Below are 144,179 nucleotides of genomic sequence, written 5' to 3' on the forward strand. Positions count from 1 at the left end.
TTCTGCTTTCTGTCACTGCATAGTCAGCTCATTTCGACAGCCAGCAGTATGAAGTTAGTCAACTCATATGGACCGAGTATATATTTTTTCCTGTTGAGTGTGTGTAAACGGCCACATACTGTAAACAAATGAAATTACATGCAGTGGTGTGAAAAAGTGTTTGCCCCCCTTCCTGATTTCTTATTTTTTTGCATGTTTGTCACACTTAAATGTTTCAGGTCATCAAACAAATTTAAATATTAGTCAAAGACAACACAAGTAAACACAAAATGCAGTTTTTAAATGAAGGTTTTAATTATTAAGTGAGAAAAAAAATCCAAACCTACATGGCCCTGTGTGAAAAAGTGATTGCCCCCCCCTGTTAAAACATAACTTAACTGTGGTTTATCAAACCTGAGTTCAATTTCTCTAGCCACACCCAGGCCTGATTACTGCCACACCTGTTCTCAATCAAGAAATCACTTAAATAGGACCTGCCTGACAAAGTGAAATAGACCAAATGATCCTCAAAAGCTAGACATCATGCCGAGATCTAAAGAAATTCAGGAACAAATGAGAAAGAAAGTAATTGAGATCTATCAGTCTGGAAAAGGTTATAAAGCCATTTCTAAAGCTTTGGGACTCCAGCGAACCACAGTGAGAGCCATTATCCACAAATGGCGAAAACATGGAACAGTGGTGAACCTTCCCAGGAGTGGCTGGCCAACCAAAATTACCCCAAGAGCGCAGCGACGACTCATCCAAGAGGTCACAAAAGACCCCACAACAACATCCAAAGAACTGCAGGCCTCACTTGCCTCAGTTAAGGTCAGTGTTCATGACTCCACCATAAGAAAGAGACTGGGCAAAAATGGCCTGCATGGCAGAGTTCCAAGACGAAAACCACTGCTGAGCAAAAAGAACATTAAGGCTTGTCTCAATTTTGCCAGAAAACATCTTGATGTTCCCCAAGACTTTTGGGAAAATATTCTGTGGTCTGACGAGACAAAAGTTGAACTTTTTGGAAGGTGTGTGTCCCATTACATCTGGTGTAAAAGTAACACCGCATTTCAGAAAAAGAACATCATACTAACAGTGAAATATGGTGTTGGTAGTGTGATGGTCTGGGGCTGTTTTGGTGCTTCAGGACCTGGAAGACTTGCTGTGATAAATGGAACCATGAATTCTGCTGTCTACCAAAAAATCCTGAAGGAGAATGTCTGGCCATCTGTTCGTGACCTCAAGCTGAAACGAACAGCAGGACTGTTCGTCCTGCTGTTCTGCTGTTTTTCAGTTCTGCAGCAGGACAATGATCCAAAACACACCAGCAAGTCCACCTCTGAATGGCTGAAGAAAAACAAAATGAAGGCTTTGGAGTGGCCTAGTCAAAGTCCTGACCTGAATCCTATTGAGGTGCTGTGGCATGACCTTAAAAAGGCGGTTCATGCTCGAAAACCCTCCAATGTGGCTGAATTACAACAATTCTGCAAAGATGAGTGTGCCAAAATTCCTCCACAGTGCTGTAAGAGACTCATTGCAAGTTATCGCAAACGCTTGATTGCAGTTGTTGCTGCTAAGGGTGGCCCAACCAGTTATTTGGTTTAGGGGGCAATAACTTTTTCACACAGGGCCATGTAGGTTTGGATTTTTCTCCGTTAATAAAAACCTTCATTTAAAAACTGCATTTTGTGTTTATTTGTGTTGTCTTTGACTAATATTTTAATTGGTTTGATCTGAAACATTTAAGTGTGACAAACATGCAAAAAAAAAAAAAAAAAAAAAACCAACAGGAAGGGGCCAAATACTTTTTCACACCACTGTATGTGAGTTTATACAACTGTGTAAAGTAGCGATGCATAGATTGCAGATGAAAATAGACTCCGAACATAATTAGCATTTTTTCAGTACGACGACTCGTGGGCATCATACTGGAATTATATTGGAATCATGTTTGCACTTTACATTAAGATACAATTGTTAGATCCGTGTTAAAAGGTTAAGAACTAATTTGCCATGTACTTGCAAGGAATGTCTTTTAAGAGGGCAAAAAGACAAGAGGCCACACCACAAAATATTTATACTCCAGTTTTTCTTTCTAGAGTATTTTATTATCATCATTATTAAAATCAAATGTCAACATTTTAAAATCATATACACGCAGAACGCATTTTAATGTTAGCACAGTTCCTTCAAAATTTATACATATTTACTTAATCTTTTTAACTGGCGAACACGTGGAGCCAGCAGAGGTCACCCGGAGAGCAAGGAAGTAAAAGCACAGCTTTTGGGAGACCCCATCCAACACCCATCAAACCCCCTCCCCCACGCACCCCTCCCCAACCGCTCAAATTAAGACAGGAAAACATGCCCTCCCCCAAAGGAGGAACACCAATACAGTGACAATAACCAAAAGGAAAATTCTCCATTCAAAGGGTTTCAGTGAGAAAGCTAAACCTCGCAAGACAACAGGACTGGGTCTTCTCAGGCTAAACAGAAAGGGGAGCCACCTCGCACCACCCCCTTTTCCTGATCCTTAAAATCAAACGCTGGTACTTTTCCCCAAATGGCCACCAGGTGTTGCCACTGAGGGGGGAAAGAGATGGTACCCGTTCCATTTGATCATAGACTGTGGCTGGGATTCAATCAACACGTCCTTAACTTTAACTTACAACTAAGCACAAGCATTGACTAAGAAGCAAGAACTGTTAAACAACTGGATGGCCACAGGGTGTCGCCACTGCCCCCCATTTCATTCGTTCAGAGAGACTGCTGGGATTCAATCATAAGTCATTCATTTTAATGTAAGCATTGACTGACCAAAATACAGCTATGCCTCAGTAAAGCACTAAAAGTAACTTGCCAAACTGAGTTGGTGAAAAAAATAATAAAACAGATTTAAATTTAGTCAAACTTGAGGACAAATGTTGATTAGAATCCAGCAGACATTACACATTTCCCAAACTTGAATGACAAGCATCCAACAACACACCGACACCTGCACAGACTTCTAAAGGTCCAGCGCTCCCCATGTAATAGCCACCGTCACTACATACATGTTCACAAGCTGCTGAGGGTTCATCTCTTTATTTAATGGTACATGTACAATTACCACCACGACAAACCTCACATCGACGGATCGTTTGGTGGGGTGCATTTTTATGGCGTTAATATACAAGCTAGTAAGATTGCAGTCAGGCGATTTACAGCTTCAAATGCATTACAAACTCTCCTTTAAACATTATCCCCACACACACTCTCACACAAACACATACACACACTTTTTTACATGGAAGCCAAGCCAGATCGGTCGAAAAAAGTATAGGAAAATGTAGAGGAATCATGTAAAACATCAAAGTGTATTTAACAGAAATCTGTCCAACATCAGTGAGTAGAGCAAGCTGTGAAGAGAGATTCAATAATTATAGAAATAATATTAATAACAACAACAGTAAGGCAACAAAACAACCAAAAGACAAAAAGGAGGATATGGTCTGAGACGGCTTTCTAGGCGAGTAGCGGGAGAAGAGTTCAGTGCAGACAGTATGCAGAGGAAAAGCGGTTTCTCATAACCTTTAAGGGTGAAGGCTCTGGCCGAACCTGGCCACCTGAAGACCACACAGGTCCATGGGGGAATGGATGGGGTCTGGACTCACCCCATCTCCATAGGAGCAGTAAAACTACTGTGACTTTTCAGGGTGGGGTTTAGTGATTCTCCCTCTGCAACAGTGCCACCCTGTGGCTAAAGTTAGAACTGAAAGTGTTTCCTCACAGACATCGGACAACCACATTAACCAGCAGAGTAATGGGGAGAGTAGATGCGTTTGGTTCGCCAGTCTCAGTTGAAAGGTGGACCACACACACATAATGCTGACGCACACAAACACACACCAACATACAAACTCAGAAACACACGCACAAAAACTGACAAACACACGCACATGTACACAAACTCTCACAAGCGCACAAACTTGCATACGCACGCGCACACACACATGGAGGGGGTGCTGCGGGATTATAAAGTACATTATTTCCTGCTCTCTAAGTCCTCCCTCTAGGTCATACAGTATAGCAAAGTAGAATCATTTACATTTCATTTTTAATTTAAGTTAAAATAATCCTAAATTACACCATGCAAGTGTGACAGAAAGATACAGAAGTTCCGAGTTGAACCGAGTGTCGTTAACCTACTTCATCGGGTTGCTTGTCAAATTCTGTGGATGAAACTGACATAGATATATATGTATATATAACAGCTATAAAAGGAAAATAAAAAAAAGCCTTTTGTTTTTTTTTGTTTTTTTTTCTCCCTCCAATGTCACCCTCATCTGTTATTCATTTGCTTGGTTATGCTTGTGTGGAACGCAGACCCTACAGAGAGGAGCGGTAATTACCAGTGTGGGGGGGGGGGGGGTTAATGGGGAGGGGGGTCGAGCAGGATGGGAGAGGGGGATGATGGACAGGAGAGGATGACAGAGTGAAGGGGGCAGAGGGAGAGAGGGAGGCCAAGCATCCCAGGCAAAGCCTCACCCCCATGCCCCACCCTAACTCCTCCAGGCAGGATGGAGGGGAGGGAGGAGGGTACTCCTGGGCAGAGGAAGATGATGGTAGTGGATGCCAGGGGGTCGGAGGTGAAAGGTGAAGGGGGAGGGGCGGTGGCGGACATTAGCAGCCGCAGCCTTCTCTCTGGGGCTGTGGTTCGCTGGTTAGCCGCCCCCCCTGGGGCGCGGAGGGCTTGTGCTGGACGCCCGATTCGGCCGCGTTAAGGTCCAGGCTCCCATCCTGAATGTTCTGGTAGATCTTCTTGGCCGCCTCCAGGAAGGCGTCTTCCACGTTCTCGCCTCTGTGGGGGGGGGGGGGGGGGGGCAGAGCGGGGTTATACTCCACCACAAAACAACTCAGCCTTTACAGGTCCTATGTTTTACAGTGTTTCATTTCAGATATCCATAAGAAGGTGTTTGTGCGGTTAAGTACCATAAACGATCTCTATCCAGTTTTACATGTCCATTCTCCAGTGCCTTTCATGAGCTTTACCAAGACCAGGTAGGTTTAGTGACTGTGTCTATAAGGCTCATTGGCATCAACAAACTGTGCCGAGCGTATGGATCTGTTCTGGCTACAAGTGGGCCGGGCTGAAGCAAACGAGCGCATTGTTGTGATGTCACTTCATAGAATTCCAAACGACTTGTTTAAATATACATCATCTTCATGAGGATTGTGTGGATTTATTAGGTGACAGTGCGTTACTGATACCTTCACAGTGTTTTTTTTTTGGTACAGTACGGATGGAGGTTCAGTGAAGGAACTTACGTTTTTGCGCTGGCTTCAAGGAACAACAGGCCTGGCAAGAGGAGAAAACATAAAATGACGGTAATGCAATTTGTAAAGTGGTTAACCCCACCCCCAGAGTCTAGTCACTCACCGGGGGAGGAGGTCTAGATTCACCCACAGGGGGAGGAGGTCTAGATTCACCCACCGGGGGAGGAGGTCTAGAATCACTCACAGGGGGAGGAGGTCTAGATTCACCCACAGGTGGAGGAGGTCTAGATTCACCCACAAGTGGAGAAAGTTCTCACCGTTCTCTTCAGCAAACTGCTTGGCCTCCTCATACGTGACGTCTCGCTGGGCCTCCAGGTCTGCCTTGTTCCCTATGAGAATGATCACCTGTGGAGGGAGAGAGAGAAAAGAGAGAGAGCGAGGGAGAGTGGAGAGAGAGAGAGGCAGTGTCAGGCTGCATTCGCTCGTTCACAATAATAAAGTTTATTTGTTGAGTACTTTTCAGGCCACTGGTCAAAGTGCGTTACAAATAATAAAATAAGACAAAATAAAACCATACATTTAAAATACAAAGAACATGAGAAACAAAAACAGGTTAAGAACATAAAGCGCTCCATAAATCTTTGGATAAAACATATTTTTTCTTGATTTGGCTCTGTACCCCACAATTTTAGATTTGTCATGAAATCATTTCAACCAGGGCTGCAGGTGTAGTGTGAATCCGGCGGGCAGTACTCACAGTGTTGGGGTTGGTGAGGTTCCGGGCGTCGGTTAGCCAGCTGCTGAGATGGTTGTATGTGCTTCTCCTGCGGAGAAAGGCGGGGAGCACGTTACCATGACAACAGGGTCAGATAAACAGCAGTGAGGTCATGGCGAACGACCATCGATAAAGGCAGTTAGTGAATTTTATATTAATCACAAAAAAGATGTTTTAAGTTCCAATGTTTGCATTTGCAGAAAGCCTCAAAAGACAGGAAATTAAATTGATCAGCCCTCAGGCTAACATCAGCCTGCCATCAGAGTATCAGCGCAGATCTCTGACAATATGCTACAGCCATGAATATCAACTGCACATCATGCACAATATGTACTGAACACTGGGCAGATTGTTTAAGATTCAAACCTAATTCATGAGCTTAGAATAGTGCTCTGTATAGTGTTTTGGCAATTTTGCATACGGCATTAACACCAGAGGCAATATTAGACTAGCTGTTCAGAGATATTAACATTAATGAATTCGATTTTACGTAATGGGTCATTATAAATGCATTGAAAATATAACCCTTGGCTGAGAAATGAACTGGCTTACATTAAGAACAGCCCAAGTTATTTCAATGTAGGGTAAATAACAGTAGACTACATGCACATATGTTTCTGAAGGAAATATGGCTTGTTTCATACAGGTTTTTATTTAATTTTTAATAGGCTAGACATAATTTGTTTAGACAAATGTCAAAACAGCTTGCCATACTTCTGTACTGAACTGTGGTTTCACCAAAACCATTTCAAATATGTTTGAGTAACTCGAGTATTACTAAGCTGTGATGCAATCAAGTTGTTTTATGATCTCATGTTCAAAGAATTTCCAGGCAATGCGACCAACCTGTTTGGCACAAGCTAAGAGCTAGTAAAGGTGCACAGAAAATCACAACTTGCTATTCGACGTCAGCGAATCCTCTCCAACTCACAACAGAAACATTTTTTCTCATACAGTTGTTTTTATGGAAAATTGCCTTTGACCCCCATTCATTCTGCTCTGCTTCACCCACCCAGTTTTAGTGCTCAAAGTCGCTCCCTTGCAGTGAAACCAGATATTCGTGTTAGTGAATATCATATCTGATCATATCTCCCCATTACAACCCTTGTCGTCTGATACAGACTGCTTGAGTGAATCAGTGTGCTGTCGAGACGTAATGGTATTAGTTTAAAATTCAGAACGATTCAAACTTGGAGACATTAGCCTGATTTAGCATAGTTTCTCCTCATGTTAAGCCTATGAGTAATTCAAACTGAAAATGTCGAATTTTGACATCATGACGTACTGTACAGCCATGAAATTATAAAAAGCATGCATGTTGCAAATTACCTAAAAAAACGTGCGGCCTTTTGTCAGGATGGAGATTCTCCATAGAAAACCCAAACTCACAGAGCACTTGAATACAATCTTTGCCCATTTCAATAACATAGGCCTGTCTTCCCCGTTTCTTCCTGTCGGGTGTGTGACGTTCCATGGCGGACCACACGCCCAGCAGCCGGAGCGCGGGGGGGGTCTCCCCACACGGCGGGACGCACCTGGTGATGTCGTAGACCATGAGGGCGCCGGCCGCGCCCCGGTAGTAGCTGCGCGTGACGGCGCGGAAGCGCTCCTGCCCCGCCGTGTCCCAGATCTGCAGCTTGATCTTCTGCCCGCTCACCTCGATGATCCTGGTGCCGAACTCCACGCCGATCGTGTGGGGGCAGTCCGCCATGACTGCGGGGGGGGGGGGGGGGGAGCACCGGTGACCCCAGGCCAAGCTAACGCCGGCCCCACACCCGCTCTTCTCCAGAGCTCTGGGGCAAATACCTCATTGTTTTTTTTCCGATTAAAATACTTTTCCGTGCTCCATTGATCTTGCCTTTCAGCCAGCCAAGGTTGAGGTTAGCCATTTTTGAGAGTATTGCACAGGTTATAATATACCAGACAAGCTCAGTAAAGCGGATAAGTATTTGAATCCAAAGCAATGACGTATTTTGACCCAGGTCTGACTCTGTCACCAATATTGGCAGTGTACATAATGTACTCTTGAGCAAGTTACTTCAGAAAATATCTAGCCAAACAGTAAATGGACTGTCTGTCAATTTATTTGAATAAGTCTGCTCTGAATAACACCTGCTAAATACAGACAGGCAAGTGTACAGTAACTACACAAGAAACTGGAACTTACAGCCAAAAAATAAGAGCAAATGCCTTTCCAACATTAACTTGGACCAATTTCACCAAGCAATTATGTCTTTAACTTTACATTTTAACAATGTTTTCTTGTGCAAACTAGTTCAAACTAATTTGGTCTGTGTCATTAGAAAAGCAATATATTAATATATTATATATTATATATATATATTATCCACTTGTTTGAATACAGTCATATGGGGAATAAATAGGTACTTACACTTTTTTTCTGTGAACTGATGGAGCAAACATGATTTTCCTACACCCATGTCCCCTGCAGAGTAAAGAAATGTACTTATTAGCCAAGTAAACAGCAATAAATGGGCAGAAAATGAGGGGATACACATGATTCATCCAAAGCAGGAATAAACCCCCAATTCCGGCGGAATTCTCCGGAGGCAGGCTCTTCCTGTAGGAGCCAGGTAAATAATGATACTTCTGAATCTCTGTCTGGGGGAGTGAAATGAGATCTCGACACATCCGCCGTTAAGTGCAGAGGATTCTGTCCACCGCCAGAAAACGCAGACAGCCCCAAACCCCAGAGGTGGAAGAATTTCAGTGATCAACAGGGTGTATCCAAGACACAAGCACCACTACAGAGGGTGTTTAAATGGTAATTACACTCCCAATAAATTGTTTTTAGCTGCAAACGTGTTTTATGCGAACTTCATCGTGAAACAGTTTAATCCATGGCACTATTTCAACATTTGGTAAATGGTTGGCATTTATATAGCGCCTTTATCCAAAGCTCTGTACAATTGATGCTTCTCATTCACACACACACACACACACACACACACACACACACACACGGCAATTGGCTGCAATGCAAGGCACCAACCAGCTGAGATCAAACCAGCAACCGTCTCACTGCCCTAATATACTGAAACCAGCGAAGACTGAGGCTTACCGCACAGAAAACTGCTTTAAAGCCTAGAAAATTAAATCCTCAACACCGCTTCTTCAACGTCGAAACCGAAGGATTCTGATCAATTTAGTAGTCTGCTTACTTAGTCTAACCTTTTCAAGGTTATGGATCATGAATGTTGTTGACGTGGGATTTCACAAGACAGAAAAGAGATCAGGGAGTGATATCCCCAGGCGATTGAGTTGGATCATGTGCCCACAGCACTTGAGCCCCGTTTGGTTTATTTTAGCCAAAATACCTGCTGGTCTTTCAGTATGACGATTGAATGCAATTTTCTGACATTTAATAAAATACTAAAATAGCTACGATGACTCCCTAATCAGAGCAATGGCAGATTTGCTTCCCACCTCGGAAGGCTCTGCCTACGCTTTGCATTAAGAGCTACTATCAGAATTGACTACACTGCTGAAATTATGCTTTACAATGCATTTCATTTAACCAGCTGTTTAAAGCATGTACCGGAAGCACTTCAGGTACTCCACAGTCACTGGTGCTCTTCACAATTCAGATCTACAAAAAGGTATAAAGCGATATATCCTGGCTGAGGAATGTGTGTGCTTATTATGAAAGCCTTTATTTATACTGGCAGTTGATGGCACCCTGAAGCGTAGGTTGTAGTGTGTAGGACGTTTTTAATGCATTAATGCGGCGGTGTAAATAAACGGTTTCATTTGTTCGAACGACGCAGATGACCACAGGGAAACTGACCGGCTGCCATCTGGTGAGAAGCTTTATGACCGACGCTCATCTCAGTGTTTCTCTCCTTTTTCAGGAATTCTGCCCTTTTTCCTTTCTCAGCCAACGGCATCAGCACCCACACACTGACAGCTCTCAGCAGTGCACGTGCACTCTCCCCTGAACGTGCACTCTCCTCAGAGCATGTGCACTCTCACCTGAATGTGCACTCTCCTCAGAGCACGTGCACTCTCACCTGTATGTCCACTCTCCTCAGAGCACGTGCACTCTCACCTGAACGTGCACTCTCCCCGCTGCACTCTCCTCAGCACACATTCTCTTGATGTGCTGGCCCGTGAAAGCCAATGAATATTGTACATTCTACAGGCCACACAGGACTACAGGTAGGAGCCAGCACCTAGGGAAGGGAGCCAATTCTTATAGTGATGCCAACTGGTCACCTGAGGGGAAACTGGCAGGAGCACATAATGCAGTAGAGACTACAGGAGCCCTGCTGCTTTACAGCTTTACCCCACGGGCAGGATGAGGCCTGCCGCTGCTGTCACAGTCAGATGACGACCTAACTCCTAATGCTATAATGCTGACATGTCAGCATTATTTACACTTCCTACAACAGGACTCAAAACCATGTGAACAGGATGCAAGCTGCTGGCAGACATTCCGGCTCTCCTCGCCCTCACACTTACCAATGATGATGTATTTGAAGATGTAGGAGTAGTTGTATGGAGCGGTGGCCATTTTGGCTCTGAAACACAGAGAGGGGGAGAGAGAGAGAGAGAGTCATTAGATACAGTGCATCTGCAGTGAAACTGCAGCATGACTCCTTGTTTCAGGGTGTCCACAGGCCAAAGCTGCAGGAAGAGGGAATGTAGGTCAGGGGCGCTTATCAAACAGGGCATCTCTCAGCATACATTTCCTCATACACATGGTATCATAAGTCATCCCCATACCCCAATGACAGTGGCGACGGTAAGCCACTGTTATTAAGTTACACTCTGAATGTAGAGTACATAACTGCCACAACTGGCATCACAGAGGGAGGCGCTACAAAGACCAACAGAACCTCAATATCCAAGCACAAAGCAGTTAGGACGCCACGGAGAAGCCCCAAGAATAAATGACCCATTACAGATCTCCCATGATGCCACTAGAAAGGCCTTAATTAAAACTACGACTCCCAGAACCCCCTGGTGAACACACCAACCCTAAATGAACCATGCGCTTAGTGGAAAAGCCACACTTGGCAGACTCCATGCCCATACAAGGGCTTCCCATTTCCCTACAGCGCAGTCTCTGGCTCCAAATTGCACAACATGGCAGCACCCGTAAACTTGACACCGCGGTGACAAGACGCTGTTCACAAGCCCATGAATAGTCAGTGGGTGACATAGCAGGCACTTGGTCCATATTTTTCTACAGTCTACGGTTTCAACCGGTGTCCTCAAAACAACCCCAGGGAAGATTGAACTTCACGGAAACGTAATCGCATCATCTAATACACGCAGCCTATCAATTATATCAATAACGAGTTATGGAGCTGCATCATTAATGTGCTCTGAGACGCATTCCTTCTGTGTAAATGGATGTACTGTAGATAATACATCTGCATTTACTCAGGAAAATAGAAGTATGAATGAAGATAAAATCTCAAGACAGACATTAGTGTCTCCGAAATCTGCGCTTATCAACAAACCTAAACAAAGACAGGGTATAAAACAAATGCTAAAAAGGAAAAACACAGAAATATATCGTCAGCAAAACGAGGCAAGAGAAACCAAAAAACAAAAGTTTTTGGCCACGTTTGATCCATGATCAGATAAATAAGGCCAAATTTGATCTAACATAATTTTTCGTCAGGCTTTCATAAAATATCCTTGACCGTTTTAGACAAAAATTGGAACAGGACCATTTAGAACAGGAATACTGCATGGGTCATAAATCTTCTCAATGTTTTCTTTTTTTCTTCCACACAATTGTTTTATCAATGAGGTGCCACTACAAATACAATCACAAGTGCAAAAACTAAAATTAAGCATTCATAAGTATTCGTACCTCTTTTCTTTGTTTAAAACGTATTGTGTGGAACTCACTGAACTTCAAAGGAACTGTGTATTTTCCTTGGCATCATAGTTTCTTTAAGTTGCTTTAGCAATTCACAATAACTGTCACTGCATTTTCCCCTCAATGACACAGCATCTCATTTCATTTTACAAACTTCTTTTTATGTATTGCTTTATGACCCCCACATTGTTATATTTCAGCATGAGTCACCTGACAATAAGCAGCCCGACTCCACGTTCTCCAGACCAGCAAAAATAAGTGTTCTACATTACTTTTGGAACACTAGTGGGCTTCCACATGTGCGTTAGGCTACATGTTATTCCGTAGAACGCACATTGTTTCAGTGTAACAAGGGCATGTCACAGATAAAACAACTCTGATATTGCAGGCAGTTACATGTACACAGAAGTGCAGGAAGTGGGGCCTCGGTTGCAATGCTCGGTTGCGATGCCCCGAAAACCTGTTTCTTCACCAGCACACGTCCAACACAGAAACAGGCAGCTCATTGTGTGGATTCATAAGCCACCCTTTTATTAGGGTACCTGCTACACAAAAAATAAAAAGAGAAATATAGCCTGGTAACAATGACAGAAGACAATGTTTCAAAGCAATGTGAGGACATAAACTGCATTGTGCAGCATAACAGGCATAACAGGCAGACAATTCCCAAAACTGTACCTGGAAACTGCAGGTTACACATGCACTGAAGAGCTGGTCGACCCAGCGGTGATTATCTCACCATCTGAGGTAGACCGAGACTGAAATTTTTACAACTAGGAATAATTCAGACCAACAGCTTTCCAATGAAACATCGACACACACACACACACACACACACACACACACACACACACACACACACACACACACACACACACACACACACACACACACACACACACACACACACACACACACACACACACACACACACACACACACACACACACACACACACACCGCTAGCTTTTCTATTCAAATATGCAGAAGATGTCTGCCAACAATAACATCCCTTTAAATACTCTTCACCCTGTGTATCGGAAACACGTTTGCTTGCTTTTATAACACTTGAAGGTCATGAAGCACTTCCTGTCAGATGTTCTGTGGTCTCTGCTACAATCAGACACTTCCTGTATCTCTTCCAATACTGTTTCTCGGTCTCCCAGTCCCTGCAGTAATCAACTTTGTCTATTGTAGATCAACACCTACTTCTTCCGACATTCTGTGAGTAAATAAATCAGTAAAGTCATTAAATAAGTGCACAAACTTCACTCTTGGACATTCAGTCTACTTTATCCTCCCTCCAAGAAGGACTCTTTGGAGTGGCACCGCAAGCCGTCCCGTGTCCACAGCAGGAAGCCAGGCGAGATTTTGTGCGCTCGCTGGCCCCTTCCACATTTTGCAGAGTTGCTAAAACTGGGTTTGAGACGCGTCTGCTTATCGGCGAGTCTAAGAGTGCATAAACTGTGCAAAATGAATGGAGCTGGTTAGTCACAATACTGCACCGGTGAGGGGTAGTCACGGTCTGTCTTAATCCCATTTCAAGCATGAACAAGGGTGTCTTAACCTTTCGCTTTAGCTGTCTCAATCTCGAGCGCTTACAACGTTTGAATGTGAAATGCACATTTTTACGTTGCTCTGGCTGAAAGCATCTGCTGAAAGACCTAATAAACTGCACCCTGGGGTAACTGCTTCACGAGGCTCCAGCCTGCTCCATCACCTTCATGTTGATGCCCACAATTGGCAACAATGCCAGTGATCCATTCTGCCAAGCTGCTTCTGAAAATCTTCTTTGTGTACAGAAAAGAAATGGGGGTGAGGGTTTAGTTGTGTCATCCTTTGGGGGGCTGCATGCCCACTTAGTAAAGCCAACATGTGACCTTCCAGCAGTTTCAGCGATTCTTTTTCCTCGATCCCTCTCTGTTTCCTAAGGTCAGACACAACAGAACGGTACCGACAGATCTAGCCTTTGTTGGTTCAGGTCCAAGAAGAGATGCAATTCAGATCAATTTTCAGGCAAAATGAAATTGAATTTCCGGTTAAATAATGGTATTTGATTCATGAAAACAATACTACACAGAGAGAGCAACCTGTTTCCTCTGCGCCATTAATTTCCCATATCAAAAAAAGTACGCATTTCACAATATATAACGTTTTCCATTTTACCATACCCAGCATAACATTACAGTACATCATTTACAAGCCTAAAGATACTCTTGACACAGCATCAATATCCAATATTCCTTCGTTTTGGCAGAACACTTTTCATTCAGTTCCATTATACTAAAGTGGTATTTTCTTTGTGAACAAATCCCAACTTCAATCAAGTGAACTTTAAAGACTGATTACCACGTCCTATTGTCACGGAATATATTATTATATTATATTAAGTTACTCAGGGGGTTGTAAGGGTTTGCTTGTAAAACATAGTTTTGATAGTTTAACCCATTTAATCCCTGCTGCAAAAAACAGCTCAAGGTGGGTTTTGAAATAGCTGGCAGTTGGTAATTTCAAACTGGTGATAGCTGAATTTTACACCAGGGATCCGTTCAATATAGCTAAATCTCAACTGATGTAGCTAGCTACCTATGAAAAACTCGTTCGTTGGCTTATCGGTAGACTGGACTGAATCTTTTTTTTGTTTTTGTTTCCAACCGAAACAGAAGTTACCCAGCGAGTGGCCAAAAACTGTTTAATGTCCGTTAACAGGTGACGTTACAGAACGTAGCAAACCATGATTAAACAACAGCTCCACTTTCTTGAGAAAATAATAATAATAATAATAATAATAATAATAATTTAAAAAAAAACACATCTTCATACGGTAATTAGCTCAATTACATTCTGTCATAAACGTCAGCTACAGAAAAGGGGCCGGTCAGGCTGCTGTGTCATCATATGCCATAAGATAAACTCAAACTGGCTACCGGCGTTACCCAATTAGCTGGCTGGCTCAACCGCTGGCTAGATAGGCCGTGCCGGTACGAAAACGACAGGGAGGGAGGGGGGTCCATCAAGCTAATGAAGCATGAAAAGACGTAAACAAGCTAGCCAGCAAGGTTTTGCGAGGGTAGCGGTTTTCTATGATGCATGCGTCTGCTTAAATCGGTGAATAAACAAAGAATATAGTTAGCTAACACGCTCGCTAAGTTTAAATAAAAAAGACAAAACGACCTGTCAATAAAATGCAAACAGCTAAAGATATAGGCATAGCTAACCACCCAGTGCTAACGCAAAATACGTTCTGCTTGCAAGCGGGTGGCAAAGTGACAGACTGATTGCACAACGGCCAGCGAGGAATGTATTCAGCAAGTTAGCTTATGTTGATGCAAAACTAAGCCCAGTACAGGGGCGTTTAGCTAGTTAGTTATGCTAGATCTGACAGATTAGCTAGCTAGCGGACTGCGACCCCGACACCCACCATGAAAACAGCATAGCTCGAACAATAATCTTTTAAGAAGCCAGTATGGCCTGGTATCTCAGACTCCCCAGCATCACACTGCATCAGGCTAGCCAGGTAACGCCTTACAATGCCAAAAGATAGTGCTAGCTGGCAACACGCGGCTAGTCAGTACCTAATACCGACGAGGACGCCTTAATGTCGACGAGGAGACACTTGCCACGCCGACACTGATAGCCAAGCTAATTAGCATTAGCACGTCAGAAGTAGCACACACGGTATAAACAACTGTAGTGTCGTTGAATAGCCATTATCCAGCTAGTACTAGGCTATCCCCAGGTAACGTTATCCTGTCCTGTCGTTCACCAGATCAGAGCTCACGTTACAGAAAAATCACAAGTAGCCTAGCTAACAGGCTAGCTAGCTCTTCCGGGTGTCTGGCTATCCGTCCATCCCGGCAGTGAACGCTAACTTACCGAAGAAACCCTTGATATTCTGCTGTCTGAATCAACTAGCAACTAACAAGCAAGCGAATAATCTCCAGGTTGATCCCAATAGTTGTATTAAAGTATAATTTGCTAGACATCCCAATTAAGAGTCAAATGCGATTATGAAGACACTCGGTGATATGGGTGGTGTCATCCCTTCCTTTCTAAATTTCTTGACAATGCCAATGCCAATGGATGGACGGCTAACGTTAGCTAGCTATTTTCCAGAAAGAGCTGTCGAGGTAGCGACAGCCACATATCGTTAGCTATCCAGCTTGCTAATAAGTTAGCGTTAGCTGACTAGCGAGCGAGCTAGCTAACTACATCATAACGGAGTCAGCAGCGCCGTTGGCCATCTGTGCGCGGCCAGTTTTCCTTAGCCGCAAGCAACTTAACACTGTTATACCTATTTGGTCATTGCTTACCGTTGTTGTTCAGAGTATTTGAAGGTTTTATACGTGCTATCCCGACTCTGAAGAGATCTGCTGGTTATCCTGGATTGAAGGGACTGCCTATCCAAGATGGTGGCCTGCGCTACACAGGGTTTCCTCTGTCGTATGCAATGGGCTTATGGGACAAAGGGCAAATACACGCCGAATATGCCGCAAATTCAACCCTATTACGGGTACAATGCGGGCACAAGATGGGTAGAGCCAGGACACATTAATGTAGTAATCTGTTATCAAACTGCGCTATAACAAATCACAGCCGACATTTGACCTGCTTATGAAAAGCTGAGATTTATTTCCATTTACAATCAATACATTATGCCACCTGCTGTGAAGTCGAAATCGAAGTAGGCCTCGGCCTAGATCAGATTTGTGCAATTGTTTGGTTGGCTATTCATAATAATAATAATATTACTAATAGGCTTCTATCTTACAGCTAGGCTTAACATTATTACTGACGATGATAATAGTGGCAGCAGCAGTAGGCTACTTGTATTCGACCTATTATTCTTGTTGTTTTCAAATATAGCCCCAAAACAGGTAAAATTACTACATATATCAAAATTTTGACCTTACACGAACTAATCAAAACATACAAAATCCTTAAACCTGCTTCCTAAACTGATGTGACGGTGGTAATTATGTTATTTGACACAAGAGGGCGCCATAAAGTAAGTTTTATAGGCTACATATGCTATTGGAAAGCAAAGTGCAGACAATCCGCCCGTGAAACCCTCCAAAATAATTGGCTCATTTTTAAATTCAGTTAATAACTTTAACAACAATAAACAACTGTATTTACACTGCCTTAAATTGTACACCTTACAAATGACAGAAGAAACCCATCACTGTTGTCACAGCAAAGTTAGTTGGTGGTTGTTCTGACAGTGGTGAAACATTGTGTGTGTTGTAGTTTCAGAGAATATAGCGACCCTGTCACGCGTTTAGAGACATTATGTGTATTCTTTCAATAGAAAACCAAGCTCTCTAACAATTTAACCAGCTACAGTTTTCAGAACATAACCAAAAATTAAACTACCCAGCTACTCAGCTAACAAGCATATAGTTCAATATAAGCATATAGGGTTTTTTTCCCTCCTTGAACCATTGTGTTCTGCATTAAGATTAATTAATTCATTATCTGAACCCGCTTATCCTGAACAGGGTCACAGGGGGGCTGGAGCCTATCCCAGCATACATTGGGCGAAAGGCAGGAATACACCCTGGACAGGTCTCCAGTCCATCGCAGGGCACACACACCATTTCTCCAATCAGCCTAACCTGCATGTCTTTGGACTGTGGGAGGAAACCAGAGTACCCAGAGGAAACCCACAGGGAGAACATGCAAACTCCGCACAGAGGCCCTGGCCGACGGGGATTCGAACCCAGGACCTCCTTGCTGTGAGGCGGCAGTGCTACCCACTGCACCATCCGTGCCGCCCGGGTGTCAAATTTTAAAAATAATTTGTATTGGTCTGTTCAAATTCACATCATCAGACATTTGGTTTAGGCTTCTGTGATAGTCATGTCAATGCCTGAAATGTTCTCACATGTTTATCTCTCATTTATTTAACTTTGTGATGTGCATTTTCATTAGACCAATAGTATCTTTCAGTGTGCTTGTCCTCTGTGAGTTCTTTAAGATATTTGTGCTAACATAACACATTGGCAAAAATAATGATAACTACTGTAATTCCGAAACATAGTTCTAATGGGCAAAAATTAAATCAGACTATATCGGCTTCTGTTGTACGCCAACATCACATTGGCAACCCAATGCTTCAAAATGTATCACAAGCACAACAGTATGTACCAGGATGACTAAGGGGAACTTTGCTTGTGTGTCAGAGACTGCTCACATAGCCTATATTTTAAATCATAAATCTTCATCAAACAAATGGAAGACTGTTGAGTGATGGCTAATTAAATTGTAATTGATGTCTATTCATGTCAAAAACAACAAACAACAAAAGCTAGGCTATAGGCACATTTGAATATGTATTTCTAATGCATATATTATATATTATGTATATATTTTCATTGCATTTATCAAATGAGTCTAAATAGCTTTCCTAATGTATTTACACATTGAAAATGTGTAGGCCTATTTCACAATACATTTACATGAATTTGCATTGCATTTTGAGAAATACTTTGAATAAGGAATATGTTTGATAAATGCATACATTTTAATGTGTAGGCTAGCCTATTTATGAATACATGAAGCAGTCAATTTATACACAATTTTTAACATTTGATCTGAAATATGCTAGCCTACACATTAAACTATATTTTAAATATATTTATTTTGTACATGGCATATTTCAACTGGATAAATATTTATGACGTTGCACATTCATTAACCATTTAAATAGCCCATAAACTATTACATTTACAAAAAGGTAATGTGTGTAGGCTATATATATAGTTTAGTCATCAGGCTTTTTCTGCACTTTGGAGTGGTGTGTCAAGCGGACCACCTTGCTATACCGGTACTCTGGCTGCAGGGGGGACACGAGACCGGCCGTGTAGAGAGGGAGGGATCCAACACTACCCCTGTTCTCTCCGTGGCTTGCGCTTACTCCGGTCAGCTCAGTCAGAGATCTGTCTGACTCAGAGGGGAGTTGTCCCAGCCCTAGCGCATAAAAACGTCCTACCCAAGCGACAGACACCACCCAACAAAGATCTCTCTGGGAAGAACAGATTTTTAGCGGACGGACCCCGAAATATTATAATCGTACCAGCGCCAGGTAAGGATGGCGTCTAGAAAAAGTCCGCTATTCAAATGTATTAGCTAATGTACACGCATAGCTCCTGTGGCGTTTAGTACGGCGCTTCTTTATTCTATCATTTTGCAGAATCAGCTAGTGCCAAGGGATCAAGGGTACCAGTTTAATTGGTTTCTTCGTCCCGTTACATCTGTTATGTTTTAATAGATTTCGCAAGGATATTTGTCGAATTGTTTTATTTTAATTCATACCCTCCTAGCCATCACAGATTAGCGAGTTTGAGTCCGACTTTACCTTACACTTTTGCAAGTTTTCGCCTGCATGTAGCCTATTGGACGATGGGCTAGTTTCTTACTTTTCGGTCAGTTTTCTTCCACACCCCGACACCCGCTTTAATATTCATTGTCGCTATCAAATTATGATTTACTTAAGATGTTCATAATGAGGTTTGCGGTTATTCTAGCAGTCCGGGCGGCTTATCGATAGATCCCCGTGCAGGAGACATCTGAACTGATTTGCCGTTCAGCCTACTACGTTCTTTCGTAAACTCGTTCTGGAAAACGATTTGAAAGCGAATATGGGAAAATTGCCTTACAAGGACTGGAAAGAATCGAAACGGAAGAGAATAAGCAGTTAAGGTGACACACTTAGGCCATATTAGGCCTACATGTAAAACGTTTCCAGGTAGCTTTTCCACTGCATAACGGATTAGTGGTTCACAAAATGTACAAACCGTAATAATTTGTTTATGCTTGTTAATTTTCGATTTATAATCTGACATAATGCCTGTTGTGACAACGCGTCCCTACGATCTGGAATGCCACAGCACCGATCTTTACCCCACTCACCGAAATGACCCATCATTGGCAAATTGAAGCCTGTGGACTGTAGGCTAGGGATGCAACGCTTTAGAACCACGAGCAATTCCATACTGAGCATAAAGGGCAATAGTGCAGAAATAGCCCAATACATTGTTCATTGAAATCTGTCGCCTACGCCACGTAAGCACAGCACAGAATCAATACAATTTGATGTGTTTATTTATTTGCAAACATGTTAAAGCTTTTTGCTCAATATTAAGTAGCCAAACACTGTCGCCTAACGATTATTTCTCCTCAACTTGCATGTACACTTAAGATACAGTAAAGGCCAAAGTTCTAACTTCAAAGCTCACGGGAGGCTATTTCGGTCATGACTCAACAGTAACTGCACATACTATATTCATTTTGATCACAGACAAGATGTTTTGCGAAAGGGCGCGGTAAAAACGACTCGTGTCACAAGAAAACCGACATCAGACTCGAACTTAAGTCGATTAACCCCTTAAGTAACCCCCTTTTCTTAACACAAGCTTGAAAATGACATAGCCTACCCAAAATAAAAGGGTTTCTCTTGAACCCTTTTGACTACAGGCATCATCCCAGTCTCTTCTGAAAGATAACCCTTTGGGGTTTGTTTTCTAAGAGTCAGAATTAGCAACTCTAAATATTACTGAAATTTACAGAAGCACAAAAACACAGTGGAAGTGGCTTTTTTCTAACTAAAAATATTTTATGTTTTTGAGCGGATACAGACTATTGTGGCTTCTTAGAAACATAAATAGAAATTGCGCCTTGCATGGCAGCCAATCACCGTTGGTGTGTGTATGAATGGGTGAATGAGAAACATCAATTGTACAGCGCTTTGTATAAGGCGCTATATAAATGGCAACCATTTACCATTATGCATATTCAATTGCTTGACCCTTGTTGAGAAAAGGACATTTACATTGCCTTGAGTAGTGTAGTCTGTGGATTTCCAAAACACAGAGAACTTGAGGTCCCCCCACAATTTTTTGCCACCCACATGTTACAAAATAAGGAACTGTTGTTGCTAAAGCAATGGCATCTTGAAAATATACAGATAGAACTGTGAGTTTTAACTCTTTCAAATGGTATATATTGTTACCATCGTGATGGAAAATTGCACCTTGAAAAAGGGAATGAATCCAAAAATGGGCCGGTGAGATCTAAGGGATTAAACTGACTGTGAGGGCCACACCAATCTATTTGCATTCATTAGGCTATGGCATCCTAATTAGATTATGATACAATGAACCAACCTATTGGAAGGCCTATTAAGTTTTCATCCAAACTGGGTGTGGCATGAACATAGTCTTCAACGAATACTGGGCATTCCCCGACTAATATTTACATCCTAATCGCCATGGAAACGCACACAACTCTAAACACTGGCAGCTCTAAATATAGACCCATCTCGAGACAGCGTTTCAGGAAGAGAATGCGTGATGAGCACAGTTTTCTAGAGGCATTCAACTGATTACGTGTCGAACCAAATACAGAAGTGTTGCCGCAGACTAAACTATGCAGTTGGTGAGGAGTGAAGAGGAAAATTGGGGATGTAATTGAATTCAAGCTTAGTTTCCATGGAAAGGAATAAAAAAACTAAACATTTAACATTTTCAGTCTTTGTAGTGATGTAATGAAAAGTCTAAAAAAGAGAATCATAGTTTTTAGGGTGAGCAGAAACCCTGCATGTTTGCACGGATAACATAGTGTAATGCTAACACACCCTCTGGGGGCTTCCTCTGAATGCCTCAGCTAAGTACCTCAAATATTCATGTAAACAATACAAATATAAAAGTACATTCAAACTCATGGATGAAAAAGAGAAGTGTCAGTGACATACATTCATGGAGCACTTTATTAGGAACACTATACTAATACTGTGTAGGGCCTCCCTTTGCTCAATTATTTGTGGCATGGATTCCACAATATGTTGAGAACATTCCTTTGAGATTCTGTTCCATGTTGACATGATTGCATCGTGCAGTTTCTGCGGATTTGTCAGCTGCACATTCATGCTGCGAATCTCCTATTCTACCAGATCCCAAAGGCTTTCTATTGGATTGAGATCCAGTGACTGGGTAGGCCACTGAAGAACATGGTTGGCATTTTATATAGCGCCTTTATCCAAAGCGCTGTACAATTGATGCTTCACATTCACCCATTCATTACATTACATTACATTACGTGGCATTTAGCAGACGCTCTTATCCAGAGCGACGTACAACAAAGTGCAAATCAAACACAAGAACAAGTGCAAAAGTGGACCTGGGAGGACAGTACAGTTCCGAGTCCTAGTATAAACATACAGAAATTCAGAACCCTTGAAGAGTACAATCAACTTTCAAACTAGCATACCACAGTTGGCAGCTAGAATACAACAATACAACAGCCAATAAAAACAACAATACCTCTACAAGTAACGATATCTATACATAAGTGCCATTACGGTCTCAGGCTAATCACGGTGATTGTGAGTTGGGGAGGGAAAGGTGTAGCCTGAAGAGATGGGTCTTCAGTCTGCGCTTGAAGGAGGTCAGAGAATCTGCCGTTCTGACATCCACCGGGAGGTCATTCCACCACCGTGGGACCAGGACAGACAGCAGTCGTGAGCGTGAAGTGCAGGTGTGGCGAGGGGGAGGTGCCAGACGGCAAAAAGTGGCAGAACGGAGGGTTCTCCGAGTACACACACTCACACACCGACGGCAATTGGCTGCCATGCAAGACACCGACCTGCTTGTCAGGAGCATTTGGGGGTTAGGTGTCTTGCTCAGGGACACTTCAACACAGCCCGGGCGTGGGATCGAACCGGCAACCTGCCAGACGACTGCTCTTACTGCCTGAGCCATGTCGCCCCTGTCATGTTGCCATGTTCATGATACCAGTTTGAGACGATTTTTGCTGTGTGACTTGGTGCATTATCCTGCTCAAAGTAGCCATTCGAAGAAGTGTACATTGTAGCCATAAAGGGATGCACATGGTCAGCAACAATACTCAAATAAGCTATGGCATTCAAGTGACGATTGATTGGTATTAACTGGCCCAAAGTGTGCCAAGAAAACATTCCCCACACCATTATACCACCGCCACCAGCCTGCAGCTTTCTGTTCTTGGCTGACAGAAGTGGAACTCGACATGGTCTTCTGCTGTCGAAACCCATCAGCCTCAACGTTCAACATGTTGTGCATTCTGAGATGCTTTTCTGCTCGCCACAATTGTACACAATTGTCCCTGGAGATCAGCTGTTAAATAAATAATGAAACCAGCTGAGAAAATAACTGAGATCACATTTTTTCCCCCATTCTGATGGTTAATGTGAACATTAACTGAAGCTCCTGACATCATATCAGCATGATTGTATGCATTGCACTGCTGCCACACGATTGGCTGATTATATAATTGCATGAATAAGTATGTGTACAGGTGTTCCTAATAAAGTGAGAGTGTATATGAGGAGTGGACATGTTAGAAGGGAGAAGTTATTATGAATGATCCACAAACCCCCTTAAAATGTCCAGTATAAACTTAGGGCCTATACTACAACACCCAGTGACTAATTTCCTGCTCTGACTCACTTTGTGCCATCCTGTCCAAGGTTGAAAAATGCCTTTTGAAAAAAAGTTTTTCATTTGTCCAGCAACAGGGACTGCATGGATTTTGCACATCCTCTCCACTGTATTTCTGCGATATGTTGATGCAGTAATTGTGTTTGTTTTTATTACAGCACCATAAAAACGCTTTTTTGCCCCCTAAATTATTGCATATTTTTCACAATGAATGTTTAGAAAATATATATATTTGGCCAAAATGTAGTATTAGACAAAGGGAACCTGAGTAAACATGACACATTTTTTCAATTATTATTTCATTTCCCTGTGAAAAGTAACTGATTGCACCACCTTTAGCAGAAATAATTGCAGCCAATTTCATTGCAGTCTTTCACATCACTGTGGAGGCATTGTACCTCACTCTTATTTGCAGAAATCCAGACAAAATGGTCTGTTTTCAATCATGAACTACTCATTTCAGGTCCTGCCACAGCATCTGTATTTTTCCACAACTTTATTTAATCAGAAATGGTAACCTCCATTTCCAGGTCTCTTTGGCCGTGGTGAAGTAGTGAAAGGGTGTGGGAGGGATCTTTAAAAGGCTGGCATATCCAATCACCTTCAAGGCGGGTGATTAGGTGGCCAGATTTAATTGGCCAGTTGGGGAATTTGATCAGGATATCGGGTCCTACACCACTTCCTTTGAAATGGGAACTGTGGGCTCTTTTATTGAGCAGGGCGAGTCAGGGCCTGCTTGACATTGTCGATAGTCCTGTCTGCATGCCTTAGGCATTTGTCTCAGAGTTTTAAAGGAGCTGTAACGGTTACTCCACATTTCCCCCTTTAGACTCTTATTTAGACACTTACTGACAAGTCTGTACAAACAAACCTTGATGGTTGTTTTGCGCAAATGTAAGATGCTCCAGTACTTTAATGTAAGACTTCATCTACATTCTCATAGAGAACTGATTCTCACAGTCTCTAAAGAGGAACGCTTTCAGTTCTTCCAGGTTGCTCTGTCGTAGGTGGAAAGCTCCCAGAAAAAGAACCATTTCGCTTGACAAAGAACCCTGCAACTTGATAGGGTTCTTCTATGGAATAAAAGGGTTGCTTTTGGAACCATTTTTCAGAGTGTAACAGAATCTTTAATGTGAAACTCGCAGACAGATGTGATAAGTGGAATATCAGTCAATACAACTGCTGACAAATCCATGCTAACAGAAAAGGGTAATTCCAGCTTTCCCTGAGTGGCTGGAGTGCTACAATTGATATCATTCTATTTGAAACTTGGAGAGTAGAGCCGTTATTTGAAATACTACTCAAGAATATATTTCTCCAGTGAGGATAAAGTACTTTATACTGTAGCCTGTTGTATTGTATACAGTATTTGGGTGGTGCTTGTTTAAAAATAACATTATTGTGCTTTGGGCATAGTTGCATGTGTAGGAGTCATTGTCACAGCCTTTGCAGTGATTAGAGCAGGTTGTTAAAATATTGGACAGAATATCAGGCTGTTCAGATGTGTTTAGTGTGGAGCCAGAGAAACGGATGCCAGGACTGAGTGCTCGGCTGCGTTCAGTGTGACGATGAGTACTGCGTTCAGTGTGACGATGAGTACTGCGTTCAGCACTGTGTGGAGCACTGTGCTCAGTGTTGAGTGTTGCATCAAGCCTGAAGCACCATTTCACTGAACCAATCACACTGCAAGTGACAAGCATTTTAGTGTTGGAATAAGTATTTTTTCTTCTTCTCTCAATTAGAAAATATTAACTTTACACTTTAATGTTTGCTTGACAAGTGAATGTAGAATTTAGAGTTTACTGTATTCCTCCGTATGATTTTCAGTAGAAATATAAATGCAGGTACGTCTTTGATGGTGATTAGATCTGGTGGGGGGTAACATAATGTGGGGAAAGGGGCTGAGGGAGGGGGTAGGGGATATAACAGAGAGGTACTGATCAAACAGGTAAATTTCACAGGATTGGGGGCTAGAAAGGGTTGTAGATTGACCAAAGTAGTGGACTTGCCTCCCATATTCCAACAGTGAAATTTTGTTATTCCATTTGCAAATATTGAATTGACTGTTATATCAAACTGTATCACCCCATTTGCAATATTTTAATCTAATTCAGCAAAAAAGTCTCAATATAAGACTAAAATACTTGTCATTTTTTGGTTTCCGTGCATAAATACCATTGCAACCCGCCAGCACGTGGGAGTGTGGCTTTCCAACATGTTGAGTACAGGTTGCTTAGCCCTAAGGCTCTCTTTTTCACTGACCCTCTGGGGTATCCGTGTGAGGCTTAAGTGCTGGAAGTGAACAGGAAACGCAAACACTGACTTTAGGTCGGTGAACAGTGTGCTCGGCCCCCGTCTCTGCCACGTCCAGTCCAGCATCACTCACTCCTCCTGGATATCCCATAAATCCCACCTTAGACACTGTTCCTCCTGGATATCCCATAAATCCCACCTTAGACACTGTTCCTCCTGGATATCCCATAAATCCCACCTTAGACACTGTTCCTCCTGGATATCCCATAAATCCCACCTTGGACACTGTTCCTCCTGGATATCCCATAAAGAAATCACCCCTTAGACACTGTTCCTCCTGAATATCCCATAAAGAAATCCCACCTTGGACACTGTTCCTCCTGAATATCCCATAAAGAAATCCCACCTTGGACACTGTTCCTCCTGAATATCCCATAAAGAAATCTCACCTTGGACACTGTTCCTCCTGAATATCCCATAAAGAAATCCCACCTTGGACACTGTTCCTCCTGAATATCCCATAAAGAAATCCCACCTTGGACACTGTTCCTCCTGAATATCCCATAAAGAAATCCCACCTTGGACACTGTTCCTCCTGAATATCCCATAAAGAAATCCCACCTTGGACACTGTTCCTCCTGAATATCCCATAAAGAAATCCCACCTTGGACACTGTTCCTCCTGAATATCCCATAAAGAAATCCCACCTTGGACACTGTTCCTCCTGAATATCCCATAAAGAAATCCCACCTTGGACACTGTTCCTCCTGAATATCCCATAAAGAAATCTCACCTTGGACACTGTTCCTCCTGAATATCCCATAAAGAAATCCCACCTTGGACACTGTTCCTCCTGAATATCCCATAAAGAAATCCCACCTTGGACACTGTTCCTCATAAAATGGTGGCGCTTACTCTGTCACTGGAGCAGCTACCAGATGTGCTCCAACAATTACTCCCTGCCAGCCAGTAATTACAGGCAAGCAGGTATGTCAGCCATTTTAATATATGATTCTGGGATATGAAGTTCTTCATTGATGAGTCATGCCTGTGTGATTGTCTCTTCTGTGCATGTACACACTTGTAGAATATTAGACACAGTAAACAACAAATCAACAGCTCCCAACTGTAGAGTGGTCTGCTAAGTGTGTTGTAGTCAGAAGTCAGGATTAAACTAAACACGTATATAATAAATAAACTTGTCCTGTATACAATCAATAAAGTGAGTCAGGTCTTTAACAGAGGAAGCTCAAGCCATTAAACACTCTTCCAGGGAACTAGCGCTGTTCGGCTTGGACTTTGAATCTTAATCCTTCCTCACTGATGGGCCAAACAACCAAGCCTGTTAGCTCTCTCCTCGTTTTACAGTGCTGTAAACTGCCAACTGCTTCCTGTTAAAAGTGCTCCAGTGCTCCGTTGCTTTGTTTGAGCAGAGAGCAGGATTAGGAGGGGAACACGTGGCTCAACTGGAGGGGGGGGGGGGGGGGGGTTGTTTAAAAATGTCTGCTCTGAGTTGCAATCAGAATCTAAAAAAAACGAAACAAAAAAAGACAGTGACGATTTCCTCCAAAGACAAAGGGGAACTCCTTTTTTTTGGGACAGAAAAAAGGAGTCATACCCCCCCCAACCCCTAGTCCAGCCCCTCCCTATACAACCCTGCCCCCCCTACACAGTGGTGCAGTCTCCATCAGTATTAGTGTTTCTGCTCTCCTGGCTGTGAAGGTTCAGGAGGGAAGGTCTATCTTAATTAATTCATAAATAAACCGTAACGATGCCTTGAGGGCAAAGTCGCTCCAGTTTCATGTCACGCCACACAAAGGAAGCAATCTCACAAAAAAACATTTCACACATCCAGACGTAACTCTTTGAGTTTATCATTCAGTGCATGGAAAACAGGGACACTAGACAAATCGTACATGGAGAATTGTGCAGAATTAAGACAAGGGAGCAGCTGTGCTGCAGAGGTTGCCGGCTTCATTCCCAGTTGGGGCACTCCCAATGCACCCTCAAGCGAAGCACTGGAGCTGAATTAGCCCAGTAAATACAGGGCTGCACAATAGATTGTGTGTGTTAAAATGTGACTGTTTTAATGGCTGGGTGAGGCTGTCAGCTATGGTAATACTGAATACATGCGGTGCTGTGCTGACGGTACACTTATGGGGCTTTGTACCTGTGCAGCTTACTCGCTGAAAAAGAAGCACAGACCCGCTTCTGCTGACAAAACCTCGAATGTATCTCAGATTAGGGTATTGTGGTTTCATTTCGCATCCAAAACTGTATGCATGTTTCCGTTAAGAAACATCTGCGCGTCTCAGAGAACAGTCTGTCTGCTCTGACTGAATTAATTAATATTGTTGTGGAAGATTTGTTCTTGCCACCTTTGGGCATTTTGTCATCTGGGGAAACACTGTTAAGCACAGCGAATGCCCAGGTCACTGTAAGACAAGGCCTGATATTATTCAGACGACTGGCTTTGCAAACAGTAATTACCGTGGACTGGGTGTGGAGGGGGGCGTGGGCAGTTGTGTAAACAGCTGCTGTCGTATTTTTGGAAATGGCTTCTTTGTCTCAGGTATAATGCTGCAGACGGATAACACGCCATGTCACAGTGGCGTTAACTCCACCCTGGCAGTGTAAATCTGATTAATATATGCTGTGTTAGGAGTTTCATTTACACAGAATAATTTGCGGTGCTGTTTTTAACAGTGCTTGTCCTGGGCTGGTTGACGAGCCCCTGTTCTTTTCGGATCTGAGCGCTCGGTTGTGTTGGGAGTACCCCAGCGAGGTCTGAAGGCTTAATGAAGCTCCACAGAGACTGTGCTCAAGCAGGCAAGCACTCCAGCTCTCAGCTCCCAGAATGCATAGCAGCTGACTTCTCCTGCAGTAAAACAGGCCCTGGAGAGAATGCTGCTCTGATTGCCTGTAGGACGTGGCTGTTTGTGTGTGTGTGTGTGTGTGTGTGTGTGTGTGTGTATGTGGCTGTTTGTGTCTGTGTGTCTGTGATTGTATGTGGCTATTTGTGTGTGTGTGTGTGTGTGTATGTGGCTGTTTGTGTCTGTGTGTGTGTGTGTATGTGTGTTGGAGTGTGTGTGTGTCTGTGCGTCTGTACTGTTTGCATGTGTTGCATTTGTGTGATTCCTGGTCGGTGTAGTTTACAGTAACGCAACATCTGGGAAAGCGCTTCACCGCAAATCAATTGGTTCAGTACCCCCATCATATCAGATGACCCAGGCCGGGGAGGGGGGAGCCGTCCCCAGCCCAGAATGAGTGAGCGGGTGCGGGGCGGTGGGGGTGCTGTGGAGGATCCTGGCGAGACTGAGTCTCTCTTAGGGGGGGGCTGGCTAGGGGCCTGGGGGGTGGCGGTATTCTGGGCCAATCACAGGGGTTCTGAAATGGACCCTTATTTTCCTGTCTGCGAATGAGATGATGTGCTGAAGTCATGTGACCTGTAGCCTATTTATACCCCTGTCTCCCGTCTGCAGGTTGAGCAGTCTGCATTCAATCCAGAGTGTCAGTTTAAAGCAGCACAGTACAGCCATTATGTTTTCTTAAAAATACAAATTGTAATAATTATAAAGATCTGTAAATTAACAGGGGCCTGAAATAAATAAAAAAAAGGAGAAAAAAAAAGAATCAAGGCTGCTGGTCGATGAAGTTTCCGTAGAAATGCATCCGTGGTTGTAATCAGTATGTACTCAATTAGCATGTAATTAGGCTCAAAATGAGTGTGTAATTAGGCTAAAGTTTCACTTTAAATGCATTTCAATTAGAAATACAACATGCACAGTGCACATGAAACAAAGCTTGCCCTGTTTATTTGATTATCTTTCGTATTATCAAATGTTTTCATTGCAAAGCTTCTTCAAAAGCAGGAACTACTTGGATATTTTGCAATATGAAATATGACCGCACAACCTAAATCCACATCCACTGGAAAACTACTTCCTGTTCATATTTCACCTGATGGAGCCCAACAGTGTTTGGCCCTGTTCTTTATAAATGGGTTGTAAACTGTACTGTAAGTGCAGGTTTGTGCTCCACTTTGGCTGTTTGTCGAGGTGCTCTGGGCTTCTCTGTTAGCCTCCATTTTGTTTTTTGCGAAGTTGCTAATCTGTCTGGTTGTTGTGAAATACCCTACAGCTTGAAGGCCCAATGGTTTCCGGTCCCTACACAGATGATATTTGTCATGTAAGCGCCTTGCTGGTGATCTAAACTCCAGGGGGTGAAATGATTTAAGGCCTATGGAGATTTCAGTTTCACAAGAGTTGTAATAACTTGAAAGATTATTTTTCTTCTCTCTCCAGTAGAAAGTTATTAGCTTGATTTGAGTTACAGTTTGCTTGATGAATGAAATTTTCTTGCCCCATCATCAGTAAATGTTCAAATGAGTCAAACAGAAATAAGTGTTGGTTTCTGCAGTGCCAGCGTGCTGCTCTTCTCTCCTCTCTCTGGGTGCTGGGGTGTGCCACAGGAAGTGCCCATGTGGAGGTGGGAGCCACGTCATTACTGCAAAACTACTGCCACTGACCTGACTCACCATAATGTCTGTGGTTAAGGACTAACCATATGCACTCTGCAAATGGACATGAATATCTTGCTTATGGTTACATCACTCACGAGTGGGCCTAAGCCTTTCCAGTCAGAAATTATGCTTTCATTCCCGTTTCAGAAGGTTAATGTTTAAGCCAGTTGTTTGAATGGTACAGCACATCCTAGATTTATATACAGGACGTGTCAACGTTATCTGCAGGGTGAAGTCACATTTTATTAAGGGGGGGGGGGGGGCAGTGTGGGTAGGTATGAGAAAACAAAACTCAAGTTGTGTAGGATCACATCTGTCCATATTAGTCAATAATATTTTTGTATATGTTATGGTATAAACATAAAGGAATCCACAAATATGCAAACCAAGGGTGCAAATATGGAAATTCTGAGCCTATTTCTGTAACCACCATTTGGTTTGTCATTTTGGCCTGTAGGAAAACACCCCAAATACACCAAAAGGCGGAAGTATCCGAGAAGTGAAGGAAACGCGTGCAGTCTGACCAATGCTACTGGAACAGGGTTAATTCAACTGCTCCTCTGCTCTAACAGTAAGACAAAAGGAACTGCAAATGTCCGCCAATAGTGTGGCTCTATAAGATCGCCATCTATTTGTATAAACGCGGACGTACCTGTGGCATGTATAGCCTACAATGATACACTTAGTATGTATCTTGTGACGGTACTGGTGTATAGGCGAGTGACTACGGGGTGCAGATATCCTAGGTTGTCTATGTGTGTTAGGACTCTAAACTGCTAAGTGTGCAGTGATGTAAGTCAAGAGGATGCAAGTTCAAATTAATACAATTTATTAAACGATGTGCAATGCAGAAATATAATTATGTGGAAAGGTGCAATATTAATGGCTATACGCGAATGGTGCGCAGGAGGTCGTATTAGCAAGTCTCTTTCCACATTCCCCTCTATATACCCAGGGTTTACAGGGAAACAACAAATCATCAAATAATGAGTCACAAGATGGCGGTAACAATGGTCCTGCTGATGTTATCTCTGTATGTCCAACAAACCTGGTTAACCTTTGTATTCCAGCTGGATGCTGACTCACAGGTAACTTGCATTACCTGTGGTTTATTCCTACAAGATCTTTATTCAGCAACCAGTGTACTACACCACCAATGACACCAAACTATTTCCCACATCATTAGCTATCTAAAGACACCAAACACTGTATGTGGAAAACCCATGGTTTATACAGTGCTATTTCGACTCATCAGTTCTGGGAGCATTCCACTGAGGTGGCAGAATTGCGCAGAGGCAGCACAATGATGGGAGCCCTGTATTGACGAGCACTGTCTTTTGGTCTGTTTCCTTCTGGGGGTCTGCAGAGAGGCACACTTATGTAAAATGCCCTACAGGCCCATACTGATTCTGTCGTGTTTTACGTCATAGCACAAATGCAAACTGCAAGCAAGTTTCCACTTTCATGGCACAAGTACACTCTAAAAGAGTGGTAGCACTGGGAACCCTGCGATTCCATAGAAGAACCCTATCAAGGGCAAAATGGTTCTTCGTCCGATGACAGAGGGATCCATAAAGAACTAAAAAGGGTTCCCCTATGGGATCAAATCAAAGAACCCTTTCAGTCCCCATCTTTCTAAGAGTGTAGATCAGACACTGAGTTAAGAAGGAATAATAATTAGGCTACTTTTAATGCATGACATTCTAAATTACTGTACAACAACAGTGGGGCATCAAAGGTTGAGTTTGTTTTAAGTGATTATCAATCGATATCAATATTACTCAGATATTGCAAGTGCCTTCATTATAATACTGTAATACACTAATGCAGAGATGTAGGATCACTACAGAGAGCAGGATTGCACTTTTGTTAAATGCAGATTGTGCAAGTGAATGTATAACTGTTCGCCTTAGTGATCTGTTACCTGAAGACAGGTAAAGATAATGTGTCATAGATAATGGAGAGCCATTTGTTTTTATTATTTTCTTACTTTTATTATTCTACGGAAGTGGTGCCGTTTTCTTATAAATGGTGAACAGAGTTGAAATTGTGTGTACTGGGCTGTTGTGTTGAAATGAAATGCATGTCTTTTTCTAGAATCAGAGCATGTTCAGTTGTAACTTTCTTCCATAAAGGGTAAACAGGTGGACAGAATCAGATTACCTGGAGATAGTTTTGTGGGGTGTGGTAGGAACATTGGGTAATTTTGAATCTGCCAGTCTCAATGGTAATTAGCATCTTGTAGGATGTGATGTTTCTACTGCTCAGATCTATCTGGTATTGTTGGACAGTGGGAAGGAGGGTCAATTGTTGCAAGCCGTTGCTTTTTCGATTTTACAAATTATGGATATTTTCTAGGAGATAGGTGGCAGTTTTAAAGAAACACTGACTGTGAAGGTTGTAGTTTTGCTGAAATCCATTGATGTGATGGGATTGGCGCATTACGTTTGATGAAAGTATTTGAGTGGTTTGTTGACTGGACCTGGTGCGTGATTCAGGTATTCAGAAGAGGACTTACATTTGACATATCCATTTGTACAGTAGGAAAAGAGACAACATTACTAAACTACAGCTCGGTGATAATTGGCCTGGCACAGTTTCTTACCTGTGGCCTTTCAGAGGAGAGCTAACATGGCTATACTCCCCTGTGCGGTTGAGCAGGCCTAGACCATTGGTCACTCCAAATTACCCCCCAAAAAGGGGTGAAACATGATGTAGGGTGTGTGTACCATGAGGTCAATATAGCGACTGAATTGTAAGCAGAATACTTTGACACCTCATTTGTTAGCTGCTCATTAACTGTGGGTGTTTCAGCGTTTCATTTCATCTCGGTTCACATTTCTTTGCGAGTTGTGTGAATCTTCTTTGTTGGCACTCCAGAAATCTCAGGCTTTCACAAAGCAAAAAAAACAACACCCTGGACTTATTGCAGGCCCACTTTGGAGCATTACATGAGGAATATACCTGGTTTAAAAGACACAGCAGCCTTATGCAATTACTGGAGACAGTAGCTTGCTTTATAAAACCACTTCCCCCCCCTGAGGACGCAGGTCACAAGGGTTTCTATTTAATGTGGGCTGGACATTAACAAGAACAACAGCAACAAAACAAATATGATACTAGATGCTGAAATGAAAGATTCACTTCAAACACAAAATGGAGTCTTAACCTCATAGTACCCGGGGAAACATGAATGCGGAACATTGGTCTGTTCCGGAATGTTGTTTCACTCCAATTTGGAATGGGGTTTATTGTTGGGAACTTGGAAGTGGTTACATCCTGGAACGCATCTGGGTGAATGCTGGACTGTTACAGTAATTATGTAAGGATTCGAAAGACGGAAAAGCGGGGAAAAAGTACTAATTTCTTCCAGTTTTTTCTCTAACCGACGGAACGGGTTGTGTTATTACATTACATTACATTACAAGGCATTTAGCAGACGCTCTTATCCAGAGCGACGTACAATGAAGTGCAGATCAAACACAGGAACAAGTGTAAAGAGGACCGAGTCCTAGCGTGGTTATACAGATACAATTGAACCCTTGAAGTATACATCAACTTACAAACTAGTATACCACGGTTGACAGTTAAAATACCCCAAGTACAACAATACAATAGCTAATACGAAACAACAATATCTATATATAACTGCCATTATAGTCTATGGCATATACAAGGCTATCTTGTACAGGAAGCTTCGTGTGTGTCGAATGTGTCCGGAAACTCTCCTGCAGAACGGAAATGAAGCACAGGTTACGTCTTATCAGTTCAGCCGCAGCCAAGAAACCTGAGCAAATATTTAATTCAGGGACTTTCTTTTTGCACACACATTCAGGCAGTGTTGGTGCGTTTAGCGCAACCTGACGCCAATCATTTTCTCGTTTACATTTTCTAATTTATTTTCCATTTTTAGAGCATAGAGCTCCGTGTCCATGGCATGAGACAATCTGTGCACAATCAGAGCCAGTTACTCACGTCTTAAAAATGCCAAACATCTCCTGAAGTGCCCGGCAATCTCAGTACCACCCAGCTGCCACTTCAGCTGCACTTAACACAGCGCCACAGAGTTCTAGGGCCTGTGATACGGTGTGTGTGTGTGCGCGTGTCTGTGTGTGTGTGTGTGTGTGTGTACATGGCAGAAACACCCCTTAGAGGTATGAAGCTGTGCCACAGGGCTGTTGGAGTCCTGCTCCGCCCGAATAGCAGCCTTGGCATAGTGCAGCTGTGGGGCGGCAGCAGCTGCCGCCCTGTTCCTGTCGCAGGACCGTGCCCCTGCGTGCGCCGAGGAGGAAACCCCACACCGGGCTGGCCTGGGACCGTCACAGCGCAGAGCGCAAACAACTCACATTTCAGGGGTTTGGGCCCACACATTCCTGTGGGTTGGAGAACTCATTTAACCACCAAGAACCGACAAAAATGAATGTTTGTAGGAACCAAAGCAGGATACTGTTCAATGCAGAGATAAATATTTAGTTCTTGACCCTTTTGCCATAAAACCAGGCGACAGTTTACAGTAGATTGTCCATAATAGGTCAGTGGACTGGAGATGTTTTGCTGGTGCTGGTGCTGGTGCAGGGCAGTGTCCCAGGTTTGACCCGTGTCCCCCCTGTTTTTGGGCAGGATGGTGTACCACGCAGAGTTTGAGAAGGCTGGGCAGCAGCCAGGCCTCCAGGTGTGGAGGATCGAGAAGATGGACCTGGTTCCCGTGCCAACCAACCTGTACGGAGGGTTCTACACGGGCGACGCCTACCTCATCCTGAACACCATCAAACAGCGTTCAGGAAACCTGCAGTATGACCTGCACTTCTGGCTGGGTACGGACGGGGGGGTCAGGGGTCACTGGGCAGAGGCTGCGAGGCCTACCTCGGCGTGCTTTGTCCAGCTAATGGGGAAAATTCACCAGGCTTTCAGAAAAAAAAGAACACTTTTCAGACTGGTCAAGGCTGTACCTTAGTCACTCTGAGGTAGAAGTTAGGTAGATGTTAAACAGTAAACGTAAGCTACAGTCTTGAGAAGTCTGAAAAGTGTAAGTTTTGCTATAACCTTCTACACTACACTCTCAGAAACAAAGTGACAGTGGAGGTACATTTTTGTTATTCAAGGATCAAATTTGACCAAATGTACCCTGAAAGTACAGTATTCTTCTCTTTGGGTACAAATGAGTGTTCCAAGTAAAAGAGCTATAAAGAAAGGACCAATTCGTTTTATGTTGCTGGCTAGGGGTGCAATTTTATGCACCTATTCTGTAGGGTACAGCCCCAACATAAACGTATTTGTGCCTTCGTAGGTAGTTTTCATACCTTTACCTTTGAGATTGTACTTACATTTGGCCATATTGTTTTTCCATTGTTGCACAGACCTTTCTGCTCACCAAAAATAACTGAAACTTCCAGTGAGTTTACAATGGAAGGTCAAACCATCATTGTCCAAAGAGCACGTTTCTACTCCCGGATTAACCACATGACCTGATAAGACACATAACCAGGTGTGTGTTCTTCTTCAGGTGATTTCTGTACCCAGGATGAGAGCGGGGCGGCCGCCATCTTCACTGTTCAGATGGACGACTACCTGGGGGGCAAACCCATCCAGAACCGCGAGGTTCAGGGCTACGAGTCCAAATCCTTCCTGGGCTACTTCAAATCTGGACTCAAGTACATGGTGGGTAGTGACCCAGGTCTGGACTATGATCATTCTCCCAGCTGTTTCAAAGCATAGCTTCAGCTGGTCAAACCATGTTGAGCTGGGAGCTGGTCTGAACTGGTCAACCAGCTAAACCATGTTGAGCTGGGAGCTGGTCTGAACTGGTCAACCAGCTACCAGCGGTTTCAAAACCTAGCTTGAGCAGTAAAGGGGTCAAGATTAGCACATGTGCCGATAAAGTCAGTACCGAAAATTGAGCTTTTTTTTGTGTGTGTGTGTTGCGCTTTGTTGCAGAAAGGGGGCGTGGCTTCAGGATTCAGACATGTGGTCACCAACGAGGTCGTTATGCAGCGCGTGCTGCAGGTGAAAGGTCGCCGTGTTGTCAGGGCAACAGAGGTGCCCGTCAGCTGGGACAACTTCAATCAGGGAGACTGCTTCATCCTGGACCTCGGGAACGTGAGTCACATGATGTTTCTGGATGGTCACCAACCTCATTCAGTTATCAAGGGGGGTTTGGAAATAAAGCTAGAGTGATTAATGGGCGTGAACCAGGAGTTTATTAATATACCTGTACATCACTGACAAAGACCATTTGGTTTCCTTTCTCACACTACATACATATGTAATGATGTCTATGTGTCTGCCTGTCACCCAATCAGGGACAGGTGTGGGCTATAAAGTTTGTACCCACACAACGCTACTTTGTAATTACCACGCCTTGCTTTTACCTGATATGATTCATACTGCAAAAAAAATTCTGCTCTATGAATAAATTGTTATTGACATAAATTTTGTAACTACGAAAGTTTTTCTTTACAAATTCCTACTTCCTACTGCTTCATGTCTAATTGGTGGGGCTACCATGTGCTGTCAATCGCAAAAACACTTTTTTTGAGCCAATCAGCAAGTAGTTGGTCTGTAATAACACATGACCGCTTTACCAACTCTGGGGTTCAAACCACTCCCACATCAATGCATTATGCACAAATGCAAGTCCTCATATCATAACTTATTCTTGAGCAGAGACTCCATTTTGAATTACAGAACTGTTGGTGAAAAACAGAAGCATGTTTTGTTATTGAAATATATTAAAATAATTCAGCAACTGCATCATTTGAGATAGTACTACTGCGGGAATCCATCCGCCAATCCTACATTGCAAAGCAAGACTGACTGAATGCCTGACCAAATGCAAATCTCTACCTCAACAGGAGATCTTCCAGTGGTGTGGCTCCAAGAGCAACCGCTTCGAGAAGCTGAAGGCCACGCAGGTCGCCAAGGGTATCCGTGACAACGAGCGCAGCGGTCGCGCCCGCGTGTACGTGTGCGACGAGGGCGCGGAGCGGGAGAAGATGCTGGAGGTCAGTTTTTTCCAGGAGCTCTGAGATTATGACACGTAAAACGCCTCTCCTAACAGCGTCACAGAGCAACTATGACACTGCTGCAGTAATGTAGACAAATCCCTTTTTGAGGAAACCGTATTTATGAAATGTTTTCAGGGACTGCCACGTGCAAATCGGGTTTTCAGAGAAGGTAGTAGTTCTCAGTTTCTTTTTGGCCCAGTACTGTAGTACTGTAGTACTGTAGTACTTTGTGGAAAGCCCAACTACGTTTGTAGGCCCGTCCTGGTAATTACATAATCAACTGTAATTACAACCTTACAGTTGATTTGACTAAGTAGGGGCCAATCCCCCCTGGAGCAATGTGGCCGAAGAGCTGCACAGATCTTACTGTGGCTACCTCCCAGGTCCCAGTCAAGTCACTCTGTATTCCACCAGCTGAGCTGCGCAGTCGCAACTGCAGTCTGCAGTGGTGATGCACAGCCGACACAAACAGACTACAGGCAACCGGTTGAGCCTCTGTAGTGTAATGAGCTGGAGTACCCCCTGTGGACTACAACGGTCTCCTGGCAACAGACTGGCCAGGTCTGTTCCACAGGACTGCCGGCCACAGTCAATACCGACAGTCAGCATTTGATTGTGTGCCTCGTGCTTTAGCTGGATCAACCCCCTGCTAATGCATTAGCATATTTTAGCATATATTTGGGAATGTAGTAATGTTAAACAATAGCACTGTTTTTGTATTAATATATCGGTGTTGAGGCCAAAGCAGAATGTGAAATTAGAAAGTTATTCTCTCTGCTGTGTTAGTGTCTGAACGTTAGCTCTGCTGCCCGCCCAGGTTCTGGGACCAAAGCCGGATCTGCCCGAGGGAGTGTCCGATGACATCAAAGCCGACGCATCCAACAGGAAGATGGCAAAATTATACAAGGTATGATGTCAGAGGTCAGAGGTGAATCCAGAGTGGAATCTGTCACTCTGAGCAGAGCTAAACAGAGACCTCTTTGTTCCGTGGTTTTATGCTTAAGGCTTTTATCCCATCTTTGAGAGAAAATGTCCACCATTTTGTGTTTGTCCTCCCAACACTGGAGTTGCCAGGTGTGCCACCCACACCAACCCACCAGGCACCCTGCACTCTCAGAAATAAAGGTACAGAAAGTGCCTAAAAAGGTACATATGCTTTTTGCTCTATAGGTGCATACAATTGCACCCCTAGATAGCAATATATAATTAATATGTACCTTTTTTGCTTGGAAAACATACTCATTTGTACCCACAGAGGACAAGAGAATACGACCATACTTTTAGGGTACACTTGTGAAATTTTTGAATTACTTTTCACTGTCAAATCTACACTAAAAAATAAATTAATTGTAGGACAGTGGTTGCACAAAATATAGTAGGCTGTGACAAACTCATTAAATTGAAGACATATACACCATTGTGTGCAACCACTGTCCATAATTGTATTAAGCAAATCCAACATAAAAAAAAACAAAAAACATAAACATTGCAAAAAAAACATTGCATAAACTACTCTATATCTCGAGGGTTGGGCAGAGCTAGCAGCTTAACTACATTTTCCAGTAGGCTACCATGTGTGTAGTTGAACCATTTCCAAAATCAAGTCGGGCCTACCAGTATTCACATGAAAGTAAAATCATGACAGCAGGATCATGCCTGGACAAAGAAAACTCCACGCTTTAGATGTAAAACCGCATTATCCATCAGACACTGGAAGTAAAAATTCCCTGGCTAAAATGGATGAGATTTATTGTGTCATCACCTCGAATGCTCTGGTCCATATAAAAGTTATCCTGTTACCATCACATAATATTGGACATTAACATGTCACTACACAATAGTGTCTATATCATGAATGGGCATGCTTAATGTAACTCTTGAAGCTACAGAAGTTACATTACAACGGTAAGTTTTCAATAGCAGCTGGTCGATCACGATCAATGTATTGGGCACCCCAGTGTTAGAGTGTCTGGGTTCCATCTGTTTGAATGTACCTGACCTTCCTGCATCCTTCCTCCTCCTCTTCCTCCTCCTCCTCCCTCAGGTGTCCAATGCCAGTGGAGAGATGGCCATCGCCCTGGTGGCAGCGGAGAACCCGTTCTCCCAGAGTGCACTGGAGTCCAGCGACTGCTTCATCCTGGACCACGGCTCCGATGGCAAGATCTTCGTCTGGAAAGGTCAGCAAGAGAAGACGTAGAGAAAAAAAACAGGGTTAAAAACACATTTGGTATAAAATGAATCAGGAAACTCTTAGTCACTTGAGTGCCCATGCATAGAAACGGAACAATACACATCCTGTATACAGTGGCGATACAGTGGACGCGATTTAGGTGATATTTCCTGTTGTTTCGCCTTTCCACACAATCTCCTAAGATGACTACTTCCTGTTTCCTGGCAGGCAAGGACGCCAACATGGAGGAGAGGAAGGCGGCTCTGAAGGCGGGCGAGGACTTCATAAAGAAGATGGGCTACCCCAAACACACGCAGGTGCAGATCCTGCCCGAGATGGGCGAGACGCCGCTCTTCAAGCAGTTCTTCAAGAACTGGCGCGACATGGACCAGACGATGGGGCTGGGCGTGGCCTACGTGTCCAACAGCATCGCCAAGATCGAGAAGGTGCCCTTCGACGCCTCCACCCTGCACGACTCCCCCGCCATGGCGGCCCAGCACGGGATGGTGGATGACGGGAACGGCGAGAAGCAGGTGAGGCTGGGCGACGGGGGGCGCTAGGAGGGGTGTGAGGGGCCAGTAGGGCCTCAGATTGCTGTGAATACCTCCTGGATAAATACAGCAGCTGGACTTCAAAGGCCGGTCAACACCAAGAATGAGAACTATAACAATAACTATGAATATGTTCTAACTCAAGTGGATGGTGGAGTTCACACCACAACTATAAAGACAAGTCGCTGGGATCACTTTAAGAGCAATTTTTCTCCGGCTGTTTGAAGGATAAACACTGATGGCCAATCACAATCCGACCAAATTCACAGGGCATCACATGAAAAATGGTAGATGGCATTTACAGAGAGTTATTGTTCAGCAGTGTGGATGCTATTTCTATAACATTGCTATTGTTATAGTTATGGTTATGGTTATAGTTATGGTTATGGTTGTAGTTACGGTTATAGTTATAGTTCTTGGTGTGGATGGGCTTTAGATCTCATACACCCGCCCCAACATTCACCTGTACAACATTCACCGGTACACCTGTCCCAACACTCACCTGTACCCCCATCCCAACACTCACCTGTCCCAACACCCACCTGTACAACACTCACCTGTACACCTGTCCCAACACTTACCCGTATGCCTGTCCCTGCAGATCTGGCGCATCGAGGGGGCAGACAAGGTGCCCGTGGACCCCTCCACCTATGGACAGTTCTACGGGGGCGACAGTTACATCATCCTCTACAACTACCGCCACGGAGGCCGCCAGGGACACATCATCTACATGTGGTAAGGGCTGCATCAGGACACATCATCTACATGTGGTAAGGGCTCCATCAGGGAGACATCATCTACATGTGGTAAGGGCTCCATCAGGGACACATCATCTACATGTGGTAAGGGCTCCATCAGGGACACATCATCTACATGTGGTAAGGGCTCCATCAGGACACATCATCTACATGTGGTAAGGGCTCCATCAGGTGCTCCAGGGGGAAGAGCGCTGGAATAAGTGTGTCTGTTTCAGTTTCCAACACACACCTGACTGCTTTCCAGCCCCACTCTCAGTCAGAAGATCATTGTCTCTCCCGTGCAGGCAGGGAATGGACTCCAGCCAGGACGAAGTCGGGGCGTGCGCGATTCTGTCGGCTCAGCTGGACGAAGAGCTCGGCGGGGGGCCAGTGCAGGTAATATTTCTAATTTCGGGGGAGATAAAAGGACCGCATCTCTGTTTCCCCTTTATGACTTGTTACTTTTGATCCATTGCTGTATCATGATCTCATGGCCAGGACACAAGCTCGCTGCATATAAACCTAACAGGCGCCCCTGCAGTTGTCCCTGTCACACAGGAATGGTGTATTTTTTTAGCCTTATTTTTAATTTCTTTATTTTTGAATCGGCTTGGTTAGCTTTATACAGCTGTGAACCAGCTATGAATCTGTCCAACAGCACCTGTCCAATGCGCCTCACCGCTTTCTAGCTTTAACCCTTTAAGAGCACTACTGGGTAACTGAAACCAATGGCTTTCCAGAACACTGACTTTTATTGTTTAAATAAATTTAAAATAAAAAACTCAAGCTCTTCAAAGGGTTAAAGCAGCAGAGTACCAACTCTGTTGATTTACTTTTTACTGGCTTATAACCTCAACTCTGCAGTGGCGGTGTCCATTGTCCTTCATCCATCCCCCATCCCCCCCTGCAGTCCATGGCTCTCCAGACCCCCTGCTCTGTCCCTGGGTTATGTAAACAAAGTCAAGGCAGAGTGTGACATATCCACCTGTTAAAACTAAACAGTGCCATGTTCGTTTGGATACTTAGATCAGGGGCCACAGAAGTGGTCCCACAGAAAAGTCCCACAGGAAATGTAAAACTATATTGTTAAAGACTCTCTTGCTTTTTGAGGAGAACTGGAGTGCTACTTTCCTATAGAGGTTATGGAAAAAGTGTATTAATAATTGGCAGCCGGTTCTTTAAAAATGTCAGAAAGAAAAGAATGAGTCCAGAGCGCTCTTATTTTGAAAGCTAAAAAGCCCTTGTTAAGGCTGACATGGCTGACAAAATGGTGGAAAATGAGCATCTACCTGCATTATGGCCCTGTGTCGGCCATTATCACTCTGACTCTGACACACAACTCCGAATACCATGGAATCACCTTTTTGATTTTTAAAAAATATTCCCATAAATCATTACATGTACTAAATATGTGGCCAACACGTTGTTGGTAATATTCAGAAAACTATAATGATATAGTATATAATAACATCGATAGCCTTATATTTTAGATTTGATTTAGTGTAGTAAACAGTTGTAGTGGATGTTTGATAAAGAATTAAAGGGGTAAACCCTTCTGCTGGGGTGCCAATGAGCAGATGTGTCACAGTCTGCCCCCCAGCTGTTTTAATACCCCTCCCCCCCAGCTCTATTTTAATACCCCTGCTCTACCCCCGTCCTCCAGCTCTGTTTAACACCCTCCAGCTCTGTCCCATCTGCCCTTCATCTGCTTCTCTTCCCTGCAGGTTGTTGGTGCTCCAATCACCACACAGGTACCTCTCTCTGTGGTCCACATCTGCATGTGTGTTAACCGCGGTGTTAACACCGCTGTGGCATGCATGCACATCCTGCACATCTTCACCTCCCAACCACTAGGGGCAGTGTGCTGCACGACGGGTTAACCCTCGCTGGCTTTGGGCATCTGCCCACCTCCCCGATAGATAGATAAGGAGTGTGGGCTCGATGGATAAATCCCAGCTAACACACTGTTCTCACAGTGTTGCTGAAATGTCTTTTTCAGTGTTATAGCATTGGCTCATGGCGGCAACATTGTGAGAATGTTTTGCCTTAACTGGGATGTTTCAGTGTTTGAGACTGAGCGGTGATTGTGTCCGTCTGTCCGATAAGACGGGATCGGAGATACTCAGACACTTATTACTGGCTAGTTGTTAGACAAACAGGATATTCCACAATCTGTTTTGGGTGGAGTTTCCCCCGCATATCTGCGGTAAATGCATTGCATTTACACCACAGTGCTCACATTCACACACTGCCCCTCATACCTCCACCTCATCGTCTGTGTCGTCTCAGTCTGGACATGCTCCCATCATGCATTGCGCCGTGCCGTAGATGTCCCATATCCTAACAAGATAACCCACTGTGCCATCCCTCCATTTCTTTCTCCTTTCTTTTTTTTAACCACCTTTATCTCCCCAATTTTGGATGTTTATCCAAAACATCATATGTTCTATCAGCACATATTGCTGCAACTCCCACTATCGATGGGTAAGACCACAGACAAGCGATTGCTGTACTCTGAAGTACATGAGGTCAGACACCGCTTCTCATCCAAATGCAGTTTTCAAGTCACACAGACATGAGTGGGAGGAAGATATTCCGTGGGCAGCTCAAAGCCCAGTTCAGACCAAAGATTTGTGACGCAACAAATCCGTTTCAGATGTTGCAGAGATGAGCTGCAGCGGTGTAAACCCGTCTCAGAACGCCTGATGCCGGCACTCGCTGTTTCAGGCAGCGCAACTTGTCTAATAACTGGTGCCGAGTTTTAGAATATTGCGAAGAGTCGCCATTTGCAGCTCGTTGTGTTGCAAACCTTTGGTCTGAACCAGGCTAAACAGGAGGACTTGCAGGTGCCCGGTTGACCATCAGGGGTCACCCCAGCTGTCTGAAACCCTTCCATCTGCGGGTGATGCTAGGACGTCACCCTGTTGGGGTTACCAGCCACAGTCAACACTGGCATGGTTCAGATCTGATCCCAGACCATGGGGCTCAAACACACTAGAACAGCAGCTCCTGTTCCTCCCATTCTTATCAAGGAAGTTTTAGTTTGTAAGAAGATATGTGGTGAGGTCTCCATTGCATATTCTGTCTGCCAACTTCTCTTCCTGAACACTTATTGTGAACCAGAAATTCAGAGTCATTTTCACATTTCAATATGATAAACAACGAAATCAAAATGCGGTTGCTATTTAGAGCATCCGTGGTGATCCCTCAAAAAGATGGAACTTTGCAATAAAAAATATGCGCAGAATGCGGTTGTGACAAGAACACAAAACGGCCCAATGTTCCAGGGTAATATCAGTTCTGTTAATCAGATGAAAGTGTGCCTTATCTCTCTCCATCGCAACACACTGACGCAATTTGGTCCGTAGCGCTGGTGACAGCAGAACATTCACCTCAAGCCAAAAGCAAGAAAGGCTGTTCTGTCCCTCTCAGATTTGGGATGGGGGAGGATAGAAAAAGGGCCCTTTTGTCCCAGCTGCTGATGCGGTGCAGGACTTCCCACTGTCAGACAGCCAGGCAGAGAGGATTCTGGGATACTGGAATACGGAATACTTTGCTCCAACACGCCACTCCATCTCGTAGTCCTGCATGCTTCTGCCACCCAGTGGAGAAAATCTGCAATCACACTTTTGCCTTCTTGGTACAAGTTTAAACACAATTTAAATTTGACTTGCGATCACAATCACACAATAACTGAATGCACACGTCTTCTGAGTTCACAATTTTCGCAATATCTTATCTATCAATTAAAGCAAAAAGAGGATGTTATGATACTGAATGGGACTTTTGACAGTGTTTTTGCGGACCGTGGAATATGGCATCCATGGATGGGTTCATTGTACAGTGTGTTTGACTGCATGGAGGCAGAGCAACCAGGCGATGCCGTGCTGTGTGTGAGCAGGTGTGTGTGTGTGTGTGAGAGAGTGTGTGAGAGTGTGTATCACTGTGATGCTGTACTGTGTGTGAACAGGTATGTGTGTGTGTGTGTGTGATCCAGGTGCGGGTGGTCCAGGGGAAGGAGCCGGCCCACCTGATGAGCCTGTTCGGGGGGCAGCCCATGGTGGTGTACAGGGGCGGAACCTCCAGAGAGGGGGGTCAGACCGCCCCTGCCGAAACGCGCCTGTTCCAGGTGCGCTCCAATTCGGCTGGGTGCACGAGGGCCGTGGAGGTGAGTGAGGGAGCGGCGGGGGTGGGGGGGGGGGGGTGGGGGGGGTGGGGGAAGACAGTCTGGCCAACCAGTAGCACTAATTACCTGCGAGAAAAGAAAACCAGGACCAGAGTTTATGATTCTTGGTCTGCGGCATGTTGTCACCTGCTTTGGTAACAGAAGTGTCTCCCACTCCCAAATAATAATAATCATTTGTTATTTAGCTGACGCTTTTTAGCGACTTACAGTTGATTGGACTAAGTGGGGGACATTCCCCCCTGGAGCAATGCAAGGTTAAGGGCCTTGCTCAAGGGCCCAACAGCTGTGCAGATCTCATCATGGCTACACCGGGGCTTGAACCACCAACTTCCAGGTCCCGGTCACGTACCTTAGCCACCAGGCTAACGTCAGTCCTCCCTCCTGCTCAGGTGGACGCCGTGGCCTCCAACCTGAACTCCAACGACGCCTTCGTCCTGGTGACGCCGGGCGGCTGCTTCCTCTGGGCGGGGCAGGGGGCGAGCGACACGGAGAAGCGGGGGGCGCAGCAGCTCTGCGGGATCCTGGGGGTGTCCGCGTCCCGGCTGGGGGAGGGGGGAGAGGCGGGTAAGAACCTCGCTCTGATCTCAGCGCGCTGCCTTCAGATTTCATATCACTGCACTGGAGGAACTAAAATAAGCACATCCCAACAAGTATTTTAGTACTTATATTGAGACTTAAAAACATATTTCTTTTACTTTTTTGCGAAATGAGACAGAAAATATTGCCAACGAGGTAACAGCTTAACTCATTTCAAGATTTGCCAATGGAATAAGAACATTTCACTTTTCAAGCAAACAGTAACCAAGATAATATTTTCGACTTGAGAGAAAGAAACAACACAATCTTAAAGACAAGCTGAAATCTAGTTATTTAGTCAGTTCTTCATAACCATACCAAAACATCTTAAACGATATATTCCAAAAGAATACATGAAATTGTAATACTTGTGTATTTTCACAGCAAAGTTTTTCTCCATCCACTTCCTGGTAAACCTTTACAAGACTTTTTTTTATGAGAGTGGGCATGCATGTAGATCAAATGTCTGTGAATTTTAAGTTCCCCTCCAATCAATATCCTTTCACGCTGCAGCACGTATTCATCCCTCCAGAGCCATAGGCTACAGCTCTGCTTCCTCCTCCTCATTTAACATCAGTCAAATCGACTCCCTGCCCTCCAAAACCCCCCTGAAAGAGCCACTTCACTCAGGTAGTCGTCACATCGCAGAAGCTAGTGCTGATCTAACGTCCGTTTCCGCTCATCTTATTACAAGACGAAAGACGTTTGTTAAGACAATAACTCCACATCCCACTGCCAGTGTGCCTTTTTTCACCCTGACCATCGACTCTGTAGCCCTGCGCTTCAGCCAATCACAAGCGTCTTCCGCAAGTTCGCCAACAGTTCAGCCAATATACTTTCGATAAATGAGTACCTTCAAGGCTGATCTGCCCCAAGTCAGTTAGTTGTTAGCCTCTCAGTTTAGGACCGTTCAACAAATCCGTGAAATTAATACTGCATCTGTGTGTGTGTGTGTGTGTGTGTGTGTGTGATACTTGTTGTTGTTGTTGTTGTTGTTGATGTTGATGAGGAAAGTAGAGCAGTGGCCATTTTGGAGGTAGGCAGTACATTTTATTTCAGCCCAGAAGAGGCCTTGAAACAACTTGGCTACAGATGTAGACTTTTAGTATTTATATTTGGTGGCCTTGGGAATGTCCACAGACTAGTAAGGGTCTGCAACTGGCAGGAATGTCAGAATTGTCAGCAATAACAGGTTGGCGCCATATTTGGAGGCAGCTCTGCTGCCTATACCGCTATTAAACCTGCAAGTGTCCGTGTCATTATCGTGTATCGTGTGTCTGTAATGTCCATGTCATTATTCTGTACTGCGTGTCTATAGTGTCCATGTCATTATTCTGTACTGTTTGTCTATAGTGACCATGTCATTATTCTGTTGCTCCTCCCCTGAAGGAGCAAGCCCACACGTGTCAACTAAGTATGTTATCACATCTACCGTTTCCTTGAACGCCAAACTCCCTGGGTCACCAATTACCCGTTCAGCATGTTGAGTATCTTCCACGGTCATGCTAGAACACATTCTACGCATGGCCTCAGTCAGACCTTTAGCCTTGCTCTCTAAAACCCTGAATCTAAGTCCTCTGACTTCAGACTCCTCAGTGTCCATAAACGGTTGTACATTTATCTTACCACATATTTTTCCTCTTACGGGCGTTCTTGCTACCACCTCGATGGCGTGTGCGAGGGGTTAACTATGCATTCCTTCCTAACCCATCCCCCGTCAATCTCTCATCAGGGGGGCCTAGGGCCGGGTCCTCGACACTACTGTGTACATATTGTTTATGACCTTTGTGTGTGTTTGAAGATGAGTTCTGGGAGGCTCTCGGAGGAAAGGCAGCCTACCGCACCTCCACCCGGCTGAAGGACAAAATGGAGGCCCACCCGCCCAGGCTGTTCGCCTGTTCCAACAAGACAGGCCAATTCATCGTGAGTGCCCTCGGCCTGCCAAAACGCCCCCCAGAGGCCTGAAAACGGCCCAAACAAGCAGCCCACGCTGCTCAACACACTAGGACATGACACGCGTGTAAAACGTGACGCCACATACATATATATATTTAAAAATTGAAGAAAGAAAATTAAGATGGACACAATTATTACCATTTCTTTCAAACAACATTTCTCGTGAAGTAGGCATGCACTATATCAGTGTTTCTCAACTCCTCGTTTTTGTTTTAACCTGGAACTCACACACCCGATTTAATGACTGAACCAATCAAACCACCAAAAAATGCCCTTGATTAGTTCAATCAGGTTTGCGAGTTTTCTGGCTACAACAAATACCTTCTGGCAATTGGCTCCCGAGGACCGGAGTTGAGAAACCCTACACTATATGAAAGTATCAAACATATACTCTTATACAAAGTTTATTTTAGTATTTTTTAGACCATAGTCAATAATTTATCTTCAGCACACCCTGGGACCCCGTCAGGGGGGTGCTGGGACCAGTTTGAGGGCCCCTTGTGCCAGTTGTAATGTCAGAAACAGTACCTCATGCTCCGTGCCCTTTCATTGTGCCAGATTGAAGAGGTTCCCGGGGAGATGACCCAAGAGGACCTGGCCACTGATGATGTCATGATCCTGGACACCTGGGAGCAAGTGAGTTACAGTTCACATTCCATTTTCCTTACATAATAAAACACCTCCATTTTATCTCTTTCATAAGGAGAGTACACTTTATTATTTTGCTATACATCGAGGTAGTGAACAATGGAAAAGCGGACACCAATGTAAAGTCACTTAATAGTATGTTGGGTCACAACGACCCGTGTGCAATGTGGTAGGGAGAAAATTCTGTCGGTGGAACATGGTTTCTATTAACTAACGTTAAATAATGTCTTAGTTATGAGTAAGTCATTAACTACTGCATGAATAGTGCATGATTAATGTAAACTATTGAGTTAACTGTTTATTGATGCTTTTCCCTCGGTCCACACTGAACGTTCATCTTGCAGAAACCCACAATAACAAACCTAAGCTAATTATCAAATGTCTATAACTGATACTTATAGATTAGTAAGGGTTTGTTTATGTGAGTTTTTGTACCCCAAATGTTCAGCACGGACAGATGATTAATAGATAGTTAATAATTCAATAGTTTACATTAATCATGCACTATTCACACAGTAATTATGGTTCAACTTAACTAAGACATTAAGAGCCAGTTTCGTAGGTATAGATTAAGTCCAGTCCTATACTAAATTCTCCATACAAAGACTGTATATACTCACCGAGCACTTTATTACACCTTCTTATTAAAGTGATTATCTAATCAGCCAATTGTGTGGCAGCAGTGCAATGCATGCAATCGTGTAGATCTCAGAAACTGCTGATCTCCTGGGGTGATGAGGGGAGTTGAGTTTCTGGTTTTGGGCGTGATGTGAGGCTCATGAGATGGCTTCCCTCCAGGTCTTCGTATGGATTGGCAACGAAGCGCACGAGGAGGAGAAGACCGAGGCAATGGCTTCAGGTGAGCAAAAACCTTAAAAACATGAAAAAATGTGTTTCCTTTCCCCCACTTACCAGCACAGCATGAGAATTGAGTAACAATGTGGATAATCCAGGTTCAGAGAGTAAAACTCCGCCCCAGTTATTTGTTCCAATCACCTGGGCATTTTTTTCTTTCTTTTTTTTTTTTTTTTTACTGTCTAACCCGTCTTTCCACCTCTAGCAACACAGGGTTTTGGACCAATTTGTGTAGTACTTTAAATGTACTATAAATGTATCACAGCTCAAAGCTTGGCGAAACCTTTCAATCATAAAATACAAGGCAAGGTTGATACTGACAATATACAATATACTATCTGACTGGGTCAGATATAAGGAGAAAATAATTATGGTGTGACATCTGCATCTCTGGTGCATGGAAATATCTAGCTTGCAACAGAAGCAGAAGAATAATGAGACATATACTTTCAAAAAGGTAGCAGGGAAACAAACAGGGTTTGATTTCTTACATCATACAGGTTTAGCCAATAAGGAAGAACTGCTCTATACATATTGTAATTTGCACTCCACCACAGCAGGTGGCGCTGTGTACCTACAAACCAGTGCGTAACCCACCGAAAAGTCCAGTGAAGTAGAATGCTGATGCATGTCCTCCTCCTCTCCCTCCCAGCCGCCCGTTACATCGAGACAGACCCCGCCAACCGGGACCGCCGGACCCCCATCGTGAAGATCAAGCAGGGGTTCGAGCCGCCCACCTTCAGCGGCTGGTTCCTGGGCTGGGACAACGAGTACTGGAGCACCGACCCCCTGGAGCGCGCCATGGCCGAGCTCGAGATGTGAACTCTGACCCGCCCCAGCCCCGGCCCCGCACCCTGCCTCACCCCACCGGGTTCTGCCACAGACTCAAAGGGGATAGGGTTTCAACCCCTCCTGCACTTCTCCAGTGTCAAAGGGCTTAAACTGCTTCTTTTTTTTTTTTTTTAAGCTGTGTGTTTAAAAAAGAAAAGAAAAAAAAGCCAAGTACTTTTAGTTGACTTTTTTTCAGCCCAAGGGGCTTGGTAGACTAGGCGTGTCAGGGCTGTCAAACTCCAGTCCTGGAGGGCTAGTGTCTGCAGGTTTTCCATCAGCAGCCAATTAAGGCCTTGAGAACAAGGTGTGTGGATGATTTAACCAATCAACATCTTAGATGAACCACTGTACATAAAACCAGCAGACTCTGTGGCCCACCAGTACTGGATTTTGACACCTGTGGTTAGGACAATTCAGAGGGTGGTCAAAGTTTGATATCGGCAAGGAATTCTGAGGGTCTTGTCGCTTTTAGCAAAGGAAAGTTAATTTGGAAATCTCATCCTCATAAAAAGACATCCTGCACATCTGCGTTAGCCAAGCAGGATTTTAGCCTTTTATATTCTGAAAACCCTTTTAAAAGTGATCAATATTAAATCGTGAAGTACATAATCATATGTGGTATTGTATTTCGCAATTCTTGTTTTTTCCACTTAAGTAGAATCATTGTCCAATGTCAAGCAGTTCTTTATTCATCGGAATATCCGAAGGACCGTAAATTAGTTGCATTTACGTTATGGCACAAAAGTCTACCCAAGGTCAGGCATGGCTAAGAATACAGACTCAAATGGCTAAGTGAATTATCCATTCACTCAGTGAGGTCGTAGAATTAGCTCTGATGTTGATGTTGCAGAAATGCAGCATTGACGAGAGACTGAAGAAAAGATGACCGCATTTGACTCTGGTGTCCCGAAACACGCAGGCTTTCAACATAATTTCCGTTTGCACAGCTTGTTGGATGCTTCTCATTGGGAAAGGCCCAAAGCGGCCACTGTAAAGCCAGCTGTTCGTGATAGAGCGTGCCAGTCAGATCATTTTTTCACTGGTGACGAAGGGCCAGATTATTTCATCGTCCCAAAGTTGCCAGTTACCAAGTTGCCATTTTTTGCTTAATGCCACGTTTATTAGAGACCAGATAAAGGTTGTTATGGGCACTCGGCTTCGCATCACAGCTTGTGTACCGGTGTAATACCGTTGTGTATTTATTGGGACTGTATCCTTTGCTTACTTCTTTCCTTCATAAACCAATACAAAAACTTGGAACACCATATTTCTCTGTTATCTTTTCTTTCAAATCATGGGATCACCAACAATTCAAACATGTTGGGAGCTCTACGTGTATTCGCAAATGTGTGAACTCTGCAAATGTGAATGTTAATTAATTGGGTGACAAATGAAACCGTACGTTTGCAAGCAAAGCAAAATCTTGGACAGAAATGTCTCTCATACATATTTTTTATTGATAAATTGAACATCGGCTGAAGCTGAAAAAACCATAGGATATAAGTAGCACATTACTGAGTTTTCAGTTATAGAATTACAAACATATAACACAAAAATGTCTGACAATACTCAGAACATCATTAAAAAAATTGAAAATTAAAGATAAGGGTATGCATTATGTGTTCAATGGCTTAACAGCTTAACGCCTGTTTCAGGACAGTAGTTTATTGAAGTGTGTTTAATATTTCACAAGTAAAGAGGAGTCAATCGTAACATGAATTTATCCATCGAAACATTTTTTTTTTTTTTTTTTTACCGAAATCTTTGGTATGGCACCCATGATATAATGATGATGCTAATCGGTGCAGCTCATGGGTAAATTCAGTCGGAAATATTGGTTTTCACTTTTGATAACGGGGCCAATACCAGCCATCTCCAATTTCAATATAAAACATATAATTATGTTAAAATGTAAAAATGTTAAATTCAACCTAAAATTTACATTACCGTAAAAAATATGTTTTTGTCACAAATAAAAACTTGAAAGGCATAGCATATCAAATTATGATCACATGTAGAAATACAAATGAAATGTAACAAATGTTATAACGGAAATGGCTTAAGGCTTTTCGAGTCATTCCGATTGTTAGATTGCTTTTTCAACAATATGCTCATCTCTGGCTGAATTTAACAAAACGCAGGTCAAAACCACCAGTCATTCATAACCAGCCACCTGAAAACGCTTGCTCACAAACACACACACACACACATATACGCTCACACACACTCACAATGCCATTCGCTAGATTCATGACAAAACAGAAATCTCTTTCAAAGCCTCCAAATGAAATTCAGTCCTTTCAGTCCCAAGAGTGCCATATGGCAGTCAAACGCAACAACCCCAAGTACTAGTTCAAACAATCAAAATGACTGCTATGCGATTGTTCTGAGCCCCTAAAACCATACTAAGTTCTCTCAACTTTCACAATTCTCTCCACCAAAGCCCAAAGCCCTTGGGATTTGGCTGGAGCCACTGGGGCTTGGGACTGACGACACGTCAAACCGAACAGAACTCTTCAGTACGTAACCCTACATACCATCAGACACAGGACGACTCTTCAGTAACGAACCCTACACACCATGAGAGACAGAAGGCACATTCCTGTTGATCCCAGGTCAGTGGCCCAGACTCCAAAACACTGGTCAATACCATCACACGTTCTTTACCAGCCACCTGAAAATGCTTACACACACACACACACACACACACACACACACACACACACACACACACACACACACACACACACACACACACACACACACACACACACACACACACACACACACACACACACACACACACACACACACACAAAGCCGAACGCTATGCTCATGACAAAACGGACATCCCTTTCAAAGCCTCCAAATGAAATGTAACCGGAACGGGCTCTTTCAGTAGCTACCCTACATGCGTGCAGGCCCCGCTGACCCCAGGTCAGTGCCCCACGGGCTGGCCGCGCCCGGCTCAGTGCTTCATGAAGCCCTGGATCATGTCGATGGGCAGGGGGAAGATGATGGTGGAGTTCTTCTCGGCTGCGATGGTGTTGAGGGTCTGCAGGTAGCGCAGCTGGAGGGCGGAGGGCGACTCAGCGATCACCATGGAGGCCTCCTTCAGGGCCCGCGAGGCGTTCATCTCCCCCTCCGCCGCGATCACCTGGAGGGGGCGAGGTGAGGAGGGGAAGGTGAGAACGAACAGGTAAAAATGTACTGCACTGCAGGGTGGGTCGTGGCAGCCATTTTCAGGCTCGAATCCTCACCACAGATAAGACGCATGGGAGGTTTATGTGGCCAGGCTAGATACCTGGGTACTTGCATACTCTGTGGAAACCTGCTATGGCACCTTCAATAGCCAGTGAGTCAAGACCGTATCAAACGGCAACATTCCCAGTAAAGCTTCCTGATCACTGTACTTGGGCCTGAGTATTTTTCTACCTGTTCCAGAGGAAACACTGCCCCCTATTGGCCCAATAAAACAACTTCTATCAATATCCTATACAAATATGACATTTCAATTCAGACAAATCAGGAAATTAATTTAAAAATATTTTTAATTATTTTCCAGGACATTTTATGGGGGCAACACCTGTCATATGTACACAGGGATGGTGGGATCATGGTAGCAGACAGGGGCTGGGGGGGGGGGGGGGGGGGGGGGGGGGAAGTACCTTAGCTAGGGCTAGGGGGGGGGGAACGTACCTTAGCTAGGGCTAGGGGGGGGGGAACGTACCTTAGCTAGGGCTAGGGGGGGGGAACGTACCTTAGCTAGGGCTAGGGGGGGGGGGAACGTACCTTAGCTAGGGCTAGGGGGGGGGGAACGTACCTTAGCTAGGGCTAGGGGGGGGGGAACGTACCTTAGCTAGGGCTAGGGCTAGGGGGGGGAACGTACCTGGGCTAGGGCTAGGGCTAGGGCTAGGGCTAGGGGGGGGAACGTACCTTGGCTAGGGCTAGGGCTAGGGCTAGGGCTAGGGCTAGGGCTAGGGCTAGGGCTAGGGCTAGGGCTAGGGCTAGGGGGGGGGAACGTACCTTAGCTAGGGCGAGGGGGGGGTGGAACGTACCTTAGCTAGGGCTAGGGGGGGGGGGGAACGTACCTTAGCTAGGGCTAGGGGGGGGGGGGGAACGTACCTTAGCTAGGGCTAGGGGGGGGGGGGGAACGTACCTTAGCTAGGGCTAGGGGGGGGGGGGGAACGTACCTTAGCTAGGGCTGGGGGGGGGACGTACCTTAGCTAGGGCTGGGGGGGGACGTACCTTAGCTAGGGCCGGGGGGGGGACGTACCTTAGCTAGGGCCGGGGGGGGGACGTACCTTAGCTAGGGCTAGGGGGGAACGTACCTTAGCTAGGGCTAGGGGGGAACGTACCTTAGCGAGGGCTAGGGGGGAACGTACCTTAGCTAGGGCTAGGGGAGAACGTACCTTAGCCAGGGGGAACGTACCTTAGCCAGGGGGAACGTACCTTAGCCAGGGGGAACGTACCTTAGCCAGGGGGAACGTACCTTAGCCAGGGGGAACGTACTTTAGCCAGGGGGAACGTACTTTAGCCAGGGGGAACGTACTTTAGCCAGGGGGAACGTACTTTAGCCAGGGGGAACGTACTTTAGCCAGGGGGAACGTACTTTAGCCAGGGGGAACGTACCTTAGCTCGAGCTTCGCGGGAAGCCTCTGCTTCGGCCGCCATCGCTCTCTGAAGCTGCAGAGGAAGCTTCACGTCCTTGATCTCCACCCGCTCCACCTTGATGCCCCAGTCATCGGTGGCATCGTCCAAGGAGGACTGGAGAGAGAGAGAGGGAGGGACATGTATCATCCACCCAGCAGTCCTCTACCGAGTTTTCACCAGAGGAGAGAGAGAGAACTAGTAAGACGAAGAAAGACTGACAGAGGAGAGCGGCAGAAAGCGGATGCAAATTGAACCCGACAGAGAGGAAGAGAGGGCACAGTAAAGGGAGACACAAAGAGAGAGAAACAGGCGGAGATATTGGGTAAGATGAAACTGAGTTGGACCGCTGTCTGCTCCTGTGCGATGATGAGTCTTAAACGGGGAAGCAGTTTAAGCCAGAAGGATGTAGCGTGTAGCCGCAACTGGCAGAACGGGGCTGACTGGATGAGACAGGCCGACGACAGCGCTGTAGATCTACCCTCGAGGCTCATCAGGACGGCCACGGCCACAGCCACAGGCACTGGACAGGGGGCGATGTAGAGCCGGCGATGAGGACCTGAAGGTGAGCTCGGCTTTTCTGAGCTCAGCGTGGTGTAGCAGCGTGGTGTAGCAGCGTGGTGTAGCAGCGTGGTGTAGCAGCGTGGTGTAGCAGCGTGGTGTAGCAGCGTGGTGTAGCAGCGTGGTGTAGCAGCGTAGCGCAGCGGTCAGGGAACCGGGCTCGTAACTGCAGGGCTGCAGACAGGCCACTGCTGGGTGCCCTTGAGTGAGGCACTTAACACTTAACCGCAGAACATATCCAGCTGTGTGGCTGCACTGTATGTAACGCAGGGGTGTCCAATCTTATCCAGAAAGGGCCGGTGTGTGTGCAGGTTGTTGTTTTAGCACAGGACTAAGACAGCCGATTCTACTCATCAAGGTCTTGATTAAAGACCACGATTAGTTCATTAGTATAATCAGGTGCGTTACTGCTGGGTTAAAACAAAAACCGGCACCCACGCATAGTATAAGATTGGACACCTCTGATGTAAGGAAATGTGAGCCAGAGAGGAAGAGCAGAGAGAGGTCCAGCCTACAGGCCAAAATCTCTCGCACGCTTCATGGAGGAGCCGCATCGGCTTCCCTACAGCGCAGTCTCTGGCTTCAAACTGAACAACATGACGGCGCCGGTAAACTTGACTTCCATGGTTTCAAATTGCTTTTCACGAGCCCATGGACAGTCAGTGGATCACGTAGCAGACACGTGGTGCGTATTCTCACTACAGACTGTGGGTGGGAGTTGCCGTGGCACGGTACCTGCATGCTGTGGGCGATCTCCTCGCGGTCAGACAGGATCTCCGCCAGGTTCTTGGTCCCCAGCACGTTGCGCAGGGTGGTCTGGGCCAGCAGGCGTGTGGCAGCATCGGCGTTGGTGATGTTAGCCACCGCGAGCGTGGCGTTCTGCACGCGGTAGTACACCACCCCGTCCACACACACGGTCACCGAGTCCTTCGTCAGCACCTGGGGGAGGCAGCGTCACAGCTTACCCAACAATCTGTCTCCACACAGAGAAACGGACCAATCAGAGTCTACATACGAAGACACGGACCAATCGGTGTCTATGTTCAGAGGAACAGACCAATCAGAGCCTCCGTACAGAGAAACAGACCAATCAGAGCCTCTGTACAGAGAAACAGACCAATCAGAGTCTCCGTACAGAGAAATAGACCAATCAGAGCCTCCGTACAGAAAAACAGACTAATCAAAGCCTCTAAACCGACACAGACCAATCAGTCTCCGTAGAGAGAAACAGATGCTACTATTACAGATTGCTCTTTTCAGAACTTATGTATTCACTCAGCTTTTATTACACACACATGAATCAAATATGGCATGTTACCGTGCCTCAACCATACAGTTGATATTAGCAAGTGAGCTTTCCTTGCTTGTGATATTTGAACGCGTTTGATGGTGAACGGGTGATAAAAGGGACAGCCTTAAGTTATGTCCCTTTCCTGGCCAGAACAATGACCGGAACCTGCTGTGTCATGGAGACCAAGAGGATGCTGGGAGATGATGTCAGACCTCCTGTGGAGGGATGTCGAAGGTGATGGTGCGCATGTCCACATTGATGAAGCTGTCGGTGCAGGGAATGATGAAGAACAGACCTGTAACAGAGACAGGACACATACACACACGCATTATCACACTGCTTTATTAAACTAATAAAAACTGAGCAAGAATCATGAACTTAAGCCAGCTGCACGATACGATGTAGTCGTGTTAAAACAGTGGTGCAATGAAGTCACAGGATACAGCAGCCATCTTGTATTTTATATGAAACGCAAAACACATGAAATAGATGTTAAATGAGCCAATCAATGTGTGACACAAATCATCCAGTGGAGGCCTCACCCAATACCGGCATTTAGCCGCATGGTGTCTGATTTGCATCAGGAGAGGAGCGGGCTTGGTGAGGCGTCCACGTCCTTTTGACGCTCATGCTAGCGGATCAAAAATGTAAATCTGATGCAAATCAGGCATGAGAGTGAAACATGACCGCAGCAAACTAGGACCGTCAAAATGCAATTCTTGGGGGAAAAATAACCACATGAAAAATAACCACGTCGAACAAGAAAAGCAGCATTTCTCTAAATACCCTAGGTTTGCTCAACAGGCCACAGGGAGGGCCCTGCACTGACACAAACTTCAGCTGCTGCGCTTAGCCTCCATTCCAGGCACATTTACCCGGAATTCTGGGACACCGGCCAAGAGGAAACCGCCCCCTGGCAAGGCACGCACGGAAAATTCCACACACTCTCGATCACAGAAATAACAAAATGGCTGCCTATTGTTGAAACCAATACTACAAAATCCACTTAAGAGGACATACTGTATGGCAAAGAATGACTGAACTGCTTACAGATGTGAAAGTTTATGTGCTCAGAGACTTACGTTGAGTTACGTCTTTAGCATGCCATCGTTGACTACCCCAATCCGGGAACAAAGGGACCGGGAAACACTGGGATTAGTTTAGGGAAAGAATTCCACGGCTGCCTTCAGACCAGCAGAAGAACGTGGACTCCCTTCACAATAGCTGCAGGGTTGGCCTACACTTTGTTGGCATTAAAACAGCAATATAAAGTTGCACTATATTAAGCTACTCTTTGTAGACTAAGATGGATTGTGTTCCACTGGGTTGGTTTTCAGTTAGTTTCCATTGTAGGAGCACGCGGGACGCATACTAACAGCTTTGCTATGCATCATGGGAAATGGAGGCTGCCAGGAACAGGGTTTAGTTTCATCTAAAGCCTGTTCAGAAATATCTTTATTAAAAAAAGATAAATAGCTTAAAGCGAAGGAGTGTGGGGTGTGCATTAATCCCCCTACAAACTTTATCCCTCTTCCGATCTCCCTCCTTCTCCAATGCCATTTACTAGTAAGTGGTACATTTTGAAAGCAGATGAGGTCCAGACCCAACCCACACAATCCTGACTTGAAATGTGAGTCAATATATTTACTTGCATAAGTGAATAGATTTTTTATGGATGTGTAGTGGATACACCCCTCTGAGGTAATCTCTGGTTATTTCATCCATGAGCAGCCTCCTTTACAGTCCGTTGCAGGAGCCATCTGTAGAAGCTTTCAATGCTTGACTGGATCAACGAAAACTCGGCTTGTTAATGGAGTTAAAAATCAACAGGCCACACGTACACTTGCGGAGAGGATGTCAGGGTCTGACAAGGGGTAGGACCGTTTAATTTAGTAAACTAGTACTAAAGTACTAGCCCGCCAATTCCTCACCACATAGAAAAGTAAACAAAAATCTCAATCTTTTAAGCGTGTATGGCCTACACGTTGTGCTCACCAACCCTCCTGCGCACGCACGCACGCACGCACGCACGCACGCACGCACGCACGCACGCACGCACGCACGCACACCTTTCATCCCATTAAAGAGCTTTGTCACGCGGGCTAGCCGTGCGCTAAAGCAAACGGACTGCTGCTGAAAAAACGGGGTTTCACGGGAGTGACTGCCAGGGCGACTCAGCTTGCAATCATTAAAAGAAAACGGACAAAAGTCCCACCCCTAGTGCGGCCATTGAAACACGATTCCCAGATTCAACAGGCACGCATCTCACCCAGCGCAGTCAGGAACACAGAGCTTTCAAACGCTCGAAAGACGTTATTCTCATCCCTGCCTCCGCTAACGAGAGCTCCCGCTTCTGTTAATTAATGAAACTGGATGTAATTTCATCTGCACACAGATGTGTTAGTGCATTTCTCAGAGCAGAAAGGCGCAGCAAGCATTGTGGCCTGTGTGTCTCCACCACAAGGCACAGGCGGTTTAGAAACCGCTGCCTCTTCCTGTGTTATTAGCCAGAGAGTTCACATCTGTCTGATCATGAGACCCATGTAATTTCCTTTAGTAACCAGATAGAGTTGTTTTGCAATACAATATGCGTTTATTAAAGTTCTGCATCATGGCAAGCCTTTAGCCCTCTATGGTCCTAGCAGCATGAGACAGGAGTACCACAGCGACAGAATTAGACATCTTCACCGCAAAAATGTGAGAAATTACACTCACACATACCACTGGAGAACAGAAGATTTGTTTGTTTCTGGGTAAGAAAGTTCTCATGAGGAAGAAGCAGTGACATTGTCTGATGACGGTGGTAACAAATGCATAAATAAGTCGCACAAGTGGTAAGTGAACTGCATTTATAGCGCTTTTATCCAAAGCGCTGTACAATTGAACTTTCTCATTCACTCACACATTCACGGCGATACGCCCGTACAAGGCACCAATCTGCTTGACAGGAGCGATTGGGGGTCTTGCTCAGGGACGCTTCAACACACCCTGGGTCGGAGGATCGAGCCGGCAATTTTCCAACTGCCAGACGACCTCCCTTCCCTCCCGGGTTAAAGCCCTCGGATTAGGATTCACTTAAATGAAATCACGCAGGGCCACCGACGCCACTCTGTCGAGGCGCTCCAAACCCCGCCCACAGGTGACAGCGCAGAGTGTCGCACTGCGGAACCCTCGCAATCAGAGAGAGTGCACTGCAGAGGGGGGCGCCATGGCAACGGATGCGCCAGGATTCCATCGGGAACAGGCAATCAATCGGCTCCAATTTCCAACAGAAGACGGTGAAGGGGCGGGGCCTGGCGGGAGTCGCCGCGGAGACGGCCCCGGGCCTGCGCGTCTTAAAGTCTCCAGTTAAGGCGATTAGCGAGAGCACTGTGGTCTACTTCCAGGAAGACAGCCTATGAATTTAATCTCGCTAATTGCAACCAGACTGACATAATGATGCGGGGCTGAATATAGCATTTAAAAAGCTCCATGGATAGATCTTTTTGAACAAAACAAAATAAAAATCACTATTATTTTGGATAGTGTTGATGTACATATGCAGTGGATGAGTGTGCGCAGGGACGTGTGTGAGTGCAGGCACGTGTGTATGAGCATGGGCGCAGGCATCTGTGCGTGTATGAGTGTGCATGCAGGCACGTGTCTGTGTGTAGGTACGGGTGTGTGTGCGTGTGTAGGTACGGGTGTGTGTGTGCGTGTGTAGGTACGGGTGTGTGTGTGCGTGTGTAGGTACGTGTGTGTGTGTGTGTGTGTGTGCGCGTAGATACGGGTGTGTGTGTGTGCACATAGATACGGGTGTGTGTGTGTGGATACAGGTGTGGGTGTGGGTGTGTGTGTGTGTGTGTGCTAGTGTCGTACCTGGTCCCTTAGCGCCTCCCTTGAGGATTCGTCCGAGCCGGAAGATGATAGCCCGCTCGTACTCCTTCACAATCTGCAAAAAACAAACAGATCAGCCTCATGACCAGGAAGACCCACAACAGATCAGCCCTACGACCAGGAAGACCCACAACAGATCAGCCCTACGACCAGGAAGACCCACAACAGATCAGCCCCACGACCAGGAAGACCCATAACAGATCAGCCTCATGACCAGGAAGACCCACAACAGATCAGCCCTACGACCAGGAAGACCCACAACAGATCAGGCCTACGACCAGGAAGACCCACAACAGATCAGCCCCACGACCAGGAAGACCCATAACGGATCAGCCTCATGACCAGGAAGACCCACAACAGATCAGCCCTACGACCAGGAAGACCTATAACGGATCAGCTCCACGACCAGGAAGACCCACAATGGATCAGCCTCATGACCAGCAAGACCCAGAACAGATCAGCCCTACAACCAGGAAGACCCAGAACAGATCAGCCCTACAACCAGGAAGACCCACAATGGATCAGCCTCATAACCAGGAAGACCCACAACAGATCAGCCCTACAACCAGGAAGACCCACAATGGATCAGCCTCATAACCAGGAAGACCCATCCCTGACCAATGCTACTCATGCACACCTACAACGTATGCGGTCCTCCTTCAACTGATCAGTCTAAGCAAGGCCAAGCGCGACTAACTCCCTCACTCACCAACGCTGAAGTCTGAGTCTCTGCCAGGGAGCTGGAGTGTAAACAGATAATCTAAATGTGCTCACACATGTGAGCACAGGTCAATATAATTACTCTCCAGCAGGCACAGGAGGAGTATTCATGAATACCACGCTATTTAAGGATGTGAAACTCGATACTCTCATACCACACAACACGCTGGCAGTGTGCTGCTGTGTGCTTTAGCTATGATATCCCTGCCAGGCGTTTGTTGAGTTTTGTTTTTGTATGTGAACGTTTTGCTAACGCTACCTTAATTACAGTGCTTATAGGTCACATCAGCATTAAGGGTTAGCTATACGCTGGGCTCTATTGCACTCACCTCACCCTGAGAGGGGAAGGGCTCGGAGAGGACAATAGCAAGGACAACAAAGAAATCCAATCTAAAGCAATCAAACCTAAGTCACGATAAGATGGCTTTTGAACTGGCACATTACATTAAAAACACCACAGGACCACATGCCCCTGTTGCTAACGGTTACTCTCTCCCTCAGTCTTCTTCTTTGCTGTCCACAGGGAGTGCAGTCAGCACCCATCCCAACGGCCAGGTCCTCCAAGATCGAGATAAACATTTCTACAGCAGAGGTCTACGTTCCTTAGAAACTCTATCGCCACAACCTTCAGAAGTCAAATTCAAGGATTTTCAAGGGCCATTTTCAAAGAGCTTGCAGCTGCAGAAATATTTTATTAATTTTCTATTCATTATTATAACACTCATTACAGACACAAAGTCAAGCACTTTCCCAAAACTTGAAAAGAGCACAATTTTAAGCAACCATGGAAACCCAGATACATTTTCAAACAAAAACAATAAAAGTGAGTTGATTATCTGGGATTTTTCCTCAAATAACCAATGATGAATTTAACTTCATTTCAGGTGCTCTTTTATACCAGTGTCTCAATCGGGTCATGGGAATCCACCGATGTCAAAGCCGCTCACTCTCTTGAAGGTTGTAGGAAATGTATTCTACCATAATTGTGTGGCTAAACTTAACAACGCAGGTTTGGCAATTTCCATTTTACACAGATGGGTTCGGGTTTCTACTCTCAGCAAATGGGACCGAACTGATTTCACCCATCAGTCTTTCATTAAATCAACTTCAACATCTTTCAATTGGAACCATTTGCAATATAGTACACACAGCTCCGTAAATGAAAGCCAAAGCTGAGTCTGACGTAATGGAATTGTTTATGACATTTATTTCTTAGGCCGTACATAGCCATTTCTGGCATAATGTGGCTTTAAGAGGGTAAATCATCCTTCAGCTGACATAAAAAGCCAAGTTTAATGAAGAATAGGGCCGGCTTCGGACAGATTAAACTTAGTCCTGGACTAAAATGAGTTTTGTTCCGAGAATCTCAAAATTAACTCCTTGCTTCCTTTCCTGGTGTCCGTACCTAGCTCCTAACTCCAGCCATGGGAGGACGCAAAAAAAGGAAGCCAGAAATGGTGCAAGGATGGAGGAATCAAGGAAATAAGTGTATTAGGTGAGGAATGTCCTTGCTCTTTCAAGTGTGAAACCACGCCAATTACAGATGGGGAGAGGTGGATGCACAGGTTTTGATCCAAAATCCAACCAAAAAAAGATTGTTTCCTTGCTCAAGAATCTTTTTGAAGCCACTTAGCTCCTGGCTAGGAGCATTGAACGGTTTGGACCATCCTAAACTGAATTCCCGGTCAGTCGAGAAACAAGAAGACAAGGCAATTGGAATGAGCTCTAGGACTGGGCATAATCGGTGTTGGTGAAACCGGCCCTTGGCGTCTCATTAACAACAATTAGCAGCTCATTACTCAAGAGCTTGTTACTATGACTGAGCACCAACATATACAGTGGGTCCCTTGCTGACATATAATGAGACTAAAGTTTCACAACACCATAACTGAGCTGGTTCAGTCCAAACAGCCCACTTTAAACCTCTCGTCTTTTTAAAACTACCACACCCAATGCCTTGGCGGGACACCTTGCGTGAAAAGGCAAAACCGAGCCGAATGCATCTGCCAAACAAGACCTGATACAATGACACCACAGATTTCACACCCCTTCCACTGAGAAATACAGTGCGTCTGCAGCTCCATAACAAAGTGCTAATTCACGCAGTGAGACTCAGAGCGCGTGACCAGAATCAGTGGAGAGGATGAGGGAGCAAGACAGTAGTCACGAAGCTGGCTAACTGATGAAGGTGGACTTCTGCACTGAGTAAAACCTGGAACAGCTGTTTTCACTTCAGTCCATGTACCATTTTTGAAGGGGTTCCCGGTTTTACTCGGTGAAGAAGTCAAGCTTAATGAGTTACTCTGGGGCAGTGTACGAAACAGCCTCCTAACTACTGTGTCCTCGAAACGTGTTGTTTGTATACAGTATGTCTACTAAACATACTGCCCGCTGCCTACCTGAAAACAGAGGTTTTCCAAGTTGATCTACACTGGATGATAAAGTTGTGAAATTGTCCAGAAATGTAGTGCACTTAAATCTAGAGGTTGAGGAAAACTTTGATACAGCATAGTATCTGTGATACAGTATCAATACAGTGGTGGCAACTATCGATATTTCATTTAAATACATATTTGAGTTGATACAGTATATGGTTGATTCCCATTTAATGATTTTCTTGCAATACATAGCGTACCGCAGAATCACCTGTATCGTAGGCAAAGCATCATGGCACATACATTGTCTATTTGTCTATTTGGAAGCACACCTTTCAAAAAGAAAACCATACTTTTTGGAGGTCTCAGAGGAAGAGGCAGAGCTATCTTTGGGTCTAATAAAGTGAATAAATCTGAGAGGAATCTGAGTGTGAGGACTGTGAGGACACAGTATTTAAGAGGCCGTTTTGGGCGTGGCCACACTCAGCAAAACCCTGGAAGTATGTACATCCCCCGGAGATTTTAAGTACACTACATTTTGTGACAATTTCATTTTCTTAACAATCTCATCCAATGCACTCAATAGTTGTCAAGTAAGCAGTTTCAGACATGACCTATGAGCGTAGTCCCAGTATGGGACTGGAGGGCAAAGGTCTAAGCGCCTATGCAGGATCTGGCAAATGCCTCGATGATGGAGAACACCAGCTGGGGACGGCTCTGCACCCAGAGCACCAGAGCCAATCAGATTCTCTCAATCTCTATAAGGTGTGAATGATCACTGATAAACACCACAGCACGCATATTGACCCAGATGCTGAATTCAGGGTTCAGACAGAAAAGCCCATAAGGCAGCAGGACTGGGAAGGATGGCTCTCATCTTGCCTTCTTCAGTGTTATCCATAGTTTATTTGCAATGGTTGAACCACTGATGTAAGTTAGCCAACAAGCTAACTCAACTAGTTATGCTTAAACAGAGCATAAACAGATGTGATCCCAGCGAGCGATGCTAGGAAGTAGGTATCGTTACCAGCTTAAAATTAGCGTCAGACCAACGCCTCTGCTTAGACGCAACAGCTCTAATACGTCTTTTGAACCACCCCACGGGGCAGTGGGGCGTGAGCACAGGGGTGGTAGCACCCCTTCAGAAACAAAAACATGTACCGTTACCAAGCCGACGATGAAGAAAATACATTGCTTGCACTGTTCATGTTATTTGTTACTGTAAACATGTATAGACTACTGCAATTAAAACAGAATGAAACCGATATCAAGGGGAGGGCGGCTGTCCCTGGTCTTCCAGAGGGAGGGGGAGGTACCTTGATGCACATCCAGATGGAGATGGGAAAGGTGACGATCACCAGGAGCATGGAGATCCCCATCAGGCACCACCCGATCCCACCGACATCACTCTCCAGGTTCTCCAGCGCTGTGCAACGCAAAACGGACAAACCGGGAGAGTGTCAGCAAGAGCGTTAAAACGTCAGGCATCTCTCAACCGCGCGTGTCAACACCCCAAATGGAATGTCCTCATTTCAACCACACTTTAAAAAGAAAAAAATTTGGTTAGTACACACTCATGGCAGTGTAAAGACAAGACCAGAGCAGAGCAAAAAAAGTTTCATTTTCAATCAACGGATGCAAGCCAGTCTCTCAACACTATTTTTGCATATCCTGTCCCGATTGCTGAAGGTCAATGCCAGAGGCAAGAAAATACCAGAGCTCCCAGATCGGTTTGCCAGAGAAGAAAGAGGCGGCACTTACCATTAAATGTAGGGAGTGGAAAAATTCAGAGGAGAGGTTTTATAGTAAAAATTAATGGGGGTCAATGACAAATTGGGGGTTTTAAAAAGGAGGCATGAGGAACAAATTATGATAAAATTGCAATGAAAGATTTCATTTGTATAGGAGTTTGGAGTTTTTTTTAATTAATTTTAGGGGAATTAATTCAGACATCTGGCAACACTGCTCCTCGACGTTGCCACAGCAAATACTCCTACAAGCAGAAAATCCCTTTAACGCAGGGCCAGGTACACACACTACATTACAAATGTCAGTCTGTGGTCAAACAGGCTGAAACACTGCAGATACTTTATGGGGGGGGGGGGGGAGAGAAGCCTTTCACACATCCATGCTAACAAAATGGACCACCGCTCGTTGATTTTGTGTCACCAGATCAGATGAAGCCCAACCGTTCATTTCCCATTTAAGCTAACATTTCATGCACCTTCCTACCTGGGTCATGCTGCGGTTGGCGATATCTGGGTGAATCTACAGTGAGGTTAAAAGCAGGGAAAAGGCGTACATAAAGATAAAACCAAGAAAAAATACAGACAATATACACCGGTAGACACCATGCATGTTGCTTGGGGCTCGTGGTTTCAGGACAGCCAATTTATGGAAATTTGGCTAACCGAACACGTCTCCGTGCATTTGCATTTATAGAAATGCCAGGCTAAAAGCCAGGATAAAGCGTTTTTCCTAAGATTACATTTTCACACTGCAATGGATAACTTATTGACCACTTTGGACGTCTAGGCCTACTACTACGTTTTATTATTACTTTTTTATTCCCATATTAATTCGGAAGAGAATTGACTGTTTTGGCCAACAAAAACATTAATGTTATTTGTAGTGTGCTTGTTTTTCTGGGTAAAACTGATATCCAGAGAAATTTCAGCCGCATCCACCAGAGTTTTTGGCCTGCGCACTTACCCGGCTGATAGTGATAGTCTGAAATACCAACGTCCAGCGTAACGTTAGCAATAAACGTGTCGTCGATGTTGTGAGTGAACAATAACGTTAACGTTACATGCAATACAAATACTTCTTATAACCCAAGTCATATTTAACTTAGCTATCAATTTAGTTTCCAATAGTCATGTGGAAAGCAAATTTGTATTTGAATGTAACATTTCACAGCTAAAATAAGCAACTGGCAATAACTAGCCTAGCTAGATCGCGCTGCTATTAAGTTACGCAATAACTATCTTACAATGCTTGTTGGTGGGAGTGTACCTGCCTGTTTGAACAAGCGAGCAAGCTACCGTTACGCCACAAAATCTATGCCTATATCCAGGTAAAACAAGCAGACTGCTTGGCTAAATTATCAAATTCGCTCAGTTCACGGCAGCTTTCTGTCCCGTTTTAGACTCCACTGAAAATAGCTAGGCTATCGTTATCTGAAGCCAGGCCCGCTAAAAAAAGGCTTACCAGCCTGGTGCTGCCGTCTCTTCTCCGCTCTCATCTTGCTTTCTTCGGTGGCATCCATAGATAATTCGCGAAGGTTGAACCACTGATGTAAGTTAGCCAACAAGCTAACTCAAGTAGTTATGCTTAAACAGAGCACAAACAGATGTGATCCGAACGAGCGATGCTAGGTAGTAGGTATCGTAAAATCAACGTTTCAGACCACCACCTCTGCTTAGACGCGACAGCCCTAAGTCTTTTGAACCACCCCACGGGCCAGTGGGGCGTGCCGACGAGGGGCGGTAGCACCCCTTCACAAACAAAAACATGTACCGTTACCAAGCCGACTATGAACAAAGTACATGCAATCATTTTGCTTGCTCTGTTCATGTTATTTATTAGCTACTGTAAACATGTATAGACTACTGCCATTTTGACAATGAAACATTAGGTGACTATTGGCTAAATGTAACATTTTGGTCTTTAATTCCCCAATTTATATTCTCATAGTCTGAATATTTTAACTCATATACTACAACGTATTTATCATTCTATATAATCCTTTTCACATTATGAATTTTCTACATGTAAAATTCTCATGACATACCTTTCATTCAATAATACAACGCAGGAAACAGATTTCACTTCACACCTTAAACCAAGATAGCCTTTTGAACACACGCACATTTCCGTTAGCCAATGCGATGTAAACCGCAGTAAAATGTGTGCAGATAATCAGTTCATGTACTAGAACGACCAAATGCATCTGCATAATCGTAACTACACGAACTCACGCAGGTCTCCCTTTCAATAAGTAAACTGTTGAATGGCTGCCAATCCGCAGAAGTGAAGCAGATATGCAGTGAGTTCACCGAGATGTCACTGTCTTTATGCACTGTTAACACTGTGGTTTTCAAACTCGGTCCTGTGGGCCCCCTGTGTATGCTGGTTTTTGTTCCGACCATAATTGCAATTCCAGGTGATAATTTTTCTAAATTAGATGCTTGTCATGTTGTGGGATTATTTACCTTCTTAAAACTTAAAACATTAGGTCTGAAATTTCTATCCATCCAATGAACGACAAAAGGCCCATGTTCATATTGTGCTACATTGCAAACAATTACATAAAATGAGGTTAGAAAAAGAAGCATAGCTATTTCTGATGTGGATTAAGACAGTAAATAATTCCTCTAAACATTACATGATTATGGGAACGACTGACTTGCATTATCATCAAGTTTCTTCAAGTAGTTCACACTCAAAAAGTATGTTAAAATGAAAGCAGGTTTCAATGGAAGTCCAAGGCAAATGAATGTTGAATCATTTATCCCAAACCTCTGGATATTTGGGTACAGTCCTGTACAAATTAGATGAACACCGAACGACATAAGCAGCATTAAAAAGGCAGTCTTTCACTCATATTCAGGTTGAGACAGTTGAGGTCCATGCACAGTAGATAAAATGAACAGTTAAAACAATGCAGATTATTCAGACATGGAAGACCGCAGTCTTGCTTCATGAACCTATTGCAACAGAAAATATTTTACCTAATTACATAAACCCCAGATGAGTAAAATGAATGGATGCCATTGAAGTCGCCGGGGTAGCCGGTAACATAATGAGAGCCTGAAATCAGAGTTAGACACCATTTTGGCTTTGAGACATCTGCGAATGTTATTCCTGTTCTGTTAAAAAAGAACTGAAGGCAGTAGCTTCATATAAACACAGGGCTGGCTGAAAAACATTACATTAAAAACAAAGAATTGTTCATATTTTATTCTCTTATAAACTTAGGTGTGGGTCGTCTCCTCAGCATAATTTCTTCAGTGTAATCTCCATCCATCCATCCATGTGACTCTCCAATCAGCCTAACCTGCATGTCTTTGGACTGTGGGAGGAAACCGGAGTACTCGGAGGAAACCCACTGCACCATCCAGTGTAGTCTTCAAGTAAATTGTAAAATCAGAACTCAAGGCCAGTCAGCAGCACAAATCACCACATATGGACATTCTTTTATTTTGTTCCCAACTTCACCCCTACCCATGTTGCAGATATTTGTTTCATACTTTTAATTTCATACAAAACACTCAATTTCAGTTCCTTAAACTGCACTCTACTGCCATCAGTTGTTGAACCTGGGAACTATAAAAGAACCCCAGCTCCACAAATACGGTCATCTTTATAGTTCTGGGGAAACAACAAGTGCAGGAAATGACAACTAACCATTGAAAAAATATGACTTAATTTTGCCCTAAAGAAAGGCCTAGGAATCACAACGCATTTCAACGGTCATGTATCTTGAAAAACAGTCTTATGATCAAATACAACGCTGGCCTCGCATCAGTCTGTTAAGGGAGATGTAACACGCAGGTCACATCCGTCTGTTAAGGGAGATGTAACACGCAGGTCGCATCCGTCTGTTAAGGGAGATGTAACACACAGATCGCATCTGTCTGTTAAGGGAGATGTAACATGCAGGTCACATCCGTCTGTTAAGGGAGATGTAACACACAGGTCACATCCGTCTGTTAAGGGAGATGTAACACGCAGGTCGCATCTGTCTGTTAAGGGAGATGTAACACGCAGGTCACATCCGTCTGTTAAGGGAGATGTAACATGCAAGTCACATCCATCTGTTAAGGGAGATGTAACGTGCAGGTCACATCCGTCTGTTAAGGGAGATGTAACGTGCAGGTCGCATAAGGGGTAAAAGTAGCTTAGGAAGTTGGTTTGACTGGTGCCGTCTCTACTGCTCCGTACTGAGGTACTGCATAAGTGCATTGCGGACAGCAGTCCCCTCTGAATCATCTCCAGATGAGAGAGCATCTGCAGGCTGCTGCATCTCCTGGGTGTCCGGCTCCTCTGTGAAAGACTCTCCATTCTTTTCACAGAGATTGTGAAGCACACAACACGTCACAACCATGGCCCTGATCACGTCCACGTTGCAGTCGTTCCTCTTCATCAGACAGCGCCATCTCCCTCTCAATCTCCCGAACGCATTTTCCACAACCGATCTCGCCAGCCCGATTTTGGAGTTGAAGCGTTTCTGCCCGTCGTCCAGGGCGCCTGTGTCCTCAAACGGCTTCATGACCCAACTCCGCAGAGGATAGGCAGAGTCGGCCACAACGTAGTACCCCACACCTTCACCGCAGAGCCTCCGTCTGCGGCTGGAGAACAGGGCGCCGTCGTTAGCTAATGTCCACAGGCCGGACTGCCTTAGCACGTTAGCATCGCTCACGCTGCCGGGGAGTCCCGCGCAGACGTTCCAAAATAGCCCGTTAGCATCGACCGCCGCTTGCAGGACGACAGAATGCCAGTGTCTGGAATTTAAGTAATGGTGGTGGAAGTCTTTCGGAGCGATGATCGGGATGTGGGAGCTGTCGACGGCCCCCACGCACTGCGGCACTCCCCATTTCCGCTGGAAGAGAGCCGCCATTTCCTCCAGCTCCTCCGCGTTAGGCTCGGGGATGGCTTCAGGCAGGACTATCTGGTTCACCGCCTGGCAAAATTCATGCAGACACCTGCAGACTGTGGTGACGCCTACCCCAAAGAGATGCCCCACAGTTCGGTAGTCAGAACTGGTGGCCAGCTTCCAGAGGGCGATGCCCACCCTCTTCTGCAGAGGCACGCACAGCCGCAGGGCTGTGTCCCTGCGCTCGATCGCCGGCCTCACTCTGTCACAGAGGTGCTGGAACGTCGCTCTGGACACCCGGAAGCTTCTCTGCCACTGGGAGTCTGTGAAGTTGCACGCAACGTTGTCCCACCATTCCGAGGACCTCAGATGCTTCCATAACGCAACCTTTCTTCTCTGTTGAAAGTTTGCCATGAGCACAATCTGCAAAGCACAAATAAATTACTTTTTTTTACATTGCATTACAAGGCATTTAGCAGACGCTCTTACCCAGAGCGATGTACAACAAAGTGCAGATCAAACACAGGGACAAGTGTGAAGAGGACCCTAGAGGACAGCAGTTGGTTATATTAACCATTAACAGTGAACCTACAGAAATGTAAGTGTAAATGTCAATGGTCAAGGTGACTTCAACACGCCTTAAAATGCACACATTCATCAAAGTAGTTATTATTATGGCAACCAAGGTAAACGTCAGCACTCAGGCAGTGGATCCTCAAGGTGGTGTGTGCATGAAAACCCAGAGATGCTTTAACATTTCAGACATGAATGTCAATCATGACTGCAGTTTGAAAGCAATTCTCAAATGCTGTTAGCAACAAATATAGCTTTAAATTGAAATTATTCGTAATACGGTAATAATCACATCACGACTCAAGATTCAATAATTTATTACCATTTCAATAAAACATTTGATTGAACTTTGTCTCGGTGTGCACTCAGGTAGAGTAGAATCAGCAGCAGTAAATACAGATCAGAGACATAATACAAATCAGAGACATCAAACCTGCAGGGAGCATTCAGTTGAAAGAAAAACATAAAGTAACAATGCAAAGTACAAATACGCAACATCAGACACATACACATATAATAAAGCTGCAGGAGTGGCAATGCACTAAAAACAGCTAGAGATGTGCTCACTGCCTCAGGATAGGTGCGGTTGGGTATCTGACATGTGTAGGTAGTAAACAATGTGTCATGAATGGGGGGTTTCGAATATTATTTTATTATTTGTAAAGTGGCTCATTTTACATTAGTTGCGTGTTGAACCTAAATATGCACCCAACTAATCAGAAGTTCACTTAGACACCCGCGCATTATTCCTGAAATCTGCCTTCCCAAACACAACCAATAACTGACATTACGTTAAATGTGTTGATTAAATCTCTTACCCCATTTCTCCTTTGGAGACCACGGCGCAACACAGATACATGCTTCCGATTTGCATTTCTGACTACCGCTAGCGGTCGGTCTGTCTCCTCGATTCTCCTCGCGCGGACAGCTTGTCGTCTCTTATATGAATCCAGCACTGACTGTAAACACAGATTCATATAAACAAGTAGCGCTTCACATTCATCTGAGTCATCCGCCATTGTTGACTCTTCTTTATCGGGATTTGAAAAGTTACTTTGGTTAGGTTGCACGCCACCTGGTGTGGTGGAGTGTGGAGACGATATGAGGAATAATTTTAAAGCTATCGACATTCCGAGCCTGGGAGTTGTATATCGCTACATCAACCGCACCAACCTGCAAGAACCGGCGGCGCCTAATTGTGTCAGCTGTCGGCACCGCAAAGCCCTCAAAACGATACAGCAAAAAAACAAATCTAAGCAGAAAAAAAAAAATTCTGTCTGCAAAGCAGCCAAAAGACGAGTGAAGAGCAGAGAAAGTAAAATTGGACCCGTGTCATAAAAAACGTTTTGCAAAGTCGTTTCGGTGCTTCATAACACTACTAGGAACACTAATTTAATTATCCAGACATCACGGAACGTCCGGGAGTCTCCCGGAATTTGTCACATGTTCCCTGATACCCGCCAGTGGCCGAAATATCCCGCAAATCTGCATTCTGCACCACTGGCATAAGTGAAGATTAGAAATGTGCATTATCCTGTCCTGGTGCAGTGGGTAGCACTGCTGCCTCACAGCAAGGAGGTCCTGGGTTCGAATCCCCGTCGGCCGGGGCCTCTCTGTGCGGAGTTTGCATGTTCTCCCCGTGTCTGCGTGGGTTTCCTCCGGGTACTCCGGTTTCCTCCCACAGTCCAAAGACATGCAGGTTAGGCTGATTGGAGAGTCTAAATTGCCCATAGGTATGAGTGTGTGAGTGAATGGTGTGTGTGCCCTGTGATGGACTGGCGACCTGTCCAGGGTGTGTTCCTGCCTTTCGCCCAATGTGTGCTGGGATGGGCTCCAGCCCCCTGCGACCCTGTTCAGGATAAGCGGGTTCAGATAATGGATGGATGGATGGATTATCCTGTCCCGATTTAACGAACGGAAAAGTGCCGGACTCCCCCATGTCGCTAATTTGTTGGGACTAAACAACATGGATCCATCCCGCCTTGTGTGAGCAGTGCAGGGTGGTGGTGTAATGGTGTGGGAGAAGTTTTCTTGCCACAGCATTGCGAAGCATTGTTGCTGACCATGTGCACCCCTTCATGGCCACAGTCCACTCTTTATCAAACGGATAATTCCAGCATGATAATGCACCATGTCATAAATCACACATAATCTGACTTCAGTTTACTCCACTGGCCTGCTCTCGTCCCCAGATCTCAATCCAATAGGACACCATTAGTAAGAGCTGGAAGAGGAGGTTCTCAGACACAAAAACCCACAGACACTGCAACCCCCTGGGAAAAACAGTGCTGGATGGTGCTGGGGTGACATTGGCTCAGGTGGTAAGAGCAGTCATTTGGCAGTCGGAGGGTTGCCGGTTTGATTCCACCCTGGGTGTGTTGAAGTGCCCCTGAGCAAGATACTTAACCCCTAAATGCTCATGACAAGCTGGTTGGTGCCTTGCATGGCATGCTGCTGCAGTCACCCTTGGTGTGTGAGTGTGTGTATGAATGGGTGACAGTTGTACAGTGCCTTGGATAAAGGTGCTATATAAACTCCAACCATTTACCATCCAATTCAACATAAAACAATCCAACACTAATGAAAGTGTTGACTGGCATTGACAATCAGTGCTGTTCTCTACACTGCCCCCTGCTGTCAACCTAGGGCTTTGGCTCTTTCTGCACCTAATTTGATGCCAACCTTCTTTCTTTCATTTCCACCCTACTTGGGATGGAATCCATTATAATCAGCCTTGCAGGCTAAGCATTGAGCACATGTGCATTATGCAATTCTTAGTGAAGGAGTTTATTTTGCTTTATGGGCCCAAGAAGAATGTGGTGGGGTGGGGTTTAGTACATGTTTAGTACATTTAGTACGTGGGGTGGGGTTTAGTACATGAATTAAGTTGTTTGCTTCCTCTGCCAGAGAACAAGTGAGATCCCCTAAAAACAGGGGATAATTTCACATATAGTAGCTTTAAATCCTGTAACAACACCAGTCAGAACCATGAAGACTAACTGCCAGCTCTGAGCATTCGGTAACGCTTGCTAATTGCCGATTGTTGTACTGTAAGATTCAAACGGACATAGCCGGTAGCCTGCACTGTGGTAAAAGGAGAGACCATTTAATGCCATGGCTACCAGTTGCTAAGGAACGCGGATTAGAACTTCTTACTCTGGGGAGTAATGCGGCTGCTTTAGATCTGTTCTCCAGCGCCGTGCGGTGCAGTATCAAGGCCAGTGCAAGCGTGATTTATGTAGGGCAGATTGTTCGTGGTGGTATTTACACAACCAGGGGGATTGAAAAGGCCCCTACCCCAATAATTTGCATCGTGCATGAGCAATGCTGCTTCGCGATGCCTCAAATAACCGTAAAACTCTGAATGAAGACGCAGCAGCGTGCGATGGCATTTGTCGTCTCTCTTGTACATTTTATGAACAATCGGTTGATGTGTAGTACTTTTATTTGTGGGTTTGTTTGTTCGTGCTTGTTTCTACACTAGTTTTTCACTTGTGGCATTTGAGTCGTGTGTGTTTGTGGGCTCGAGTATGACTCCTCAGTGTGAGACAGATTTCCCTAAACGGCAACTTCTTTTCTCTCACCTCAGTGAAAACGCCGGCGTTCCTTTTATAACTTGTTCTATTTATGCATGCCGCTGCTCAGCAGAATAATTTTGAACGTTCGCAGTTAAAAGCTGCACTCAGAACTTTTATTACCAACGCAGAGCTGAAAACTGCTGATGCCTTGCTGCACGTTGGAACACAATACCGCCAGTGTTTTCCAAAGCCCGCTTAACCCTTTGGAAGTAATTCCAGAAACCAAACCAGAACTCTATGTCGCTCCGACCCCGCCAGAGTTCCAAGAACTACTTAAAGATTTCCTTTGATGGAACCTTTTGAATATTCATGAGCCAGCTGGGCTTTTATTTCTAAAGAAAAAAAACATATTTCAGTTTGGAGCAATTACAACAGTACAGTGCCATGTGTGTTCACCATGAGCAGAACAACTCTGTTGGTACACAAAATGTTCTCTCAGTGTTACTGGAATGTTTTGTCACTGTTATAACTATATTGCAGCAACATTGTGAGAACGGTTTGTGTTAGCTGGGCTGCAGCTAACACATGCATAAGGAGATGCTGGGACTCTGTGGCAGGTGGTGTGATCATGGTACGCAGTGCTTTGGTCACAGAATGTGCGTGAGACATACCTCGGCTCCAGTCAACACTGCCCTGCAATGGCATCACATGCTTGAGCTTCGGACGCCTCATCGACGCGCCACGTCATCATAAAAGTTGGATTAGGTTCCCAAACTTTTCAAATAAATCTCAAGAATAACCACCCTGTGTGGCTGAGAATTCCGCCTCTATAAAACGGTTACACGTCTAAATCGCGATTGTTATTTAATGGCTCCCTGTCCTAGTCCTGTGACTATTAATTACAAAGCGTTGCCAAGTATGCACAAACCAGGAAATGTTTGTTTTTTATGACGGTCTAAAAAGATTATGAAATGTAGAACCATAAATAAAATATTCTTAACGGGGGAAATGTATAACCATCATTTACCTGCATATTGGTTCAACAAGCCCTGAAAAAGCCGTGAAACCTTTGCTGCATTTAACTCAAATCCATTTACTACTGAAAGAATTTGGGTGAAGTCAGGTAAATTGGGCCATCAGTTAAAATGGGTCAGATAAGGTTGGGGTGTCTTAGCGCTTTAAGACTTTAAGATTTAATAGGCAATCGCTGCAAAGAATCTCTAACTGTTGCCACAACAGTATTTGACATGTAGAAACTGATTTGATTGGTCTCACGTTGCTAAAGATGGCGGGTTAACGTTCGATACGGAGACTGGTGAGAAAATGGCATGCTGAATGCCCTGACATGTTAAGTTTTAGCTTTCAATGTTTTTAGCTTTTCAAGGTTGATATATGAATAAAAACAAATAAACATCTAGAAGTACATTTTCATGATTAGGGTCTTGATCGTCTCTTTCAAAATTGTTTTGACTAAATGTTGCTAAATAAACTAGATGTTTTTATTAAATGCATTTTTTGTAACTGGCCCATTATATCTTAATGTGTTAGATAAAATTAGCCGGTAATTTTAATTAAAATGGGCTACCTGCTGCATTGACTTTCAACAGATATTTTGATGGTTCCTCTTATTGAAACCTATTCAAATATTATTGAAAATATTCAAGACTGGATATATCATAGTCATATTGAGTAGACATAGCACCTTTATAAAGAAATGTACATACACACACAAACTCGCACACAGCATGCATACACAGTCACATGCATACTCCCACATACATGCATATACACATACACACACTCATAAATAGATTTTACCTGATCACAGTAGCTTTTCTTAGAGGGGAACACTGAAATAGCTCTAAGACTAAAGCATTTGTTTTTCATTACATAATTCCAACACAGAATGATAGAGGAGACCTGGCTTAATAAATAAGAAACATATTTGCTATTTATTATATTATAGCTATTTTTATGGTGTGAAAGACGATTAGCCAAAAAGTGGTAGAAGTTACCTGACTTCACCCTATATATCCCCATTCTTCCCTATGATGGCAGGTCATGTTACAGGTCTATGTAATTACTATCATTATTATTTGTGACACTGGTATGAACATTTTATTATGCACATTTTGTCTTGATAACTTTATCTGCTAAAAGTATAAATGTACACGTGGACTAGGACTCCATCTCAGATCCCCTGGGGTCTGCTGAAGCCCTATCTGGAAGCCCCTCGACTATAGCAGGGAACCCCAAACGCTCCAACTCCCATCATGCCTCTCCGTGGGCATGGGCGCCTCGCGGACATTTCGTTCCACCGACGGCCCGTTTCCATGGTGAGCGCAAATGGGACAGCTGTGCTATCCGAGTCGCCTGGCTGCTGCAGCTTTAACGCGGCTTTGGCGAGCTTTTCGCAGGGCCGCTGTGAAACAATCGGGCCGTTATTATACGGGGCGGGTTTGTCCTTGAAAATAATCCACAGTTAAACATGGAGTCGCAAGAGAGGAGCTCTGCGGTTCGCCACGAGACGCGCGGCAGCGGCGAGCGAGCCCAGGAGGAGTGGAGAAATTGAAGTTCTCGCACTTTTTAGGGACTTTGGTTTATTAAGTTAAATGTCAAGGCTTTAATGTCCCGCAGCGTCTGTCCACGCCAGAGCAACCGAAATGAAAAAGTGACAGCTATATACAGTAAGACCTCATGCTGTTCCCGAAGTGCTTGGTAGGGTGCCACACGGAATCGGTTGAGTGGAAATTGAGATATAGGCTATCTGAGGCTCTTTGCCTCCTAAATTGACAGCAGAGTTTTTTCACACGCACTAATCTGGCCTTAGGTGTGAGATACTTGGGATGCACTGTGGATGGTCCGGGGCCTTCCGAGTCTCTGTCAATCATGTAATCAAGATAAATACATGGATCATGAAAATGTGAATTTACAAGGCAATAGAAATGACATGCCATAATGTTAAGTCTCAGAAGGTTTTACTACTGGCATTGCATGTCTCATAAGTGGCTCAGCTGGATAAACTTACACATGGCTGGACCCCTGTTGCGTTCATCTGGGGGTTCTTAACCTAGGTCTTGCTGAGCTGCAGGTCCCCCGGTTATCATTGTTAATCGGCATTTAAATGATCAATTAAAGCCAGGTATTACACAGTTAACTCGCCTCACCTGAGCCCATGAGTCCAAACCAGCAGGCCAAATGGCCTTCCAGCTCAGGGTTGAGAACCCATGGCTTACTGTAGAAATTGCCGGACAATACAGTATTCTGGCAGGAGTAGGGTTGGTTCATGTTGCAGGATTATACCATGGCAGGGGTAAGGGGTGGGTTTATGTTGGCCAGGATCCTCAGATTTACCCTAGATTCCCCCCGGGTTGGTTATGGGTCGTAGGTTCAACTCCTAGGTGGGACAGTGCTGTTGTACTCTTTAGCGAGGTATTTAATAATAGCTTAATTGCTTCAATAAAAGCCTAAACTGTAAAAGTAATGTAATATTCCCTTAGGATAGTCATTGTGTTAGACGATCATTTGATGGCATTGTTCTCTTCCAGTGTAGCTCCATGGGTTGTATTGTTTTAGTAGTTATTGGCTTGAGGGGTGTGTGCTTCTCCAGAAGTCGTCTTTACAGGGGTGCGCATGACCCAGCAGTCGGTGCATGGATATGGATTCGGCAATTACAAATTAGCAGGGGGAAAAGGCGGTGCTGGTCATGATCGGGCAGCATAAGAATGGGTGTTTGCCTCAGAAGAGGGAGTAGTAAAATATAATATAAAGTTGTAGCAATATGCAGTGATGCTGATATAGAATAAAGACAGATGGACAGGTGTCTTTCTGCAGCATATCCAGTCAGGGCAGACACATGCGGACAAATGACATCTGTGAATGCCACACCCAATGCCGCTGACAAGTTTTTAAACTACATTACAGGGATCCCATTCAATTCATTCAGACAGTCTGGGTGAATGCCTAAACCAACTGAGACCTACAGGTCAATGCAATTCATGCCTCTACTGTTTTTTTGTTTGTTTGTTTTGTTGTTTTTTTTCAGGTTGGAGCAGAACATCAGACACTTTTCTGGAAATCCTGGAGGTCCGATTATCCTGGAATGGGAGGGGGGGAGGGAGCTAGTTTGGGAAGAGGCCCACTGGCCCCCTGCAGCATAATCCTGTTTTAATTAGGATAGGGAGCAGAGATGTGAGACCACCTCTGGATTAGTCACAGCACATTAACAAAGCACCAGGTTGACAAGTGCACAGTGGCTAGACGTTTCTGAAGGATGATATTATCTTAGAAATAATAATACAATATGAGAGATTGTTTTTAATGTCAATACCGAAGACAGCATACACCTGTATCTATGTGACGTGTGTCGAGGCCTGTAAATCTCGACGGTTAAAACAAGATGAAGAATTGTAACAAGTCTCACCAGACGAGGGCAGTATTGGTCTCTATCAGAAAAAACCGACCGACCTCGAACTGTAAATAGCGCAAGTGAAGACATTACGCTTTATAAATGTGGGGGGGGGGGGGAGAAAGACTAATGAACATTTGATTCTATTCTAATGTAAGGTAAGGTAAAAAAAAAAAAAGGGAAAAAAAGAAAAGAAAAGAAAAAACATAAATTATTATCACCAACGTGGCTATAAATCCAGACGCATTTCTCGCAACTAAAGCCTTTCTCGGGAGAGTTAGGCCTACACAGTGGTAGAAAAAGTATATATGTATATACCAAGCTATTCGTATTTGTCAAGCGGAACAAAATCAAAAGAACAATATCACAGAATCACTCTAATTTCGAATGTACGTTATCAATAAACGGACAAATAATTTCTGCCGTCGCTCATGAAGCGAGGAAGCGGTGAGGTCAGAAATAAAACTCTTCAGAGGTGGCTGGGCCTGTGCTCTGTACATAGCTGTGGTATTGCGTGACCCAGAAAGCGCTGCATTATATTATCCAAAAGCTAAAAATATCTTCCAGGGCGGAGGACGCCCATGTCTTAAACTGCCCCGCAAGCACGCAGGTACGGCGCTGAAACCTGTCCTTTTTTGCGCGAGCGCCCTTCCTATGCACCTGCTCTTAAAAGCAGAGAGTAGCCTATACGGTGCACCTTCGATCCGCTGCAGAGGGAGGGAGGCGTTAATATTTCCCACGGGGTGGAGTGTGATGCGGGGGCTTCTCCAATGATTGGAATCTCTTTTTTTTCATGGGTGAAGGAGGGCCGGAATGCAAAGTCTGACCTAGCGTTATAAGTCCATTTGCAAGTCCGCGCAATGTCTCCCCTGTGAAGCTAGGCTTATGGCAGGTAAGCTAAAAAGACAAAAATGATGAAAAGACTGAAGTCTCCGTGGAATGCGCTGTTATACCTGGGAATTTTATTTTTATGAAAGAGTATTGTTAAATGAAAATTGGTTCACAAGGAAAATAACGGGAAGTCAGCGACACTAAACCAAAGCGGTAGCGCACACGCAATCTCCTTGTACTCCTACAGTCCCCTCCAAAATATTGGAACAGCTAGGCCAATTCCTTTGTTTTTGCTATACAATGAAAAAGATGTACGTGAGATGAAAGATCTGAATTTAAGCTTTGATTTCCTGGTATTTGTTTTACCTAGATTTGTTAAACAACTTAGAACACATCACCTTTTGTATCAAACCACCCAATTTTTACATGAGCAAAAGTATTGGAACGTGTGACTGACAGGTGTTTCTTGTTACCCAGATGTGTCCTGTTAGATCGATTAGTAAAACAATAGTTCTGAATGTCTACGATTGGTTTTAGCCTTGGGCTTTGCCTGTGAAGACTGCATTTGTGTTAGAAAAGATAAACCAACATGAAGTGCTGTATTTGGGGGAAAGCAAGCCATTTTGAAGCTTAGAAAAGAGGGAAATCAATCAGAACCATTGCACAAGCATTGGGGATAGCTTGTGCAAAAACTTGGAATTTCCTGAAAAGGAAAGAAACCACTGGAAAACTGAGCAACAGACATCAAACAGGTCAACCAAAGGAACGAAAAATAACAGCAGTTGATGACAGAAACATTGTGAGAGCTGTGAAGAAAACCCCCAAAATATCAGTCAGTGACATCACAAACAATCTCCACAGGGCAGTGGTGAAGGTATCTCAATCAACCCTTCAAAGAAGCCTAAGAGAGCAGCAATATACAGTAGAGGCTATACCGCAAGATGCAAACCACTCATCAGTAGTAAGAATCGGAAGGTGATATTACAATTTGCAAAGAAGTACATAGATGAGTCACAAAAGTCCTGGAACAAAGATTTATGGACTGATGAGTCCAAGACGAACCTCTACCAAAGTGATGGAAAGGCTAAAGTGTGGAGAAAGAAGGGATCTGCTCATGATCCAAAACATGCAAGCTCATCTTTGAAGCACGGTGGAGGAAGCGTTATGCCTTGGGCTTGCATGACTGCTTCTGGACTGGGCTCACAAATCTTTCTTGATGATTTAACTCATGATAATAGCAGCAGGATTAATTCTGAAGGTTTGAGACTGGCCAAGTCCATCACCAGACCTTAACCCAACTGAGCATGCATTTCACCTCCTGAAGAGATTGAAGGGAAAAAACTCCCAAAACAAATAACAACTGAAAGAGGCTGCAGTAAAAGCCTGGAAAAGCATCACAAAAGAAGAATGAATGCAACAATTTGGTGATGTCAATGGGACACAGGCTTGATGCAGTTATTGCAAGCAAGGGTTATACTACCAAATATTAAGTGTCATTTACTCACCTAATTGGGTGGTCTGACACCAAAGGTGCTATGTTCTAAGTAGTTTCACATATCTATGTGCATATCAGGAAATAAAAGCTTAAATGTTAAACTCTTTTCTCATGTTCATCTTTATCTCAACCCCAAATGTATTCAGTGTATTGCAAAAAACAAAGGGAATGTACGTTAACCAAGCACTTTATTACACTTCTTTAATACACCTACATATTCATGTGATTATCTAAATCAGCCAATTGTGTGGCAGCAGTCCAATACATGCAATCACGTAGATACGGGTCAGGAGCTTCAGTTAATGTTCACATCAATAATCAGAATGGGGAAAAAATTTGATCTAAGTGACTTTGACCATTGAATGTTTGTTGGTGGATGACAGGGTGGTTTGAGTATCTCAGAAACTTCTGATCTCCTGGGATTTTCACCCACACTAGTCTCTAGTGCTTGCAAAGAATGGTGCAAAAAAATAAAAATAAATACAGTGAGCAGCAGTTCTGCAGACAGAAGCGCCTTGTTAATGAGAGATGTCAGAGGAGAATGGCCAGACTGGTCAAAGCTGACAGGAAGGTGACAGTAATGCAAATAACTGAGTGTTTGTGTTTACAAACTTTGCCTCTAGAAGCGACCTCTGATAGCCGTGTTAGCCCAAATTTTCAGGATGGCATCTTCCACACCTCAGCCCCCATGGAACAGTGATCGGCGTGCATCCCGAAGAACATCAACACCCACCAAATCCCTGTGCCCTTGAAACTCCCAAAACCTTCTTGCGGAATGAGAAGTCATCAGATTAGCCTCCGCGGCGCTGCACTCGGCCCGCGCCCCGCGTCGTTAGCATTTAGATAGGCCAGAGCGCGGAGACCGGCTGAACGCTCCGCTCCCTCGCCTCCCATCTCCTGCTCAAACCAGCGCGAGTAAGAGGGATTACACCAAAGGTAAACAGGATACGAACAGAAACGGGGGGAGAGAGAGAGAGAGAGAGAGAGAGAGAGGGAAAAGTATGCTTCAATGGCTAGCCTCATTATGGAGATTTGTCAGAATTGATGTTTGAAGCGATTGGTCATTATCACATTTATGGCTATTCCAACCCCCCCCGCTCCGACCTGTCTCATGGTACCAGGTCAGCTGCTATGGGGCAGGCGAAGGGATATCCCGGGGGGGGGCTCCTGCCTTTCTCCCTCCTCTTGATCTCCTAATTCTGCTTCATTTAAACTTTCATCAACTGTTCCACTGGAGCAGAAGAGGAGAATGAGACAGCTTGCGCCTTATTATCGTTCCTTTCTTTAATTCCCTTTTGTTATCAGATTTCATGTTATACCTCCACAACCTCCCCATCCCCATCTCGCCTGCCCCCCTCCCCAAACACCCCCCTCCCCAAACACCCCCACTACCCCACTAATGCTGCGACCTGGTCCCCCCCCCCTTCCCCAATATCCCTTTCACTGGAGTCTGTTGCGAGTGCCCTTTTGGCTAATGCAGAAAATGAGATTACTGCATTTAAACTGCTGTTGTCTGCCTTTTTCGGAATAAAAGGAGTTTCCTTGTCCTTCTTTTTTAATTAGCTTTTTTTTTGTTTAAAAAAAAAAGTGGTTGTAGGGGTGTCATCTATGGTGGGAGCTCGCTTTATTTCGCTCATTCTTTTCTCAATGCCCCCCCCCCCCTCCCCGAGTCACACTGAGTGTATTTAGGAGCACTAAAAGATGACCAGAGGTGCGTTCAAGATCGCAAACGTTTACGAATGTTAGCTAACGTTATCGAACAATTTGAAAAGGTAGTGCACCATGAACAGACATAGCTGCCGACGGGGGAGATGTGGAGAGGACAAAAGTTGACAATTATTTGGCTGTTATAATACACTTTAATCAATGTAATATTTGTTCTTTCCTAAAAAAAATAAATCACAAGTAAGAAATGAATCAGCTAGCTATTCAAAAATGCATTGGTAGCGAACTAAATGGAATGTTCATTTTAAATCTTTCAACAGTAACTGTTTGCTACAAACACGGCTAGCTGTGAATGTTCGCTGTCTTGAACGCACCTCTGGACATTTCGGAACAGAAAGGGAGACTGAAGCGAACGCTGGAATGTCGGATGTCTCGCCGGCACGGCGATAGATTGGGCGTGGCCTCTCATGACTAACTTAAACGGACTGGAGTACAATACCCCAACACACACCTAGTGGAGGCACACCTGAGTAACATGGATGGAACGTTCACAGTCCACAGGGAAACCAGGCACGAGACTCGGTCAAAATCACTGCACACAACCTGTGCCTGGAAATTCTCATTGGAAGACTAAAACAGTAACAGAACCATCTGTTCATACAGAGAATCTGTCCGTATTTATTTGAGAAATAAAACTGGGGACAGGTTAGGCACAGGTGTGTCTTCTGCTCACTACCCTGCCACTCCACTACAGGGCATAAGGACAGAATGAGCTAGATGTGAAATGATTCGGCTCAGGCATACAGAGGCAATAACTGTTTAACATCAGAACTGCATCTGACACCCAAACACTATTTCTGTTTCACTGGTGAGGGGGAAGAGATAGAGAGAAAGAGACAGGGAGAGGGAGAGAGGGGCAGGAAGAAAAGAGTGGGAGATGGAGTAGGAGTGGAGGTGACACACAGGTAAACAGCGTAAGCATCTTCTCGCAGAAGCAGAGGAGAGTGTCGACTGTGACCACGGCATCACGGAACACTTCATCATCTGGGTTTTTTTTTTTTCCTGCCGGGCTCCTACATCGCTCCCCGCACCCTGCAGCCTCCACCCACCCCCCCCCCCCCCCCCGATGCCTCCCCTCCTCCCCAAACTCTACTGTAGGACTGATCCATCGGTCCTCTGCCGCGATAAATCACGGTAATGCGCGGAGCTGGGATGCGGCACAGAGCGGTGTGGAGATGGAGCACAGGCAGCAGGTGGAGCGTGTGTGTGTGAGAGAGTGTGTGTGTGTGTGTGTGTAAGGGGGGTGAGGGAGGGGGCAGGGGGTGGGGCCAACAGGTAGCCAATGCCGTTCGTTTCTTGTCGCCCTTTACCTGAAAGTGGGGGCAGGGCTTGTGTGATGATTAAAGGGAGGAGATTAGGATTTGGGGGGAGCACTGGAAGAAGAATGATGGCAGGAGGAGAAATATTGTCTGTGGTGAAATGCAGTGCTGATATGTGCACATACTATTAGATGGGTTTACATCTACACATATACATATTAAAGAGGCATAGCCATTTTATTTAGTTTTTGGTTTATTTCTCTTTACTAAAAAGTACTCAGTACTTAAAACTGTGTCTGACGGCCATGATAGCAAATTTTGTCATAATTAATAGTCAAGGGTTTTGCAGCGGAAATATGTAGCAAGGTTGCACCCCCCCACCCCAAGCCCACACACTGTGCAGAGACCAGCCTACACTCCACTGATACGCATAATTATCCTAATAAACATGCTTTGACTGACAGGTGATGGACGTTGTCATGACAACCATCAGGTTGATGTAATTGTTACAGGCTCCCCCCTAGTCTCCTGATGCCCTTTCATATGACATCATCTAAGTGATGACCGTGTGCCTATCCCCGTAACTGTGGATCGCCACAAATCACTTTCCACACGAGGGGCCTGACGTTCATCCACCGCGACGGACCTGGTGATCACACACGCTTGGTCACATTTGCAGCGATTCGGAACGCTTGCCGAGATTGAATCAAAAGTTAGGTGTGCAGTGAAAGAAAAAAAAACAACAACTCCAAAACCAAAACTCTACATCCTCTGTGGGCTCCAGGATTACTCTTAAATTCCTGTGTGGCATCCAGGACAGCGGGCGAAAATGGCGGGTATCTGAATCAGCACGGTCCCGACCTGCTTAAAGAAGGACTACGCCTTCTCTCCTGCCTGTCCGCGTCCCCTGGAGCGCGCCTGCGTGAATTTATCACAATACGAGCCCGGGAGAACTTAAGAAAAGCACCCGTTTGTACACCGATAAATCTGCGCAGGCATTTTGTTTGTGTTGATTTATTGTTTGGGAAGAGGAGGGATCTTCTGCACTCGCCGTGAGGTGCTGGGAAATGTGCGAATCTAAAAACGTGCGGAGGTTACGTCAGTGCTGCGGTTTCATAACAGATGGAGCAAAAGATGCTACGATTAAAGATAGAAAAGTCTTGTGGGCGTGCACGATTTGTGTGAGAGAGAGTTTGTGTGCGTGTGTGTGCACATCCATGTCTGTAAATGTGAAACCTGTGTAAAAATATGTACGCAAGTGGATATGGATGCCTGTTAATATGTCTGTTGAGCATGTCTATGTGTGTGTTTTTGTGCACTTTCATGAGTTTGTATGCTTATTTTACGTATTTGTTCATCAGGTACAATTCATCAAGGGCAGAATCAGATGTCGTGTGATTTAGCTACAAAGCTACTTCACATCTGTAGACTTACTGTATGTGTGTGTGACTTAGCTACAAAGCCAATTCACATCTGTAGACTTACTGTATGTGTGTGTGATTTAGCTACAAAGCTAATTCACATCTGTAGACGTACTGTATGTGTGTGTGATTTAGCTACAATCTGTAGCTTCCTATCTGTAGACTCATCCTCTTCTCATCCTCCTGTCATACCATCCTCCCGTCATTTCATCCCTCCACACACACACATACACTCTCACGTGCACACAGACACACACTCACAGAAACACACTCACATATACACACACACACACACACACACACTCTCACATACATCCAGACTCACACACTCACATTCATACACACTCCCACATGCACACATACACATACACTCTCATGTGCACACACACACACACATACACTCACATACACACACACAGACACACACATGCGCACTGCATACACATACACTCACATGCACACACACTCACATTCACACAGACTCATGAACTCACATGCACACACGTACATACAGACACACACTCACAAATACACACACACACATACACACACACACATTCACTATCACACAGACTCACAGACTCACACACACACACACACTCTTACACACACACACACACACAGACACACACACCCACACACACTCTTACACTCTGCAGAGTGGGATGTGTAGCTGCTCACATGGCTGCCTTGCTGTACGCGCCGAGCCAAGCGTGCCGTATCCCTGTTTCCCTCTTTCTCTTCTTTAGTGTATAGAGCCGAAACAAGGCCCCGTCTCCCCCCATTCCCCCGTATCCCCCCCCTCCAGGAGCACCCCCACTCCCCCCCTTTTCCCCCCAAACTGGGCTAATTCCCTTTTGATGAGGCATGAGAAATAAATCCCATTTCCACGCTCGTACTCTCGCCCTGCTCCTAAACGGGAGATCAGGAGCAGCAGATCGGGGACGTCTGTTCCCGCACGCGCTCACAAAAGGGCCCCGCTGTGGGGGTACTGGTCTGTACCCCGCTCCCGCTCGCCCCATTCCGCCTCATTAGCGGCCTTTCAGCGCACCACATGCCCCCGATCCCGCACCGCCCGACAGACGGACGCGCGGAGGGAGAGACGGACAGCTCCGGTCAGCCGGGGTTCAGCAGCTCTGTGACTGTACTCTCGTATGCTCGTTAAAGATCGTACTCTCGTATGCTTGCAAAAGATCGTACTCTCGTACGCTCGTTAAAGATCGTACTCACGTACGCTTGCTGAAGACTGTACTCACATACGGATGCTGAAGACCGTACTCACGTACGCTTGCTGAAGATCGTACTCACGTACGCTGGCTGAAGATCGTACTCACGTACGCTGGCTGAAGATCGTACTCACGTACGCTGGCTGAAGATCGTACTCACGTACGCTGGCTGAAGACCGTACTCACGTACGCTGGCTGAAGACCGTACTCACGTACGCTGGCTGAAGACCGTACTCACGTACGCTGGCTGAAGATCGTACTCATGTACGCTCGCTGAAGACTGTACTCACGTACGCTTGCTGAAGATCGTACTCACGTACGCTGGCTGAAGACCGTACTCATGTACGCTCGCTGAAGACTGTACTCACGTACGCTTGCTGAAGATCGTACTCACGTATGCTTGCTGAAGATGGTACTCACGTATGCTTGCTAAAGACCGTACTCACCGTACTCACGTACGCTCGCTAAAGATCTGGCTACAACGCAGTCCTTTCAGAGACAGAGCAGTGTGCTGTGTTTGCACAGTCTGAAAGCCTGATGAAAATAAGTTTTTTTTTATTTATACACACTATAGATACACACTCATTAGGTAATTTATTAGGTATTTATTAGACGCGGTAGCCTATCCACTTAAGGGTTTGATCCGTTGCTTGTTCAGAGATGTGCTCTTCTGCATACCACATAACATTGTAATGTTTTGTTTTTCATACCATTCTCTCCAAGCTCTTGAGACTAGTGTGCATGAAAATCCCAGGAGTTTCTGAGATACTCAAACCACCCTGTCTGGCACCAACAATCATTGCCCATGACCATGACAAGAGTCACTTAGATCACATTTCCTCCCCAATCTGACAATTGGTCAGAAGAACAGCTGAACCTCTTGACCACGTCTACATGCTTTTATGCATGCTTTTATGCATGTCATTGCCACATGATTGGCTAAATAATTGCATTAATAAGCTGGTGCATTTGATAAGGTCTACCTTATAAGTGATCACTGAGTGTATATAGGATTATTAAATATTATTGAATTTGAAACAAATGCTGGACAGTCTAAATTGCCCCTAGGTATTGTGTAGTGTGTCAGTGAATGGTATGTGTGCTCTGCGATAGATTTCAAACCTATCATGCCAGGTGTATTACTGTGTCTCACCCAATGCATGCTGGGATAGGCTGCACCACCCCCTGCAACCCTGACCAGGAATTAATGCATCGATTGACGGATCATGTTGTTCCTCTTCACAATGGCCCTTTGACTAAAACTCGTACATGCAGTAAAGTCAAGGAGCACCACAGAGGTCCGCACCCGCCTCAGTCAGGAGATCGTCAGGGACGACCCGTCATCGTTCAGTCCGCCCCAGCGACCCGCTGCCGGAGCCACGCCCCATCGCCGCGGTAACGAGATCCTTTATCCGCGTGACCGGCCGGCCACCGTTATTAATGAGGACCAGCTGGGACCAGCGCAGGTACAAGCGCAGCCAGACAAAGCCCAATATATAACCACGGAACAGTAATGAATGACCTCATGTAAATAAGGGAGGGGGGGGGGGGGGGGGGCTTTGTCTGTCGACGCCGAAACGAACCTCCGACGCCGCTCCAAGGGTCTCTGCCCGACGGCGAGCACAGAGCGCAGTCTCCTGACCGGGAGGGTGTTGGGTCAAGTCCTTCACGGGGGGGCTTGTTGCGGACTCTCCCGGACGCTGCTGTAAGCGGCTGAAAGAGCGGCTCGGGATAGATGGCCGCGTCAGGAGGCCCCAGCTGCGTCGCTCCGCGAGAATGCTTAGTCAAAGTAATAAATACCACAGAGTAACAATAACAATGACACGGTAACGGCCACTGCAAAACGCCGGTGATTTATTTCCGCCGGGCTGAGGGCCGCGGAATGCGCAAAAGCTGCGGCAGAGCTTTCCGAGCAAGCCACGGGAAAAACCGTACTCAGAATATACTATGCTCTAAATTTATACTACAAATAGATTTAAAATAAATATTTTAAATGCAATTTTATACCCGTTTCTTTTCCTTTAAACAGCCGATGGCATTCACAGGCCCTGCCTGTCCCAGGGTGTGGGACTGCAGCTGAGCTGTGCAGTCATGCGTGCGATGCAAAGTCTGCGCAGGCAGATCGCAGGCATCTGATTGGCCAAATTTGGGGTCAAATTTGCGAAATAATCCTGCAGACAGCAATGCAGCCGGGTATGAGCGGACAGCAGGGGCTGCCAGCACTAGCAGGGTCAGCATCCCGTACCGCACTGGAGGGAACGTCGACTCGCTGAGACCCAGAGCTTTAGCCACAGCCGCGCGAAACCATAATCAGGCACCATGTCTGCATTTTCTGTTATTAGTTCAATTCATTATTATCGTTATTTCTTACAAATTAATCATCCTAAAGCACATCACACGCGATGCGAAAAGATGAAACGGAAACCAGGGAACCAGCCGCACACCAGCTGTAGAGGACGACCTCACCGTCTCTGTACACCTAGGTGTGCTCACACACAACCGCAGACCGCCAGACTGAAGCCCGCCGCACTGAGTGAGCGACTCTCCCCAGCGCGTCTTTGTCTTTACCCGCGCATTCTGCTCGGCTCTTTTGATTGAATTTGGCTGAATCTGTTGGATTGAATACAGAAACCGGAATCCCCTCCCCCCATTGAATAAACAACACGGTTGAAAACATTAAAAATATATAAATTCAGAAATACAGCTGAAAGCGGCAGTCCCAGAGGGGGCTGAGCACGAGCGGGCAGTCCCCCCTGAGCAGAATAATTTATTGTGGGTACAACACAAAGGGCACAGAAACAACTGAATTGGCTTGTTTGATAGAGCTTTTTGCATGCCCCAGTAATAAATATGATTGCGTTTTTAAAATGTTTTTATTTAAAGCACAGACAGGGAGATGTGCTCAAACGCATATTAAGCGCAGTATTTTGATTGGCCCGTTTGACTTGCTAGTGTGACATTTTGGGGAGTGTGTAACCCTAAGAGTGTAGAACATCAGCTACTGCAATTCTGCCACGTTTCCTGCAATAGCAAAAGAAAAATAAATAAATAAATAAAACTCCAAAAAAACAAGATAAAATATGATCTAGGATTCATGGCCTTATGAACATATGCTACTGCGTTCGCAAAAGAGCCGCACTCAACATTTTTCAGTGAAGATGAAGCTAGTCTACAGTACTGTTTCAGGACTGGAAAATGTAATATTCCTCTTGGTAGCTTTTAACCTTTAATTTATTTAACTCTGACATGTCACTGCAAGAGCACGGAGTAATTAGTGAGAGCTGATAACGAGTCCTTCACCCTCGTAAACGAAAGGGACGTTTTTAACAGGAGCAGTCCACACTTTTATTCAGGCAATCTCAAACTGCAGTCACTGTTTTTAGCACATTAACCTTCAACTGATAACACTGAAGAGAAAAAAAGCCTTTGCCCACCAAAAGATGCTTCAAATACTTTTAATTGAGGAGGACTGTACAAATGTTGCCAGTTTTATATTAAGCTTAATCGTGGTCTAAAGTGAGTTTTGTAAGGAGAATGTCCATTAAAAGTTGAATTTACTCTAGGACGAGGCCAAATCTTTGACTGACATTGGCCTTATGACAACTAGTTTTTTTGTCTGTTTCAGCAATTATCTAATTTTCCATAACTTTTCCATGACTGTGGAATCCTGGAAGGCGGGAGTGTCCTCTGGTGTCAGTCACTGATTGGCTAAACAGTCCAGGCACCTCACGCACCTTTTTCCCAAGGTGTCTAAAATGGCTGCTGATTGAAAAGACCTAATGGTCTTCACTAATGGGCAACTCTAAGCCACGCTCATACTGGGCTGTCCGTACACTGGGCCACTTTTCTACAGGGCAGCCTATAGCCGTGTGGCTCAAGGTTGGTGGTTCAAGCCCCGGCGTAGCCACGATAAGATCCACTCAGATGTTGGGCCCTTGAGTAAGGCCCTTAACCCCACATTGTTGCAGGAGGGTAACAGCAAGGTATTAATACTGTATACTCACTCCTCCAAGTCAAAGAGCAGCATGGTTTCCTGGGGCTGTTATTTCCCTTGAACACAGATGTACTCAGCAATAATGTGCTGAGTTGGCAAGTAACTTCTGAAACATTCAGTTTTTTCTCAGTACGGTTGGTCTTTGCTGGTTTTTATCAGAAGTATGTTCTGCAGATTTGGGATTCTTTCTTATTTACCTTCTGAGCACAGTGAAGCAGCACTTCAAACCTGAGGTTCTCCCATGTGTCCTCCTGTGGTGTGTGTGTGTACGTGTGTGTGTGTGCGTGTATGTGAGTATGTGTGCATACGTGTGTGTGTGCATGTGTGTGTGTCTGTGTGTGTATGTGCGTGTATGTGCGTGTATGTGAGTATGTGTGTGTATACGTGTGTGTAGGTGCGTGTACGTGAGTATGTGTGTGTGTGTGTGCGTGTGAGTATCTGTATGTGTATGTGAGTGAGTGTGTGCGTGTATGTGTGTGTGTGGGTGTGTGCGTGTGTGTGAGTATGTGTGTGTATGTGTGTGTGTGTGTGTGTGTATATGTGTGTGTGTGTGTGAGAGTGTGTGCGTGTTTGTGCTTATGTGTGTGTGTGTGAGTATGTGTGTATGTGTATGTGACTGTGTGTGCATGTTTGTTTGTGTGCGTGTGTGTGTGAGAGTGTGTGTGTGTGTGTGAGAGTGTATGCGTGTTTGTGCGTATGTGTGTGTACGGGTGTGTTGGAGGGGGTGGAGGTGGTGGTGGAGGTGGGGGTGTTGGTGGGGGTGGAGGTGGTGGTGTTGGTGGGGTACTCAATGGCTGATCTGTAGTTAGCTGGCGTCATCTGGGCTTACCCAGACACATGCTCCCCATTAGCCGGGCTTCTGAATGTAAACGCTTCATAAATTATCCCCCAATGCAGCGGGATTAGACGCTCATAAAGAGCGTTAGCATCTCAATAAACAGCCTGGTCGAGAGAGGAGAGAGAATTAGAGACGAGAGAGAGAATGAGAGAGAGATGTGGAGGAGGGGGGGAAATATGGTAGATCCACGATGAAGATTGGGGCAGGGGTACGTATATTGGAGTAGGGCAGGTGATGGCCGGGGAGGGGGTATGAACAGGGAGCCAAATATCATGAGGGGTAGATGGTGTGAGGGTAGGAGGACGGAGAAACAAAGGGAATGAGAGGAAGAGAGCTACACTGGGGCAGAGGAGAGAGAGGGATGTGGGGGGGGGGTGTCGACTCCTACAAAGTGAGCAACACAGAGAAAGCCAAAGATTTTAGCATCATTAACACATCTGCATGGCTTTTACCTTTTGCTGTCAGGGTGGTGGTTTGATTTTCTTAAAAGGTAAAACCAACCACCCACTTCCACTGACATTTTAGATGTTATGTTCTTCTTGAAAAAAGTCAAATCCTTGAGTCCAAATATTTGTTTACAATTATTTCTGGCTTATGTCAGAATGCCTGGTGCCTCAGAAGAGAGTCGGTAATCATCTGCAAACTCTCGACACAAAGAGCTGGTCAAATATCTCTGGAACAGTGACAGGAGGGTTGCTGAACATCGTGGGAGAACACCTCTGCTTTCTGCTTCAGGCTGAGGGGGAGGTTTATCCAAGAGGGACCAGCATGAGTCACAAAACACAGACAGTTAGAGGTCTGAGTAACATCATCCTACAAATGACATCACTGTCTGTTCACACAAACACTCACACATGTACACATCCACACACACACATATACACACAAACATCAACATACACTCACGGACATGGGCATACCAAAAACACTCTCTCCTGTTCACATTGATTTTCATTCGAGCACACACACACACACAAACGAGCACACAAGGACACCATACTGGATCCGTTAATAAGCGCAGTCAAACGAGATTAAGTCTTAAGCCCCGTAGTATTTCGAGGTGCCGATTGAACTGCTGTCCCCAGCTCAGGCACCAGATGGCGCTGTGCTGGTGGAGCCAGCAGATAATCAGGACAGATCGGGTCGCATTACTTACCCATTATCTTCTAATTATTCTTCTGCTGAGTGCTTATCCTAGCGTTTGTGTAAAAGGATGGCTCTTTAAGCCCGCTGTGGAGCGTGCCAGGTTCCCCCGGCAGGGCAGATTACTCCCGTCTCCTGGGGGAATGGGCGGATTTGCGCTGCGTGTGGAGGTGGGTGGCTGGGGGGTGGCGTGTGGGAGGGGGTGGCGCTATCTGGGGGGTCAGAAGAGTCCTCTGGAGTATACCTACATTCACAGCCGAGGGACGCTAAGCTGCCACCGCCACCCCTGTAATGAAATGACCCGGTTGCTAGATATCACACTGTTGTTGCAAGCCCCGACCTTTGACCCTTGACCTCGTCTGCTGAACCAGAACACCGACTTACGGGATTGGCTTCAGCTGCATCCCGGCGTGCCCCAGGGGCCCAGTGTTCATGTGGCCACCAGACGCACCTCGCCCAGCTCACTCATGGTTCTCAGCATTGTCCGGAGATGGCCGAGAGACAGTATACACGTTTATGTTTTGTACTGCGCACCTACTCATATCCATAGTGACAGACAACTTTTGCATGAAAAAAATGTACATCCCTGCTGTAAAACCCAGTTATGCCAGCTTGACCAGCTTGAAAATTGGTCATAAGCTGGTCTGCCTGGCTATGAGCTGGTCAACCAGCTATTGCTGGCAGCAGGTCTCAACTTGTCAACCAGCTAAACCATGTTGAGCTGGGAGCTGATCTGAACAGCCGTTTCAAAACCTAGCTTGGACTGTGGTACAACAGCAGGGTCCCACCTGGGAATCAACCTTTAGGATACAACCCAGTTCTTCAGCCATGACATAATACAGTAGGTATCAGCAACTCATGGTCCTCTGGGGCCTAGAACTGCTGGTTTTCCACCCTCCCTTTGTCTGGGAGTCAGCTGTGAAGACAGTCTGGCCAATCAGTAGCACTAATTACCCAGGGGAAAAGAAAACTAGGGCTGGATTTAGATTCCAGGGCCAGAGTTGATGATTCCTGTACAACAGTGTCCCCAATAGTGTAGCAGGTTAAGGTGCTGGTATTTTGTCTTCTTGCTGCAGCAAACATTAGAAAATGGAGGGATAATGATAGAGAAAATTGATAGCTGATGCTGTGCTAGCTCTGCCCATTGTAGCCATGTTATTTATTTTTATTTATTTATTTTCCTATTTTCTCCAAATTCGGTAGCCAATTGTACCCTATCTATTCCAATCACCAGTGTTGCCGTGGATACACCATAGCGGCCCAGGAGGATCAGGATATGAGAGAGAGATACGCCTTCTACAAGCCGCATTGCCTCAAGTTCCCACGACCATGACCCGAGGCGGGTGTAATCATGGCTCCACTGTATCCTACGGTGATCCTACAGCCCCTGCCGAGCCCCTCCCCCTCACCTTCGGAGTGGCGAGCCAATTATGCCGGCCAACCTCGGCTTTGGCAGGACTGGGGATCGAACACCGGTCCTCAGTGTGCAACTGCAACGAGCTGATGCCTGCATCAAGGTCCGTTGCTTTAGCTGTGTGGCACGGTGTGTTTACATGCAGGTAAATTGTTGTTACAGGATGCAGCTGCAAGGTCTGTAGGCTAACGCAGGCCACTCAACTCCACGTCCATGTCTGCAGGCATTTGCTTCAACCGTGCGCTACACTCCCTGATTTCACCAATTAGCTTTTTATCTGAACCAAGTAGGTAAAATAATTAGTGAAATCAGCTGGTGCACGGTTGGAACAAATACCTGCAGGCACTGCAGGACGTGGAGTTGAGTAGCGCTGCAGACACTGTGACCCACAGGATGTGGAGTTCAGTAGCGCTGCAGACACTGTGACCCACAGGACGTGGAGTTCAGAAGCGCTGCAGACACTGAGGCCCACAGGACGTGGAGTTGAGTAGTGCTGCAGACACTGTGGCCCACAGGACGTGGAGTTGAGTAGCGCTGCAGACACTGTGGCCCTCAGGACGTGGAGTTCAGAAGCGCTGCAGACACTGTGGCCCTCAGGACGTGGAGTTGAGTAGCGCTGCAGACACTGTGGCCCTCAGGACGTGGAGTTCAGTAGCGCTGCAGACACTGTGGCCCTCAGGACGTGGAGTTCAGTAGCGCTGCAGACACTGTGGCCCTCAGGACGTGGAGTTCAGTAGCGCTGCAGACACTGTGGCCCTCAGGACGTGGAGTTCAGAAGCGCTGCAGACACTGCGGCCCTCAGGACGTGGAGTTCAGAAGCGCTGGGGTAAAATCAGAACCAGAGCCAGAGGGCTCTTTCCAATCGATTGCTTTTTGCCGCCCATGTCTTTGTGTTTTGCCTGACCTAGAAATCGATCAAGCCCAAGCTTTTCTTGAGCACGAAAACATGAGTGCATCCTTTGCAGAGGTATTTTTTCTGAATGCGTGACATATGAACGATCGACCTGACCTTCCTCTCGTCATCTGCCATGTCAGTAACTGCAAGGAAAAGAAACAACGAAGCTACATACCTGATTTGAAACTCCTGAATTTCCTGAAATAAACAGTGGATTATTTTTTTACAACATACAGTGCATCCGGAAAGTATTCACAGCGCTTCACTTTTTCCACATTTTGTTATGTTACATAATGACAACGTGAAAAAAGTTTTTTTGAGATTTTTGCAAATTTATTAAAAATAAAAAACTAAGAAATCACATGTACATAAGTATTTACAAATGTTTCTACAGCTTAATTGGAGTCCACCTGTGGTAAATTCAGTTGATTGGACATGATTTGGAAAAAAAACACCTGTCTATATAAGGTCCCACAGTTGACAGTGCATGTCGGAGCACAAACCAAGCATGAAGTCAAAGGAATTGTCTGTAGACCTCCGAGACAGGATTGTCTTGAGGCACAAATCTGGGGAAGGGTACAGAAAAATTTCTGCTGCTTTGAAGGTCCCAATGAGCACAGTGGCCTCCATCATCCGTAAATGGAAGAAGTTTCAGCAGGACAACGACCCTAAGCACACAGCCAAGATATCAAAGGAGTGGCTTCAGGAGAACTCTGTGAATGTCCTTGAGTGGCCCAGCCAGAGCCCAGACTTGAATCCGATTGAACATCTCTGGAGAGATCTGAAAATGGCTGTGCACCGACGCTCCCCATCCAACCTGATGGAGCTTGATAGGTGCTGCAAAGAGGAATGGGCGAAACTGCCCAAAGATAGGTGTGCTAAGCTTGTGGCATCATATTCAAAGACATGAGGCTGTAATTGCTGCCAAAGGTGCATCAACAAAGTATCGAGCAAAGGCTGTGAATACTTATGTACTTATGTTCTTAGTTTTTTATTTTTAATAAATTTGCAAAAATTTCTAAAAAACTTATTTTATGTTGTCAAATGAATTTATTCCATTTTGGAATAAGGCTGTAACATAACAAAATGTGGGAAAAGTGAAGCGCTGTGAATACTTTCCGGATGCACTGTAAGCCAGAATCAAGTACAATTTGTGAATGGCAACCATGATCCATAAGTTTGGAACACCAACAGAACGTGTCCACAGCACAGTGATCTCTCGCCGCCGGATTTCAGGTTTTCAGAGGGCCCTGTTTGTAGACTGCGTCTTGTGCCGGAACCCCCCCCCCCCCCTCGACAGCCCCCCCCCCCCCCCCCGACAGTCTCCTGCTCCCCGGCATATGGCCTGCCATGTGCTCAGTCCCCTATGGTTGCTCTTAAGCACAACACTTCCCCAAACATCTTCGCTTAATTATCAGCATTTTGTTCAGCATCATTCTGTTTTGCATATTACCATCCATCAGCCCTCGCCACTGTCGGAGTAAAAAGCACAACATCGCCGGTGGAAAACACCTTCATCATGTCTAATCTGTGCCAGAAAAAAACCTACACCTGTTTCCTGAGGGCGTCTGTACATGTATGTGTCTGTGTGGGATTGTATGTGCCTATTTGTGTGTATGTGTGAGTGTGTGCATGTGTGTGTGGATGTATTTGTATGTGTGTGTATGTGTGTGGTGCACTGGGAACTTGTGTATGTCTGTGTGTGAATGTGTATCTGTGTAATTGTGTGTTTGCCTGCATGTTTATGCATCTAATTATGTGTATTTGTGGCTGCATGTTTGTGCATTTGTGTGAGCAGGTATGAATGTGTGTGTGTGTGTGTGTGTGTGTAAGCATGTACCTGTGTATGTGTGTGTCTGCCGTACTCTCGCATTCCTGTAATAAAGCACAAGGCTGTGTGTGTGTGTGTGTGTGTGTGTGGCGTACTCTAGTATACCTGTGGTAAAGCACACGGCTGAGTGTGTGTGTGTGTGAGTGTGTGTGAGTGTGTGTGTGTGCCCGTGTCTCACTCAGGTCCTCTCAGGGAGGGTGTGTACATGCAAATGAGCCTGGCTAAGAGGCATGCGGGGGGGTGCAAGGTGAACTGTGCACTTAATTACTGTCACCTGATGGGGTAGGCCAGCCCCTGGGGGGGTCTGTCTGTTGGGTGACCTGCTGTCCATATGTTACAACCAGCCCCCTGTGGCCAGTCACAACATAAAAATGGCAAGAACAACATGTTTATACACTCTCAGAAATACAGGTGCAAAAAGGTACAAATGCTTGTAGCTAGTTTTTTTGTGTAGAAAACAGACTCATTTATACCCAAAGAGAACATTGCTGTCCTTTCAGGGAACGCTTTGGAAATTTGACCAAAATTTCAGAAGTACCTCCACTGTCACTTTACTTCTAAGAGTGTAAAGACAAATTATTTTATCAACAAAGGCCCAAAACAGGAAACACTGGTTGCGTGGAACCAAGATGGTGGTTGTTGAGAGAGTTTCCACATCAGCCATCACAGAAGTCTTCGTATAGGGTTCATACAGGTCACCACTACAGCAATCAAGCCCAACTCAGCCCCATACCACTAGGGGCAGCAGGCCTGGGGATGTAGCACCTTCCCACCCAACCCAAAATCTCTGCTGGAGCTCATGGAAGCATGTGCTTCCAGTGCAGCTGTATGTGCTTGTGTGTGTGTGTTTATGTACATATGTATGTATATTAGTGTCTGCGTTCATATTTGTGTTTGTGTGTTTACATATATACTGTATGCGTGTGTATTTCTTTATATTTGTGTGTGTGTACATTTGTGCGTGTTTATATACGTGTGTATTTATATGTGTCTCTGTCCATATTTGTATGTACATGTGTTCGTGTGTGTGTGTGTGTGTGTGGAAAGTGAGAAAGACATCTTGGAGGGGTGTGAGTAGAATCTGGTGAGGCAGCGGTTCGGGGTCAGAGGTCAGGTTGTTTGACTGCCGATCCTAAAAGCACACAAACCCAGTGAAGGAGGGGAAGAGGGGAGAGAAGAGGCAGAAGAGGAGGACAGAGTGAGAGAGTGAGAGATCAGGAGGAGAGGGTTGATTACGGCCCCCCGGGGTCATGTCCCTCTCTGACCCTGTGAATGACACGGGGATCTCCCACACCCTCACACACGTTCCTCCTGCCTGACCCCTGCTCTTTTAAAGAGGTCCTTGGCTGCCTAATTAAAACATAACAGAGGAACAGATGACAGGGAAATTAGACGATAAAGAGCTCTTGTCTCAGCCACTTCACGTTCTGCCCGTGAGGAATTCGATTTTTTCTTTTGTGTGTTGTTTGTTTTCCCCGGCCAGTCCGTTCCCTTCAGTGACGGACACTTGAAAGAACAAAGGAAACGGCCGCACACACAGACGCTTAACCAGCAGTGGAAGCCCCTCCCCTAGTCTCTCTGCAAGCCAATCAAACACAGCTCCAAAACTTTACACTGCACCCCAGTCACAGAATGAGAGTTGATACCTAGATACCCAAATCCTGAACAAAGGTGGATGATGTTGTGTTTGCGTTTGTGTGTGTGTGTGTGTCCGTCCGTGTGTGTTTGTGTCTGTTTGTGTGTGTGTGTGTGTATGTGTATTGTGGGTATTGCATGTGCATAACTGTAGGTTCTGTTGTGCAGGGTTTTGGCTGGTATGTGTGTGTGTCTGCCTGTGTGTGTATCTGTGTGTGTGTGTGTGTGTGTGTGCGTGTATGTGTGTGTGTGTGTCACATCATTACGAAAAAGCCCAGAAAGCGTTGCTGCTTTTCCTCTGGTCATTTGCCTAACTTTGTTTCTGTTTTGGAAGGTTCGCGCTTTGGGAGACTGGTGCCGTTGCCACGGCGAGGCTGCTGGTGATTGACACCGTGCGAAAGTTCCGTTGGCCTGCAGCATGCTGATGAGGTCACAGAGGGGATGCCCTGTTGGACCAGGTGCAGGCAGGTGTGAGGTAATGCGTGGGCGTGCCTGAGTGAGAACTGCAGAGCCTGCAGCTCAAAAGACCCTCTGAAGACGTGGCGTGTGCTTTAGTCGAGGTTCGGAGATCTGAAAATATGGCTCGACAGCAAGATGTGGCACGCCCTCTGTCAGAACAGCCAATCACCCGCCCACATTTAACACCACCAATGACAACCGAAAGAGAGCGAACAGCACACAGAGAGCCACAGAAGAGACAGAATTTGGTTTCTTCTCCCGAGAGATGGTAGGACAGAGTGATGTGCGCTTTTCTGTGTGACTGACGGCTGGGTGTGGTAACCAGAATCATGTTCTACATACCCCCCACCCCCACTCACCCCCCAGCCCCGATTACCCCATTGCTCATGAGTCACCCTCACAGCCAAGCGATTAACCCCCCCCAACATCAAAGTGGCGGTTCCCTCTCGGAAGAGAAACGGATGGCTGCTCAGATAAGGGGAGGGGCTTGGGCCCACCTCCCACTGGGGGAAAAACACCTGCCTTCTCTCACCCCCAGCCCCCTGTCAATCACTGCGTTGTCACGGGCTCCAGCGCCACTCCTCTGAAATCCCGCCAACACTTGGATGGCGGCTCTCCTGCCTCTCAGCCAGCCCAGCGACTGCACATTGTTTAGAGTTACAAAGGAAGTTTATAACGTCAAGGTTTTTTTTTTCTCTCCTTTTTTTTAACGACAGTGTCAATTAAATGAGGGTAAAAATTCCTGTTTAGAACATTTTATGGTAATCCGCGATTTTTATTTAAATATTTCGGACAATTTATATCCCGGTGAGTGGCAGCTGCTATTTCCCCTTTCTTGTCTCTTTTTCGTTCCCTGTCCCTGGTTTTTTCCAGGGAAGGCGCGGGAGCCATCAGATCCAACGGGATGCTGACGCGCCTGACGTGCGGATCGGGGCTCCTCCGTAGAGGTGCTGGAGATGCAATTACGCTCCAGTCTTCTCACGCGTCTGTCAGGAGCACGAGGGAAAGAGCCACGCGTGAGCGGCAGGTTTGAGTCGCAGCCGGGGACGGGGGGAATGAAGGACAACAGGGGGGTGGGGATGGGGCTCCCTCTGCTTCAAAACTACATCTCCCAGCTGGGCTAAAGCCGGCTGATACCCTGGCCCGGGGGAAGAGTGACCCCCCTCGTCCCAAACCGTCGTCAAAACCAGCAGGCGAATTTCCGTTCAAACAAATTTACATTTTCTAAAAACCTACGCACGCAGAAATAATGACCAACTCTTTCCAGAGAGAGACAGAGAGCCACACAAATATGAGGATAATATAAATGACTGGCGCTTGCACCGGACTTGCATCATCAGAGGCTGCGCGGGAGGTTCGGAATGACGGCGCTCCGACGCACCGGAGAGTGATGTCTCCGGCCTGACAGGGGTTTAAAGTGCCAGCGCAAGGACTCAATATCCGCCGTAACGATTCTCACCTCGCGCGAAATGCCACGTCTGCCAAGCCCGCGACTGTGGAGGCCCGAAATAGAGCCGCTCCAGACTATCGGACCGAACCACCACGCTCTCCTCCACCCAGCCAATACTCGTCACTGAGGACAGCGAGCAGAGCTAATAAAACAGGCTTCAGACAGACTGCAATAGTATTTACACTAATGAGCTCCATTAGTTGGCATTAGTTTGCTTGCTTATATATGCTAGGACTATCTGTACTAAACCGATTTCACGCACCCTGAAAGCAGGCAATATAGGAAGGAAGGACAAGGCTAAACTGACAAACATAGGCGCGGATATATATATATATATATATATATATATATATATATATATGTATATAAATAGTAGGGACATATTCCCACCAACTTTCATGAAAGCTGAAATATCCCCACCAACATTTAGGTCTATTCACCTGAAATTAGGGATGTTATGATTGGGGTTTGACTATTGTTTACCAGGTTTCCAAACCGTAAGAATTTCAGAAGGTATCTAAGGTATCGAAGTCACTGTACTGAGCATCCTGTTCAACACTGCCCTGTCAAAACTCCTCTCGTGCCTCTTGAGTGAGTCGCATTGTTTGTGGCATGCTTGGCCGGCTATTGGCTTGTTTGCCTGTGAGTGCCAAAGACAGTGTCTGTGGTGAAAGTCAGTGGAGACTGAGGCTGGCACTGTGATATGGATTATTAGCGGCTAGTCAAGCCTGACACAGCACCCTATTCTCTGAAGTGACTCGTTGCATTTACATTGATATGAAGGAAGTGTTTACAATGGAACAACTAATGTTAGCTCCACATTTATGATGTGCTATTAAGCTACATTATTTACAGTTGGCAAAGTTGGCGGCACGGATGGTGCAGTGGATAGCACTGCCACCTCACAGCAAGGAGGTCCTGGGTTTGAATCCCCGTTGGCCCGGGGCCTCTCTGTGTGGAGTTTGCGTGTTCTCCCAGTGTTCAAGTGGGTTTCCTCCGGGTACTCCGGTTTCCTCCCACAGTCCAAAGACATGCAGGTTAGGCTGATTGGAGAGTCTAAATTGCCTGTGGGTATGAGTGTGTGAGTGAATGGTGTGTGTGCCCTGTGATGGACTGGCGACCTGTCCAGGGTGTATTCCTGCCTTTCGCCCAATGTATGCTGGGATAGGCTCCTGCCCCCTTGCAACCCTGTTCAGGATAAGCGGATTAGGATAATGAATGAATGAATGAAGTTGGCAAAGCTTTGTCCCCACAGTGGTTACATAGCTTTGTTACTGTAAACCTAGGTCAAATGAACTAGTCTGAACAATCACACAGACTCAGATATGATAGACTGTGGACAGTTTTACAGCAGCAGTTATTAGTTTAATGTTTCCTTTTATTCATCTCGATTGTTATATTGAGTAAGCTGATATTAGTTGCCAAACATTACCTAGCATTACCTAACATTCAACAACATTTACAATATAACCAAAGCCCTGTGGTGCATTGCTTTCATTGTTGGGGCCTGTCAGATCTCCCAGCTGAAATGACACACGTGTTTCATAACCTGAGCAAACCCACCCCGCGCCACCCAAACACTGCCCAGTCCACCCATGTATCTCAACCAACTTTGAAACCAAGCCCTGCTGAAAGAAACAGCTCAAGCTTGGTTTTGAAACTGCTAGTAGCTGGTTGACCAGTAAAGACCAGCTTGCAGCTTGACATGGTTTGACCAGCTCAAGCTATGTTTTGAAACAGCACTAGCTTATACACCAGCTCATACCCAACAAGACCAGCTCATGACCAGCTTGACCATGCTGGTTGACCAGCTCATACCCAGCTAGACCAGCCCAATTTTCAATCTGGTCAATCTGGCATAGCTGCATTACTGCAGGAAACCTGCACCCTTGACATCAAACAGGGCTTTTCTATTTACCCTCCCTTCAGTGTTGGTCATGTGACCATGGGATATCGGTCACCCAAATTTCAGGTGTGCCCCTGAACCAGCCTCCCCCGTCGACAACATAAAAGTGTCCTTAGAAACTGCCTCTCAGCACTACCCGTTTAAAGCTCGCTCCCTCACGGAAGAAGCCATCTCCGACCTGTCACTTCTCACTGAGACGACAGAGGTAAACAAACACAGAATAAGCCCCCTGTACTTTAAAGAATTAATTTCAGTGAGGGTTTTTATAACCGTGACAAGATTAGCCGGAGATGTGTGATGAGAGAGACGGTAATGAGGCCGGGAAACACGTCGTCTGTTTGGTCAAAGTGATGGAAAACGACAGAAACAAAGCAAAAGTGCCTTTTTCTGAGGTGCCAACTGTTTCACAGTCAATCCAAAGCAGGACATAAAGCGATGTCACTGCGTGCGTTCTTTAAAAAAAAGCCACCTGGGGCTTTTATATGAGGAAAAACTTAAATAAAAAAGAAAAACCCAGGGGAAGTGTTTGATTGTGCATTCCAAGTGTTTATGAATCAGCCTCCTAAGTACTACTGACTGTGCTCTCGTTTCCATGGCACGTCAAACTACACACGTTCCCCAGGTCTCAGTTCCAAATGCTTTTTTAAAGTTTATTTTCCTACCCCAGAAAATGCTAAAGTTTTTATTGCAATGTCCGTTTAAATTTGTGTCACACAACAGCGCAGTAAAATACTGATAGTCATGCTTAACGTCAGGTTAGGCTCTTCCAAACTGGTAAGGGTCACCCGGTCGGCTCAGCGATGGTTTTTCAAATCTATTCTGGGTTTGCTAGCTGGCAGTTCAAAGCTGCAGCTCACTCGCCGTGCAAAGATGTCAGCATTTCTCCAAGAATGTCAGTAAATTGATAAGAATGCCAATGCTGGCAACTGTTTGGGAAATGTAGCCTGGCGTTACTGGACCAACTCGGTAAAGTTGAGGTGTGGCAGACAGTATTTTACACCATATACAAATCAAATGCCACAAATGCCTTTCACACCTGGACTATGTGACGAAAAGTACAAAACAACAGAGACTTTACTCCTACCTGCACATACAAGCACAGCTGTAGCGTCTTTGAAAAATCTTTACTGCAGAGATATTAACGCAGATAAGTGCCAGCACTGGGTGGTTTGGATTCACCTGGGAAAGACCGCTTCTAGATCACACAAAAGAGAGTGATGGTGGGAAGAGAGAAAGACAAAGAGAGAAGGATGTGAGGGAGAAGGAGGGGGGGTGTACTGTAAAAGCGAAATTGTTACTCCAAGGGAGAAAAAAAAAACCCCTCTCAATTAGAACTTTGTCATGACAATTAATGTTAACATTTTGCATGATGATTTGTTGTCATGTATATCTGAAATCCCCTTGTTGTCATACGGGGTATCAGCATTGATTAAGCCTTGCTGTTGATGGCGGTATGAGCAGGGCTTGCGTCTCTCTGCCGATATGGGGCACGTTGCCTTCCATTAGCCGGGTCTCTGAGAGCCTGACAGCTGGTGCCTGCCGACTGCATCAAAGAGCTTTTAATCCCCAACACTGCACAATAAAAAGAGCCTATTCAACTCCCACACCCACATCACAGCACAGCGGCAACAAGGCCAAAGTAATACTTGTATCAAGCAGTTAGCAGGAAACTACAGTTCTCTGGGTAGAGGCTTAAACATGAGACTGCTTACTGTAATCAGACTACATACACGTATAAAACTGTTGAACAGACTTACGGACAGCACGCCTGTAGGGAGATGCTTATTAAATAAGGGAAGAAGGTAGGGGCCGACTCCCGACGAAGGAGCTTGTCTCTGAAATCGGTCTCCAGGTTTTCCCTCAATTTAATGAATATCTCCAAGGAAGAGTGCTGCCCTTTAGTTTATTCAACAGTGTTAGGTTCACATCCATGGAAAAGGAACATTTGTGTGCTATAATGAATGATTACCTGGAAGAAGTGTCGATACCACATTATATTATATATGCAGTCAACTCCAGAATTGTTGGGACCCTCAATGAAAATGAAGAAAAAAGGCTGCATATAATAAACCACACCGTAATGTTTTTTTTATTAAGTAATTTAAGTTAAAGTAATTTACGTTTAATTTTCTGATTTCAGTTTTTTTCTGAAAACTATAGTGTAAATTATTGTAAATAAAATTAAACAAAGTTAAATTAAATTTGAAGTAAAATTTTACTTAATTTAGTTAATATCAGTCAAATGGAACGTCTAAATGGAACAATGTTAAACATGACACATTTCTTCAAATTTTAAAGCAAGATTGCTTTTTATTATAACTTTCAAAAATACTCCTCCTTTCGGCTACTATAAGAGCTTGTAAATGCTTCCGGTAGACAGCTAGAGTTTTTAAATTCTCAATTTGGAATTTCTCCCCAAACTTCCTAGCAGAACACCTCTAGCTCAGAAATATTCTTCGGCCTTGCATATACGGCATGGAGATTGTGGAAATCCTTCCACAGATTTTCAATAATATTCTGGTGACTGTGGTGGCCATTCCAAAACCTTCATCCGTTTTTCCTGGAGGTACTTCATGGTTGATTTTGAGGTATGCTTTGGATCATTGTCTTGCTGGAATACTCAACCTCTCTTCAACTTCAATGTCTGGACTGACCTTTGAACATCGTCAAGAATTTCTTAATATTTGGCAGAATCCATCCTTCCACTTGCACAATATTGCCACTTTATGGGCCATTTTAACTGAAATCTTTCTTGGTCTTCCAGACCTTGCCTGGACTTCAACTGTTCCATTCATCTTCATCATTTTCCAATAATGTTTCTGATGGTGGAAATGGGTATTTTGAAACGTCGAGAGAGTTTTTGTAGCCTTCTCCTTCTTGGTGGAAATGAACCATCATCATTCGAAAAGCCTTGGACAACTGTTGAGAATAATTCCATCACGGATCACCCAATTTGGATGTAAAAACACACACATTAACACATTATTAGAAACACAATGGAGCCACAGCCACAACACTGTTGAGGCAGTTTTCCAAAAAAGGACATTTGGAGACTAAATTATATTCTGGGTTTCATAAGGGGTAAAACTGCATTTTGCTTACTAAACTATAAAACATCTCTCATCCTGAAAAAAAGGATTTGCACTTCCCCCCGCCTGTCACCCTCCCCCTACCTCTCTGTCCCAATCCCCCACACCTTGCACTCTCTCCAGAGCATTTGGGGATTAGGTGTCTTGCTCAGGGACACTTCGTCACAGCCCGGGCGGGGGATCGAACCGGCAACCCTCCGACTGCCAGACGACTGCTCTTACTGCCTGAGCCATATCGCCCAAGTAGTATGCAGGTTTTCCAAAATGCTGAGAAGGCGAGGTTGCCCCATTGCTTGTTTTGCCACCCACATTACAAAATAAAGAACTGTTGTTGCGAAAGCAGTGGCATCTTAAAATAAGTTACACAGATGAAACCGTGAGTTTTAACACTTTCAAACAGCCTGTTACCATAGTGATTGAAAATTGCACTGTGGAAAAAAAAGAATGAATGCAAAGAAACCCACAGGGAGACTTCAGGGGTCATATTCATTCATTTATTTATTTAAAATCTGAAGAGCTGGAGTACAGAGACAAAGCAACAGGAATAGCACCACTGTCCAAATACAGGACCTCAGTTTATACAGAGTAAAGTGCATACTGTTGGCTTTACTAATTTTAGGGTATTTTCATACATATTGTGTGATCCATGGAGAAATTATTGCCATTTTTATACATAGTCCCCCAAATCAGAAATAATAAAATCTTTAGCATTTGATAACAGCCTGAGGTCTGTGACTTAATGCATAGACATCACCAGACATTAAGTATCTTCCCTGGTGATGGTCTGATCTTCAGATCACCAGTCTTCAGTCTTGGAGGGAGACAATATGTAGAAGTAAAAGTCTGAAATGTCTTTGTTTAAATGCAATAAGTATAGAAAATAAATACTTTTGTAAAACTTTTATGAATAATAGGGGCTATGACATAGTTGGGATTACAGAGATGTAGCCTGGGAAATGAGCATGAATATAATATAGAGGGATACAAACTTATTAGGAAGGATAGATCCAGTAAGAGTGGTGGAGTTTTATCTCTTTATGTGAAAGAACAACTGAATGTGCAGGAGAGAAAACTCAGGCCGAGTGAAGATATCTGGTTAGGCTCATAGCGGAACATGTGAAGGAGTATAACAGAGTATGCTTTAGACTGCCAGCTTCACACAGTAGTGTGAACACAGTGGTCTTTTGAAATATAAAACAAGCTTGTCATGGAGGTACTAAATTACCATTTTTGGTACAGTACGTGAGTCAGCCAACAAGAGGGAAATCAATTCTAGATCTGGTGTTACCTAACGATAATGACAGAATTTTCAGCATAGAGGTAATTGAACCAATTGGGGCAAGTGATCATTCTGCAGTTGAAATATTTTGGCAAATTCAGAGGGCCTCCTCAAAGTCCTTGTCACGTTTCAGGTCTGTCTTGTCATGTTTTATGTTTTTTCATTTTGTCTTAGTCACTAATTGTCTTATCATGTATTATGTTAGTCTAGGTTCGTCATGTTGTTTAGTTATGTATCGTTACGAATTATTTTACCTTGTTATGTTCAGTGGTTATCGTCTTAGTTTGTTTAGTGTTATGTTTTGATTTATGTTTATTGTTACGTAGACTGGTCACGGTTTAAACATACACTTTTACATGTCTTTCCGCAAACCTTGCGTTCCGCCTTTCTCTCTCTCTCTTTCTGTAATTCACACCCTAATTGTTTCTATTTGTCTATTTACTAAAACTACTAACGCTAGATCAGGATTGGGTAGAACTAACAAACTAATCATGTGTTCATGTTACCTTACGTTTCTCGTGCATGTCATTTACTAATTTACTAATGCTAGGGCAGGATATTACTAACGATTACTAATTACCTTGTTAAACTTGTCATTCATCGCACCTGTTTTCTATTTCATTGCTGCGCTCTAACTAATTGTCTACACCTGTCTACACCTGCATTTATATCCCAGTCGCGCTACTGTTCGTTGCGAAATTGTCTGCCTCTTGTTCGTCAAAGCAACTCTTGAGCATTACCGGCATAGATTACACGTTAAGAGCCAAGCCTGTTTTACCGACTATTGATTTCTGTTTTGTTGACCATCGTTTGCTTTTGACCACGTCCTCGCCTACTGTTTATGTACCTTTGCCTCGCTGATTGTTTCATGGTTTCGACTTCCACATCGCCCTCGACTATGACCCTGCCTGCCGTCCACCTGTACTTCTGCCCCGCTGACAGCTCTCCTGCTACCGGACCTTCCTGCATGTCTACCGACTACGAGTTTGCCTCTTCCCTCGGCACCGTGCTTTTTATTTGTTTATTGTTTGTTTGGCTGGATCTACGTGTATGGACTTTGCTTGTCTTGACTACGCTCCTGGGATTCGTCCCGAATAATGCCCTGACGGGACTTTATCTAACCATTGTTTCTGAGTCGTGCATTTTGGGTCCAACCCCCACGCACCCGTCTCAGTCCTGTTTTTTCATCTTTGAGGAGGGGCATATTCAAGTAATATAGACTGGGTGCAACTTCTTGATTACAAGACGGTGAATGAAAAGTGGAGTAGGTTCAAAAGGGTTATACTTGATGCCAAATATATTTTCATTCCAAAGGTAAGGAAAAATTTCAAAAGCAGTCTCAACAGTAATAAAGCTATATGAAAGCTTGAGAAGAATAAAGTTTATAAGATATATAAAAATGACAGTACAGAGAGTAATAAGGCTGAATATTGTAATATGCGTGCTAAGGTTAAAAAAGAACTAAGGGTAGTTAAAAGGCTCTTTGAAAGGCGAATTGCCCAAGTTGCAAAAAGTAATCGCTTTCTTTCATGACTGCAGTCGGAAAAGGAAAGTTAAGGAAGAGGTTAAGTGCATTAAGAATAAAGGAGCGTTGCTTCATAAGAATAATGATTCTGCTGATGTCATAAATAGTTATTCTGTGTGTGTTACCAGAGAGTAGGATACTAATAGGCTGGAAGGCACATTCAGTACACAAAGGATGCTTTAGTAGATATTGAGATAGAGAATAGAGAAATACTAGATAAATGACATCAGCTAAAGACAAATAAGGCAGCAGGGCCTGATGGCATATACCCAAGAGTACTGAAACAGTTAGGCGAGATCATCTATAAACCACTGGCAGGTATTTTTAGGCGGTCTTTAGAAACTGGAGAAATACCGGACGACTCCAAGGAAGGTAATATAAAACCAATATAGAGTATAAGAATCTGCACTGATCCAGGAAACTACAGGCCTGTGAGTTTAGCATGCATCACATGTAAAATACTGGAATCTATTGTTAGAGACAAGTTAGAACAAGCAAATGGTAAACATGCTGTCCCCCACCCCCATGCACTGTCACCACCTCTGATTGCATTACAACTGCTTGACACCTGAAGCTGGTAGGAGCCATGAAGCTAAGCCTTTAATGGATAAAAAGTAAACTAACATGAAGTAGTTCACTAAAATTGCACAACAAAAAAGTAGAACAGCAGCATCTGGAAAAGCCATCTTGCAGGGAGGTACAATAAAACATCTCAACTACCTAGCTAGTAGTTTACTTCACAGCTGATGTTGCCCATCACCTTTATTTAGCAGGCAGTCCTATCCAGAGTGACTTACAATGCAATGATGTTCAATTTCTATCACTGTGGATAGAGCCATCTAATGCATTCGCCAACTTAATATGAGCAGCTAACAACATTCCCAGACCCAGACCAGCGTGTTAGGCAGGGGGGAGTAGTGTCCCTACACAACATACACAACATACACTATATACCTACATTCACACATAGACACACACACACACACACTGCATACCCCTCCATCACATAGACGCACGCACACACACACACACACACACACACACACACACACACAGACACACACACACAACATACCCCTTCATCACACAGACACGCACACACACAGAATACCCCTGCATCACACACATGCACACACACAGACACACACACACAGCATACCCCTTCATCACACAGACACACACACACACACAGAATACCCCTCCATCACACACACACACACACACACACAGACGCACACAGACACACACACACACACACACACACACACACACACTGCATACCCCTCCATCAAACACACACACAGCCATCAGAGAAGGTTGTAGTTTTCAGCCTGAATGTGTGCGCAGAGACTCAGAGCAGTGCTTTGTGGGTAATGTTGGGGCATTAGCGCGGTCCTCTCTGTTACGTCCGGTTGGTCCCTGGTCGGAACACAGCGGAGGAGAGTTATTACGCAGCCGAGGGTCAGGTGACCGCCACGCCTCCCTGCGAGGACTGCGTCTCTGCCCTCTCCTTTCTCTCTTTGCCCCTTTCTCTCACTTCCTTTTCATCATCACTCCATCTCACTGCCCATGTCGGCCCTTCTCTCAGTTCTCCCTCCCTCCTTCTTCCCCTCATCCCTCTCCATGTCACTCTTTCACTCTCTCCACCTTGCCTAGTCTCTCTTTTTCTGAACCGTAGTCCCTCTCTTTCTGAACCTCTCTCCCTATCTGCCACTCCACCCTCTCTCTCTTTCTTGCTCTCCCTCTCTCTCCCTTCCTTTCTTGCTCTCACTCTCTTTCTCTAGTTTCCTTTCTATCTGTCTCTCTCAGTTCCCCCTCCTGTCTCTGTTTCTCTCTCTCTCTCTCTCCCTCTCCCCCTGCCCCCCTCTCTCTCAGACGCAGATTTATTCTGAGAGAGAGGGAGGAGCAGGGGTCAGGAGGAGGGAGGGGAGAGCACAATAAAAGCTAAGATCATGGCTCCCGAGAGGCTTGTTTGGCTCCTGCACCCGATCCATCAACCACTGTTTCCAGTGCCAAGGTCAGCTCTAATGAGCATTTGCTAGGGTCTTATTCTCACCTACCTCTCTAGTGCCCTGACAATACACACACACTCACATACACACACTCACACTCACTCATACGCACATATATACACACGCACACTCACATACAGATGCACACGCATATACACACACACACACACACTCACGCATACGCAGAGGCACATACATATACACACACACACACACACACACACACACACACACACACACACACACACAGACACACACAGACATTCATACTCACACACATATATATACACACACACATGCACACTGAGCACTTTATTAGGAACACCTGTATACCTACAGTACTTATTCATGTGATTATCTAATCAGCGGCAGTGGTGCAATGCATGAAATCATTCAGTTAATGTTCACATCAACCAGCAGAATGGGGACAAAATGTGATTTTTGTCATGGAATGATTGTTGGTGCCAGACAGGGTGGTTTTAGTATCTCAGAAACTGCTGATCTCCTGGGATTTTCACACACAACAGTCTCTAGAGTTTGCAGAGAATGGTGCGAAAAACAAACAACATCCAGTGAACAGCAGTTCTGTGGGCAGAAACGCATTGATAATGAGAGAGGTCAGAGAAGGGCCAGACTGGTCAAAGCTGACAGAGGTTTGATTGCCTGTTTACTGTCACCATCCTAAGAGGATAGGCTACAGAAGCAGAAGACCAATAAATCTAAAAAATGAGTCTAATAAATACATAATAAAGTGCTCACTGAAGCATATGCACACGCACACTCATACGCACAAACATACACACATGCACAAACACACACTCACATACACGTGCATATGCAAATGCACATTCACATGCACGCATGCACACACATACACGCACACAGACACACGCATTCTTGCAGGCTGATACATCTGCTTACTGTCTATAAATATGCACAGATACGCAATAACTCTACATAACTAGGCATATATTTACATGTGAAATTATATCAAAATGCACACACCCGCACATACACACACACACACACACACACACACACACAGAGGTGCATCCATGCAATAGACACAGACAAATGCACTAAAGGTACATGGCTGCACCAAAAATAGACATTGAAATTTAGCAAATTCATTAATAAACACAGCCAAACTCTATACACATACGCGATACACACATGCACACAATTACAGTGCATATCACACACAAACAGAATATGCATACATACATACCCCATGCATAAATATTTAATTCTGAACATACATTAAAGCAAACACCTACACGCATAAATAAAGAGACTCATAGATAGAATGCTAAGATAGTGCTTACAAGCCCAGCTCCAAAAGTCACATGCATTTTAAAGCACCTATTCACAGTGGCCTTGTGAAAAAAACTAAGCAACATGGCTGCCATTTTGAAGGGAGATGTGCCATGCCCCCGTCTCTCATCAATTCACTGGCACCCCCCTCCCCACTCCACAATTTGTCTGGTCTCCTACCCCCCTGTCAACAATCCATCAATCTCACACAGCTGAATTTTCTAAACTGGAGATTAATGAATGTGCACACACACACTTACAGCGTACGCAGGCAAACAAATATGCAGATAGATATACATGACTCTGCAGAGTTGGTGAGTAAGTGAACAAGCTTCATAAAGAGTCCATAAGAGTCCATGTCTGCTTAAACCAAGCATACGAGGCTCATAAAGAGTTTGTGTGCTGAAACCAAGAATATGAGGCTTCATAAAGAGCATGTGTCTGCTTAAACCAAGCATGCAAGGCTTCATAAAGAGTTAATGTGTGCGCTTAAACCAAGCAAACAAAGCTTCATATAGTTAATGTCTGCTGAAACCAAGCAAACAAGGCTTGATAAAGAGTTCATGAGTGCTTAAACCAAGCATACAAGGCTTGCATATAAGGCTTCATAAAGAGTTTATGTGTGCTTAAACCAAGCATGCAAGGCCTCATAAAGAGTTTCTGTGTGCTCATAGCAAGCATATGAGGCTTCATAAAGAGCTCATATGTGCCTAAATCAAACATATGAGGCTTCTAAAACATCTGTGCTTAAACCAAGCATACAAGGCAAATTGGATTATCCAATGAGCGGGTTTCAGTATGATGCTTACTTCTTGACCTCCTGCACCAGAAAACACACTGAAGTCTACCATGCAAGAACCCGTATAAATCTGCCACGTAAAAGGAGTGAAATGGAGCATCCCAGACCAACCATCAACACAATATTCACAAACGAACAGAAACCGCGAGTACAACGCGGCCATTGCACCCCGGACCAAAGCATTTCTCCCGAACGGCTTCCCCAAATATCCTGCAGTATAAACGTATTTCATGTGAACTATGTAAGCCGCGTACACCTGCTCGGGATAAGGGACAAGGCATCCGCTAAATGCAACATGAATGAAATTAGCAGTCACCTGAAACAACAGCCACGCATCATCCAAACCGGGGTAGTGGCGGTGGAAGTAAAAGAAAGGATGAAAGGAGGAGTAAAGAAAGGATGAAAGGAGGAGTAAAGAGAGTGATGTGTGGCCGCTCCGTGCTCCCTCTCACGCCGCGTTGAGAGTTGGGAGACAGGTGTTATGACAGGAAGGATGGACAGTGTTGATAAGTCAACTCCACCTGTCTGGGGTGGAGGGGGGGTGGGTGCAGGCCTTCTCTAGATCTGGTCTGGACCTGCCACCCCTGTCCAAACTCATTAAGGTCCCACACGCCTGTGGAACGGGCCCGGGGGTGGGGGGGGAGGGGGATTGAGGCATGTGGAGCGTACTAATGAAGCAATAAAAGTCACGGCGGGGGGGGGAGTGGAGGGGCGGGGCCCCAGACAGGGGGGGCGGGGATGGGGGTGATGAGGAGCGCGGTAATTGAGATGTAGCAGACCCATATATTCCCTGCCTGTTCCACGCAGATCAGGGAGAGTCCTGCTCCAACTGCACTGAAGTCAAATCACCGCCTCCATCACACTGATCTAATGAGAGGGAGGGAGGGGGGTGTTTATGGACTTTGGGACTAACAGGTAAGTGAACATTTATGGACTTACTTTAATACCTTTTTTTAACATTACATTACATCACAAAGCATTTAGCAGATGCTCTTATCCAGAACGTAGTACAACGAAGTGCAAATCGAACACAGGGACAAGTGTCAAGTGGACCCGAGAGGACAGTACGCTTCCGTGACCATACAGATACAATTGGAACCCATTTTTCATTTATTTATTTGTTCTGGAACGTCATCATGCCCAACCACCTGAAAATTTCTGTTTCTGCGGTTGACATGAGCTATTTTCCGATTGGTTGCTGTAACTGCATTTTAGAATTTGTTTCACATTTATGATCTTCATTACCTTCTTTTTGTTTTTTTTCCAATAATTTGGCGCCAAACATGGGACTCTGTATATCCAATTCTCACCCTAGTTTGGAATGTCCACTTGTCTCCCCAACCACGTTAATGGAGCAAACCCCCACTGAACAGGACACACACGTTTCCTCAGACAGGTTAATAATTTGAACTGTGTCTCATCGGTAATTATCTGTCCCTACAGACCGTCTTGCACTTTCTGTTTTATTTCCCATACCTCAGAAAGTCAGGCCATTTTTTCCAAACTTCAAATGCAGTTTGCTGCCAAATGTATTTGGGATGAATTACTTGTAAATTCAGTAGCTTTACTAATATCAGCAGATCTTTAATCCTGTTATTGTGAAGGTTATATTCAGGCAGGGTGTGCTGTGAGAGGCCCAAGACTAAGACCCAGAGCTTTTCTCTGTACCTCTCGGTCCATGTTCATCCCTGCTTTCTGCAGGCACTGACTGAATGTTTGACGCTAATAGTGTTTTTGATGATGATGATGGTAATGATGATGGTGAGAAATATCACTGATATACCCTATTCTCATGGTGATTATTATCATGGTGAGAAATATCACTGATGTAACTGTTTATTATGACAATGACAGTAATGATGATGATGATGATGATAATAGTGAGAAATGTCACTGATATAACCCATTCTAATTGTGATTATTATGAATGTGACCAATATAACGGATTATTCAGTTGAGAATGATAGTAATGATGACGGTGACGGTGATGACGATATAGTTGCCATTGACAACGATGGAAATAATGGCGATGTTCACGGAAATCAACGGCGTGGTCAACAGCGACGGTGTTACCGGTAGAACAGGCGGGTCCCTCTGCCCGCTGCGCGTTCTCACCGGCTGCCCGAATGACGCACCCTCTCCGCCTCTGCGTCCCAGACGCCCGATTCAGAGCGGTGATTTATGGGTGTCAGGCGCGCCCCTGTTCGGCCCTGCCCCCCTGGAGAGCAGGGGAGACCGAGGGGGTGCCCTGGCCCTCTCTGACAGCTTGTGAGCGTCTCCCTGTAGCAGCTGGATGGGGGTCTGACACACACCCCCCCGCCCCAAACCCAGGCCTGTCCTCACTCACCTCCATCACTCTGAGATGTCTATACAGCGGTTAACATTGAACTATGACCCCCCCCCCCCCACTGATGCCAAAAACAACCATCCCCTCTCTACCCTTGCCATCCAACACCCCCCTCACCCACCGTCACATTATGCTTTGCTGCCCTGGAAACGTGCACGCCCCTCCACACACCCATAATTCATTTTCTCTTTGCATTATAGGTGCTACATCAAGGTGCTACTAATGAACTTGGACAATAAGTGGGGCTTCAAATAACCTACTGCTCCTTTCAGGGGTAGTGTCACACCATCCCCAATAACAGCAGTGAAGAACCTGAACTCAAATTATTTTCAGGGATTTTTACATTACATTACATTAATGGCATTTGGCAGACGCTCTTATCCAGAGCGATGTACAACAAAGTGCAAAGTATACACCCATAACCAAGGATAAGTCCACTGAAAGACCCTAGAAGGAAGTACAATTTCATAGAGATGGGGGACAAAAAGTAATTGCACAATTGGCTGCTCAAATGTTTCTTGGACAGGCGTGCTAAGTTCCATCGTTAGCTCATGCATAAAAGAGCTAGCAAAAGGTCTAGAGTTAATTCCTGGAGTGCCATCTGCATTTGAAGTGGTTGTCTCTCAACATGAGAACCAAAGAAGTGTCAATGCCAGTAGAGCAGGCCATCAGTCGGCTGAAAAATTATAAGAAATCAATCAGAGACATAGCCAAAACATGTGGTATGGCAAAATCAGCTGTTTGCTAAATTATTAAGAAGCCAGAATGCAATGGTGCAATGGCTAGCAACCTGGTAGACGATTGTGAGCTGAGTTAGAAGGTTCATACTCACATTTTTTATAATAAATTAATTATATATTGTTTTCTAGGGCACTAAATATACACTTGCTGAGCACTTTATTAGGAACATTATACTAATACTCAAAACAGCCTCAATTCTTTCTGGCATGGATTCCACAAGGTGTTGAAACCATTCCTTTGAGATTCTGTTCCATGTTGACATGATTGCATCATTCTGCAGATTTGTCAGCTGCACATTCATGCTTCGAATATCCCTTTCTACCACATCCCAAAGGCTTTCTTTCAAATCTGGTGACTGAGAAGGCCACTGAACAACATTGAACTCATTGTTATGTTCATGAACCCAGTTTGAGATTACTTTTGCTTTGTGACATGGTGTATTATCATGCTGGAAGTAGCAATTAGGAGATGGGTATATTCTGGCCATGAAGGGATACACATGGTCAGCAACAATACTCAAATAGGCTGTGGTAAACGAAGATTGATTGGTATTAACTGGCCCAAAGTATGCCAAGAAAACATTCACCACAGCTGGCAGGAAGGGGGAAAGGAACAGCTCACGATCCAAAGTACCCCCCCTCCCCCCACCGAACATTGTGGATGTCGTGTTTTGCCTTGGGCATGTATGGCTGCCACTGGAACTGGCAGCAGGATGAATGCCAAAGTATACAGAAACATCATGTCTGCTCAGGCCCAATCAGATGCATCAAAACTGACTGGATGACGCTTCATCATGCAGGAGGACAATGATCCAAATCATACTGCAGAGCAGCAATAAGGAAGCCCAGCATCTGGAGATGCCTATGGGTCGTAGACTTCAGGCAGTAATTGATTGCAAAGGCTTTGCAAAAAATCTTTGTTGACTTTATTTTTGCTTTGAGTTAATTTGTCCAATTACTTTTGGAAAGGCCTGTGTTCCTGTTTTATTTCAACTTTTTGTTTGCTGGAGTACAGAGCAAAAACAGGAAAAAATGTGTCACTGTTCAAGTGCTTACTAATTGCACTGTACCTCTCCACGCCGGAAGTGATGCCACAGGTGCACTTAATGACCTAATTACCAGGTAAACTGTCACGTTCTGTGCCCTTTTTCCTTGTTTCCCCATTTTCTGTGGTCATGCTCCATTTCATGTCCTCTCTTTCTCCTTGTTACATGTCTCCGCCCACCACACCATATATGTATCTCCTCTGTTAATAGTCTCACCCGCTTCTCGTTGTTTCTTTGTTTGTGTAGCTTATAAGCCTGCCTGTTTCAGTGCTCTGTGCTAGTTTGTTTGTTTTCTTGCTTGTTCCCTGTAGTCCTAGCCTCTGCTTCCATGCCCTGGTTGCCAGTCTGTTCTTTTGCCCTGTTTGTTTTTTTGTTTCCCATCCTGCCACCTGCCTGCTCCTCTACTCTACCCCGGATCCAACCGTGGATCACCTTGGACCTCCTTCTCTGCCCAGAACTGTCCTCCAGCACCCTTCTTCACCCTACTCCTGCCCCTCCTGTCCCTGAACGTGCACCCGCCTGATCCCCTGTACCCCTGTTTGCTTGGATCCTGACCCGCTGCCTGGGCTTTACTCAGAACTCTGGTTATTCCTTCATTGCCCACTTTACTATCCTTGTACTGTCATTATCAAGGAAGCTGACTTGGAAGCCACCTTGGAGAACCAGTCCTGTTTTCCAAATGGTTGTAGCTAACCTGAGCTGCTTCTGCACAAAAACACTCAGTTTTGTGAATGGATAATATTTTTAATTGCTCTGAAAAAAACCAACGTGTATTGCATTTCTAAGGACATCTTCTATGCCATAAGAAGAAGGCTCCAGCTCTGCTCATTAGCGCCCAACACAAATTCACGTAGGCAGACAGGCAAATTAAGTTTCTTGTTTCTTTTTTTTCCCCACTACTAATTGATTATCGTCGGGTCCATTCGGCCAGCTGATACAGATTACCGTGGAAACCGTTGTCACGGCAGTGGCAGCGCGGAGGGGAAAGGGCGGCGCTGAATTCCGGGGGCTGGCTGCAAGCGCGGGAGAGCTTTCACTTCGCCTCGTCTTCTCGGCCGTTAACATGATGGATGGTCTGAAACCCCTTGCGAAACCACTACTGTGCCACACTCTCTTCTCCCCCTCTCCCCCTCCGAGCAGATGTCTTCAGTGAACTCTGTCAAAAATAATAAAACACTGGGTTCTGGATACGCCTCGGCTGAAACAAGCAGCCAAGGTGAAAGGTATCCAGAGATTTAGCCTGTGAACCTGCTCCTATCCAAAGCCCACTCACTCGATTGGACTCCACTGCAAACATACAATGCACATGCATTACATGCAATGGCTCTGTACTCCAGTACTGGTTTTGAAATTAAGCAATGGATACGAATTTAAAGTGCAGACTATCTTTAATTGGCCAGCTGTGTGTTTTTGCATTAGTTCATGGACAAGAAAGCAACAAACTAGATTTGATTCTAGGTGTGGAATTTGCATTTGGAGTCAGTTGCTTTTGTCTCTCAACATGAGCACCAAGGAAATGTCGATACCAGTAAAGCAGGCCATCATGAGGCTAACAAGTCAGAACAAACTGATCAGAAACATAGCCAAAACATTGAGTGTGCTACTGTTAAATAAACTGTTTGCTACATTGTTAAGAAGCAAGAATCCACTGGTGAGCTCAGCAATAGAAAAGGCCTGGTAGTGGATTACCAAAGAATACTTTCAATCGTGAAAGAAAGCTTTCAACTGTTTAACAAGAACATTCAAGAACATTCTCCAGGATGTAGATATATTCGTGTCAGAGACTACCATGAAGAGAAGACACAACCTCAGAGTATTCAACGCAAAACAACGGTGAGCCTCAAGAACGGAATGGCTGGGTTTGAGTCTGCAGAAAAGTACATACAAAAAACCGTAGCGTTCTGGAAAGAAGTCTTATGGACAGGTGAGATGAGTATTAACTTGATAGGAAGAGGAAAGTCTGGAGAAGGAACTGCTCAAGATCCAAAGCATGCCACCTTGTCTGTGAAACAGGGTGGAGGCAGTGCATGTATGGCTGCTACAGAAACCGGCTCACTTGTCTTCATTGATAATGTAACTGCTGACGGCAGCAGCAGGATAAATTCTGAAACGTACAGAAACATGTCATCAGTTCAGATCCAACCGAACGCCTCGAAACACACTGAACAGCACTTCACCGTGTAGCAGGACCGTGACCCCATACATATTGCCGAACGCAGGCAGAGTGTTTTTCTTTCAAAGATATTTTAGAGCATTTTCAGCTTTATTGGACAGGACAGTTCAGGGTAGAAAGACAGTAAGAATGGGGAGAGGGAGAAGGAGGGAGAGACTTGAGGCAAAACGTGCAGCTGGATTCAAACTGCCGATGTCGTGTCTTGTAGAAAGCACTGGGATGCTCTACAGGTTATGCCTCTGAGGCACCCCTGCAATAACGTTCATCAGGGCTACAAAGTGGAAAATTCTTGACTGGCAAGTCAATCGCCCGTCCCGAATGCAACTGAGCAGGTGTTTCACTTGCTGAGGACAAGCCTGAAGGCAAAAAGCCCCCAAAACAAACACAAACACAGACATGAAGATGTCTGCAGTACAGACCTGGAAAGATGCCCAGTGTGTGGTGATGTCTGTGAGTCGCAGATCTCAGACATTGAACGATTTGCAACCAAGTACTTAATATGATGACTCTATTGAAAATTATTTGAATTTGTCCAATGACATTTGGTCCCCTAATATGGGAATACTGTGTATAAGAAGTGCTACAATTCTTACACAGATCACGTGATAATGATGCAAATACCCTCAAATTAGAGCTGACTGTCTGCACTTTATTCTCCTCTTCACCGTTTCATTTCAAACCCAACGTGCTGGAGTACAAACGACAAAGGAAAGTGTGTCGCTGTCCAAATACTTACGGACCGCTCTATGTGCGCATGCACTCACACTGCTCTCGTTCCGCTTCATTCTGTTTTTAAACATACATCGTCAAAGACCCTGGAAGCCTTCTGACAGTAAACATTACTGTATCAGTTTTTAGCGTATGTTATTACAGAGATGCAGATAAAGTATGTATTTAAGAATGTCCTCCCCTCACCTCACCAGTCCTTAGGGGGCTCCTGTTTGAAACTGTAGACCCCAAGCAGTGAACCTGACCCTGTCCCCCATCTCATATCTGTACAATTACCTGTCTGGGCCTAACACTAATACCAGCTGTGAAGCACTGGTTCACCATTACAATATGCCCACACTGACTTGTATTACCACTTTTTATAGTGGACCCACATATTACATACAGTGGGCTCCAAAATGATTGGCACCCCAGACTGGCAATACACTGAAAATGCAATATAATTACTGAGATAAACTAAAAATGCCAACAAATGAAAAAAAACTGCACTTTATTAATGTTTCAACAAAACCAACCAAAAAAAACTGCTCTGTGGAGACAGTCAATAAAACCTACACCCTATGATAAAAAATAATGAGAATAAGAAAAAGAAGAAGACCAACAGCAATATTTGCCTGAGTTATCGCCATTCCTTGTGCTCGCGTGTGCACAAGACCGGGGTCACCTGTTCCCCTGCCCTGGTTTGTCAAGCAGCTCTGTTAGCACGAGAGTGAAAACACTCAGTATGGGAAGCCCAGATCCCAGTGGGTCCTCTGGGGACTACATCACACCTGCCTCTGTCCGCCTTGAAACCTTTCTATATCACAAGAGACAAATCCCCAGAGCCCCCCTTCAGCTGTCTCAGGAGGGTGCAGGGGAGAGGGGTTGGCGAGGGGTTAGGCAGTGGAAGTCCTTTACAGCAAAAGTGATCATTTCCTCTCCCCCACAATACAGAACCGGCATCAAACCTCCCAGCGATCTCTTACCCTCACCATCTCCTCAACTAACACGGGCCTCCAATTAAATCAAAAGTGGTTTGTTTTTATTGGTCTTTTGCGCTGACAAGTGGGCTATCATCCTGACGGCTCTACCTGTCAGTGAGCCGGGGAAAATCCTCCGCTGACGATGCCCAACGCTTCCAATTAGGGGAGAATCAGGCTCCTGGCGAGCAGTCTTTCCAACCTCCCCCAAGGTCCCCCCTCCCTCCCCCGTTCCTCCTCTTCCATTCACACCACACGCCTGAGTCTTCCCCTCTCACTTTGCCTCTTATTTTCCGCTCTTCTTCCTCTTTTTTTTAAAGGAGTGTGTATCTCTACTGTAAATTACCGGCACAAAACGGGGTGGCACGCTGCCAGCGAGGACTGACGCCCCGGCCTGTCAGCTTTAATGAGAGGATGAAGGTTTATTTTGGCGGCAAGCGCGTGCTAAGTTCTTTCTTGTATGACAGCTGACTGAGAGAGGCGAGCGTTAGCCTTATAAAAGATTTAGCGATTCTCATTATTTTCTGTCAAGTATCATTTCTGATGGCTTTAGGTTAGTCATTCACATCTCTGGCTTGTCCGGGGTGCACCCTTATTTTATTTATTTATTTATTTTTTACACCGTTTGTTTGTTATGTTTTCTCCTTTTCTTGAAATGCGCGTTTCCCCCTCGGCATTTCAAAAAGATATCGAGATGCCAAAGTTGTTCCAAAGGCGACATGCGTTTTTCACCAAACAAAACAAACAAGCAACTAAATACATAAATAAAAGACACAAGCAAAATATCATTGTTTTTTCCTCTCGCCCGCCGATGAGGTGGGGCGTACAGATAGGTGCTATATGTCTCGCTCTTTGAAGCCTCTTGTAAACACTACAACATGTTAAATATAAGAAGAAATGTCAAGTGAGCACACGGAAGCGAATGATTGACGGGGATTTCGGTAGGCTGGTGCTTCAATGCACGGAAATTTTTTTTGGTTTGTTACAAACAAGAGAAAGAAAGCCAGGCTGAAGTTATGAAAACTCTGTAGGATGCATCGTATTGCCAAAATAAGACGCTGATTTATCACAAAATAATCAATAGGGTGAAGTCAGGTAAATTGGGCCACTTTTGGGCTAATCGTATTTCACACCATAATAATAGCCATGGACACAATGCTCAACTATCAAATGTTTCTTCTTTATTAAGTCAAGTCTCCTCTATCATTCTGCGTTGGACTTATGTAATAAAAACAAATACTTTAGTCTGAGAGCAATTCAGGTATCAGATGTTACCCACCATGACAAGCATACTGTGATCAGGTGAAGTGGGCCACCTGTTCAGCTAAAATAGGCCAGTGGAAACTGGACAGCAAAAAACATAATTCTGAACAATATTCTTTATTTAATTTTTTGTAAGAAGAAATTGTTTTTTTTTAATGTATCTGTGTGTGTGTGTGTGGGGGGGGGGGGGGGGGGGGGGGGGGGGGGGGATCTGTGTTTAACAATAGAAAATATTGAAATAACATACAACAGCAATTACATGAAAAGGCATACATTACATTAAAAAACTAAACTAAATTGTTTGAACCTGTGTGTGCCTGTCTGTGTGAGGAGTGAATTTGTGTGTACATCTGTGCATGTATGCCTGCATGCATGTGTGTGCATGTAGCCTATCTGTGCATGTGTGTGTTTGCATGTGTATATGCATGTATGTGGGTGTATGCATGTGACTGTGTGTGTGTGTGTGTATGTGTGTGTGAGTTTGTGTGGGTATGTACATTTCTTTATAAAGTTGCTATGTCTATACAATATCACTATGACATATCCAGGCTTGAATATTTTAAATAATATTTGAATAAGGTTCAATACGAGGAACCATCAAAATATCTGCTGAAAGGCAGAAGGTGGACCTTTTTAACTGAAATTACTGGCTCATTTTATCGAACACATTAAGCTAAAATGGGCCAGTAAGTAAAATATGACTATTTTTCTGAAAGAGACTATCAAGACACTTATCGTGAAAATGTACTTCTTGATGTTTATTTGTTTTTTATCACATATCAACCTTGAAAAGCTAAAAACATTGAAAGCTAAAACTTAACAAGTCAGGGCATTCAGCATGCCATCTTCACCAGTCTCCGCATCGAACGTTACCCCGCCATCTTTAGCAACGTGAGACCAATCAAGTCAGTTTCTACATGTCAAATACTGTTGTGGTAACAGTGAGAAATTATTTGCAGCGATCGCCTTAATCTTAAAACGCTAAAATGCCCCAACCTTATCTGGCCCATTTTAACAAGCTTTAGTTTACGGCTTATCGGGCAACTTCCACCATGGAATCATATTATACCGACCACGAAGCACCTGGAATTCGCTAAGTATTAAAATACACGGGGACGCCGCGGGCCTCAACCGCTTTTCAACCTGGTTGAGTGGCTCAGACCGTCGTTGAACTTTCGCGCTGGATGAGCTTGTGCTCCAACAGGCCAAGGAGCCTTCATACGCACGCGCGCACACACACACACACACACACACACACACACACACACACACACACACACACACACACGCACACACCTGGGGTCCGTTTCTCACGCTCATTCATCAGGACCTAACATTCCCTGACGCGCGCATGCCCTCATTTATATTTCCCGCTTCCATCTAAGGGCACGCCTGGCTATAAAAAGGCCGAAACTGATTCCAGAAACGACCTGCCAGTCTCCCCGAGGCTGACTGCTAAATAATAACCACGCAACCGTGTAGAAAATCAGGCAACAGCTGATTGAGAGGCATGTGGAAAAGGCAGAACAATCTCTCTCTACAATGTAAAATGTTCATTTAAAAATGGGTGCTTTAAATTATAATCGAATATAGGCCTATGCAGTCCTATATTGTAAACTTTTTTTTTCGATTTAACGATAATTCTGCAGTGTGCGTATAACAATATTTTAGTGACTATATAATCAAATATAGTCCCATTAAAATACTTGCTCAAGAGTGCAGTCAGAAATTAACCACAAATAGTGAGGACGAATCGTAAAAATATGCTCGAACACGTGCGCAATTCAGATTTTACTGCCAACATAGATTATTTGGAATAGCCTACCCTGAGATACTAGTTTTCGACTGGCTTCTTGACAGTAGTTGCGTTTGTAACGTAGGCTACTGACGCATGGTACACATAGGCCTATAAGGATAGCCTCCAAAATAGTTTGGACCCTTTAGAAGCAGCCTATAATTAGTCTAGAGGTTTGGTAATGAGGCGAACACTGCTAAGCACCACAAAACCAGTTCTGACAAAAAGCAAAACACGAACAGAACTATGTTTGAGGGACGGAGCCGCACGTGCGCTTCTCAGCGTCGCGAGGCTACATTATGAAAGTCAAGCGAGAGAGGATCAGCTTCGCTCTCCGCCTCTTTCCCCGCCTCGATGTGACAGCTTGCAGCCGCGCTGCGACCCCATGGGAGCGGAGAACGCGTCACCAACCTGCCGGTGTCTGCAATGGAAGAACGCCTCCAATCTGGTGTTCACACGGGGGGTTCAATTATTACGGGCTGTCGGTGAGTCACACGGGGCAAACTGTCTCAAAGAAAATGCGAAAACAGGGGACAATAGTTGTGCATGCACGTTACAGTTTTGCTCCACGCTGTCCTTTCAACTGGCGCTTTCATCATCGCTCATTATCATTGCATACATTATCATTAGTCTTTTGTAAAGGGCTAAACGTTATGACCACGCGAAATAAATAACTACTCACCTGAAAGGGTAGCTATTCATTTGTTTAAAAGGACAAAACAACCCGTTATGAATGCCGTTAAGCAGCAGTAGTCTATAGCGCTTAGACTCAGCAATTTAGGGGAAAATATCCCAAGCAGAGATAATTGCTTTCAAACAAACAAAACTTAAAAATTCATCACGACAACACGACTGTTGTGACGCTTAGAGTTAGTAATTAAACCCTTAACACGAAAGAATGGTGGTATTAAATTAATTTACGGAAAATATATTAATTCGATGCCAGTAACCTCACTACTGTTTAGGCTATGGTAACTGCTGTGTCAAATGTGCACCGCACAAACTTGTTGTCTATCCACCATCATCATCCACTTCCAATGCGATTAAATTATATTTACACGAGCACATCCTCAGCCGACCACAAGGACAAGAAAAAAAAAAAGAATTGTTGCTATATATTCAATTAAACAATTAAACATCCAAACGGTATTATACAATTAGGATACCAAGCTATGACAATAATGGAAAAATGCCCAGAGTGTGTGAAAACTGTCAAGTTTTGACAAACTACAGGCTGGACGGGGGGAACGGGGAAATGAGACCACCCGTTTCACATAATAACCCTATTATAAGCTTCATCAATGATGTAATGAAAGCCAACAGTGTGAAAATTGCCTGTAAACAGTAGGATCTGGGTCTCCTAATGAATTCTGTGTCTCTTTTAATCAAAGCGAGGGTGGGGAGGAGATGGAGTGTGTGGGGAGGGTGTGTGTGTGTGTATGGGGGGTGTTGGGGTCCAGTTTCCTCTTCACGAGCCAGTCCTCGCCCAAAAAGCCTACTCAGCCAATGGAAACAAGCCGCTGGGGACGCACGTGGACGGCACAGCTTTAAAACTCAGCTCATGAGTGTGCCACAAGTTCATTTTTTTAGGATTTTCTTCCCCCCCCCCTCCTCCACCGGCAAGAGTTAGTTCCCTGATGCGTCTGTTTAACCTGTTTTAGCACTCCGTTTTATTCTCTTTTCCTGTTCTCTCGCCTGTCCGGCGGTCTTCGGGTTTTGCACTGCCTACCTTGTAGCTTGAATGCTTCGAGTCTCCGTCGCCGGCTCTCTCAGCTCAGTCCACAACTGCAAATTACCTCTGATCTGACCAGGTTTTCCCAGACGATTGCGGTTTTTCCTCTCAACCACGGGCTGATCTTGTATGATAGCTCGCGCGTCTGTCCTTGGTGCTGAAATACGCGCCCGCCTGTTTGCTAGATGAGTTGGTATTTGTGCGGCGTTGCTGTAACATTTACTCATCGTGCGGCGATCTAAGCAGAATTTGGTCAATAATTTATAAGCAGAACTGGAACAGAACTTTTTTTTTTTCTGAAAATTGTTATGCTACGACTCAGATCAATTAGTCGGTAGCTGGGGGGGGGTTCCAACTGTATCGACTTTTAAATAGTACAGAGGCGAGTACGAAAAAATAGTTGAATGCAAGAACGATATCCGCAGCTACAACCATTTTCGATAAACTGGAGATATTTTCTTCGTTCTGAAAACTTTAAAAAACGATCTTAAAGAAGAAGGCTTTGGAGGAAGTGGAGGAATATATTATTTCCAAATTTTTCTATTGGATTTTGCATCTGGATAATTGCGATTTTGGTTCACCTTGACGTCCCGCACTTCTACCCGAAGTTGCCAGTGAACAAATGATTATTTAAAACACAACGCTAAGAACCTGTTTTTGAGCTGGGTGACAATGGACGCGTCCGCCAACGGGTCCAGCTTCGGAATAGACACTTTACTTTCTCACAGACCTGGAAGTCCAATCGTTTCTAAAGGGGACAGTTTAATGGGAGAATGCCGCTCGCCCCTGGAGTTCAGCCCGAGGTCTGACCTCGAGAGCGTCTGCTCTTCCCCTCCGTCCCCGCGGCGGGAGAGCGTGGAAGAAGCGGTGCAGAGACAAGGTCGCGCTCTCGGGCTACAGTCCCATCTACAGAACGGACAGATTTCCGCCGGTTCCCAGCCGCGGACCGTCACCTCGTCGTTCCTCATTAGAGACATTCTGGCGGACTGCAAACCGCTGGCCGCCTGCGCCCCATACTCCAGCAATGGACAGCCAACTCAAGAGGCAGGGCGGCTCGCGTCCAAGATCGCAGACGAATTCATGGATAAAATCCACAGCAACTCCTCTTCAGACAGCGAATACAAAGGTAGCCTACTATTTCACTCAAACTTGACACATCTCTCTCTTATCTGTATCTGATATTTTTACAAGTTTCTACTAAAGCGGCCACTTGGTTTTAATTTAGGCTATATGGCAACTGTAGGCCTATATCGTGTGTTTGAGCTGTGTTTTAAGGAGCAAACTAATTATCGTGCTCCCAGATTAGAGAATGCTCCAAACTTCAAAGCTGTAAAATAATATTGACATTTGAGAGGCTGTTTGAGAGTTTTTGATGCTTCATTGCAGATTCTACATTTAGGACGGATACAATACAAGTTCACATTGCAAATTTGGTGCTGTAGTTAATAAATCCATTTGTTTATTTATGACTATTTCCATTACATTAACTTAGACGGTGTAGTCCAGAGCACTGTAAAAAAATAAGAAATAAAAATAGGCTGTCCCCATTTATAAAAATCTACCGAAGAAATAAAAAAAGAATTACTTTTGTAAATGTACGGTAGCCAATTGTATTTAGAATGACGACATGTACAAAATTTGGTATTTGGTATCAATTTACCGTCAATAATGTTAATTTATTAACAGTATTGATGGTATTTCTCACGAACAAATACAAACAAAAATATTGTTCATACGTATGGGCTATTGATATTTTCTAATTTAATTCTTTAGCACCGTCTATACCTTTTCTAGTAAAAGAAAATGGTTCCTTCCCGGAAGGAAAATATGGTGTAGGCTGTGATAAGCGCTCTTAAAGAGCGTTATCAACATTGGGGCAGTTGAATATTGAAATTACATATTGCCATTAACTATTTTACAATGTATTTCATATGAGAGCAAAGAGCAGCGACAGAGCCGCCTGCCTGCACCAGTAAAGCTAAGTGATACGGCTCTTAAACAGACCAGGTGTCATTTTCACCTTCAGTTTAAGAAGTGTACTATGTAAACGATCGGAAAGGCAAATACTAACATGCACCAACAGCCACATATATAAAGAGGAGGCAGAACGCACAGATGTGTAAAATTATTGCAGTTTACCCACACCCCCGGTCTTATTTTCCCAAGTAAGTAACTTCAGGCAGATGGTGATGATTCGAATTCAAAGTTTAAAGTTTATTTACTTGGAAACTGTAGCACATATAGCCTACATCTTCTAGAGCTTTTAAACACGTGGGAGACAAGAAAATTACACTGACCCTGAGGTCATGAATTCATCTCTTACGACCGAACGAAGAGCAACAATTGCCGTCACCGTCGAAATCGTCCTCACGCAGTTTTCATGCTATGGATACAATAATCTAGAATTTACTTAAAACTCCAACAATCAAGGCATGTAACCTTTTTTTAAATTTTATATATATATAGAAGTGGAAGACCGCATATGCATTAGGCCTAGTTAGATTAGGCTAAAATAAAAACAAACTGAACCCGGTGCCTTCTGTTATAATGAATAATTATAATGTCTCTCAATACTATGGATATAAGTAGCAGATCATTGTTTATGTCTGATGCCATTATTATAGGTCATAACTATAGATGCATTAAACAAATCTCCCTATATCTGAAGTCATTCCCGTTGTTTTTCAAACTTTGATTTCAACGGCTCCGCCGCCTCCCAATATTTCACAGATTTTGTGCAATTTGTCCTGCTGCTAATCACGTTTGTTACACGGAGGGTTGGCGTGGCCCTGCGTTACGCTTCGCTCTCATTCCCGGCCCTGTGAAGTCGCTCCAGTCCCGGTTGAAAGGTTCCCGTCCCTCGTGGCTCAATTAACCGGATTATTGTGCTCCTTGAGATACGACTCAACTAGTCAACTGGCACGCTTTTTTCGCGACACCCTGTTTTGAGATGTAGAGGGAGAAGGGGTCCTAGTAAATTCAGAAATATTGATTTATGATGTAATACATATGGAACACTGACATATCACAACAAATAAAAGCGGCTGTGAAAATCACAGGCAAAATAATGGATGATTCTGCTTCGCTACTTGTAGGTATAACAAATATGCTTTAAAACATGCAGGACTATTTAAAAACTACTTTAAATGCACTGAAAAGAATGTGCCCTCGTTCAGACTGAAGGGATACATTCATCTTGAAAAGCATTCTTACCAATAGCGCCGAAAATAAAACAATCAAAGCGTAATAGGCCTACACTACTTTGCTAAAAAAATATATATATTTCAAAGTGCAGCAACGAATCTTGTGATTAAGCTATTTAAAATGAAACAAAAACAAACAATAAATGCACAAGCACACTATCTGTTCAATCTCTATGCATTCGTTTACAGAAATAGCCTTTGTTATTTTATTTATTTATTTCGCCCATTTTTGGGTTGCCCAAAAGCTAACCTATAGCTAATTTTATTCTCTTTGCAAACGCCCGTGCTTGTTTGGCTTTCAGTGAAGGAGGAAGGAGACAGGGAGATCTCCAGCAGCAGAGACAGCTCCCAGGTCCGCCTGAAGAAGCCGCGGAAGGCGCGCACCGCCTTCACAGACCACCAACTGGCCCAGCTGGAGCGCAGCTTCGAGCGGCAGAAGTACCTGAGCGTGCAGGACCGCATGGAGCTGGCGGCGTCGCTCAACCTCACCGACACACAGGTCAAGACGTGGTACCAGAACAGGAGGTAAACTCCGTCACACCACTGACTGTCTCTTGCGCGCAACATTTTGCACACTCAAGGACACACGCTCAAATTGCAATAAATATATGTTCACATTCGCGTGTCTCTGTAAAACAAACCCATTATATGTGGCATATGTGGTGCTGTGTTCATGCTTATGGGGCACAGGTAGAACTAACGATTTGCCCGGGCGGTTAAACAATATCCATTCTTGTGAGAGTCCGGTAATGTTGACTAATTTAAATCAATGACGAGTAGACGCGGCGAGAACGACGCACATTAGGCTACACTAATAGCCACACCGGAGATTCGCTCCGTCGGGGTCGTCACACCCCAACAACTAATTTCAAAATGAATAACCCTGGGAATCTGCCCACTGGTCGTATGTCTTTTTTTCTCGCCATACATCAGCAGAAGATAAAGTACTTCGCTGCTTTGACACGGGTAATCCCCACAGCAGAGCAAAGAAGGGGGTTAAAAAAATACCCAGTCAACAGCTGTGAAGTGGACGGGGGACACAAAGATCTCAACTCAATGCATCTGCGAAAGATACGCTCAAGAGCCAGTCTGATGCGCGGCGGGTTTTTTTCTTTAGGGGGGGGGGGGGGGGGGGAGTCATCGTTGCCAATTTATTTTTTATCGTATGAACTAAAAATGTCAGATACGGGAATAATCTGTAGTATAACGTGAATCTCCTTGAACCTAAAAAAAAACTTGGTGAGGCCCATAATTATGACGCAGAAGGGTCAGGCATGACGTAAGAACAATAAATGCATAAACAGACACGATCAAATCAAGGTCTTGATTCTCCATACAATGTAGTAGTAATTACAGAAACTAAATGAGCGATAAAAAGACATCTAAATGACAAAAAAGACCGATACAATCACACAGCCACTCCCACACACACACTCCCACTCCCAAACGTACACACACACACACACCATTGGAAACCACATGTGTATCTGATCAGGCGGTGACAGTTAAGCAGCGAGACGACATGAAATAAATATAAAAGCACTACACATTTCAACATGAATAATAAATTACTGCATGCTATATTAATAATTCAGCCACCTCCCTATAATTACACAATTATTACAATTATGAATTATTTACCTGTAAGTTGCTTTTCAACTGTCTGGAACAATCTGACAAGAACACTTAACATTTAGCATGAATAAACAACAAAGTATTGCATCGTCATAGGCTACTTTTATTGAATAAACCATAGGAACAAACTCCACAGAAAAATGTATCAAAGGATTACGTTTTATTAACATCCACCCAGTCTTTACTGCATGTAGCCTACATGCTCACAGTATATTTGTATGGAGATCATTCGTGCTTTCGGGAGATTGACTTCGTTAAGTTGCCATTTGATTTAAGGATTTAATTATCAATATAATTTACGTGCATATTTTGTGATAAAATGAAACAATAACATCCGAATTCATTTGTGTTGCAAGGCAATACAATACAGTTTGATCACATGCCACTTGATAATCGATTTACTTTATTTTCATAATTTCTACTGACTGAGACTAGAGCTATTAGGGCACACAATAGTAATTGTTGTTCAATATCAACCATTTGCTTTTACGTTTGAAGATTTTTTGTTAGTTCCTGCGTAGCCTACTGTGTATTTATATATTGCCTTTTCTTCTCGACTGAAGGACGAAGTGGAAGCGGCAGACTGCGGTTGGACTTGAACTGTTAGCCGAGGCCGGGAATTACTCCGCCCTCCAAAGAATGTTCCCATCACCATATTTTTATCCACAAAGCTTGGTTTCAAATCTGGACCCTGGAGCAGCCTTATATCTGTATCGAGGACCCTCGGCGCCCCCGCCGGCCCTGCAGCGCCCCTTAGTCCCACGGATTCTTCTACACGGCCTGCAGGGGGGCGCGGAGCCCCCGCCACCGCTGTCGGCCCTCTCCGGAGTGCTTCCGCGGGCAACACAGCCCCGGTGAGCGGGGCCATTTGAACTCGCCAGAGAACAAACCAACAGAACATGTTGGTGAGAAACATAAATATATCTGTAAAACCCACAACGAACTCAACTGGAGCACGAACTCTTGAGTCGATATTAACGTTACTGATACGCTACACAGCCATGTTTATAATTTATTTATTTATTTATGTAATAATTTATTTATTTTTGTTGTTTTTTCACCTAACAGGGGTCTCAAACAATGTAGAATTTTAAACGCGATTTTAGGCGTTTCCCAGAACGGCCTAAAATACTGATAGCACCATGCACTTGTCAGAATTAGTGGGGTTTGACCCATAGAAGTCTAAATCTCAGAACCAATAAAAAGGCCTAGAAATGAGCTTTACCATTATTGCTATTAATAATAGGTTGAAATAATAATAATAATAATAATAATAATAATAATAATAATAATAATAATAATAATAATAATATACTACTAAAAAAACAATGAACATTTGTGATAAGAGCCGCTTACATTAGTACAGACATTAATCATACACCCCATGTTCCAAAATTATTTAACATATAAATATATGTATATAATTTTCAATTTGGCCTGTTATTCAACGGTATTATCATGTAACATAGCTAATTGAAGCGTATGTATGGTATTGTAAATAAGAATACATTTTAAAATAATATTTAAAGAAACAACTATCTTTAATTTCTCATCTGATCATTCCAGTCGAAACAGTGCAGTATTAAATAAGTTCATTTTGGGAATACGAGAATCTCGTTCTCTCAAGAAATCATCCTATTCCTGTCCATTTCACCTGTTTTTTATTTTATTAAATACTTTCATACCCAGTACCTATTTCACCATTGAAAATCACTGCGGAATCCCGCTTTTACATAAGAAAGGAGAATCTTATCAAGGACATAATCCTACACACAAACATGAAGTTATTTACGATGAAGTCCAGTAGAACCGGAAAACAAATGTTAGCTCAATCAGTCAATTATTTATGGAGACTATAACTATTTACATCTGAATTATTATTATTATTATTATTATTATTATTATTATTATTATTATTATTATTATACAAAGGACAACTGAGCCCGGGGGTAAGAGAGTAAACATTACATTGCGCAATTAACCTCTGAGGTGTGAACACAAACCTGTCTTGATCAGTACCAGCACGATCTGAACTAAGGGGTGAACGTCTTCTTAAATAATTAATCAATCGGTGATTATACATTAGGCCATAACTGAACAAAGGATCCGTCTGTCGTCTCTCTGGGTCTGCGGCCTGTCGAAATAACAGGTGCATTTGCACATACACACCGCAGGTCATTCTTTTCTTTGTGACATTATTAAACCCGTGGAACTACATTGTAACTCTCATTGGTGGAATTGTATATTGACAATATTAATTTGTGAAAACGGCTCATATTGTGAAGTGATTCTCGTCTTTCTGGATAATTGTTAGCTCCCATAGCCCCTGTGTTGGCATTTGAAGTTTTCCCCGGCTGTTCACCAGAAGGTGTGATGACTGGGGATTTTTAAGTAAAGAGAATTACTTTTTTAAATGTACAAATAAAGTTCTTACGTTAAAAAGGTTTCCAAATTATTGAGTCATTTATATAAATGAGATACCATATATATATATATATATATATATATATGTATATATATATGGTAATTTATATATATAGCACAAAATGTATAGTCTACGAGCGCGCACTACGAAAAAATGTGAACAAAATCAACTAATACTTGGAGGATGAAAACAGTCTGCTTGGACGATGGTTTGAAGATTTCAGTGGTGTAACGGCGCACTTCGGTCTCCGCCTGAAAACCACATGCCACTGGAGATTGGAACTGAAAAGTCGAGTCAGTATCACACCATAATCAAGCGCTCAATACTCGTGTACCTTTCCGTGAAAAGAAATGTCATTCCTACATGTCATTTCGTGATTGTAAGACATCAGTTTTTTTATGAACTATATGGTTAAGGCGCACGTCGGCTGTAAATAATGTTGATGACAGATTCTTGAGCATCAGCTGATCTGGAGGGGGGTTGACTGCCACAGCTCAATTTCGGTGTGCTTATGGAAAAAAAACTTCAGCTTCCGAAACGCACATTTGTGAAGAAAAGTAAAAGAAAAAATCGGTGCACGAACAAATTAAACGAAACACTCGCAAAATTGGATAGGTAACAAACGAAAACAGACTTCGTTAAACTGATTTAACGCAACAAAGAATATGATTTGGCATTCCTATGCAGCTCCAACTCGTTATGAGCGGTCACTAGCAATCAGTGAAATGGTCCAATTTCTACTAAAAAATGCCTGTGATTAACCCCTTTCATGCCCGCAGGTTTTTCATACGATAAGAATAATCTAAGATTTGAGAATAATTAAAATGTTCATGTTCATGTGAAAATATTGCAGGGTGGGCGATGAGCGACGTGACACGTGCAATGTGAATTGCAGGACCAGCACGCCGAGGTGCCAAAGGAGCCAAATTATAATAAGTCTAAATTCTGTAGTAGCTATATCGGCCTCACATCCACTGATGGATGGGGTTCCAGGATGTGTGGCAAAACTATTTAATCGTGCGATGTATTCAAGCTCCTCAAACATATAAAGATTGAAAAAGATTCCATAAAACACACGACAAGCCCCCCTCTCCTAAAGTTTGCGCTAAAAGATCAATAGCCGGTTCGGTGAAGTTCTGTAATTGCTTGTATTTAATAATTAAGGAGCACTGTTGACTGTCTACCATAATCCAGACGGAGCACGAGGTGTTGGCAGTTTGCCCTAATTTTTCCTGCTTAAAAAATGCATCGTATTTTAAGTTTAAGTGTTTTCATTAAGACAATTCCTTATGTTTTGTAAACACATTTTACTAAACTGGCTTCATTTGACAATTGCGGTCATTTAAAATTATTATTAATAACGCAGTACACAATAGGCTATGTTGTGATTATGAAGCAGAATACACTGTGCTTATGAAGCAGAATATTCTTAGCACATAATTGCACAAATATAGTCACCGGAAACATAATCATAAATTAGAATTCACAAAAAAGTGTTTAAGAGAAATATGTTTGCATGATTTCAAACATGTCTGTCAAACACTCTGCTCAACGGCCGCGGTATTTGGTTAGCAGCTTGGATTTAATTTGTGTAACTATAAAAAAACGTTAATAAGAGTGCAGTTCCGTTACGAGACACCTTCTTTTCGTTAACCTTTCAAAATGCCTGCAGGTTTATCAAAAGCCATCAGAACAAGTTGCAATTCAAACTGAGAATATTAATTCTGCCATGGAAAGTGAAACTCTTCAAAGTAGGGTTTATTTAGTAGCCAATATTTTCCACTTTTTAAGCAGCACTTAACTTATTTTGAGTAAGCCTACATAAACTGCATCATCCTTCTATAAATACGATATTTTATGACGTTTCTTTCTATAGGTCATAAGAACTAAAAAAAAAAAATTGTGCGTGGGAAAATAAGTGAAGCATATAATTTGTACAATGGTCTACTTTGCTAGCCAAATGATTCATGAAATTAGCGTGGAGTGTTCTTGTTATTATTTTTGGTTTTTACATAAACGACACATTAACCAGATATTTTGTAATTCCTTATTTGTTATGGGAACAATAGCACGGTGATGGACCAGCGGTTTTAAAGAATTACATGCCGATTCAGAAACCCAACAACTCACTCGCCGAGCGACTCGCTGTGAGAGCGGCATTCAGTGGCATCTTATTCGCGTTTCATAAACAATAATAAGTCGATCAAATATTAATGGTTTCCTAAGTGTGTAATTGTTTAAGTGCCCTAAATGATCCCATTTGGAAATGGATGTTCCCACCTCTTTTTCTTAAGAGTGTTGGTTCTCTGGTCTTTGCCAAACGGTTGAACCAGCTGGTGACCGGGCGAGGCAGACTGCGGGCCGGATCAGGCGAGGGGACAGCTGGTCAGCGGCACGGCAGGGCCCCCCTCCCTCTCTCTTCCTCCCCATAGCTTGACTTTAAAATAGCCTAATGTTAGCCTGCGCGGCATGGCGTTCGGGGAGTTCAGACTGACAAGGTTGAAGAAAGGGTTTCTAACGATTAGACAAAAGACTGTAATGGCTTTTAATTGAAAGTCGATAATGGGTTATGCCCCGCAGTCAACTGCTGGAATACTCGCATTGCACATGTCGCGACTTCCCTGCGACCTTCTGGTAGTCGACCTAAGAGAACCGTAAACAGCAAAGTGGTACACGCACTTTCCAAAGTGGATTTCATAGCAGGCAACATAAAACATCACTGAACAGTATATCATGGATAATCATTTTACTTCTGAACAATAAAAAAGACAAGAGCCGAGCGCTACTGGATAACAAAAATCCTTTATAAAATCCAATCAATTTAGGCTTGTTATTTCCTGTACCTAGATGCAGAATTTATAGAGTGGTATATCTTTAAGATCTGTGTCGGATTCAAATGAGGGCGATGACCTCTCAATATTAATGAAAAGGGTTATTCTTGCGAAGTGCGCAGCTGATTACGGGAAAAGCTCAGCAGTACCGAGGCAAGGCGAGGAGATTTTTGCATGAGAAAAGATACTGGTAAATCCCTCGGCTCTTAGCGCGGATTGTCCCCGGCTCAGGGTTAATGAAGTGCGGATAGAGTCTCGCTGAGCTCCCGACAAACAAAAACACAACACGGAGAAACTCGCACCCGGAGGATCAGTGACTCTGATTAATCTCATTGACTCAGAATAAAATCAAACAAAACCGCCTTCAAATCACATTAGGAGTCAATCAAAGTGCAATTTGCACTGTGGAATTACGAGTGTCTGTGAAATTTTTAGTGCGGGCGGGTGTCCTTTCACAGCATAGCCCCGAAAAGGGCAAATTACGCTTTAAAAAGTGGGCTACTCCACAATGCACCGATTTGCAGCATTTTTTCCCCAATTCTGAACCACAGAAAACAAATGTTAAACTCAGTCCCGTATCCTACTAGCCTATAAATAAATATAGCCCAAAAGTAATATTTCCCCAAACAACCTTTTTATGATGCACATTTAGTCGAATTTTAAACAGCATGGTCACATTAAACCAAATATGACGGACTGATTTCATGAATCGCATTATTGAACACTCCACCATAGTGGCCGAATGCGAGTGAAATAATATCTTGAACTATCCAATAAAAGCAAACAAAAAAGATTTAAAAAAAGAGAAAAATTAAAATCGCGGGAATACAGTTCTTGTTATTAACCACACGAAATGATTGAGGAAAGAAGCAGTAAACTCTGTGTATCCAATTAAACAGGTAACGCACACGTTTATTTTCCCCTACATATTCGCTAAACTCATCTAATCTCAAGGTGATCTACATATGAAAGTAAAAAATCAAGACATAATCAATTAAGGACATTGATCGGAAGAATGGCTACTGCGAGAATTAGCTTCAACACCTTGGCAATAGAAGATAGGATAAATAAAGTAAATAAAGTTTCTTATATAAATAATCACAAGCAAAGCTATTATTCGAAATACATTTTGGATTACTGTGACTGCATTACTGCATAATTATTTTTCCATTACATCGGGTCCTTGTATGATTATTCTTCCAACTAGTGAATTTATCAAATCACACATGAAACGCCACGTTTGTACGCAACCTTGAACTGAAAAGTACATCAGTCAGAATGCTAATGCTAAAGCTAATAGGTAAAATTAATTAATGCAACATTTCCTGTCTCATAGAAGGAATGCTGAAATACATTTTACTGTAATAATAACACCCAATATAATTCAACGGTTTAAAAAAAATCCCCTCACTGAGCAGGTATGACTTTTGGCAACATTTCATTGTATTATTTTGCAACTGTTGTACTTGACTGCTAATTAGCACAAACCTGTACCCGTAAACGCACGGAAACAGGACATAACCCTGGCACAACCGCTGAAATGTAAAGTTACATTTTTAGAGTCTGCGATTTAAAAGCAGAACATTTTGACATTGGCTCATTAACTAATGTGCAACTCTTCGCGCAGGTGGGAGTGAACTGTCGGGGTTCCAAAAACCCCTGACCCGCCGCCCCCTCCCTTCTGGGACCCTCCACCGAGGATGGGCCGTTGCGTGTGTAGCTGGTCAACACCCCCCACCCAACACACTGAAATACGTCATGACAAGCATTATGCGTGGTTAAAATTACGAATGTAGTAACAGGGCAGGTGGGGGACACTGAAGGAATGTATCCCTCCCTTTGGGTAAAGGGGGTCACATTTAGACTTTGGGGGGGGGAAGAGGTGTGAGGAGATGCTATAACAGAGCATCACTGCCCCCCCATATTGCTGATCTGGTTTCAGGAGGGTGGGGGTGGGCGGAGTCACCTCCTATTGCAGGAGAGCATTCCTACTACAGAAAGCCGGCATTCCGTCTACACAGCCCCATTCTGGGAGGTGTGGGGTGGCAGGAAGTCGGGGTTGTGGAGGGTCAGTTTGTAAAACAGATACATTTACATCACAAGATGAGGAACCATTCGAGATGGGAAAAACACACACACACACACACACACACACACAGTAACAGACTTCCCCTATGGCCAGGTCCTGCGAATGAAAACCCTTGTACTTGCCTGAAGGGCAGGAAGGTATCAGGCAGAGAGAATAAAAGCCTATTTTTCCCCAGAGCAATGAGGACAGAAGCTCCAGCGGTACGAGGCATACGTGCCCCAAACGTGGGGGTTAGGGGTCGGGGGAATGAGCCGACGATCACAGCAAATAATAAAAAAAGCCCTGTTTCCCAGAACAGGGAGGAAGAGAAAAACATGTGAGTGAGAGATGGAGAAAGAGAGAGGAGAGGAGAGGACCAGAGCAAGAGACGGAGAAAGAGAGGAGAGGACCCATGGCAAGACATGTAGATGAAAGGAGTGAGTTTGTGTACGGAACGGATTCCCGCATCCCCCCGCCTCCCCTGCCCCCCGCACACACCAGCCGACAGTAGCCACAGTGTCTCTCTCAGCAGGGGAGAATGTAAACCAGGCTTCTTTCAGATGAGACGGAGATTATCTAATCAATAACTCCCGGTGTTTCAGATCTCGCCTGCAGCCCCCACCCCCCGGGGGGATGCCTAGCAGGACCGTGGTGTCTGCACAGACAGTCTGCACTGACAGACTCACAGTACCCTGGTGTACAGACAGTCTTCACTGACAGACTCACAGTACCCTGGTGCACAGACAGTCTGCACTGACAGACTCACAGTACCCTGGTGCACAGACAGTCTGCTCTGACAGACTCACAGTACCCTGGTGCACAGACAGTCTGCACTGACAGACTCACAGTACCCTGGTGCACAGACAGTCTGCACTGACAGACTCACTGTACCCTGGTGCACAGACAGTCTGCGCTGACAGACTCACAGAACCCTGGTGTACAGACAGTCTTCACTGACAGACTCACAGTACCCTGGTGCACAGACAGTCTGTACTGACACCATCACAGTACCCTGGTGCACAGACAGTCTGCGCAGACAGACTCACAGTACCCTGGTGCACAGACAGTCTGCGCTGACAGACTCACAGAACCCTGGTGTACAGACAGTCTTCACTGACAGACTCACAGTACCCTGGTGCACAGACAGTCTGTACTGACACCATCACAGTACCCTGGTGCACAGACAGTCTGCGCAGACAGACTCACTGTACCCTGGTGTACAGACAGTCATTATTACACACTCTGCCCAGGCTGAGAAACACTTCCAGCCAGGACGACGGAAGGCTATCACACCACTCACTGCTCTACAGTGACCCCTGTCGCACAGGAGAGGCTACTGCAGCCTGAGATTATTGATATTGTCCCACTGTGGTGCCCTGGTTCACTTGTTGGATTATATTTTGGCCTGGAATTAATCCATATACAGTGCCGTGAAAAAAAGTATTTGCCCTTTTCCTGATTAAATGTTTTCCTATTATTGCATATTTGTCACACTGATTGGTCTCAGATTTCTCAACAAAAAGTAATTAGACAATGGGAAAAGTAAAGACAAAACAAAACATTAGAATGATTATTTCATTTATTTAACCCCTTTGCACATTTATGTCATGTTCCATTCACAAACGCAAAACAAAAACAAAACGGGTAAAAACATGCATTGGATTATGAACTGCTTGGGTGATATGCAGAACTATTAAAAATGTATGAAGAAAAATGTATGCAGTTTACCTTGGCGTCCCTTAGTGTCCATCTAAGGAACACCAGGGTAAATCTATCCAAAATTAGTAAATTGTGCATTATTTCCACGTGAGAATTATCTTTTCATCAGCATAGAGTATATGATATCTAGGGTTCCAAAAACCTATCCAACAGTTCTCCAAACATGAATACAATTTTCTCCATTATAAAGATGAGAAATTTGCCCCGTGTGGTGGTTTAAGTTGAAACATTGCCATCACATTGAAAAATAAATGTGACACACAGTGGTACAAATACAGAAATCTGTAATCATTAGCTTAACTTTTCTGTACTCTAAATTATGAAATCATTTGTTGCAAGGGGATTTCAGCACTCAATTTCAGTAGTATGAATTATATCAAAGCACGCCACTATGAGCTCAGTAACCACGCTCCAGTGCTCCTATACTAACAGCTGCAATTATCATTTCAGTGCTTCCATATAAAAGGTACAATAGGTAAGATTTTTGTATTAAAACAATGTTACAAGACTGTTGTAAATCCATTCTTATCATTGAAAAAGGCTCACTGACATGTGGATTCACCCTCTGCCTGTGTTTATAATCCTTAAATTCGGGTTTCAAAGTGTATATTTGTCGGGCTGTCACTCTGTATCAAAACATTGTACAGCTGTACAGCGATTCAAGCTCATTGGTTGAAAAGTGGTTCTAACTGCCACAGCCAATAGCGTGGGCACTTATTCAGATTTTTTGTGTAGCAGCCCAAATTGCACTCCAGATCACTGAAACTCTGTATACTATTGTTGATTATCCAAGCAAAGACTACATACCTAGTTATAAAACAATACCAGTTTGTTATCATAAGCGACAAGCAATTTAGCTATATTTAGCATGATGAATTTACAAATACTTACGATAAAATATAGGCATTACAAACATAGTACCGATTGCACAAGCGTTGTGCTTCAGGTGGATATTTGTAAATTCAGGAAGCTTGTCTGGAGTGCAATTTGGGCAGCTACCCGTTCCCTTTATCTCTTTACGTGTTCAATCATCCATGTTTAGCTAAACCTTTATTTATCTCAAACTGTAAGTTGCAGTTGCATCGTTTGTGGTAGACTATCATATCTTAGTTATATAGCCAACTAGTTACGCAGCCACATAAATTGCTTGCTCACAATGTAGTTGGTTAGCTAAAGTGTAAACTTCCAAAATACAAAAAACTATAAATAATGTTGTGTAGCACACCAAAGTCAAGATTTCATAAAGTAACCTGTTCAGCGAACATTTTCTTACTAGAACACTACGAAAAGAAGGCAGGCTCTGTTGCGTTTGTCACTGTCAGCTTTCCAAAACAGTGCACAAGAACACTGAACTGTATAATAACGCTTCATATTATGCATTATATTCATAGACTGTGGGTTGTGGTTTGAGGTAGTTTGTTGTTGCAATTCCTTTCTTGACCGTTAGGAGTCCAAAATTACCTACTGTGCCTTTAATGCGTAATGTTATGGATGACGGCACAAATCTGTGCTGAAGAAAACATTCTACCGGTAATGCTCAGCCCACTGTCAAAGTTCTAACTTTTCAACTGAAGTGCCATACACCATTGGGAAGCTTATACTGTCCTCTTATAGGTATAATAGTTCTGTCAAACAGAATAAATGATTTTGCCAGGGCGTAAATAGCGACTGGGGTCCTATGTGTGCCCCCTGTAAATGCCTACCCCAGCTTTCCATTTGCATGTTTATTTCTCACACTGATGGTAAGATTCTATATTTATTCCATATTTACAGATATTGATAGTAGAATGACATGGTATAATTACACGAGTATTCCTCCCATTTCTTTCACTATTAAGTAACAGTCGTTCTCACTGCTCTATTGGAAGACCATCGGGCTGTTTTTGGCTTTATCTTGTTTCGATGGTGAAAGAATATTTTAGTCCAAGATAGACGCTATTAGCCAATACGTCATGTTGCAGATGAGACTGGGCAGGGGTACTTTATTAAGGCGGTGTAGTGGTTAAGGTGAACGACTGGGACACGCAAGGTTGGTGGTTCTAATCTAATTGGTGGTAGCCACAACACGATCCGCACAGCCATTGGGCCCTTGAGCAAGGCCCTTAACCCTCCATTGCTCCAGGGGAGGATTGTCTCCTGCTTAGTCTAATCAACTGTTCGTCGCTCTGGATAAGTGCATCTGCCAAATGCCTGTAATGTAATGTATTAACTGGCCCAAATATGTGACAATGGTGGCACTTAGAAACTCTGAATTTGATTGTGTGGTCATATATTATCTCCTAATAAAGCTAGAATGCAGGGTATGTTGCTTTCACGCATAGTTCAATCTCTGACAGTGCCATGGCCACGAGGGGGCTCGTGTATAGGATAAATAGTTGACCAAAAACACACATCACCCATGTTAAAAAGTAACTGCCCCCGTTGTAACTCAATCAACCAATTTCCTTTTTTTCTTTTTTTTAGCAAATGCAAATTTCTCAAGCCAAGCAGTAGCCTCTTGATCTAAATTGTGGAGGGAGATTAGACCTCCTTTCAGTCTTTGGAGAGGGCAGGCTTCAATAATATGCTCCATAGTTTGCTCCTCTCCGCAGGCACACAGTGGGCTCGGGCTGCTTCCCCATCTGTGAAGGCTGGCCAAGCAGGGACCCTGACCAGTCCTGAATCTGTTTAAGGTGGCCCACTGTCTCCTAGGGAGGTTGGTGCCAGGGACTGGTTGGGTCGGGTCTGACACTAGATGTTTGTTTGGGATGTCTTTGGATTCCCATTCTGTTGCCCAAGCAGACATGGCATCAAAGTCAGTCGGTGGAGGGTCCTTCCAAATTGGACGTCTAGATCGGAGATGTGCGGGTGGTGGGTTGTAGATGTCGGCATGGATTGGTAAGTGGGGGGAATCTTTGACCTTTTGGAGCATCCTATAGGTGAGTTCAGTTCGTCTGATATTGGGGGGAAGTATGTTAGATAAGACAGGGACCCAGGTAACCGGTGTTGACCGGATAGTCCCAGGAATGATTCGCATAGTGTTGTTTAGTTGGGTGCCTACTTGGTGTGTGTGGGGTGACCTGGACCAGACAGGGGCACAGTATTCTGCTGCAGAATATGACAGGGCCAGAGCTGAGGTGCGCAGTATGGGAGCTGCTGCACCCCATTTTGCACCTGCAAGTTTGCAGAGGAGGTTGTTTCTAGATTTCACCTTTGCTGCTGTTCCTTTAAGGTGTTCTTTGAATGACAGTGTCCTGTCCAGGGTCACTTCCAGTACTGGTCCAGTTTTGCAAGGTCCTCATTGAGCACCTGCTCCAAAGAGGCCAGGTCAGACGCTTGGGTTGCCAGACAGATGTCATCAGCACAGATGAACTTGCGGGATCTGGTGATGGGCAGTTTGTTTGTGTATACATTGAACAGGGTCGGAGAGAGAACTGAGCCTTGAGGAAGGCCATTTATCGGTGTTTTCCATGAGCTTTCTGTCCTAAATGTACTCTGAACCTCCTATTGTTGAGCAGAGTTTGGATGGTGGCTGTTGCCCAGGCAGGGAGCATTTTCCTGAGTTTCAGCAGGAGGCCTTTATGCCAAACCATATCGTAGGCTGCTGTGAGATCGAGGAACACAGTCCCTGTTTTGAGCTTGCTCTCCTGGCCGTTTTCAATGTAAGTGGTTAGGGCCAGAACTTGTTCCCCTGTACTGCGTCCTTAGCGGAAACCGGCCTGATCTACATTAAGTTTTGCCTCTACTTCTGTGGATATACGCTGTAGTATTAGGCGTTCCAAGATTTTAGAGGGGACACAGAGCAGAGAGATTGGGCGGTAGCTTGCTGCCAGTTCATGGTCTTTGCCAGGTTTTGGTATAGCAATTACTTTTGCTGTCCGCCACTTCTTAGGGATTGTGTTCGTATGTACAATCCAGGTGTAGAATTTGGCCGGCCAGGTAAGAGCTTTGGGGCCAAGGTGTTTCATGAATTCTGGAGAGATGTTGTCATAACCTGCTGCCTTACCACATTTCAGTCCCTGCAGGACTTTCTCCAGTTCGTTGACCATGAAAGGCTCAGGGTTTTGTTCCTCGCTGGGATGTTTGCCTTCTGCCTTTAGTTCAGTTAAGATTGCTCTTCTGGTGTCTTTGTCTTGGGCTGCCTTTGCAACAGACAGTAGGTGAGTTGTGACTTGGTTGGGGGTGACAGAGGGTCGGCTCTGGGTTGGGGGTTTCTGTGCAGCTCCAAGGCGGCGGATGAGACTCCAGCATTTCCTGCTGGAGTGGGCGAAATGCATCTCTGAGACGGTCTCCTCCCATTTCTTGCGCCGTGCTGTGTTTAGTGATTCTATAAGGTGGTCTGCTAGCTCGGGGTCCCCTGTTGTTTCATAGGCATGTAGGAGGGCAGCGCTTTCCTCATCCAAGCAAGGGACATAGAGGGGGCGGTAGCCTCTGGGGATTGCCGTGAGACCAGCTTTGTAGACAGCACCACAGAAGCGATTGTATGCTTCATCTACAGTGATGTTTTGGAGGGGGATGGTGACAACACTTTGTTCGAGAGCTTCGCTATATCTCACCCAGTTGGCTTTCCGGAAATTCCATCGCATCTTCCTGGGGCTGTTTGTGATGGGGAGTTGTAGGCCAATGTGAATGAGTGATGGCCGATGTTGACTGTGTGGAAAGTCATCAAGGATGAGAGTCTGTACAGGGTATGGGGTTCCGTTTTCAGAGCTTACCCAGCACAAATCAGGGGAGTAGTCCTTCTTCCACCTGGCTGAGTGGAAGGTTCCTTGTTGTTTGGGGTTGTACATCAGGGCAAGGTCATTTCTGGATGCCCATTCTGCCAATGCCTCCCCATCGCTATCCACTGCTGAGTAGCCCCAGTCAGGGTGATGGCTGTTAAAGTCGCCCACATAGATGGCAGGGTGAGGGAGGAAGGGTAGGACTTGTTGGTCCCAGTTGGTGCTGGGTGGCTTATAGACGTTGGTGATGTGAAAACCTGCAATGCTTATTCAGTCAGAGAAGGTAATTGTATTCAGGTGGTTTGCATCAGCAATGTCGGAGCGCACATAGGTCGCACGTCCATGTTTGCTGTGAGGTGTATAACACAACAGGTCAAAGCCTCCAATGGAGCCTGCTTCTTCAGTGCCGATGTGGGTTTCTTGAAGGCAGATGACATCAGCAGAATGTTGAAAGGCAAGGACTTGGATGAGGTTGCGCTTGGCGGCAGACAGGCCTTCAACATTGAGTTGGAGTATTCGGAGGGCAGGTCCCAATGCTAGGTGCTCTTGTTTTTCCTGCTTTCAGGTTGAGAACTGTGACTAGGATTCTTGGAGTTAGCTCGAAGGCATCTTCTCTTGGAATTTAGTCCGCTGGTTGGATCATTTGCTTCCCCAGGCATGCCTGGGTACTGACGGAGGGCGCAACATGAACGCTGATCCATTGCCCCCAAATCAACCAATTAACCAAAACCAAACTCAAGCCAGGCTGTGTTCAATCAGCTGAATCTAATTTCCAATTAGATTTGGTGAAACAAATCTAATTGGAAATTAGATACAGCTGATTGAACACAGCCAGGCTTGATTGCAGCCCAGGCTCTGGTGAACCTAAACCTCTCACTCATATTGAATCTTTTTGTCAGAGTGGAGTAGTCACCACAAGTTCCAAGAAGCACACTATGCCGTGATGAAAGAAAATTCCAGAAGAGTTGTTGAAATATATCTGTCCGGAAAGGATTACAAATCCATTTATAAGGCTCTGGGACTCCACCAACCAAACCATTATCTCCAAACAGAGAACACTTGGAGCAGTGG

General features: G+C 44.5%; 5 protein-coding genes across 10 annotated transcripts; 2 read left to right on the plus strand and 3 right to left on the minus strand.

The window, feature by feature from the left end:
* Positions 1-2,048: 2,048 nt before the first annotated feature.
* Positions 2,049-16,355, minus strand: LOC133141972 (ras-related protein Rab-14). Of its 4 annotated transcripts, none has more exons than XM_061262847.1 (8): positions 16,181-16,355; positions 10,493-10,551; positions 8,403-8,456; positions 7,546-7,723; positions 5,993-6,059; positions 5,553-5,640; positions 5,287-5,317; positions 2,049-4,819 (listed from the first exon to the last, which is right to left on the minus strand). In XM_061262847.1, the coding sequence occupies exons 2-8, from the start codon at positions 10,542-10,544 to the stop codon at positions 4,642-4,644; spliced, it is 648 nt and encodes a 215-aa protein (XP_061118831.1). In that variant the 5' UTR covers positions 10,545-10,551; positions 16,181-16,355; the 3' UTR covers positions 2,049-4,641. The 4 variants fall into 4 exon arrangements, with proteins under 4 accessions (XP_061118831.1, XP_061118832.1, XP_061118833.1 ...); XM_061262848.1 differs by lacking the exon at positions 16,181-16,355 and adding an exon at positions 15,744-16,139; XM_061262849.1 differs by lacking the exon at positions 16,181-16,355 and adding an exon at positions 15,443-15,566.
* A 2,426-nt stretch (positions 16,356-18,781) lies between these two features.
* On the plus strand, positions 18,782-50,898 carry LOC133142473 (gelsolin-like). Of its 2 annotated transcripts, XM_061263714.1 has the most exons (17): positions 18,782-18,954; positions 34,740-34,933; positions 35,623-35,777; positions 36,054-36,215; positions 36,971-37,120; positions 37,941-38,030; positions 39,168-39,300; positions 39,522-39,826; positions 40,446-40,579; positions 40,887-40,977; positions 42,306-42,332; positions 44,579-44,749; positions 45,157-45,331; positions 47,145-47,266; positions 47,858-47,935; positions 48,746-48,806; positions 49,455-50,898. In XM_061263714.1, exons 2-17 carry the CDS (start codon positions 34,741-34,743, stop codon positions 49,622-49,624), a joined length of 2,217 nt encoding a protein of 738 aa, XP_061119698.1. In that variant the 5' UTR covers positions 18,782-18,954; position 34,740; the 3' UTR covers positions 49,625-50,898. The 2 variants fall into 2 exon arrangements, with proteins under 2 accessions (XP_061119698.1, XP_061119699.1); XM_061263715.1 differs by lacking the exon at positions 42,306-42,332.
* Positions 50,899-51,067: 169 nt separating this feature from the next.
* On the minus strand, positions 51,068-66,588 carry LOC133142474 (stomatin-like). 2 transcript variants are annotated; one of them, XM_061263716.1, is made up of 8 exons: positions 66,317-66,588; positions 65,339-65,374; positions 64,423-64,532; positions 59,994-60,066; positions 56,348-56,430; positions 55,580-55,783; positions 54,266-54,400; positions 51,068-52,790 (listed from the first exon to the last, which is right to left on the minus strand). In XM_061263716.1, exons 1-8 carry the CDS (start codon positions 66,372-66,374, stop codon positions 52,602-52,604), a joined length of 888 nt encoding a protein of 295 aa, XP_061119700.1. In that variant the 5' UTR covers positions 66,375-66,588; the 3' UTR covers positions 51,068-52,601. The 2 variants fall into 2 exon arrangements, with proteins under 2 accessions (XP_061119700.1, XP_061119701.1); XM_061263717.1 differs by lacking the exon at positions 65,339-65,374 and having other exon boundaries at positions 66,317-66,587.
* Positions 66,589-68,170: 1,582 nt separating this feature from the next.
* On the minus strand, positions 68,171-71,357 carry LOC133105447 (uncharacterized). The gene is made up of 2 exons (XM_061215574.1): positions 71,096-71,357; positions 68,171-70,127 (listed from the first exon to the last, which is right to left on the minus strand). Exons 1-2 carry the CDS (start codon positions 71,294-71,296, stop codon positions 69,039-69,041), a joined length of 1,290 nt encoding a protein of 429 aa, XP_061071558.1. The 5' UTR covers positions 71,297-71,357; the 3' UTR covers positions 68,171-69,038.
* Positions 71,358-125,199: 53,842 nt separating this feature from the next.
* LOC133105591 (barH-like 1 homeobox protein) lies at positions 125,200-134,130 on the plus strand. The gene is made up of 4 exons (XM_061215787.1): positions 125,200-125,653; positions 128,033-128,255; positions 129,929-130,219; positions 134,124-134,130. Exons 1-4 carry the CDS (start codon positions 125,200-125,202, stop codon positions 134,128-134,130), a joined length of 975 nt encoding a protein of 324 aa, XP_061071771.1.
* The last annotated feature ends 10,049 nt before the right edge of the window (positions 134,131-144,179 follow it).

The sequence above is a fragment of the Conger conger genome, chromosome 12 (genome assembly GCF_963514075.1).
Source record: "Conger conger chromosome 12, fConCon1.1, whole genome shotgun sequence".
In the NCBI taxonomy this organism is placed as follows: domain Eukaryota; kingdom Metazoa; phylum Chordata; class Actinopteri; order Anguilliformes; family Congridae; genus Conger; species Conger conger.

Bases quoted from the DNA above. Each gene is read 5' to 3' on its own strand.
- LOC133141972 (XM_061262847.1), bottom strand. From the start codon at position 10,544: ATGGCCACCGCTCCATACAACTACTCCTACATCTTCAAATACATCATC. The intron at 8,457-10,492 runs GTAAGTGTGAGG...TTTACTCTGCAG, and splicing joins CTTCAAATACATCATCATTG to GGGACATGGGTGTAGGAAAA. The intron at 5,318-5,552 runs GTGAGAACTTTC...TCCTCTTGCCAG, and splicing joins GCAGTTTGCTGAAGAGAACG to GCCTGTTGTTCCTTGAAGCC.
- LOC133142473 (XM_061263714.1), top strand. From the start codon at position 34,741: ATGGTGTACCACGCAGAGTTTGAGAAGGCTGGGCAGCAGCCAGGCCTC. The intron at 38,031-39,167 runs GTATGATGTCAG...CTCCTCCCTCAG, and splicing joins AGATGGCAAAATTATACAAG to GTGTCCAATGCCAGTGGAGA. The intron at 45,332-47,144 runs GTAAGAACCTCG...GTGTGTTTGAAG, and splicing joins GGGGGAGGGGGGAGAGGCGG to ATGAGTTCTGGGAGGCTCTC.
- LOC133142474 (XM_061263716.1), bottom strand. From the start codon at position 66,374: ATGGATGCCACCGAAGAAAGCAAGATGAGAGCGGAGAAGAGACGGCAG. The intron at 60,067-64,422 runs GTACCTCCCCCT...TGTTTTTTGCAG, and splicing joins CCATCTGGATGTGCATCAAG to ATTGTGAAGGAGTACGAGCG. The intron at 54,401-55,579 runs GTACCGTGCCAC...CTCTCTCTCCAG, and splicing joins AGATCGCCCACAGCATGCAG to TCCTCCTTGGACGATGCCAC.
- LOC133105447 (XM_061215574.1), bottom strand. From the start codon at position 71,296: ATGGCGGATGACTCAGATGAATGTGAAGCGCTACTTGTTTATATGAAT. The intron at 70,128-71,095 runs GTAAGAGATTTA...TGTGCTTTGCAG, and splicing joins GTCTCCAAAGGAGAAATGGG to ATTGTGCTCATGGCAAACTT.
- LOC133105591 (XM_061215787.1), top strand. From the start codon at position 125,200: ATGGACGCGTCCGCCAACGGGTCCAGCTTCGGAATAGACACTTTACTT. The intron at 125,654-128,032 runs GTAGCCTACTAT...TTTGGCTTTCAG, and splicing joins TTCAGACAGCGAATACAAAG to TGAAGGAGGAAGGAGACAGG. The intron at 128,256-129,928 runs GTAAACTCCGTC...TCTCGACTGAAG, and splicing joins ACGTGGTACCAGAACAGGAG to GACGAAGTGGAAGCGGCAGA.